The sequence below is a fragment of the Urtica dioica genome, chromosome 7 (assembly GCF_054948205.1).
Source record: "Urtica dioica subsp. dioica isolate 48M chromosome 7, U.dioica_male_clone48M_v1_H2, whole genome shotgun sequence".
NCBI classification, from domain to species: Eukaryota; Viridiplantae; Streptophyta; class Magnoliopsida; order Rosales; family Urticaceae; genus Urtica; species Urtica dioica.
In genome coordinates, this window is record NC_142762.1 from 23,342,524 (window position 1) to 23,479,488 (window position 136,965).

Consider the following 136,965-nt stretch of genomic DNA (forward strand, 5'->3'; position numbering starts at 1 on the left):
TATTGACATTCATTTCATCGTTTGTCTCAAAAGACAAAAATACCCTTTTCACTATTTTCGTTCTTGTTTTGACTTAGCTTCCAGTTTAACTATTCCTATCGATGTGATTCGTGACAGTGACCTCATGGACCCAAATGAACAAAGCTTTAGCTAAACACTTGGACTCAAAAGTTCACAAACCTTTTCCAAGTTTAGCTTAATGCCAACTGACTCCACTAAAGAGCTGACACTGAAAATCTCTCGGTTCAAATGAATTTGTTTTCTACTCAAGAATTCGACCTAATTATGATGAGCGGATCCACTGAATATTATCTATGTTTACCCTTCATGAATGTCATCAGCTAGTCGGGATTTACTAAATTACCATTTTACCCTTCTAGCTGTTATTTCCTCAACTCCTTTGTCGCTTGTGAATAAGTTAGAAACAATGTATTGACGAGGAGCTAACAAGTCACATTGTTTCATCCAAAAAGAGTCGAGACTCAATTTGGACACTGGCCAGTTCATTTATTCACACTCCAAGGAACAAAGCATGAGGTGACATACATTGCATTTCAGCAATCTTGTACATGAATTCCATATCTATGAGAACTTCACAAAGTTACTCATGACAGACTCACAACTTAGTACTTCACCAATAGGCCTTGTTCGGAATCACATAGTGAGTCCGAACTTTGACTTTCTCAAATGAGAATACTAAGGTGTGAAATGGCATGTCTCATTTCAGGATTAAGGTAAGCATGATGCAATTCATACATAGTGACTTCGAGACATAAGAGGTTAAATGGTTTGTTCTTATCTTGTCTCTAGAAGTGCACTGGTCAATTCAGTACCTTCGGAAGATACCTAGAAGAACTATAGAGTTCCTAACTCTCAATGCCTCATAACCAGACATCATAGATTCTTCTAACAATCATACTGAGGTCAATAGTCCTTTGACCCTAAGATTGCGAATATATCGTTTTAAGCAAACTACGAAGAGTTTGTTCATGCAAATCTACATTTGTCTCTTCGTAAGTTGTTAAGTTTGTTTATGGACTAAAAGACTATGGTTTTATCATAAAGCTTCAGACAAGGAAGATTGAATGAACGTTTCAACTTTATTAATGAATGAATAGGCAATTACAAGCAAGAGTCTTCATGAGACTTTATTACATCAAATGTACAAAATAAAGACTACTACTCTTCTTGTGGGCACCATTGACAACAAACTCCCACTTGACTCAAAGAAGATGTGAGTAGTCCTACATGCCTAATCCCTCTCGAAGTTGGTCGAAGACCATGTTCGCTAGGGCCTTGGTGAATGGATCTGCCAGAGGTCTTCTTCACTTCCACGTCTCCGCGCTGCACGATCTCTCGAATCAAATGGTATTTCCTCTCAATATGCTTAGAGCGCTTATGGCTTCTAGGTTCCTTTGAGTTAGCGACAGCCCCACTATTATCACAATAAAGGGTCATGGGCTCGTCGACGTTTGGAACAACTTCCAAATACTTAAGGAACTTTCTAAGCCATACAGCCTCTTTGGATGCTTCACAAGCAGCCACATATTCTGCTTCCATTGTGGAGTCAGCAATGCAAGATTTCTTAATACTTCTCCACACAACAGCTCCACCATTAAGGATGAACACATATCCTGATGTGGATTTCCTGGAATCCTTATCCGCTTGAAAATCGGAGTCGGTATATCCCGTCATAGTCAGGTCAGTACCTGAGTATGTAAGCATCAAGTTCCTAGTTCTTCGAAGATACTTAAGAACATGCTTAACAGCAATCCAGTGCTCGGGTCCAGGGTTGGATTGGAAACGGCTAACTACGCCAACGGCGAAACATATATCAGGTCGGGTGCAAAGCATAGCATACATGAGGCTTCCTACGGCAGAGGCGTAAGGAATTTTCCTCATGTCTTCAATCTCTTGTGCAGTCTTGGGAGACTGGTCCTTAGAGAGTGAAACTCCATGCCTAAAGGGTGTTTGACCCCTCTTGCAGTCTTGCATCGAGAAGCGATCCATCACCTTATCAATATAAGATGCTTGAGAGAGCGACAGGGTCCGGTTTTTCCTATCTCGAAAGATTTGGATCCCCAGAATGTACGCGGCTTCTCCTAGATCCTTCATGTCGAATTGCTTTGCCAGCCAGACCTTAACCTCAGATAACTTACCCACGTCATTACCAATGAGCAGTATATCATCGACATATAGTACCAGAAACACAACTTTGCCTTCGTGTATTAACTTGTAAACACAAGGCTCATCTATTGACTGTTCAAAGCCAAAGCTCTTTACAGTTTCATCGAATCTAATATTCCATGACCTAGATGCTTGCTTTAGTCCATAAATGGATTTAAGCAACTCACAAACCTTGGTCTCTTGACCTTTATCCACGAAACCGTCTGGTTGAGCCATGTAAATGCGCTCGTCAAGATTGCCATTCAGAAAGGCTGTCTTGACATCCATTTGCCAGATCTCATAGTCGAGAGCTGCAGCTATGGATAGGAGTATGCGGATGGATTTAAGCATTGCGACTGGCGAGAAGGTTTCTTCATAGTCAATCCCTTCTTGTTGGGTATAACCCTTCGCCACAAGTCGTGCTTTGAACGTCTCGACGTTCCCATTAGGACCCCTTTTCTTCTTGTATATCCACTTACACCCTACGGGTTTAATCCCTTCAGGAAGGTCTACAAGTTTCCAGACTTTGTTGACATACATCGAGTGCATTTAAACTTTCATGGCGTCAAGCCAAAGGTTTGATTCAGAACAAGCCATCGCTTGGCTATAGGAAACAGGGTCATCCATGTCGGAGACGGCTACAAGAGAGTCTCCATAAGACATGTACCTGTCAGGCTTTTGAGTAGCCCTCCCACTACGTCTAAGTACTACTTGACGAGATTCTGATGAGTTAGGTTGTGTTTCAGTTGGGGTAAGAACAGTTCTTACAGATGAGGTAGAAGCTTCCTCACCCAACTTTTCTTCAAGCACAATTTTGCTTCTAGGTTTCGCATCCTTCATAAAGTCCTCCTCAAGGAAACGAGCATTCGTGCTAACGAAAGTCTTATCGTCCTCGGGACTATAGAAAGTAAAACCTTTGGTTTCCTTCAGATATCCTACAAACAGGCACAATTCTGACCTACTAGCCAACTTGCTAGTCTTTTGCCTCAGCACGTGTGCAGGGCAACCCCAAATTCGGATGCGGCCAAGACTCACTTTACGGCCAGTCCATCGTTCATAAGGAGTACCAGGAACCGTTTTGGACGGAACTTGGTTCAGAATGTAGGCGGCTGTTTCGAGGGCATATCCCCAAAAGGAAAGCGGGAGTGATGAGTAACTCATCATTGATCTAACCATCTCCATAAGAGTTCGGTTTCTTCTCTCTGACACTCCGTTTTGTTGAGGTGTGCCAGGTGCGGTAAGCTGAGAAGCGATACCTTCTTCTTTAAGAAAGTCATCGAACTCTCCAGACATATACTCACCACCTCGATCAGATCGAAGGGTTTTGATCATTTTGCCAGTTTGCTTTTCCACTAAAGCCCTAAAGACCTTAAATACGTTAAAGGTCTCGGATTTGTGTTTAAGCAAATAGACAAACCCATATCTTGAGTAGTCATCAGTGAAGGTAACGAAGTATTCGTATCCTCCACGTGCCTGTTGGTTGAGCGGACCACATACATCAGAATGTATTAGTTCCAGCAACTCAGTGGCTCTTCGACCCTTATCGGAGAAAGGTCGCTTAGTCATTTTTCCTTCTATGCAGGATTCACAAGTAGGTAGTGAACCTATTGCAGAGGCTTGGAGTGGACCATCCCTCACAAGTCTCTTAATCCTATCTAGACTGATATGACCAAGTCTTAAGTGCCAGAGGTATGTTGATTTTGTTAGATCGGAGGATTCAGAAAGTTTGATCCTCTTTGGCTCCCTAATTAGATCGTTATCTATTTCGGTGTCTAAAAGAGAAGGTTGAGTGGGATAGATGTAGAAAAGAGCATTCTTCATACATGCATCAGTGACAAAAGAATTATCAGGAAACGAAATACGAATTCCATTCTTAATGAACTTTAAACAATAATCTTGCTCAATAAGACGAGCAACAGATATTAAGTTCTTCCCAAAGGTAGGAACAAAATAAACATTATTCAAGTTTAAAGGGCGGTCTTCAAAAGATAGCGTCACGGATCCCACAGCCTTCGCGGACACCAGGCTCCCATCACCCCATTTGAAACAGAACTCGCCTTCCTCTAAGCTTTTGGTTTTCTTGAAACCATTCAAGGAACAACAAATATGGTTAGTAGCAGCGGAGTCAATAATCCACGATGATACATTATCAGTTACTAAGCATGCTTCGGTAACTAGTACAATACTATGTTCCTTTGCTTTGAGATAGGCGGGACAGTTCTTTTTATCGGCCTTGTCAGGTCTCTTCACAGTTCTAGAGGCGGAGGCTTCTTGCTCAGTAGCATGTGCCTCTCCTTGATTCCTCTTTTTCTTAGTGAGACCTACAGCAGTGTGAAGTTCCTCCATAAGCTTGGTAACAGTGTACTCTAGCTTGTTAATGGAGTAGTTCATCTTAAAGGTATCAAGAGATGTGTGGAGAGTTTCTAAGATCATATCTATGACATTCTTCCCATCATTCTCAGATCCTAGGATTTCCATCTTATTTAGAAAACTAATGATCAGTATCATAAAGTCTCTAACAGGAGTCCTAGCCTTCATATGACAGTTCATAAACTGTCGGACTGCTTGTTGCCTTGCTTGACGCCTTTGCCCTTCAAACATCTCAAGGAGATTGTAGAGCATGTCAGCGGCAGTCTCGATGTCACGATGTTGCTCTTTCAGCATATTGTTCATAGATGCCAAGATATAGCACCTCACAATCTCATCGGATCGAAGCCAGGCCGCTAAGGCGTCATTGTCCTCTTGAGTTGAATCATCATTCATCAGAGAAGGACACGGGGTGGTGAGTACCCATTTGTGCTTGTTAACGGTAGGTATTATGTCGAGGTTACGTTTCGAATCTACGTAGTTTTCGTTTTCGAGTTTATTCGAGGAAAGAAAGATTGAGAGATGTTTGAGAGACATATTGCCTATTTAAGTTGAAACAAGTTTATGATTAGTCTTTGGTTTAGGATTTAAGTTTTATTAAGACTTTTATAAAATCCAAAGGTGTTATAAACTAAACGATAATTTACTCCCTCAAGAGAAGGCCGCAAAAAATCTCCATTTATAAGTAAATGACACATCATTAATGCTAAGCCAAGATGTCAGTACATCATTTTGACTAGCCACCTTGTAAATTGGTTTGATCACTCACATCCTTTCGCAGAGCCTTAAGGAAGGATACTAGGGATTGAGCCTAAGTGTGCAACCAACCACTTAGTCCAAAAGATCAGCTTTGAAAAACAATCCCCCAAGGGGAGGCCTTGCCATCATTGCATCACTCTCGGACGTAGCTCATTGAGCAATGATCGATACAATAACGCCTTGGAGTACTCACATTTAAGTGAGGGTCGCAAGAGCGGCTCTTAGTCCCACGTTATTGCATATTTCATTAGTGTTGGGGATCGCGGGTTACAAACAACGAGTATAACCCTCCCACTTAGTTTTTGGAGTTGGTTCATCGACTCTTTTAAGTTCGGAAACAGATTTCCTAGTTAGAGAGCGACAGAGCGGACAACTAGAAGAGAATCCTAGATCGACATGTTCAGAGCAGTATTAGTGCATAAAGGCACAAGGTACATACTCGATCTTTTCCTATTTTCTATTTCGGGAAAGTGCGTGAGGGAAGTGTGAACTTCAACTCACTCGAACACTTGAAAGTTTGAGATTACACATCTTTTTATTTTTCGGTTTTGTCTACAAAGAGACCTCCCACTCAAAATTTCAAGAGCATATAGATTTTGAACATATGTGATATAGATATAGTTTTGAAAACATTTTGAAAACTTATTTGATTTGGATGACAAAATATTTTCAAGTTTGAAAGTGAAAACGGTTTTTCAAAATTCAAACTAGTTTTGTAAAAATTCAATTTCAATTAAACTTTCAAAAATCAAAAAATTTTAATCTTACACATCATGTTTATAATCATATGAAAAACATTTTTGCTCAAGAAAGTTTTCTCATTAGAGTTCTATAACTCATGGTAGTGGGGTTTGAAAATCCGGATTTCTAAAAAACTGGAGTTTCAGACAGCCGCGCACCTCGGAGTAAAATCGCCATAACTGGCGGCTCCGATGTCCTTTTGAGCCGAAACCGGTGGCATTGGACAGAGGACAGACAGAGCTTTAATTTGATTCAAGAATCATTAAATTTCGATTTCTGAGCAGAGAGTTATGCCGCTTTTAATGCGGGTTTACATTCCAGCTCGAAGAAAAAGAAATAAATTAAAGCTTCGTCCTTTTAGGTGCGAAAAAGAATCGAGTGTAACGGAACGTTTTAAGATATTGTTTAAAGCTTTTATTTGTGTTTTATTAGCAGGGTAATAACATAGAATAAAAGAAATAACAACATGCATAAAACGATTCAAGTAAATAAACGAAACTAGCAAGAAAATAAAACTAGTCACAAAATTTACTCGAAAATTCTCAAACCTTTAAAACACGTTTTTCAATATAAAAAATTAAAAACTTTTAGAACTGATTCTAATGTGTTTTAACATCATCCCAAACTCATAGAAAATCAACATGGTTTTTAATTTAAAGGCATGAGCAATAAATTAAAAAAAAACTAAGATTACAATTCTAACTTGTCACAAAATTAGTAAACTTTCGAAAACGATTTTCAAGCTCATAATTTAAAAACATGCACATGCATTCCTTTGACCATAGCTCTGATACCATTTGTTGGAATCGATCTAGGGTTTAAGAAAAAGTTTAACGCTTCGTTAAGCGGCGGAATTTTAAAAATTTTCTTTTTAAGTAAAACTAGTTTTTACTAACCTAGACAAGAGCATATGCATGTAAATAAAAACTAATATGAGCTATAAAAGTTACTAACCTTTTTGATGCTTGAACGTTGATGAGCCTTTGGAAGGTTGGCAACGTTCGTCTCCCCTCGCAGCACGTCTCTCTTTTCTTTCCTCGGGAACTCGAGCAACCACGATAGTTTCTATCACTAAATCACTCGAAAAGAAGGAATCAGTGAGTGGGCACTTTTAAACACTACGACTTAAGAACGAGTCTCAAAGTCGCAGAGCTAAAGACTAGGTCGAGTGAGGACCTAGGTGCCAAGACAAGAAAAATCGAAAATAGAAACTAGAAAGAGAGAGAAGAGGGGCGGCCAACAATGTCTAGAGAGAGAGTCTCTCAATCTCTAACTTATGTTGAATGAATAGAATGAGAGGAATGAGGGTCCTATTTATAGGAGAAGGGTTGGCCTTGGAAAGAAGTAGTTTCCTCTTATTTTCCAAGCCTTTATGAGGAAATCTTATTTCCACTTTTTCCCTTGCTTTGCACGTCCAACATGTGCTTCAATAAGCCTTGGATTTGTTTCCTCATTTAGTTTGTCTCTCTCTTTCCCTTGTGTTGGCCGAACTTATGCTTTCCTCATAGAGGAAATTTGTTTCCTCTTTTTCTTTTGGCAAGTATCTTGATACATTTATGCACAAAATAATTTCTCTTTCCCTTGGGTATTTGGGCGCCCATTTCACATCTAGAAGGAGCTTCTAGAAGCTTCTTCATTTGTTAATGACAACATGTGAAAGACCCATTAAGAATTTTCAATAAAATTCTTATGAAATGAAATTAATTCACAAGGCCCAATGATCAAGTCATGGCAGAGTGAAACATGTCATAAAATGACCTTGTCTAAAATTTATTGACATTCATTTCATCGTTTGTCTCAAAAGACAAAAATACCCTTTTCACTATTTTCGTTCTTGTTTTGACTTAGCTTCCAGTTTAACTATTCCTATCGATGTGATTCGTGACAGTGACCTCATGGACCCAAATGAACAAAGCTTTAGCTAAACACTTGGACTCAAAAGTTCACAAACCTTTTCCAAGTTTAGCTTAATGCCAACTGACTCCACTAAAGAGCTGACACTGAAAATCTCTCGGTTCAAATGAATTTGTTTTCTACTCAAGAATTCGACCTAATTATGATGAGTGGATCCACTGAATATTATCTATGTTTACCCTTCATGAATGTCATCAGCTAGTCGGGATTTACTAAATTACCATTTTACCCTTCTAGCTGTTATTTCCTCAACTCCTTTGTCGCTTGTGAATAAGTTAGAAACAATGTATTGACGAGGAGCTAACAAGTCACATTGTTTCATCCAAAAAGAGTCGAGACTCAATTTGGACACTGGCCAGTTCATTTATTCACACTCCAAGGAACAAAGCATGAGGTGACATACATTGCATTTCAGCAATCTTGTACATGAATTCCATATCTATGAGAACTTCACAAAGTTACTCATGACAGACTCACAACTTAGTACTTCACCAATAGGCCTTGTTCGGAATCACATAGTGAGTCCGAACTTTGACTTTCTCAAATGAGAATACTAAGGTGTGAAATGGCATGTCTCATTTCAGGATTAAGGTAAGCATGATGCAATTCATACATAGTGACTTCGAGACATAAGAGGTTAAATGGTTTGTTCTTATCTTGTCTCTAGAAGTGCACTGGTCAATTCAGTACCTTCGGAAGATACCTAGAAGAACTATAGAGTTCCTAACTCTCAATGCCTCATAACCAGACATCATAGATTCTTCTAACAATCATACTGAGGTCAATAGTCCTTTGACCCTAAGATTGCGAATATATCGTTTTAAGCAAACTACGAAGAGTTTGTTCATGCAAATCTACATTTGTCTCTTCGTAAGTTGTTAAGTTTGTTTATGGACTAAAAGACTATGGTTTTATCATAAAGCTTCAGACAAGGAAGATTGAATGAACGTTTCAACTTTATTAATGAATGAATAGGCAATTACAAGCAAGAGTCTTCATGAGACTTTATTACATCAAATGTACAAAATAAAGACTACTACTCTTCTTGTGGGCACCATTGACAACACAACCAATCCATTCCGAGGATTACGTCATAGTCTACCATTTCCAGTTCGATCAAGTTCGCCTTTAGTATCCGATCTTGGACCTGAATCGGCATATTCTCATACCAGTACATCGACTGATATCTATCTCCGGAAGGTGTAGCCATCAAGAACGGATACAAAAAACTTCTTCCTATTTCCACCTAGCTGATCAGACTTCCTAATGCGTAGCTCGTGAATCTATCAATGCATATGCAGAGAAGGAGTCTACGAAAATCTGACATGCGACCGTATTCGACGATCCTGCTCGAACTTCATCTTAACGTATAGAGAACACCCTCGCCTTAACCTTTGATTGCTCTTTCGAGGCGGGGATTCTTTCTTCCGGAGTTTTGCATACCCGCGACAGGTGACCCTCTTTCCCGCAACGGTAGCACACCAGATTACGGGCAAAACATTCACCTACGTGCGTTACCCCGCATCTACTGTATTGGGACAGTTGTGATCCACCAGCAGATTGGGTCTTCTTCGAAGATGACCCTGAACGTTTGTTGTTCCCATGGTTCCTTTCCTGGTTCACCTAATGTGAACGGTTCCCCGAACTCGCTTGGAACCGATTACTGGAGCTTGTTGGGACCTCGTTCCACTTCCTTGCTGCTGCCGATCCTGCCACCTCTACTGAAATTTCGCTCTTTTCCGCAAACTACCTTGACTCGCATCAGCGGACTCCGAAGGTGTTGTGGCAGCTGATTTCGGGGCAGGGGCATGCTCATTGCCATTCCAACCCGCGACGCATAAATCCTTTTGCACGGAGTTTGCATAAGTGCGGGGCCCAACATCTCCATTATCCACGTGTTTCACATCATTCACGTTAAGCCCGTGCATATACTTCATCTTACGAGCCTGATCTATGGGTACCATAGAAGGAGCGAACTTTACCAACGAATCAAACTTCGCAGTGTACTCAGCGACAGACATCGAACCTTGACTCAAGGTCATGAACTCACGCACCTTCTTCGATAAATTGGTTTCGTTTAAGTACGTTCCACGAAACAGATTGAGGAAGTGTACCCACGTCATTGTTTGAACATCCTCGTATGACGCCACTATCTCCCACCAACTCCTGGCCTCATCCTCCAGCTGATTTACAGCACGCGCCACTTTCTCAGTGTCTGACAGCTGCATATAATTATAGATATGCTTAATCTTCTTCAGCCATTTCTCAGCCGTAGCTGGTTCAACGTTGCCATCAAAAGTCGGAGGCTTCTGCTTCCGAAACCTCTCGTACACCGGTTCACCTACCGGAGGAACGACGTCTGACATCTAGAAGTTCAATTCTTTTGGAGAATCCACAGTCACTTGCGGTGGCTCCTCGAGTCGTTCATCCTGGGCTGGAGGTTCAGGGTTCGGCTGGGGTGGCGCGTTCAATCTCGATAAGACATCCGCGATCGTGCGGCGATGTTGCTTTATTCGTTGAGCAGAGCTTGATTTTGACGCTCTTTATGCTCATCTCATCGAGTAGCATCAACTCAAACTTGTCAGGATGCGTCTAATCTCTGTGAGATCCGCAACTGAAACATTCTCGTTATTAGACGTACCTCGTCTAGACCCCACTTCCTTCTTATTTTCAGATATAAGAGGATGGGCATGATTGAGCATTACAATCAACCATAACGAGAATGCATAACCAATACGAACTAGCCTCTCAAGGCCTAGTCCAACGAGAGACTTAAACACAAAATGCTAGTTCTCTCGTTACACACACAAAGCAACCACTCTCATGGTTGACAAGCAAACGTCTACGCAGCTGGGTCACCCAAAGGCTCAGCGGGATCCTCCTCGAAATCTCCCTCGTCAAATTCAACCCTCTCGTCATCATGCGGAACAACCACCGGAAAAATAATCATCGGGGGTATGGTACTCATATACCACATCGCTTCATGACGAGGAACTCAGTCTGCAATTGCAAGATAACATACGAGGGACAATCAGATTCCAGCGTCAGATATTGGAGCTCTACACACAGCTCCCAATACTCGATACCTCGCTGGCGTCCATGCTCGAGCACATCGGGCACCGGTCCACAATCTCTTGGACAAATCGATTTTTATATCGGACAACCGATTCAAACCGAGCTGGTAGAATCCGTGAGCTTGCTCCTCCCATTCGTCCCTCTCCCCTGGCCTCGAACGTGTGTTGTATCACCTTTTGAAACATCTCCCAAACTCGGCTGATTGCCGTCAGCGGTTAAACGAGTCCATCGACTCAACGTTGGCCAATAAGGAGGGGTCATCACGATACTCGCACGGAAGCAGTGAAGCGTCGAGACGACACTCATCCACTCACAAGTCAAACCGATCCACCGGCCCCTAAGTGGTGGTGCCTCTCACGACACTGAACGTACTTGCAGTCAGAGCAATTTGCGTGACCGCATCGTTATACATATGAATCTCATCGGGGAAGAGAGATCTAACTCATAGCAACTCATCCTGCATCACGTCAAACATATCTCTAGACAGGTCGACTCTAACCACAATACTATCACATGGCATACTCGTGACCTATACCGAGAACACGTATCCCAAGTCTACAGAAACGGCTAAACCTGAGGCTCTGATACCACAAAATCTGTCACGACCCGCGAGCGACAGCTCGCCCACGAGCCGCGACCGATCAACTCTCATATTTTTCATATTAAATAATAGATCATAATACTTTTATATATTAAAATAGTTTGCGAAAATCCGGGGAAATTTTTCGCTTTTATAACTTAGAGTCTTATAGCGACTCCTATACAAATACGTTCCGGAACGTTTTAACAAAAGAGACTAACCCCTGGTTAAGAAACCCCATAGCCCATAGGTCAAGGCAATACGTGCTCGGTCTCGGTCTTCGATCTTGTTTTCCGCTTACAAGCGTTTCCCTTATCTACATTACCAAGGGTCATAAAACTATGAGTCGATTGACTCAGTAAGTGGGAGTCTAACCTAGGAAAAGAAAAACAACTAATGCCATGTGACGTGCAAATAAACACATAAAAATGCAGAATGCAGATGCATATGATTCAAGAGCATGCCTAACGCGGGGCCTCGCTCTACGCTATCACTTGCCATTCCACAAGGTTATACAACATCCACTGCTATAACCCTTGGAATGACAAGAAGCCAACCTCAGACTTCGAGCAGTAGTCATCAGTGGCTTAGAGTTTTAAGACTGTCTGGGATCCACTAGTGGTACCATCTTCGTTTGGGCGCCGGCGCTACATGCGTCATGACATAGCAAATGGGCTCGCCGGGGCGACCTTTCCCATTGCAAGAACGGGGTGCTCTCAGCAGCGCCCATGGAGTACTCAGCGCCATTAGGACCGTCTTAGTCCTCAACACGAGTCGGAACTCGTGGGTACCACCGACAACATTATTTATTATTTGGATACTCTAGCTTATAGAGTATACAACTAATTACAAACAAGAGAGCGTCTCGGGATAAATCCCGAAAGAATTATGGTTTCCCTTTCATGCTCGTTAAGTGTTTTAGATTGAAGACTCAGGACGTGACTCCCGGTACTTCTACCCTCGGCTCGAATCCGAGAGTCCAGCATGCTCTCCTGTCACCTCAGATCTAGCCAAACTCTATGGTTAGCAGAGGGATCTAACTACAACAAAGTAGTAACGTGGCTGGTTCAAGTTAGCGTTTGAACCTATGGGTAAAACCCCAACTAAAATTTTCCATAAAGAGTGGCCGAAGCCTTAATCTTTAGTATTTGTGTCTTTTAAGGCTTTTTCTACTCTTTATAATTATTAACACGTAAATGCACGTAAACAGGATTATTCCCTTGGTAAGTAGTTGACTTATGTCTCCACACTTACCTGAAATAGCTCGACAGAAAGTTTGACGACTTCCAGCGATGTCTTGATTTTCACGCTCTCCGTGATACTCGACACTTGTCGAAACGTCAAAAGAAGAGTTAATCGAGCTTTAATTTCGATAACTCTATTCTTGAAAATTTCAAAATCCGATTTCGTCGTCTTTGACTCGTCCGGTTCCCGCTCGTCTGTCCAAATCTGTCATCAAACTACGGAATCCGACATCGAGTTAATTCCTTAAATCCAACTCTTATTAATTCCAAAATTCCAAATCCGACATCTCGACTCAAAACTCGAGCCCATCCAAGTCGACAACCGAACACGAATCCAAACTAACTTGGCACAAAATCCTTAGACTTGTCATGAAAATTTCTAGACTCGTCGTAAAAATTTAGACTTGTCACAAACTTTTCTAGACTTGTCATAAGATTCAAATCTCACATCTCAACAAATCACAAATTTCAACTCGAGACTCAAAATCATTCCACATGATAATCAAAATGAATCACATACCCAAAACAAGTCTCACGGCCAAGCAAACTCACGGCCACAACAAAGAACCACACGGCCAAGATTTACAAATCTACCAAACAATTTCAACATCCAAGCTTCACACAACAGCTTACAAATCCTATCAAACACCCATAAAAACTCACGGCCAAAACAAGCAAACCAAGCTCACGGCCAAGTGACCAAAATCAACCAAGTCGTCCAAAAATTTAACCCAGCCAAGAAATCAGTCAAAACCAACAATAATCAAGCTCCAACATCAATTAAACACAGCCAAAACCACCGATTCCAACCCGGAACCAAAACCCCCAAATCAATTTATCAAAAATCCTAACTTTGAAATTGATTTCAGAGGAGAAAATTTCTCACCCCGTTTGCTACTCCTCGGCGCACTCACTCTAGATTCTCGGCGTCCTTCCTCGGTCGGTGGCCCTGGGTGAGCTCGCGGCGGCCGTTCTTCTCGCCGGAGCGCGCGCGCGCGGTCACTGTGAGACGCGCGGGAGACAAGGCGACGAAGGCGAGGAAGAAGAAGAGAGGAAGAAGAAGATGGCGAAGAGAGATGATGATGGCCGAGAGAAATGGCTTGGGTGGTTGTTGTTGCCGATTTTTTTTTTCTCTGTTTCTTCTTGCAGGTGATTGGCGTGAAGAAGGAGAAGATGAAGATTCCTTTTATATTTTTTTTTCTCGCGTGGGCTGGTGTGGTTTGGCCGACCAAGTGATATACATCACTTAAGATAAGATTTCACTTCTTTGATTGATGACGTGGCAAACCAATCATTATCCTATTTTTCACGAATCAATCTCTTTTCCTTGTTTTCTTTCAAATGGGTCCCTTAAAGATCATTACAACCAAGTCCTCTTCATATAATTATTTAATTAGACCCATAACCGAAGGGATTATAATTATATGATTCGAACCGAGAATTTTCTCGTTCGTTCTAAATTAATTAAAATATATTTAAGGTTTCTCGGAATTAATTCTCGTCCTTGAGAATTTATTTCTTAAATTAATTTCCGGAATATTTCATCGGAAATAATTTATTAGTCGAGATAAACTCGATAATTCCTTTATTTATTCCGAGATTTTTCCTTACCTTAATATATTTTAAATTAACTCGGGAAACTTATACGTCCATCATTCACTCAAAACATAATTGTAACAAACGGAAGCTCGTTTATTTTATTCAAATCCACAAGTCGAGCGTTACAAAAGTTCGTATATTACAATCAGCTTCGCCAGTACACGCTGTCAGTGCACGTGTATGCTGAGCTGGCTCAGCTTCTCCAATACCACCCTCAAGCTCATGGTACTCCAGTCAAGAACCTTGAGCTTGGACGTCATCTTAGGAAAAGCTGAGCTGGAAACGGCTTTGGTGAGAATGTCTGTTATTTGATGAATGGCAGGGACATATTGGACTTTGATCAGGCCACGCTGAACTTTCTCTCTAATAAAGTAGATATCCAGCTCAATGTGCTTGATATGAGCATGTAGAATAGGATTCCCAACGAGATGAATGGCACTCACATTGTCACACCATAGAGTAGGTAGGTTGGTGCTTTGAACATGAAGCTTAGTGAGTAAGTTCTGAGTCCAACTGACCTCAGCGACGAGAGATGCAAGACTCATGTATTCAGCCTCAGTGAATGACCTCGACACGGTGTGTTGCTTCTTCGACTTCCAGGAGATCGGATTGTTGCTCAGGTAAAGACAATAGCCAGTCGTAGACCTCCTATTTAGTACACCGGACCCCCAATCTGCAACACTGTAGCCAACTAGATTGAGAGATTGAGTTTTTCACGATGCTTGGTGAAGTGCAGACCATGATGAAGCATGCCACTCAAGTATCTGAGGACTCTCTTAACTGCCTTTCAATGATCTTCAAGTGGGGCTTGCATAAACTGACAAACACGATTAACACTGAAGGCAAGTTCTAGATGCATGATTGTCAAGTATTGCAAAGCACCAACAATGCTTCTATAGTGGTGAACATCTTCAAAAGGCTTACTTCCATAATCCATAAATTTATGCCCAGAAATAAGAGGAGCTGTTGTTGACTTGGCATTCAACATCTTGGTTTGAGTAAGATCTTTTATGTACTTTGTTTAACATAGGAAAAGACCCTGGGAAGTTTTCTTGACCTCCACGCCAAGGAAATAGTTGATCTCACCAAGATCTTATATTGAGAAACTCCTATTAAGCTCCTTGATTATCGCCTGAACTGCAAGGTTGTCACTGCCATTAATAAGGATATCATCTGCGTACACCAAGATGAACGTTCACTACTACAAATACCGTTTTTTTGGTGCGGATGAATTTTGGGTGCGACAAACAAATATGGAGGGTAGGGTATTTTGGGTGCGAAAAGTCGCACCCAAAAGTCAAGGTGAATACCTTTAGGGTGCGAAATGTCGCACCCAAAGGCGTACCCGCCAAATTTGGGTGCAGAACTTCGCACCCAAAGGTTAATGCAAATTAATTTTGGGTGCGAAAATTCGGACCCAAAAGCTTACCCGCCAAATTTCGGTTCGACTTTTTCTCACAAAAAAATACTTTTCCGCTATTTTCAACATACTTTCAGTCATAATTGGGTGCGAAGATGGGTGCGAAAAGTCGCACCCGAAAGTTATGACTTTTGGGTGCGACTTTTCGCACCCAAGACCTTTAGGTGCGGACTTTTGGGTGCGGAAAAGTCGCACCCAAAGTCGCACCTAAAGGTGTTTTTGGGTGCGAAAAAGGACTTTTGGGTGCGAAAAAATTCGCACCCAAAAGTATTTTTTGTACTAGTGAACACTGTCAGCTTGTCAGTGTGCAGAATGAACAGGGATTGATCAAATTTTGCAGACTGAAATCCTTGGTTTAGAAGAGCATTGTGAAGCTTCTCAAACCAAGCTCTTGGTGCTTGTTTTAGACCATGGATTTTATCAGGCGACAAACAACATTGGGTTGAGAGGCATCTTCAAATCCAAATGGCTGTTTCATGTACACCTTCTATTTGAGAATTCCATTGAGAAAGGCATTGTTCACTTCCAACTGATGAACAATCCAGTCTCTATCAATAGCAATGGACAACACAACTCGAATAGTAGAAGGCTTGACCACAAGGCTAAAGATTTCACAGAAATCTAAGCCAGCAACTTAATGGAAACCTTTTGCAACTAACCTGGCCTTGTGCCTATAGATTGAACCATCTAGATTCTCCTTGAGTTTGTTTACCCATTTACATCCAATAGACCTCCTGTCAGCTGGGAGATCAACCAGCCTCCATTTGTTATTCGTCAGCAGTGCTAGAGATACTCATCAGTCATAGCAGTTTTCCACTCTTCATGCAAGAGAGCCTCTTAATCAGTGGAAGACTACATGTGAGCAAGAAGGCTTTGGGCTTGGAGATGCCATTCTTTGAGCGTGTGACCATGGCATGGGTGTTCCAACCAGCAACTGCAGTAAGCTCTGGTTGATGCAGGTCAACAGGGCAAGAGGACACAGTCTCAGACCCTGAACTAGTTGGCTCGGGAGATGAGTGTGAACTTGGGACATCCTCTGGCACACAACCTATTTGACTAGGAGATGAAACACACTCAACTGGCATGGGATTAGCATTATAAACATGTTGGTCATCAGTATGAGGGTGACTGACACAAGGCTGTATAGGTATGGATGAGATGTTTTTGACGACAACTCCTAAAATATTCTGGCTTGATTGGACAATTGTAGATTTGTGGTTTTCTGGCTTGTTTTTAGCAAAGGGAAAGTGACCCTCATTGAATATAACATTTCTAGCAATGTAAATTCTGCCTGTGTTGGACATATACTTGCAACCCTTGTGACATAAGCTATAGCCAAGAAAAGTACATGGTGAAGATTTGAAAGAGAATTTATGACTGTTGTAGGGTCTTAAATTAGGAAAACAAAGACATCCAAAAGTTTTGAGACTTGTATAAACTGGATCTTTGTTGAAGAAAACTCTTAGAGGAGATAAGTTTTGTAAATTTGGAATAGGCAACCTGTTTATTAGAAACATAGAGGTTTTAACAGCTTCATCCCAATATTTTAGAGGCATTGAGGCTTGGGAAAGAAGAGTTAGAGCTGTTTCTATGATGTGTCTATGTTTTCTCTCAGCTAAACCATTTTGTTCATGAACATGAGGACATGAAAATTGATGTGTTATACCATTTTTAGAGAGATAATTTTTGAAAGCTATGTATTCCTCTCCCCCATCTGACTGAATGGTTTTGATTTTTGTTCCTAATTGGAGCTCTACTTGGGCTTTAAAGTGTTTAAAGGACTGAAGAGCATCAGACTTAGCTTTGAGAAGATATATCCATGTGTATATCCAAAAATTATCTATAAAATGGATATAATATCTATAGCCTGATATAGAGAGCATATGAGAGGGTCCCCAAATATCTGTGTGGATAGTGCACCTAGGTTGAGATACTTGAAAAGGAAACTTGTGCATTTTCCCAACACAGCATGAAGAACAAACAAAACTTGACTCTTTATTCAATGTTTTCAAATTACAAGAGAGTAAAATAGACTTCATTACAGACTCTGAACAGTGGCCTAGCCTATTGTGCCAAGTAGTAAAATCAGGGGAAGTAGAGGCTATATTACAAGAGAATTTGTGATGGCTAGGTTCAGGTACAGATGTACAAGCAGTCTGTGTAACAAAGTTATGGTTATTAGACATTTTAGGAGACTTTTACAGGTTGATCTGAGAAGTGTCAAAAGCATAGAGACCTCCTTTGAGTTCACCCTTCATGAGCACATCATGTGTAGAAATGTCCTTCACAAAGCATGTGTCAGGTCTGAATTCAAAAAAGACTCTATTAGCATTTGCAAATTTAGAGCCACTAAGGAGATTTTTAGTTATTTTAGGGACATGAAGGAGTTGGTTTAGGCACAAGGTTCTGTCAGGGAAAAGGTTAGAGTTAAAATCAGAATAACCAACATATTTAATGCTTAATCCCTTACCATCTCCCATGTGAACCTGCTCATTGCCATGGTAGTCTGTCATTGAGTTGAGATGTCCTATGTTTGTTGTAATGTGGTTTGTGGCTCCGGAGTCAGGGAACCAGTCAGCATCATCTGTGGGAAACCAAGCAGAATCTGATGTAGCACTCATGGCATAAGGGCCACTGTCTTCAGCGTGAAAGCCCTGTGAAGATGAAGCTTCACTCTGAACGTATTGCTTAGGATAGGTCTGGACCTGAGCTACATTTCCTTGAACTGGACTCCCAGAGTTGACTTGTTAGAGCTGTGCTGGTGTAGTGAAAGAGTGATCAAACCTGTAGTAACACTGAAGAGCTGTGTGTCCAAGCTTTCCACACGCTTGGCAAAGAGGTTTGTTGTTTTTCCAGTTTCCTCTACCAGTGCCTTGATTTCTTCCTCTTCCACGCGATTGAAAGTTCTGAGCTCCTCTGAAGTTACCTCGACCTGTGTTGTAGCTTTGACCTTGTTGATTGAATCTTGATTGAGGCGGAGAATTCTGCAAGCCAGATGGTTGATTGTTGAAATTCCTCCGGTGATGACAGTTGAAGATAGGACCAGATCTTGCAAGATTCGCCATCGCGATTTTGTTGAGGACCTCTAAGTCGCTGTTCTTCCGTTCAAGCATAGCTTCATGAGTAAGAAGCATCGATTCAAGGTCGTTGACGGTGTTTGGCTTGAGTCTCATATTGAACGAGACAATGAACATTTCGTATTCCGGAGGCTATCCTTCAAGAATCGCATCCACGTGCTCTTTGACTTCTGTCTTGTGACCTACGAGAGCTAGTAGATCGACGAGGCTGCGAATTTTAAGCAGGTATTCATTCACTTACATTGAATTCTTCTTCAGATTTCGTAGTGCATTCTTGTACTGTGAAACTTTTGCCCTAACTTGAGAGGCAAAGAATTACTCGAGAGATTTCCACAATTGAGCTGTGGTTTCGCAATTAATCATGCGAGAGACCAGTGTATCAGACATGGATGAGAAAAGCCATGAAAGGATGAGTCGATCTTGTTGTTCCCAATTTGCAAACTGGATTCACCAGGTCTGCAGTTTCGTGTACATTGGTGAGGAATTTAGCTGGAACTCGGTAGTTTTGAGAATGAGTTACGTAGTCTTGGAGACGATGACCATGAATTGTGAGAGAAACTTGCTTTCTCCAGGAGATGAAGTTGAGATGATCAAGCTTTGTAGCGATTGGATGATCGAACGAGATCCGAGAGAATCGATTTAGTTGTCCGGTAACTTGAGACTCAGACATTTCGCCGGAAAATTTCTGCTCTGATACCATGAAAGAACTAGAGAGAGAGAGTGATTTATGAATGAGCGACATAGAAAATACGATACATTCTCATTAACCTTCAATGTATTACAGTGCATAGTATTTAAGCATTCGTATACTAACACAATTCCTAACTGATTTAAGTATCATAAATCATAACTAACTTGACACACTGGCAATCCGTGTGAGCTCTGACGAGGATCAACTACGCCATTTCACGCTGAGTTGGCTTAGATTCTCCAATACGTACGATGATGGAAATTTCAAGTACTTGTTTTTTGCCATTAGTGCTTCTATTAGTAGATGGAAATATTATTTATTTATTTATTTTTTTTCTGTGAAGCTACTACTCAAATTTTAAGTGCATTATATTATATTCTTGTATAGGGCGGCCATGACTTAGCAAAATTCTTGTCTTCTATCTTCCTTTATCTATCCTCATCTTTTTTTAGGATTTGCTTTTTGTCTATTGTCACCTGCTACAAGCAACTCCGATAAAAGTTAATAATAATAAATGGCTAAGTTAAACTAAAAAAAAAAAAAATACAAAAGTCATTAATGGTTAGGCCAATCAATATTATAAATTATAGATGACCTTTCCCAATTTGATTGACTATACGAATTAATAATAATAATCAAAGTCTTCCACTATCTTAATTTTGCATTCAGCTAAAGCTGACAAAATGTTAATAATTTCTTGTAAAACAAGTAAATTGGACTAATGTCCATAGACCAAGACTTGATTCATAAAAAATGCAAGCAAATCCATGAGTATAAAGCTCAATATACAACACTCAATCTTCACTTAATTAACTCGAGAATACTGTTATTGCTTCTTTTTCCTTTTGGGTACACAGGTATATTGTTCGTTCTGTAATAGCAAATAATTATACTGGTCAACTTTTATTTATTTATTTTTTTATCTCCACGCTTTGTATGTTTGTCTCTCCGTGTTGTGTTGTGTTTTGTTGAGTTCCAAAAATACTGGTCAGATGCACGCTTTGTATGTTTGTCTCTCGGTAGACAAAAAAAAAAAAAAAAAAAACAGAATGTTGCATCTGACTTGGACGTGCAATTCTCTAGAGCTTTTATTTACTTAATTACTTTACCAGCAAAACGTATTGTATTTTGCAGGACCAATGGAAATTATACCAGTGCCTCAGAAGAAGCATTCATCTGGAGATGATCATGATAATGTGGATCCAGATGTACGTCCTTGATTTGGTTATTCTTAGTTTATAGGAACCTAATACTCTAATTATTATGACCCCACGTTCAAAGAACCCTGTCCAGTAGAGATTTAAATTGTTTATTGTGCATTTTTATTTGTTTTGATATATTGTTATCAGTTTAGTTCAATAAACTTTTTTTCCTTCTTATTTCTTGTAATTCATCTGATCGTGATATATTTTCTTAGTTCCAAAATAGCTCCACTATAACATTTTTGTAGTGTTTGTTTGATCAGTGTTGGGAAATAATATTTAAACATTGTGGTACAGAAATACTTTAAGAACAGGCAAGCAAGCCTGGCATCAGCCAAGGCATGTGGGATCAACATGTATCCTCATAAATTCTCCGTTTCAATGCCGGTCTATGAGTTTATCAGATCATATGGTAGCTTAAACTCTGGCGAACACGTTGAAACAGTCCAGATCTCTCTAGCTGGTACTACTACTAGTTCATATTTTAAGTAAAGGAGAGTTCCGTAAATTATTTAAGTAGTAAACATTCTCAAAATTACTAAAATAAAAATTATTTAAGTAAGCACTCAAAATTTATCTCAATTAAAAAAACTATAACACACTTTCCAAAAAAAATAATAATAATTGTAACACCTTTGCTGATTTTAGCGTTCAATTTTTTTTTTTTTATCTTTTTTTTTTTATTCAAGGGAGAATCATGAGCAAACGAGCATCATCGTCGAAGCTTTTCTTCTACGATCTTTACGGCGAAAACGCTAAAGTACAAGTGATTGCTGATACAAGGTAACATTACTTTTTTCTAGTTTAACTAACTAAAAGTGAAACATAACTCAACAATTTTACCTATTTGTTGCTTTTGGTAATAAACCATTTATAAAATACCACTTTAATACTCAATTATAAAAATCCCTTGTAAATTTTTTATTAGAAAATAATCGTAAAACCTAACTTAGTCTAGTGGTAATTTTACAATACAAGTGGAAGTAGTAGGTTCAATTCTCACCGGCTAGAAATACCTTTAAAAACCCTACTCATTTAAACATCGAAATGCTACTTATTGTAAACTCTAAATGGCTAATCATTAACATTTACTTAAACAAGAATGTAATCTGTCAAATTTTGTGAATAATTGATGGTGGCCCCAAATATCCAATGGATGAACGGACCTAGATAATCACTTTTTCTTTTCTTATTGGACAAACTTGGTTTTGTGTTAGGCATTCAAGCTTGGATGTCAAGGAGTTCTCTAACTGCCACTCCCAAATTAAAAGAGGAGATATAGTTGGTATCTGCGGGTTTCCAGGTTATTATTTAATATCATTTAATCAAAGGAAATCTTTCATTATATTTTTGGTAACAAGGCTAAGGATTTTGCTTTAAATTTTGACTATCAGCATTGCGAGGCCTATCTATCCATCCACCGAAATATATATATATATATATATATTGCCCTAACAATAGCAATCGTATTTATAGGGAAGAGTAAGAAAGGAGAACTAAGTATTTTCGCGAACTCGATACAAATACTCGCTCCGTGCCTTCACATGTTACCGAGGCATGTCACAACTTATAGCAGTGATGACGGACATAATAAGGTTATTATTATTATTATTATTTTTAATCGAATTAATGCTGTATCCTAATAAGTATTCATTTTGTTATCACGAACATGCATCTTCAACCGCAGAAGAGTGAAGGACCAACTCATAATTTGTGGAAACCTGGAATGGCCAGAAATCCTGAATCTTATACTCTTAAAGATCAGGTATATTCTAACATAATTTGTTGTTGATAAATTAATTATTAGAGTATAAATTATAAATCATACTTCTCTTTTTGCTTACAAGTCTTTGCTTTTCTGATTTTTTTTCAACTGCAGGAAACTCGATATAGACAACGATATCTAGACCTCATAATTAATCCCGATATCAAACAAGTATTCATAACCCGTGCCCGAATCCTATCTTACTACAGAAATTTCCTCGACAGCCATGGATTCATAGAGGTTTCGAATAATTCACTAAAAACTTAATCAAGCCGAAATGAGACCTACGGTTTAAAAACGATCATGACATCTCTTAATTGGTCGAACTAACCATTTTATTTTCATCGAAAAAATGATCATTCACAACTTAAAGCGTGACTAAACTTCTGTCACGCAAAGGTTTTGCGCCACAAAGTATGCGTGACAACATGGTGACAGATTACTTTCCGTGACAGAAAATGAATTTGCATGACAGATTATTCTGCAACGCAAAGCAGTTATTTTTGTAGTGAAGTAATAACAGAATACTTTTCCTCATGTTAAAAATACCCGACGGTTAAATATCTGTATTATAGGTCGATAAATTTATTTGACTTTTAAAAACAAACATCAACATAAACATAATTTTTTTTTTTAATAAAGCTCAATAATTAATCAAGCCAATTTTCTATCAGCATCGATTTTTATATTTACATTCAACATCTGTAATAAATTGAATAGGTTGAAACACCGGTAATGAGCCTGACACATGGCGGTGCATCGGCCAAGCCATTTGTAACGTATCACAACGAGTTAGAGGCAGAGGCGTACATGCGCGTCTCACCAGAGCTCAACCTGAAGAAATTGGTCGTGGGAGGTCTTGATCGTGTCTATGAGATTGGGAAACAATTTAGGAACGAAGGGATTGATTTGACTCACTTGCCCGAATTCACAATGTGTGAATTCTACATGGCCTATGCTGATTACAATGACTTGATGGGACTCACCGAGCAATTGGTGTCTGGTAAGTTTGGACAAACTTGTTTTTATTTTTATTTTTTATTTTTTTAGTGGTAAATTCAGTTTCTAATTATATGTAGTTGAGGGGTGTACTAATATGAACAAAATATATACAGGATTGAGATTAATTTCATTTTCTGGTAATAAGTTTATAACAAAAACGATGCTTGAGATTGAAGGTGCGAATTCGGTTTAATGAAGAATTATTATTATTTTTAATTGAAAATAGGCAGTTGAAATTAACTGTAGTACTAATTTTAATCGAGTAAAAATTTCGGTAAAGTCAACCAAAATTTGTAAATTGTAATCTTGGCTTTTGTAATCATTGATTCTGTGATTCATGGGTTTTTTTCATTTTGTAGAACAATATTGTGTTTTTTATATTTTATATATTTTTTCTAAGGATTGGTTAAGGAGATAACTGGAGGCTATAAAATTATATACCACAGCAATGGATCGTGCAACGAGTCAATAGAGATTGATTTTACTCCTCCTTTCAGGTATTTTAATTTACACTATAACGTTTTGATTTACATGTGAAAATCTCAAATTGCATTATTAATTTATTTATTATCTTTGTTTGTGTAATGAGGAATTTTACGCTACTTCAAGTTAAAGTCTTTACAACAAAATTGAAAGACATTACATGAAGGTATATTTAGAGCCGAGTAGTAAGTTGGTACTACTAGAACTTGAGAGTCCACAAAATAGCCAATAAGTAATAACAGCAGCAAAATTATTTATGTTTATGTCACGTTCTACATGCTCTCTTCAAATATGACTGTCTTCAAATTTTTAATATTCAAGTCATGTTCAAAATATTTATTTTTTGCAGAAGGATTGATTTGATAGAAGAGTTAGAGAAGAGGGCAAGCATAAATATACCCAAAGATCTATCTAGTGAAGTTGCCAACAAGTACCTAATTGAGGCATGTGAAAGGTTCAATGTCAATTGTCCTCTTCCTCATTCCTCATCTCGTTTGTTAGACAAGGTATTTGTTACTTTGCTATTAAATTTGCCCTAGTTTCACAAATTACAAAACCGTTTTGCAAAAACCCTGTTTCTTGGACAATTTGATAATATCATGAGAATATAATAGTATGTAAGAAAACCGACCGATCATATAATCAATCAAATAAGAAAAATGTAAAAATGGAAACATCACACAAAATTTATCCTAGTTCGGTCATAAATGACATGCTCCACCCTCTTGAGTCCTCTTATACTATTGATGAAACAAAGCTCAATATAATCCTCAACAAGAACATATCCTCTGCTATTTCTCTCTTAATTGTGTTTTCTCTCAATGTTTTTCGCGCAATGATCAAAACGGCCATTGACAACCTTTCTTTGTGGCTTCCCTTAACGTGTACCGTCTAAAAGCAATCTGATGATGATGAGACAAACTATTCTCCACCTTCATTGAGACATCATATGCTCACTTAGTGAAAGAAAACCCTTGTCCCACTAGTACAAAAAGCATGATTCCACGACGGTTTCTAACCATCGTGTAAACTTACCACAACGGTCTTTTTCAGTCAGGGTAAGTTTCCATGATGAGAATAAGACCGATGTGGTAATTTTTTAGATAGGCTGAAACTAGTTACTTGGAACCAACTTTGTCATCGTTTCTAACATGGTCTGATGGTTGCCGTCTCTATTTTCACCTCTTTGTGCTTGCTACATCTTTGAAAAAATGTGTCTTGAGGTCAATTTGCTTTGACCACTCAGGAAAGACATAAAGTTTTGCAAAATTTAGTGCACTCTGACAATCACTATAAATTATAACATTATTGAAACCTAGGTTTATCAAAAGTGCTTTCAACCATCGGGCTTCTTTGAATGCTTCAACTATCGCCATGTTCTCTTCCTTAGTAAAAGATAGGGAAAGCATAGATTTTGAAGTAGATTTCCACTTATCAATCCACCACACGTTGTGAAAATATAACTAGTGAGAGACTTGCTAGTGTCTATACTTCTAACATAATTTGAGTTTACATAGCCTTTTACTTTCAATGGTTCTTATTATTTGTACCTTAACAATATCAAAATGAGAATACCTCTCAAATACCTTAGAAACTTGCTGACCAGGTTTGTTGCACTGCTAGATTAGTCCTAGATCATATAATTAATAGAAAACTTCAATCTTCCAACGACACTTGCATAAGGTACTTTGGCCATGTATTGTTTGTGTTCGTACCTTTTAGGTATCTTAGATGTTGAGTGCTTGTAGTGATGTTCAATATGAGTGATTACAAGTGTTGTTAATCCCATGTCAAGCACTTTAGACAAGGAAAAAAAAACTCTTTCAGTAAGAGATCCTTCATCTTGGTAGTCTGCTGATTGATTTATTAGTGTTTTTATTTGTAATAATTCCAAGAATTCTCTTGGTAGGGCCGAGATCCTTCATCTTGAATCTTTCCTTGAACTGAGACTTCAACATGTCAATCTCATATCTTTCTTTACATACAAGCAACATATCATCAACACAAGGAAAAAAAAATAGATCGTGATAGTGTTAGAAATCTTCTTGAAATATACAAACAAATCATATCCAATCCTTTTATAGTTATGCAAAATCATGCAATCATCAAATTTTAGGTACCACTGCCTTAATAACAGTTTTATCCCATATACAGAGTTATGAATTAAAATGAATTTATATGGCTTATCACCAATTTTAAACCCTTCATGCTGTTTTATTTAGATGCGCTCATTAAGTTTACCATATAAGAAAGTCGTAGTCAAATTAAATTTCTCCAACTCTAGGATGGTTCTGATGAAACCGATGCTTGGCAATAGGATATTAATATCATTATAGACAATGCTCTACTGTTGAGAAAGCACTATAGCTATTAACCTGACTTTGAATCTAGGTTTCTCAACAACATGGATACACTTTGGATCTTAAAAATCCATCTTGAACCTATTGTTCTTAGGTCTGCCAACAATTGTCATGGTTTCGTTTTCCTTTAAAGAATCTAATCTCTCTCTCATAGCATCTTTCCAAGAACTGATATGCTTACTCATACTAGATTCTTTGCAATTCCTAGATAAGTTCTTCGTCTAACAATCAAAATATACCATAAAAGAAAAAGTTATATGATTATAGTCAAACCTATATTTTGTCTCAGGAGCTCTCTTTTTTCTGACTCCGACTAAAATGTAATCATTGTTGTTGGAAATCATGATGATCTTCTGGTTGGAAATCATGTTCTTTTTCTTTTTGGTATGCAACTTTTGCTTGTCCTGGTGCTACAACAGGTTACCTCGTGATTTAATTTGCTTTTTAACTCGACCTTAAGATGAGTACATGCCTTTTGATCACTATATGCAAAAGAGTTAACATATTAATCTATCTTAAAAATCTTCTTCATTTAGTTTCATATCTCTACTGATAAGGCATCTTCCGTGTCCTCATTCTAAACACTAGAACTCGTATACTTTAATTCCTTATGGATATCAAATTAATATGCAGTTAAGTTATATGGTCAAGCACTCCTTGTTTGATGTGACTGCAAGATGTATATTGAAACACTTTGAGTTATGAGTAATCGATTTGACGAGATGACTCATGCATTAGGATCTTGAGTTCAATAGTTAAAGAATGGATTTTTTTTTTCACACACCAAGTGGTATTTAATGCTTCTGTGCAAAACGAATGAGGTAATTTAGGATGTAGAACCATGCATCTGACTCTTTCCATTATAGTCATGCTGATTATTTTAGCTAAACCAACCAGCTAAGCTGTTTGAACTTATTACAAAGCTTAGTAAAATATTCTAAACCATTATAAGTTCTTCACTTCTTTACTTATTCACCAATCTCAACTTCAAACATGGTCTTCTAACACTTTGAATGTATCAAAGGCTTCATTATTGTTCTTCAACATGTGCATAGACACGAAACGTTATCTATGATAGACATTTACTTGATACCTCAATCATATGAAATTCTTAATCATCACAAGTCTTAGTGGACATAGTCAAGAATTCCCTAAGTTTTTTTGCACATACTTGAATAATTTAGTTCTTACAGATTTTCTATATCACAATTCTAAAGACCTCTTATTTTTCAAATAGTGTAGTACCAAAACTCTCCTACTTGTGAAGAACATTCACGACGCCTTCATTGACATGTCAAGACTTAGATTTGATAAGCTTACAAGTTCTCTATTAACAAGATTTGCAAAACCAACAATACTGCAACCAACAAGGATATATAACCTATTTCTTATAACACCACCCACGATGGTAATTAAGTCTTTAGGAACATTTAGGTTCCCATTTTTCATATCTAAAACCATAACCTTCATTGAATAAGTGAATATCCTGTTTTGCATAATGACTCTTATGATGTTACTGGCAAGTTATATGACACAAGGTAATTAACTAGATTAGTAAATTAAGGTAAAAGCAGTAAACAAAGACACACATACTTGGTAACCTAGTTCACCAAATTGTGCCTGCGTCTGGAGGCATGATACTCCTGGTAAAAAAAAAAAACCAATATCCATGTGGTAAAAATTAGTCTTAGCTGAATGATCCTGTAAGCCTCTGCGTATAGGCGCAGGGCTAGGGGTACTTAGGAGATTTGGCTATTTTAATATTGTCCTTTATTGTATTTTTCTTTATTTTAATATGGGTAATAGGTACTTTCCTAATTTAAGGTCTTAGGTTTTGTTTAGCTTTATATTTGCCGAGGTCAATATGTTTTTGGGACGTTTAGAAGTATGTTTAGCTTTCTAGATGAATTTGGAGAGTGGGCATCTTACTCTTGAATTGAAGTCATATTCTAGTGTTTTTCGTTTGCGTGTTGAATAAGATTCGATAGCCACCACATGGGTGATTATCATTGGCGTAGTTTTATTTGTTTACGAAGTGATACCTATCAATTTGGTATTAGACCTGAAATCAGCCTACGAATTTCAAAGTGAATTTACGTTTTGGTCTGTGGTGATTCCCAAAAATAAGTAGAACTGTTAAAAAAACAAAAGATATCATCTAGACAGCAAAAATCAGAATGGTGCACCAAAAGCAATTACAAGATTTGGCTTCGGAGGTTGAGAGCATTCAGACGACTCTAGACAGGAAGATCGCGACAGTTGGTGTGTCTATGGATCAGAAGATTGCCGACCAAGATCGCAAACTGACCGACCTCGCGGTCATGGTCCAACAACTGCTGGATCGCCCAGCTCTGGCCCCCGCAACTGTCCCAATTGAGTTGTCGACCGGTTTGCTGCACTTGACGGTGAAAGAACTCGAAGATGTGGTGGTAAAAGGGAAGTGCGTCGAGTCCCCCCTTCCTACGATACCCCGTGAAAACAGGCCCTTGGATGCACGCGAGCGTGATTTGGAGAGTGCATGAGATTTGTTACGGAGTTGGGGAGAAACGCTCGAGGAGGGCGTGCGCGATGTGGGGTGGTGCGGGGCTGAGGAGCACGCGTGTAAGGTGAATTGAGCAAGGGAGATACTAGAACGCGCAGGTGGGCACATTGCGGACTCTGCTCAGGACCCGCGGGAGTTGGAGGGGCGCACCCGTGAAGAAAGCCGGCATGGGGAAGAACATGCACATGAGCTAGAGCGCGCGCGCGATATGCTAAAGCGTGCATGCGAGTGGTTCCCGAAACGCGTGCACGAGGCACATATGCAACTGTGCCACGCACGCAAGCTGCCTCGGGTTTGGCACGATGCACCACCGATACACGAGGGACTCGTCGACCAGAGATGGGAGCAGCGGAGGAAGAAGTAAAGCGACGTGGTCAACACTAGGACTGGGGATACCCGGAGAGGAACCAGGGATTCGATGAATGAAACAGACCATTGGAGGATTGTGTGGAGCCACCAGATGTGCGGGGGAGAGGTGTAGGATGGCAACGGCACGGTCAGGGAGGCGGCCGAGCCGGTGGGGGGACGAGGCGCACTATACAGGCAGCAAGGGCGGGACTATAGTCATGAATGGGATGGTCAGTTGAAATGTCACGGTGTGGACATTCGATCACAGAAATTGCATCCTCCGGTGTTCGAAGACGGGGATGCGCATGATTGGCTTTATCGGGCCGAGCACTACTTCGAGGTGAACCGAGTGGATGAGCGCAAGAAATTGGCATTAGCAGATCTATGTTTGGACGAGGAGGCACTGGCTTGGTATCAATGGTGTGAGTAGCGGGATCCAATTCACTCGTGGACACAGTTCAAGATTCTGATTGCGGAGCGTTTCCATACGGCTACAGTTCAAGTTCAAGATTCTGATTGTGGAGCGTTTCCGTATTACTGATGGCACTTACTCAAACCGGGATAGTGAAAGAGTATCACAAGTAGTTTGAGAAATTGTCGAGCACAACTCCGGAAACCCAGAGCGCCATGCTAGAAGATGCGTTTATGAGAGGTTTGTGACCGGACATACGGGAGGCAATGCGGCTTACGCGAGATTTTTGATCGTGCATGCAAGATCGAGAACAAGCGAATCTCCAAACGGCGGAGTCGAGGAGGGTGGAGCAGCAACACTAACTCTTGGGACCGGGGTACACGAGCCACAGTCAAGACCACTGGTAATAGGGAATCCGACAAGAAGGTCGAGCGAGATATGAACTCGAGATCCCGATACAAGCGTCTGACTGAGAACGAGTACGCGGCTAAACGCGCGAAAGAGGTTGTGTTTCAAGTGTGATGAGAAGTTTGCACCAAGACATCGGTGTAGGGAAGAATCGTTGAAGGCTCTTGTGTGAGGACGAGGATGAGATAGATGAATATGAGGAGGAAAACGGTGCGAGACCAAGGACTCGATTCATTTGAATCACGTTGATGTGTCCCTCAAGTCGGTGATCGGACTCACATCGGGTCAAAAGATCAAATTGATGGGAGGGATAGGTGACCATGAGGTGCTCGTGTTGTCGGATTGTGGGGCCACACATAACTTTGTTTATAAACGGATGGTGAATGCTTTGGGGCTCAAGTTCACAGCGACCCGGGATTTTACGATAATACTTGGCACGGGTAGGACAAACAAGAGTGCGGGGGTTTGTTGGGGGCTAGTTTTGTCGCTGCAAGATACTCAGGTGTGTGCGGACTTTCTCCCGCTCAACTTGGGTCACACCGACGTCATTATGGGTCGTTACAGACACTACCCGAAATGATGGTTCACTGGAGCTGACTACGCATGGAGTATTAGATGAACGGCACCACGGTGGTATTATGTGGCGATCCGAGCTTGTTTCGATCGCTCATGTTGGTCAAAACCATCACCCGTGCGATCACTAAAGCAGGTGGCGGTTACTTGATCGAGCTACACCGGAAGGGGATCATTGGGGAGACGCCGGAGGAGGAAAAGGTAGAAGATGTGCATTGTTTGCTGGAGCATTTTGGGGACGTTTTCGCCATGCCATCGGGGCTACCCCCACCACGTGACCACGATCACGCGATCGAGATGAGGCCCGGAGTCACACCGGTGGGCGTTCGGCTGTATCAATACCCGCAGGTACATAAGGATGAGATCGAGCGGCTCGTTCGAGACATGCTTGAGGGCGAAATCATAGAACCTAGTGTCAGTCCGTTCTCGAACCCAGTTCTGTTATTCAAGAAGAAGAACGAAAGTTAGTGCTTCTACGTTGACTATCTGGCCCTCAACAAGGAAACTGTTCTAGATAAGTTTTCGATATCGGTGATTGATGCGCTTCTTGATGAGCTCCATGGGGCCACGGTCTTCTCCAAGATCGACTTGAAATCTGGATATCATCAGATTCGGGTGAAGCCGTATGATGTACCCAAGACAAGATTCCGGACGCACGAAGGTCACTACGAGTTCCTGGTTATGCCGTTCGGATTGACGAAGGCACCAATGACTTTCCAATCACTCATGAATTCGGTGTTTCAAAAATTCCTACAGAAGTTTGTCTTGGTGTTCTTCGACGATATCCTCATCTACAGTCGGTCTCATTCCGACCATCTGGGTCATCTTGAGATCATCTTGGGCATTCTTCAAGATCACCAGTTGTACGCCAATCAGAGGAAGTGTACGTTCGGGCAGCCATATATCAATTCCATATCATTCATTTTGATACAGATGTTACTTGACCCAATGACCTTGAAAGCCTTGTTGTTGCGTAAGAAAAGTAATCCTCAATTCAAGCTTTAGTATGTTTGGTGACATGTAGTAGGCACAAACCACTATCAAGAACCTATATGCTTTTGTTGAGTTATCATCAGAAGGGCTTCAAATGATTCATACCCTTCCTCATAATATAGCTGCATTGATATTTCTCATGGGCAAGTCTTTGTTGGGACCATCTTTCTTCATGTGGTCCTCTCTGTAACATGAGTACTACTTGTAGGGAGATTTCTTATCATCATCAATATTTGATCTATGTGATTAGAGACCTTAGATTTCCATCGATTCTTGAAATTTGGGTTTGAGTTACTTTTTTTTCTTCTAAATATGTTAAGGTCATTAACCATTGGTCTCTTCTCTATCTTCCGTTTGATTTCTTTAGATTTTAAAGAGACTTTAACTTCTTCTAGGGCTATGGATTCTCATACATATTTCATCTTCGCCACAAAATTTGAGAAAAAACGTTAGGAATGCATTTATAATCATCATGGCTTGATCAAAATCGTCAATTAGAATGTCGATTTTTAAAGGTCAAGGATGATCTTAATGAATTCATCAAGGTTTTCACTGATCCACTTGTCTTCATAAATTTTGAAGTCAAGCAACCTTAATTTCAGATGAATTTAACTTGAAAGGGATTTTTTCATGTAGAGATATTCAAGTTTATCTCACCACCTTGTTTCCAAGATGAAAAATTAAGTGAGGTATGTCATCCCGACTGCTATCCTCTTCCCTGCTGCAGACATAGATTCATGAGAGACCTTTTCCAATTCATTTTCCATGCAATCTTTTTATTCCACTGCTGAAATCCATCTCTGAATTTTGGATTGTTTAGTGGAGGCTCTGATACTAATTGCTTTGCAAATTTCATATTTCTTGGACAGCCTTATACGGCAATGATTAGAAAGCAAGAAATAGACCAATCACAAATAATCAAACAAGAAAACATATCACACCAATTTTATCCTTGTTAGATCTCAAATAGCCTACTCCAACCTCTCAAGTCATCTTTCACACTATCGGTGAGATAAAGTTCAAACAAGTTAGAAATCGTCATAAAGAATTGATCATCCACGATTTCTCTCGCAATACTGTTTTCTCTCAAGTTCTTTCTTTGTTACTAGTTTTTATCAATTGTCTTGCTATGAAAATGACATCAATCAACTCTTTACAGCAATGCAAAATAAGTAATTAGACGCATAAGCTAACTCGTCACGACTATCGTTGACATATTTTCATAGTTTGGCTTCCTTTAAACTGTACCGCGCGTCAAAAACCAACCCAATTTTGATGAGATCATTTATAATTATAAATATCATATCATAAATTTATTAATATTTTTTTTAGTGCTATAGTAAAAAATTATAGTCTACAACTGATTTGGCTGGCTTATATTAACAACTTAATTGCAAAAAAAAAAAAAAATAATAATAATACAGATGCTCCTTATAAGTAATTTTAATATTCAAAATAAATTTTTTAGTTAACCTTAGCCCAATTTTTTTTTTTTAATATTAATCATTAACCTAAGAGCTCGTTAAAAGTTAACTAAAATTACCCATAGATATGTCTACTTTTAAATAACTAATAACCCGTGTGCAAATAAGTCCATTATCACATGTTCAAAATGCATTTTAAAAAAATTTAAATTATTTTTCTTAAAATAATACTAGATTTATTAATATAATGTTAAAATAATGTTGATGAATATTATATTATAGCTTGTTGGACATTTTCTTGAAGAAAGTTGCGTGAATCCAACTTTTATACTCAACCATCCGGAGATTATGAGTCCACTAGCCAAAGGGCACAGAACGAGACCTGGCTTGACTGAGCGCTTTGAATTATTCGTCAACAAGCGAGAGGTAATATATATGCATATATGTATTTATATATATTTTTGTTACTATTAATTAATGATTATATATATATATCAAAAAAAGCTAAAAAATATTAGAAAACATAATGATATATTTTAATTACGAGTTTAATGCGCTTTCTTATTAGTATTTATTACATCTAAAAAATGTCTTAAAGGTCTTGAACAAAAATAATATTACAAAAAGGTTATATTAGAAATTCACTAAAACGCAGTGAAATCTGAATGTAAGCATGCGAAATTTCTCACGAAGGTGTGTGTGCGCGTGTGTGTAGGAGAGAGAGAGAGACGAAATCAAAGCGTCGATTAACTAAAACCAGGTGTATTTTATATATAAAATTACATCTTTTTGTGAGCTAAAGAAAAGGAATTGGCATATCTATATATGGAGAAAGTATTTTAAAGGGAGAGAGAGAGAGAGACAGATTTCATATGGAGATTTCAAAAAATCCAGTATAGTTTATTCTTTATATAGGAAATCGGAAGTTGTTTGGTAGTTAACTCAAAAAGTTTTTGTTTTTTATTTTCTAATTTTTGTAGTTGTACTGAAAAATTATTTTGCAGTTGTTTTCAAAAAGCTGTTTGATACAGTTTTCATTTTTGTTTTTGAGAAAGTGAAAAAACTGAAAAAAGTGTTTGGTATATAGTTTTCATTTTTGGTTTTGAAAAAATGAAAAGAGAAGATGAGGAGAAGGAGGAGAGAAGAGAAGAATTTTTTTTTTCTTCCAAAAACACATTTTATTTGTTTTCAGTTTTCTTTACTTTTTTACAAAACAACTTCAAAATTTTTAAATTTTTTTTTTCTGAAAACACTTTACCAAACACATTTTCCTGTTTTGTTTCCTATTTTCACTTCTTGAAAACTCAAAAACAGTTTTTGAGTTGATAACCAAACATGCCCGAAGTGTCTCAAGTGGACCTACAAAAACCACTAGACCCGTCTCCGTCACCGTGCTCACACGAGAGATTAATAAATAGCACTCTCTTGGATCAATATATAATATTTAATAATGACTATTTATTTGAAGATATATAATGAACTTATCTCTTAAGATAATTTAACTAGTGGAACTCTTTCAAATATCCCTCTCAAATATTATACACTGTTTTATTTTAGTGAACAACCAATTAAAAGACTACCTTTTTCAAAAGCTGACTTTGTTTTGTGCTATTTTTACCACAGTTCATACAATAAAAAGTTCATATAGATTAAGAAATAAGATTTTATATGTGTTATATATGTAACATAGTGTACACCATATGAGTGACGAATCATTAGCTGAATCATATCTTATATTTATGTGTGTGTCATATATGTATTGGTAGCTGTGCAATGCTTATACAGAACTGAATGATTCTGAAGTACAGTACCAGCGATTTGCTGACCAACTTAAGGTAATCATAATTTGTTTTCTTGTTTTATTTTTGTTCTTTTGTTTTGTTTTTAAGTTTTTTTTTAATGAATCGAAGATCTCGAACACAATTCTCCCTCTATATATTGAGTATAGAACTATGCTGATATGTACAATACTGTCAAACTATACAGTTTTACGGCTCCAAGCTTATCTTAATTATTTACCATTATTTTACGTCTGCCAAAAAGTAATTTTTTAGTGTATATATCTCAATGTTATATGTCGGTAATAGGCTAAAATGCTTTTATATAGTTTTATCTTTCATTGATAAATCATTGTTTATATATATATATATATATATATATATATATATATATATATATATATATCTGTTTTCTCTCACAAAAATATGTAATGGTTATAAGTGACCATGACTAATAATGATATCATTATTATAAATAATTAATATTAGGACGCGGAATTGGGGGATGAGGAAGCAATGGTTTTGGACAAGAATTACTGCATTGCACTAGAGTATGGGCTTCCACCAACAGCTGGGATGGGAATGGGTATCGATAGGCTTACCATGCTTCTCACGGACTCGCACAACGTTAAGGTCTCAAACCATTCTTCCACTCTACTACTATCCATATCTCCATAAGAATTATAGGATCTATAGCTAAATTATACATATGCATCAATTCTTTTTAATTACATACTCTTTTAATATCTTGATGACATTTATATTTTCAATTGTTATTGTCATTTATCAATATTAAGTACTAAAAAAAAATTAAAAAAAAATTAAAAAAAAAAAACCAAACACAATTATGTTTCGGTTAAACATTAGTCTAATAATATATCTTTTAAAAATTACGTTTTGATAATTGAGAGTCGTAACATGCCAAACTAAAATAACAAGTCTTTATTTACACGATAGTAGTATATTTTCGTGTAACGATGTATAATGTATTATTGGTTTTAATAATAGTGTATCGGTTTTTTCTTCTTTGAGATTCAGTGAAATTGGCATATTCAAATTCAATGGGTGTTTGGCAAAGATGGTAAATGGTGGACCATTTGAAATTTTGCATTGACTTTGACATACAGTGTTTGTTTGATAAACCAGCTATTTCAGTCTAGAAACTAGTGCGTTTATTTATTGGTAATGCAACTAAGTAGTCAAAATTACGAATTACTAGTTTTTTTTAATCAAATTTCACACAAAAAATAATGTAAATAATTAAGTAATAATAATAATAATAATAACAATGATACATTCATAGTTAATATTTGACCATGTTCAAGTTAATAAAATATGAACCAATTATTACTAATGTATTGATAAAAATAAATATCTTGTTTTGTCTTCTAATACGTGTGTATTTTCTTCACTTCACTAAATTAAAGAAAAAAAAATCAAGAAACAACTCTTTACTTAGTGTCTAGTTTTTGTAAGAAATGCATATTTATATGAAATATATGAACAGTTCCTTCTAATTTAATCGCGTTAGTTAATGAGAACATATGTAATATATTTGGAGAACAGTTATGTAAATAATGTTACTAACATTTGAGGATGAGAGATATATTCGTAGTCCTCTTTAGTACTAAAGATAACTTTTGTAGCAAAATTGGTTACACGTGTAATAATTTTGTAGTTATTAGAAACTTATGGTTGTGGCATTTAATTAAACTATTAGAAAGCTTTTGTTCTTCTACATATTAAAGTACGAAAGCTTTTGTTAATCGGTCTCTAAAAATAAATATTTTGCAAGTTGTATGCATTTTGTTGTAACTGCATTATGTAGCTAGCTATATATATCATATATGCATCAACTAATCTTATAATTATTATTGAAATGAAATGTGTGCTGATAGGAAGTTATTTTCTACCCCCCAATGAAGGCTCAAGAAGACAGTTGAATATTGCAGACAGAAAGGGAGGAGATGTATGCGCGGATAAAATTAAGAGGGAGAGATTGAATGTGAGAGAAGGAAGAAAAAATATATTTATTGCGTCTATATATATTATTGCATTTGGTTTGGTATGAAACGAAGAAATAAATTTAAACTATTTTGTAAAAAATATGTTTCTTAACGTTTTTGTATACATATATAATTTTTAAAAAACTTAAAAGTATTGCATAAATATATAATCTTTTTTATTTCGTTAAAACAGCACCAATATGTATTCAATGTCACAATTACACTGCAAAACATAGCAACTGTTGTCCGTCCATTCCGAGACACTGGAATGGCTCGACGGCCGACCCTAGTGAGCCCGGCTCAGCCTCCCAAGGAGGTGCTCGACCAACCGATCAACCGACTAGGAACATCCGAGCAGCTGGACGGCCATCACCAGTCGCCCAGGCGGTCATCACCGGTCGGCCATCCAGACGTCTGACATGACGCGCTACCGGTCAGTCTCTCAGGCCTTCAGACATTCAGCCGATCGGCCACTCAGCCACCAGGTTCCTGACCGGTTGGCCATTTGGCCGTGGGAGTCCGACAGCCTTCTTGCCCAAGGGGGTTCTGCCAACTCTATAAATAGAGTCCTCGACCCAAGAACCAAGGTAATCCGAATTTGAGCTTTGAATTGCTGCCGAACCTCTGAGAAGCTCGTTTCACTCTCATTCGACTCCTAAACACTCTAAACACTTTACTTTCCACCTCAATCCTCTTAGAAGCTTACCATGCTTCTGACGGACTCGCACAACGTTAAGGTCTCACTCTACTACTACTATCTATATCTCCATAAGAATTATAGTGTCTATATATAGATTTATACATGTGCATCCTTTTCTTTAATTATATACTCTTTTGATATGCTTATGACATATATATATATATATATATATATATTATATATATATATATGTCATAATTATTGGCATAATTTACCAAAATTATTTAAGTACTGAAAGTCATAAAAAGAATTATGTTTCAGACTACAATTAAACAATAGTCTAATAATATGTCTATCAAAAGTTATGTTTTGATAATTGATAGTCGTAATATGACAACTAAAATAATAAGTCCTTTTATATATTCATGCACTAGCTACTACACAAAACAAAATGGCTTGGACGACACCAATAAACTATCGTCCAAGCTTTGGACGACAGCTTGTTTGTGTCGTCTAAGTTGATGTCGTCCTAGATTGGATAATTTCTGTAATTATCGTACAAACACTTTGGACAACGGATTTAAAATTTTATCCAAGTGATTTAAAGCAGTACTTCCGTCGTGGCTCGAATAACATAAGCCGCGGCGGGATAGTATTGGACGACAATTTTGAACTGTCGTCCAAACAGAACACAAAAGATATTTCAGCCCCTGCAATTATATTCAGGCCGTGGTGGATTAATTTTTGGACGATAGATAATAACTGTTGTCTAAACTTTTGTTCATCGTAGAAAAGCCACAGCAATACGTAATAGGCTGCTGCATGTCTCAAGTTAGACAACGGATATAAACTGTCGTCCAAAGGTAATCAAAACTACATAAAGGCGCGGCCAGAAGAAAATGGCCACGCCAGACATATTTTTGGACGATGTATAATAACTATCGTCCAAACTATTTTTCATCGTAGAATGTGTTGTCGCACGAAAATGAACAACTATTTAAAACCTCGGGCGGTTCGATCCAAGGCCGGACCAAGTGATCGCACCCGGGCCAAGAGCGTGAACTCGATAGTCTCGAGCTAGGGTTCTCTCCGATCAACCCGCCTCTCGGGAGAGGTAGGGGGTGAGGAGGATGAGTGACCGTGCCTTGGTTGTCGGCTGCCTACGTACCCGTGCGTGGGATCAGGTCAGAACGTAGTTCAAGCGTGTGTGACGCAGTATGAGGCGCGGAGCCTTGGCGAAGAGGCGCGCTCGACGAAGGAAACGGGGCGCGAGGAGTCCTCGGCAGCGTCTCGAAACTTCGGAGATCGCGTACGCGTCTAGCGTGTTAGACGCGCAAGGGTAGCTCTAGTTGAGAACCCTAGGGGCCGTGCTTGAGCACCGGAGAACGTTCGGTCAAAGGGAGCGACATCCGGGAAGTTCCCGTGAGTGCTTCGGGACCTTTGAGAACGAGGGAGAGAGAAAAGAACCTGCTTCAGGCCAAATATGGCATCCAGAGAAGCAGAGAAATCGAGCGTGTCGATAAGAGATGAAGAGAATTATTGGATATTTTTGAATATCTTGGGATGGCTTTCCCCTCAATGGGAGAGGGTATTTATAGGTGTTTGGGAGCCTTAGAAGGTCCCTTTTTCGTCCATGTGGGACTAGGAATGCGTGTGGCATCAAGTGGAGGCGCACGGCGCGCGCGGCGCACGAAGGGCGGCGCACAACGCGCGGCGCGCGGGTCACCGGGCGCGGCGCGGGTCGCGCGGCGCAGGACGCGCGGCGCAGGGTTCCCTGACTGGCGCGGCGCGCTGCCTGGACGGCGCGGCGCGCTGCTTGCTGCCCGGCCGACCGGCGCAGCGCGTTGTGTGCGTAGTGGGCGGCTCGTCTTGCCGGGCTTTTGCGGGCCTTCGAATGCCATTCTTCTCACGTGAAATATGAAGTTTTCTACTCGATGAGAGTGACTCGATTCGAGGAGCAAGGCTCGGCCCGGCGAGAGCGACTAGCGACTTGATTCGAGGAGTGACTCGAGGATGACTCGAAGCTCGACTCGAAAATGATTCGAGGCTCGACTCGAGGAACGATTAAAGGCTCGACTCGAGGAACCATTCGAGGCTCGACTCGAGGAGCGAAGCTCGACTCGAGGAGATTGACTCAAGGCTCGACTCGAGGAGCGAAGCTCGACTCGAGGAGTCAGGAGTTTGGGCGAGGGCTTGAAGATTTGCCGCTCTTCAGGACCTCCGGCCTGACCATCGGCCCTTTGAGCGACGTGCCTTCTTGGCGTCTCGGGTTTTCCGAAAACGACCGACAACATTAGCCCCCCAAGTTCGTCGTTCGGGAGGCGTCCCAGCGATGAACTTTTTGTTCTTCTAGTTGGGTGTTTGAGGAAAATGTTTCCCGTGCCTTGTGGCCCCGAGGAAAGTTTTTTCCTCTTCTCTTTTTTCTTTCTTTTCTTCTTTTTTTTTTTTTTTTTTTTTTTTTTCAGGGGGTGGCCGCGCGGCGCGCGCCCTGGACGGCGCGGCGCGCGGTCTGTGCTGCGCGACCCGCGCGGCGCGCGGGCTTGGCGCGCGGCGCGCCCCGTGCGCGGGGCTGGTTCGCTTCGCGCGGGAGAACTCCGACTTTTTGGAGTTTCTACTCCGATTTTGCACCTTGTGGGAGTAGGATTTCGACTCCTACCCCCCTAGAAGTCTATAAATAGACCTCCCCCTTCCCTTTATTCCTCACTTTATTTTTTCTCTTTTCTTACGCTTGTTTTCTTTTTTTTACGCTTGCATTATGGGTGTCCCTCCCCTTTTCTCAGCTGAGAGTCCCGAGATTGATTTCTCTCTCTTGTTTCAGGGTTCTGAACACGCAGAGGATGATCTCTTCGCGGGATTAAGGGAAGTCCCTCTGCACGTGGAAGAAAATCCAAGCGGAGTAGAGCAGTGGTTGGAGGAAGGCGAGCTGGGTGCGACCGTGCCCGCTGCTCAGCCTCTCGAAGGGTGCGCGCCAACTGGGCGCGGTACAGGCGGGGAGTTTGATCGTCCCGCGTCCGGGGAGCCTGCCCCTCGCCTCGTGATCAACTTAGTTGGCGGGGGGGTCCGTGACAAAGTTCGCCTCGACGTGCCGCAGTCCGACTTGGGCTTTCAAGGCGCGCCGGGAGATGTTACGGACGCGGATGCGGTGACTCCGCTAGAGTCGGTTCTCGACGAGATAGACTGTGTGGACGACTTTGGTCCCGAGTCTGAAGATCCCGGAGGTGAGTCAGAGACATGTCCGGGGGCCGAAGGCCTCGCATCGGAGTGTCCCGAGGTACCGTCGGCAGCTGCCGCGGTCGTGTCGGAGGGCAGGGACCCTTCCGTGGAGCCAGGGGATTCTCAGCCCGAGACCCCTGACGCGGAGGCGTTGGTATCGGCGAGGTCGCTTGCCAGGACGGAGTGGTATCCCGAGGAGGGCCTTGCTGCTCCCGAGGACTTTGATTGTTCGGGGGTCGATGCTTCGAGCACGCTTACCTACCGGACATTCGTCGGTCTCCGGGAGGCTTTTGCCATTCCGTCATCCGTGGCGCTTCTCCGTCCTTTAAAGGACGACCGTCCTTTCCGGCCTCGTCGTGGTTTCGCCGCAGTTTCAGTTGCGAGTCTTAACTGCGGGTTGCGGCTGCCGTTTCAACCCATCGTTCAGCAGCTTCTCGCCCGTCTGGGGGTGCACGCATGTCAGATGAGCCCGGCATTCTACCGCATAGTGGCGATGTGCCATATGGAGTGGCATTGCCAGACCGAGCGGGTGATGACCGTGAGTGATTTTCGCAATCTCATCGCGGTCTTCCCTGCGCCCGGGCAACCCAGTTTCTTTGTGGCCCGCGATCGACGGAATACTAAGTTGATCATCGATTCAGAGAAGTACAATCGACGACCGTGGGTGTGGGTCTCGGCGGAGGCTTTTGGTGACGCCCCGCTCCGGTTTGGCCCCTTGTCCGAGTTTCCTGCTAACGAGGGGGCCGACGATCTCGACTTTGTGAAGGAGATCCGGGGAATGTCGGAGGCTCGGAAAGCCGTTGAACGATTTCGTTCTCCTGAGCTGATGGCTTCCACCGGGTGGTTCCCGCCGTTTCCTCAACGGACCGAGGGTGCCCCGAGTGCCGCATCATCTCTCTCGAGCGGCGATCCTCAAGGTATGTTGGCGTTTCGTACTTTTGCTTTTGTTTTTAGCTCAAGGTTTTGACTTTGTCGCTTTTGCAGTCTCTTCGGCTAGGGCGAGGGCTCGGGCTCGTCTAGCGAAGGCTTCCCGGGACCCGAAGTCGTTGGCGGCGGTTCGTCGTCGGATTGCTGCGCGGGATGGTCGGGAGAAACTCGATACCGATCATCGGGCGGAGAGCGGTCCTCGCGCTTCTTTGAAGCGACCTTCCTCCTCGGCTTTGCCAGACACGTCTTCGGACTCTAAGCGCGTGAATTCGATGGTCGACGTGGAGGCCGCGGAGGTTAGGGGGGAGTGTTCCCTGGGCCTTGCTCAATCTTCGATGAAGATGTGGAAGAGCGTTGTGGCCAGCAGTGACGTAGAGTTCTTTCGTCACGGCGTTTCCGATGCACAGAGAGTGAGTTTCCCTTGCCTCATTTGCGATGAATCTGTCTTTCGCTAAACTGTCTTTTTGCCTTCTCAGGTGCTTGCTCGAGCGACCCGGGGCGAGAAGATCCTTCACGACCTCATCAGGCGGATGAGTCGCGCTCGGGAGGAGCTTGCTCAGGCGAAGTCTCAGTTGGCTCACGCCGAGCGAGGTTCTCACTCAAAGGCGGAGTTTGCGAGTCTCCGCGAGCAGCTTCAGGAGGCTCGCGTGGAACTGGGAGTTACCCGCGGCAAGTGCGACCGTGCTCAGGCGGCGGTGGCGAAGATGGCCGAGGAGCTAACGACGGAACGTCAAGCCCTTGAAGTGGCGACTCGATCGACGGAGGTCTTCCGGAGCGAAGCGCGGGACCTTCGACGTCAGTTGGAATCGCGCACGGAAGAAGTTGGCATTCTTCAGGGCCAGCTTACATCGAGTGAGGCTGCCCGTGTTCGTGCGGAGCGTAAGCGTGACTCCTTGGCGGAGGAGGTGGCTCGGGTCACCGAGGAGAAAGCCGCGGCGGAGCAGCTTGCGTCCGACCTTCAGGACGACTTTGATGTCGGAGTCGAGGAGGCGAGGCATGCAGCGGCGGTGGAGTGTCGGGACGCCACAGCTGCCGAGAATGTTTCTCGGGGGGTCACCTTCGACTTCTTCGACTCGCTTTTCCCACCACTTGACGGGGCCGACCCTGTGGGCGACGATCCCGCCGAGTGACCGTTTTCTTTCCTTATTTTTCCTGCGCAAATGTTTTAGCGCGTGCTTTTTAGGTTTTTCCGTTCAGCGCACTTGTCTTAGCGCTTGCTTACTAGGATATTTCCCTTTAGCGCACTTGTCTTAGCGCATGCTTTCTAGGTTTTGAGGCAGTTGCCCCTTTCTTTTATGAGGAGTTATTCATTTATTTTTACGAATGTTTTCGCACATTTATCTTCTATGGCATGCATGGATGGTCACTTGTTTGTGTCAATGATTTTGTCCATCCTTTTATCTCAGCAGGATACTTTTTCAAACACGCCAGTCACTTGGATGGTTTGCGTTCTTAAGTATTTTCAACTGCGAGTAAACCATGCTACGTAGGTGTGTTACGTGCGCCGGATTGCGCCACGTGGGCGTCTCAAATCGCGCCATGTAGGCATCTTGGGTTGCGCCATGTAAGCGACTTACGTGCGCCATGTAGGCGTCTTACGGGTTGCGCCTTTACGCGACTTACGTGCGCCATGTAGGCGGCTTGGGTTGCGCCATGTAGGCGTCTTACGGGCTGCGCCTTTACGCGACTTACGTGCGCCATGTAGGCGTCTTAGGTTGCGCCATGTAGGCGTCTTACGGGCTGCGCCTTTACGCGACTTACGTGCGCCATGTAGGCGTCTTAGGTTGCGCCATGTAGGCGTCTTACGGGCTGCGCCTTTACGCGACTTACGTGCGCCATGTAGGCGTCTTGGGTTGCGCCATGTAGGCGTCTTACGCGCTGCGCCTTTACGCGACTTACGTGCGCCATGTAGGCGTCTTAGGTTGCGCCATGTAGGCGTCTTACGGGCTGCGCCTTTACGCGACTTACGTGCGCCATGTAGGCGTCTTAGGTTGCGCCATGTAGGCGTCTTACGGGCTGCGCCTTTACGCGACTTACGTGCGCCATGTAGGCGTCTTAGGTTGCGCCATGTAGGCGTCTTACGGGCTGCGCCTTTACGCGACTTACGTGCGCCATGTAGGCGTCTTACGGGTTGCGCCTTTACGCGACTTACGTGCGCCATATAGGCGGCTTGGGTTGCGCCATGTAGGCGTCTTACGGGCTGCGCCTTTACGCGACTTACGTGCGCCATGTAGGCGTCTTAGGTTGCGCCATGTAGGCGTCTTACGGGCTGCGCCTTTACGCGACTTACGTGCGCCATGTAGGCGTCTTAGGTTGCGCCATGTAGGCGTCTTACGGGCTGCGCCTTTACGCGACTTACGTGCGCCATGTAGGCGTCTTAGGTTGCGCCATGTAGGCGTCTTACGGGTTGCGCCTTTACGCGACTTACGTGCGCCATGTAGGCGTCTTAGGTTGCGCCATGTAGGCGTCTTTCGGGCTGCGCCTTTACGCGACTTACGTGCGCCATGTAGGCGTCTTAGGTTGCGCCATGTAGGCGTCTTACGGGCTGCGCCTTTACGCGACTTACGTGCGCCATGTAGGCGTCTTAGGTTGCGCCATGTAGGCGTCTTACGGGCTGCGCCTTTACGCGACTTACGTGCGCCATGTAGGCGTCTTAGGTTGCGCCATGTAGGCGTCTTACGGGTTGCGCCTTTACGCGACTTACGTGCGCCATGTAGGCGTCTTAGGTTGCGCCATGTAGGCGTCTTTCGGGCTGCGCCTTTACGCGACTTACGTGCGCCATGTGGGCGTCTTAGGTTGCGCCATGTAGGCGTCTTACGGGCTGCGCCTTTACGCGACTTACGTGCGCCATGTAGGCGTCTTAGGTTGCGCCATGTAGGCGTCTTACGGGCTGCGCCTTTACGCGACTTACGTGCGCCATGTGGGCGTCTTAGGTTGCGCCATGTAGGCGTCTTACGGGTTGCGCCTTTACGCGACTTACGTGCGCCATGTAGGCGTCTTAGGTTGCGCCATGTAGGCGTCTTTCGGGCTGCGCCTTTACGCGACTTACGTGCGCCATGTAGGCGTCTTAGGTTGCGCCATGTAGGCGTCTTACGGGCTGCGCCTTTACGCGACTTACGTGCGCCATGTGGGTGTCTTAGGTTGCGCCATGTAGGCGTCTTACGGGTTGCGCCTTTACGCGACTTACGTGCGCCATGTAGGCGTCTTAGGTTGCGCCATGTAGGCGTCTTACGGGTTGCGCCTTTACTCGACTTACGTGCGCCATGTAGGCGTCTTAGGTTTTTTTTTTTTTTTTTTTTTTTTTTTGGTGGAGCGTGTTCTTTTGAGAGTTTCCTTACCATAGCTAGCCCCCCTAAGTTTTTTGGGTTATAAGTTAAATGTTGATAACCAGAAAACTTGCATAAAACGAAATTGAAATGGAAAACTTGAGTTTTATTCTTTTGCGAAAAAAAAAACTTGCGAGAAAATTTAAATCCTAAAACATTGGCTCGTAGGCCTTATTGAAAATGGAAATAAAAAGCGATAAAAAAGCGGGGGACGCTAGCTACTGATAGTACTGCCTCAAGTGCTCCGCGTTCCACGGGTGGCGAATCGGAGTCCCGTCCGTGTGCTCGATGTAGTATGTCCCGTCGTGAATGACTTTGCGGACTCTGTAAGGGCCTTCCCAGTTTGGGCCTAGGACGCCGGCGCCTTGGACTTGTGTGTTTTGGAACACTCGTCTGAGGACAAGGCTTCCGACGGCAAAGGTTCGCCTTTTGATTTTGGAGTTGTAGTATCTTTCGACCTTGCGTTTCTGTGCGGCGAGGCGTCTGAATGCTTCCGCCCTCTTTTCGTCGATCAGGTCCAACTCAAGGCGCATGGCCTCGTTGTTTTCCGCTTCGTCGAACGTGTCGACTCGGAATGTGGGTATCTCGGTTTCAATTGGAACCACAGCCTCGACCCCATATGCAAGGGAGAATGGCGTTGTCACGACCCGCGAGCCTTAGCTCGCCCGCGAGCCGCGGCAGAGATTTTCGTATCTTACTTGACATAAATAAAATTCATAAAAACCTTGGTGGAAGCGCTTCCAGAAAACATTTTCTAGAAAAACTTTTAAAATATTTACATAAACGTCTCAAAAATATGGGCGAATTTTTCGTTTTTCTTAAAACATACTATTTAAAACTTTACAAACAAAAGACTCGTCTTTTAAAAACAAAACAGACTCATTCGCCCTTGACTTAGCCACAGGTCGGCAGCCGTACATACACACGCCTACTTACTTACCGGTTTCGCTGATGCTCTGCTCAGTCTTCTTTGGCCTTTCCTTTATCTACAATATCAAGATAATAACTGTGAGTCGAAAGACTCAGTAAGCGGATATCTACATATCTAATGCACAATGCACATAACACATAAACAATACATAACATGAGATCATATCTTTTCATAACTTGCGGAAGTATCGGCTTAGGTCCCGATAAATCCACCTTACTTGAGAATCAATCGGCTTAGGTCCCGATAGATTCATCCTGCTTAAGAACCAATCGGCTTAGGTCCCGATAGATTCATCTGCTTAGGAATCACTCAGCTTAGGTCCCGAGAGATCCCCCTTACTTAAGAATTCACCAGCTTAGGTCCCGGTGATTCACATCATAACATACTTGCTTTAATCATAACTATGGAATTACCAGCTTAGGTCCCGGTAACTCCTCTTACTTGAGAATATGCCAGCTTAGGTCCCGGCAATTCCCATCATACAATACATTTCCTGCTCGGGATCCCTTAATGATATCCGCACGACACATGTCTTATTGGCGCCAGACAGGAGGGTGCACAGTCTCCTGCCTAATCCCCATGTGGTACCAGCACGAAGCATAATAGGTACCTGCTAACAAGGGGTATATGTCGAAGGCGGTACCATTCTATGTTTTCTCTTTAATTAACTTAACATGAGAGACTGCTTAATTCGGGTTTAATCCCGATCTTAACATATATTCTTTTCGCTTATTAACTCGTGACTTATAAGATCTTGAGATGCGACTCCCAAAGATCCTATCATAATATTCTCGCTTTTGAATACGAGTCTTAACTTCAGTCTCTCATAATCCAGTTCACTATGACTGGATCTCTGGAAGGTGGCTAGCTAAACACATAGCAAAGGCTCGGGTTCCTAGTTACCTCTAGCCATTTTTGTTAGCCGGACTAATTCCGTTTCCCAATTCGTTAGCGGCTTAAAGCCCTTAATCTTGATAGTGAATTGTCTTTTGGTTTATCTTACTCTTGCTTACTAGAAAGCATATAGAAAATGCACGTACAATATATGTATATATATAAAGATATATATAATATTTCTTGATATTGTAGGTGCCTAAAATCCACTTACCCGGATAACGATTCTTTCGAATCCTGAGATCTTCTCTTCCAGATAAAAGGGTTCTTCTTAACTTCACGTATAACCCAGTCCTCGTAAGCTTCTCCTGCTAATCCTTATAGCAATCTGGACGTATCTATGGAAGAGAAAGATCGAACATCGAGCATACTCAGTATCTCGTCCATTGATCTACTAACGTATACACTTCTACTAAAAGAAAACTCATACGGAACGTATTCAAAACATTCTCCTAGTCACGCTACTCAGAGCGTTACAAACACGAAAAACAGAGAATTCACGGAGGCAAAACAGAGATACAGAAAAGAATTGACGCCTAAAAAAAAATAAGGCCCTGACATAACTTCTCTGATCTAAGCTAAAAAACGTCACACACTATTCGACCACCTATTCTCTTGACTGGGCAAAGCCCACGGCTTAGAATAGGTTCCCGAAGGTCGAAACTAAAAAAAAAGAACGTATAAAGAAACTCTTACTAACAATCTATAGCATACGTAAGTTATATGAAAATAACTCAAAACAACATTTCTCAAATGTGTTTTAGAAAATATTTTATGACTTGTCTCTTTATTGACAAGTTATAACGTCTGAGAACGTAAATAAAACATTTCTCGTTGATATTCGTTTTCCAAATCAAAAGAGTCGAGCTTATAGTCGAACTCGGTTTTGAAACGTAAATCAAATGAGGATACTAAATAATTTGATTGAATCATCAACGAGTTTAATAACGATACATATTAATTTATTTTTCTATTAAACGAGCTTGACTATAAAACATAATAATAATAACGTAGGATAACTCAAACGAGACTACTTGAACAATATAATAATTAGTGAACCGTAATAACATAATAGTACTTATACATCACGACACATAAACTAAAAAAAACGGTTCGCGACTAGAGTCGAGACTCGGGAAATTTCTCGACTTCCTAACACTAAACCGAGACTTCGCGAGTCTCCGAACGAAACCCGACAGCTGTGAACAGCCCCCCGAGAGCCGCCACAATGTCGCTGCCGTCCCCGGCCCAACAGCTCGTCCCAACCGAGCCGATGAACCTCGCTGACCAGCCCCGCTCCGTCGTCACTCGCGCAACAGCTCCGCCAACCTTCGGACAGCCTCTTCGCCATCCCGACCCGCTGCCCCGAGACCTGTTCAGCCCACCTAAAACGAGCCTAGACTCTCAACAGATATAACTCACACGCACAACAACGAAACAACCGTTAACTCCTATTCTCAAACTAGAAAAGCAACGTAAAGCTCAGAATCACGTCCCAAAAAAAATCAAGATCAAACACACGGCTAGAACCATTCTACACGGCCAAGACCAAAACCACACCCAAACCCGTCCAAAACCAAGAACACCACCATAATCAGAGGAATCATCACCGAAATCAACTCTTGAACCATTAATTTCGCTTAACATCAAAAACCCCCAAATTCCAACCCTAAAACTTCGAACCCTAGAGATAAAAATCTCTCTTGCCTCAGGTGAAATTGGTGGGTTCGAGTCTTCTCCGGCCCTTTCTCCCTTCTTTCCCGGCGATCTCCTCTCAGCCGGTGTCCTCGGCGGCTCACGGCGGTGGTTCGTCTCTTCTCGGTCCGCGCGCACGTCCAGCGACTTTGGGTCTCGGTCCTGGTGGCTCGTCGGCCGAGCGTCCCCTTCGCGAGCTCACCCCCTCGCTCTCTCGTTCTCTATTTCTCAGCCGCTCTCTCTCTCTTGCTCTCCCTTCCCTCGGCTCTCTCTCTCTCTCGGGTTCTCTTCTCCTTCTTCTTTTCTCTTCTTTTCCTTTCTTTTTTTTTTTCCTGGTTGCCGATTCTTTTCTTCTTCACTCGGCCAAGTGATACTTATCACTTTGTGAAGAAGATGAGTCATAGATGACGTGGCAAGCTAGGAAGAAGACATCTTATTCACAATCCAAACTCTTTTCCTTGTTTTTTTTTCAAATGGGTCCCATAAAAATTGTTACAACCACGTCCTTTCATACAATTATTTAATTAAATCCATAACCGAACGGATTATAATTATATGATTCGAACCGAGAATTTTCTCGTTCGTTCTCGATTAATTAAAATATATTTAAGGATTCTCGGAATTAATTCTCGTTCTTGAGAATTTATTTCTTAAATTAATTTCCGAATGTCTCATCGGATATAATTTATTAATCGAGTTAAACTTGATAATTCCTTTACTCATTCCGAGATTTCCATAACCTTAACATATTTAAAATTAATTCGATAAATCCATTGAAATATAACCCACTCGAGAATTTAGTTGTAACAACGGAAACTCGCTTATTATCTCCAAATACGAGTGACGCAGAAACTTGTCCTTACAATCCCTACCCCCTTAAGTTAGTTTCGTCCTCGAAACTTAAAGAAAAGCAGGGTACTCCTTCTGCATCACACTATCGAGCTTCCAGATAATTTTCCATGTTCAGAAAACAAAAGAAGAGATACATTTTTCTAACATGTCATCACTTGATGAACAGCAGACTGATTCTGGTCATAAGGTAGTCACTTCCTAACTGTTAGATATAACTAACCAGGAATCTACTCCATCATCTACCAAGATCAAGAACTTGACTAGGACACAACAGACGAACATGCATAGTTCCCACATACAGGAATGCATAACTGAAGAGTAAAGGATAGGAATCTAACCGGTTCTTCCAGACGATGACTCCTTTACTTCATCTCCATAGATGCTAAAGACGCGAGCTTTGGCCTTAGGTTGATTCTTCAGGTAAGCGATCTTCTCTTCTGAAACGTGACAATCCCGTGCAAAATGACCTTCTAAGCCACACCGGTAGCAGTTTGAGGTTCCTATGCGACACTCGCCTGAGTGCTTTCTGCCGCACTTGTTGCACGTAGGGAAATCATTAACCCTTGGCCTCTTGTACTTGTTCTCGTTTTGATTTCCTCTGTAGCTTCCTTCATTTCCCTGCGCCCTAGACCTGGAGTTTCTATCCCAACTCTTTTTCTTCTTGTCGGTGAAGTTCTTCTTCTCGACTTCCGCTACAGATTCCTGTAGGATGGTCATTGACTCGCTAGCTGGATTGACCTGTGCTATACGCCAACCGTCAATCCTTAATGCCCTTTGAACGGCATTCGCATAAGTTCGTGGCCCAACGTCGCCACTATCAACCTGACGCACAATTTCCACATTGAGTCCATGCATAAACTTCATCTTGCGCGACTGATCCGTCGGTACCATAGAGGGCGAAAACTTTGCAAGCTCATCAAACTTGGCTATATACTCAGCTACAGAGAGCTTCCCTTGCTTAAGATCCATAAACTCTCGTACCTTACCCGAGAGATTAGCTTCACCCAGGTACTTCTCATAAAATAGGTTGATAAAACGATTCCATGTAATATGAGAAACATCATCATAGAGTGCGATTACTTCCCACCAACTTCGAGCTTCAAGTTCCAGCTGGTTCACAGCACATGCAACCCTCTCAGCATCTGTAAGTTGCATGTACGTGAAGATCTGTTGGATCCTTTTAATCCAATTTTCCGCAAGGGAAGGATCAGCATCTCCATCGAAAGTCGGTGGTTTCTGCTTACGAAAACGCTCATATACAGGCTCCCCGACAGTCGGTGCCATTATCGGAATCTGGAACAGCGGAACCTCATCTGGCGCCATAGCTTGAGCTTGTGGTGGCGCTTGTACATTCTGACCATCTGGATTCCTATTCATATTTGGCACGTGCTCACCTTGTCCTCCAGGTTGTTCTGGTCGATGCGCCTGGGGTTCAGGGTCTTGTTGACCCTGTGGAGGTTGCTGCTCGTTCATTCGCGCAATAAGTTGCGTGATCAACCTGTTCTGCTCTTCTATTTGAGCATCCCTTCGACGAGCATCTTCTGCTTGGCGCTCTAAAGCCCTGCTAATCTCAATCATCTCCTGTGAAAGATCCGTCTGCGTTCGCTTCTTAGGTCCCATTCTTAATCTCTACTTCACCTATAAGTAGGAATGGGTAAGCACACAGTTATCCTAATATAACCACTATCTTTCACAAAGACTCAACAAGATATTATAGATAAGGCTATCTTAGACATCAACTGACTTATAAGTAAGTAAGATAGTGTATGTACGACCACAAGTCTACAGAAACGGCTCAACCTGGGCTCTGATACCAAAAATTCTGTCACGACCCGCGAGCCTTAGCTCGCCCGCGAGCCGCGGCAGAGATCTTCGTATCTTACTTGACATAAATAAAATTCATAAAAACCTTGGTGGAAGCGCTTCCAGAAAACATTTTCTAGAAAAACTTTTAAAATATTTACATAAACGTCTCAAAAATATGGGCGAATTTTTCGTTTTTCTTAAAACATACTATTTAAAACTTTACAAACAAAAGACTCGTCTTTTAAAAACAAAACAGACTCATTCGCCCTTGACTTAGCCACAGGTCGGCAGCCGTACATACACACGCCTACTTACTTACCGGTTTCGCTGATGCTCTGCTCAGTCTTCTTTGGCCTTTCCTTTATCTACAATATCAAGATAATAACTGTGAGTCGAAAGACTCAGTAAGCGGATATCTACATATCTAATGCACAATGCACATAACACATAAACAATACATAACATGAGATCATATCTTTTCATAACTTGCGGAAGTATCGGCTTAGGTCCCGATAAATCCACCTTACTTGAGAATCAATCGGCTTAGGTCCCGATAGATTCATCCTGCTTAAGAACCAATCGGCTTAGGTCCCGATAGATTCATCTGCTTAGGAATCACTCAGCTTAGGTCCCGAGAGATCCCCCTTACTTAAGAATTCACCAGCTTAGGTCCCGGTGATTCACATCATAACATACTTGCTTTAATCATAACTATGGAATTACCAGCTTAGGTCCCGGTAACTCCTCTTACTTGAGAATATGCCAGCTTAGGTCCCGGCAATTCCCATCATACAATACATTTCCTGCTCGGGATCCCTTAATGATATCCGCACGACACATGTCTTATTGGCGCCAGACAGGAGGGTGCACAGTCTCCTGCCTAATCCCCATGTGGTACCAGCACGAAGCATAATAGGTACCTGCTAACAAGGGGTATATGTCGAAGGCGGTACCATTCTATGTTTTCTCTTTAATTAACTTAACATGAGAGACTGCTTAATTCGGGTTTAATCCCGATCTTAACATATATTCTTTTCGCTTATTAACTCGTGACTTATAAGATCTTGAGATGCGACTCCCAAAGATCCTATCATAATATTCTCGCTTTTGAATACGAGTCTTAACTTCAGTCTCTCATAATCCAGTTCACTATGACTGGATCTCTGGAAGGTGGCTAGCTAAACACATAGCAAAGGCTCGGGTTCCTAGTTACCTCTAGCCATTTTTGTTAGCCGGACTAATTCCGTTTCCCAATTCGTTAGCGGCTTAAAGCCCTTAATCTTGATAGTGAATTGTCTTTTGGTTTATCTTACTCTTGCTTACTAGAAAGCATATAGAAAATGCACGTACAATATATGTATATATATAAAGATATATATAATATTTCTTGATATTGTAGGTGCCTAAAATCCACTTACCCGGATAACGATTCTTTCGAATCCTGAGATCTTCTCTTCCAGATAAAAGGGTTCTTCTTAACTTCACGTATAACCCAGTCCTCGTAAGCTTCTCCTGCTAATCCTTATAGCAATCTGGACGTATCTATGGAAGAGAAAGATCGAACATCGAGCATACTCAGTATCTCGTCCATTGATCTACTAACGTATACACTTCTACTAAAAGAAAACTCATACGGAACGTATTCAAAACATTCTCCTAGTCACGCTACTCAGAGCGTTACAAACACGAAAAACAGAGAATTCACGGAGGCAAAACAGAGATACAGAAAAGAATTGACGCCTAAAAAAAAATAAGGCCCTGACATAACTTCTCTGATCTAAGCTAAAAAACGTCACACACTATTCGACCACCTATTCTCTTGACTGGGCAAAGCCCACGGCTTAGAATAGGTTCCCGAAGGTCGAAACTAAAAAAAAAGAACGTATAAAGAAACTCTTACTAACAATCTATAGCATACGTAAGTTATATGAAAATAACTCAAAACAACATTTCTCAAATGTGTTTTAGAAAATATTTTATGACTTGTCTCTTTATTGACAAGTTATAACGTCTGAGAACGTAAATAAAACATTTCTCGTTGATATTCGTTTTCCAAATCAAAAGAGTCGAGCTTATAGTCGAACTCGGTTTTGAAACGTAAATCAAATGAGGATACTAAATAATTTGATTGAATCATCAACGAGTTTAATAACGATACATATTAATTTATTTTTCTATTAAACGAGCTTGACTATAAAACATAATAATAATAACGTAGGATAACTCAAACGAGACTACTTGAACAATATAATAATTAGTGAACCGTAATAACATAATAGTACTTATACATCACGACACATAAACTAAAAAAAACGGTTCGCGACTAGAGTCGAGACTCGGGAAATTTCTCGACTTCCTAACACTAAACCGAGACTTCGCGAGTCTCCGAACGAAACCCGACAGCTGTGAACAGCCCCCCGAGAGCCGCCACAATGTCGCTGCCGTCCCCGGCCCAACAGCTCGTCCCAACCGAGCCGATGAACCTCGCTGACCAGCCCCGCTCCGTCGTCACTCGCGCAACAGCTCCGCCAACCTTCGGACAGCCTCTTCGCCATCCCGACCCGCTGCCCCGAGACCTGTTCAGCCCACCTAAAACGAGCCTAGACTCTCAACAGATATAACTCACACGCACAACAACGAAACAACCGTTAACTCCTATTCTCAAACTAGAAAAGCAACGTAAAGCTCAGAATCACGTCCCAAAAAAAATCAAGATCAAACACACGGCTAGAACCATTCTACACGGCCAAGACCAAAACCACACCCAAACCCGTCCAAAACCAAGAACACCACCATAATCAGAGGAATCATCACCGAAATCAACTCTTGAACCATTAATTTCGCTTAACATCAAAAACCCCCAAATTCCAACCCTAAAACTTCGAACCCTAGAAATAAAAATCTCTCTTACCTCAGGTGAAATTGGTGGGTTCGAGTCTTCTCCGGCCCTTTCTCCCTTCTTTCCCGGCGATCTCCTCTCAGCCGGTGTCCTCGGCGGCTCACGGCGGTGGTTCGTCTCTTCTCGGTCCGCGCGCACGTCCAGCGACTTTGGGTCTCGGTCCTGGTGGCTCGTCGGCCGAGCGTCCCCTTCGCGAGCTCACCCCCTCGCTCTCTCGTTCTCTATTTCTCAGCCGCTCTCTCTCTCTTGCTCTCCCTTCCCTCGGCTCTCTCTCTCTCTCGGGTTCTCTTCTCCTTCTTCTTTTCTCTTCTTTTCCTTTCTTTTTTTTTTCCTGGTTGCCGATTCTTTTCTTCTTCACTCGGCCAAGTGATACTTATCACTTTGTGAAGAAGATGAGTCATAGATGACGTGGCAAGCTAGGAAGAAGACATCTTATTCACAATCCAAACTCTTTTCCTTGTTTTTTTTTCAAATGGGTCCCATAAAAATTGTTACAACCACGTCCTTTCATACAATTATTTAATTAAATCCATAACCGAACGGATTATAATTATATGATTCGAACCGAGAATTTTCTCGTTCGTTCTCGATTAATTAAAATATATTTAAGGATTCTCGGAATTAATTCTCGTTCTTGAGAATTTATTTCTTAAATTAATTTCCGAATGTCTCATCGGATATAATTTATTAATCGAGTTAAACTTGATAATTCCTTTACTCATTCCGAGATTTCCATAACCTTAACATATTTAAAATTAATTCGATAAATCCATTGAAATATAACCCACTCGAGAATTTAGTTGTAACAACGGAAACTCGCTTATTATCTCCAAATACGAGTGACGCAGAAACTTGTCCTTACAGGCGTCTCGCCGGTGGCGTTTCGCGCGGTTGTCCTATACGCCCATAGGACGAATGGTAATTCATCGGCCCAGGCGCCTTTCTTGTCTTCGAGCTTCTTTTTCAGGTTGCTCTTGATAGTCTTGTTGACTGCCTCGACTTGGCCGTTGGCCTGAGGATGTCGCGGCGAGGAGAAGGTCTTGCTGATCTTCAGTTGATCGCAGATATCTCTTACTCGCGCGTTGTCAAATTGTGCCCCGTTGTCAGTCACAATCGAGGCGGGGATACCGTGCCTGCATATGATGTTCTTCCAGATGAAGTTCGTCGTGTTTGCTTCAGTTATTCTGGCAAGCGGCTCGGCCTCTACCCACTTAGTGAAGTAGTCGATGGCGATAATGGCGTACTCGTATTGCCTTGGCGCTCTAGGGAGCTTGCCAATGATGTCCACGCCCCACTTAGCAAAGGGACGTGGGACAACGATGCTGCTTAACGGGGTCGGGGGCTCTCGCGGAATTTCCGCGAAGCGCTGGCATTTATCGCAACGCCTTGCCCATTCATAAGCATCTCGCTTCATGGAAGGCCAGAAATAGCCTTGCTTAAGCGCTTTGAGCGCAAGGGAAGTTCCAGCGGCGTGGTTTCCGCAGATGCCCTCATGGATTTCGCGGAGGACCTTGGTCGACTCAACGCTATCGAGGCATCGGAGCAGCGGTGTCGAGTAACCGCGCTTATAGAGCGTGCCCTCTCGGAGCGTGTATTTGGATGCTAAGGCCCTCAGTTTATCGGCTTCCTTGCGGTCTTCGGGGAGTTCCCCTCTTCGCAAAAACTCGACAATTGAGTCCATCCAAGTGGGCTGAGATGCCACTTCTATGATCCCGACTTCGTCTCGGGAGACGGACGGTCGTGGGAGAGATTCAACGAGCACAGTCCCCAATCCGTCTTCGTCGATGCCAGATCCGAGGCGAGCAAGCGCATCAGCCTCCGAATTTTGTTCTCTCGGGATTTGGTGAATCTCGAACCAAGAGAAGGCCTCGAGTTTGGAGTTCGTCTTAGCCAGGTATGCGACCATGTTGGGCTCCTTGGCGATGTAATCTCCCCTAACCTGGTTTACGATCAACTGCGAGTCGCAGTATATTCGCAGGTTATGGGAGCCGAGCTTTAGTGCTAGCTCTATCCCTACAATGAGCGCTTCGTATTCAGCTTCATTGTTGGAGGCTTGGAAGCCGTAGTGGAGGGCATATCGCAGCTTTTCCCCATCGGGGTTAATTAGGATTATTCCGGCGCCAGCCCCCCGAGCATTAGATGCTCCGTCTACGTATAACTCCCAGATGGGACCCGTTGGGTCTACCTTCCTTTTCCGAGTTAGCTCGTTATCGTTTAGGTCAGTTTCCGCTCTTCCCATATCGGGAGCGTAGGAGAATTCTGCCACGAAGTCGGCTAAGGCCTGCCCCTTTATAGCCGTTCTTGGGTGGAACTCAATCCCGTACTCGCTCAATTCTTGGGACCAGATCGCCATACGAGTCGACGTTCCCTTTTGAAGAGCTTTACCGATCGGATGCTCAGTTCGCACCGCAATTGGGTGAGCTTGGAAGTACGGTCGTAGCTTCTTAGCTGCCGTTACGAGAGCCAGAGAAAGTTTCTCAATCTCGGTATAGCGTGTTTCCGCGTCGAGTAAGGCCTTGCTTACATAGTAGATTGGCCATTGGACCTTGTTCTCTTCGCGGACAAGGACGGCGCTTATAGCTCTTTCAGAGACGGCGAGATATACGTACAGCGTCTCGCCCTCTTTTGGTTTAGAGAGGAATGGTGGGGACCCAAAGTAAGCCTTCATTTCTTGGAAGGCACTTTCGCATTCGTCCGTCCATTCAAAGCCGTCCGTCTTCTTTAGAGCTTTGAAGAACGGTTGACACTTGTCGGTGGCTTTAGACACGAAGCGTGTCAGAGCGGCAATCCGACCGGTCAGGCTTTGCACTTCTTTGACTCGTCGTGGCGACTTCATTTCAAGGAGTGCCTTGATTTTTTCCGGGTTCGCTTCTATGCCTCGTCGGCTGACGATATAACCGAGGAATTTTCCGGATTCAACCCCGAATACGCATTTGTTGGGGTTGAGCTTCATTTTATATCGGCGGAGGATTGTGAACATCTCCCTAAGGTCGCGTACGTGATTAGTTGCCAGTAGGCTTTTAATGAGCATGTCGTCCACGTACACTTCCATCGTCTTGCCGATTTGATCGGCGAAGATCCGATTTACCAAGCGTTGGTATGTTGCTCCCGCGTTCTTAAGGCCGAAAGGCATGACCTTGTAACAGTAGAGACCTCGATCAGTGACAAAGGTCGTCTTAATTTGATCGGGCTCGTGCATTCGAATTTGGTTGTAGCCTGAATAGGCGTCCATGAAGCTTAGGAGTTCATGGCCGGCCGTGGCGTCCACCAGTTGTTCGATGCGCGGGAGTGGAAAGCAATCCTTAGGGCAGGCTTTGTTAAGATCTTTGTAGTCTATACAAATTCGCCACTTCCCGTTGGGCTTTTTTACCATTACCACGTTGGCGACCCATTTGGGGTACTTAGCCTCTCGAATGAAGTTTGCGGTGAGGAGTTTCTTGACCTCTTCATTTATGGCCAGGTATCGTTCTGGGTTGAACGTTCGTCTAGCTTGCACTTTTTCGGCGACCTTTGGGTCGTCGTTCAGTCGGTGCACTATTACCTCGGGATCGATTCCGGGCATGTCCGCATGAGTCCATGCAAAAACATCCTTGAACTCCCTAAGGAAGGCGGTAAGCTGAGTTTTGATGGCGAGTGGAAGTCGGGTGCCGATTTTTACAACTTGATCAGGCTTCGACTCGTCCAGGACGATTGGCACAAGATCATCGGAGGTTTCCACTTTAAGTCTTTCGATTTCATCACGGGGGTCAAGTTCTCCGAACTTCCTTGCATCCCTTAGGTTGCATGGGTAATCGTCTTCCAGTTGGAAGATTGTGTTGACCGCTTTTCCCGCGGACTTGCCATCAACTCCTTGCACGTAGCATATTCTGGCTTGGGATTGGTCTCCAGCCATGATGCCAATTCCCCCTTCGGTGGGGAACTTCACCAGTAGGTGATACGTGGAAGTGATTGCCCTCAGCCGGTTCAACGTCGGTCGCCCAATGATTAAGTTGTAGGGCGACTCTTGATCGACCACTAGGAATGGGACCATGTGAACGGCTTCGATTCCTCCAGGGGTTCCAAAGGTGACCGGCAGGTCGATGATGCCCTCGGTCATAACCTTTTCCCCAGTGAACCCAAACAATGGCGTTTGGGTCGGAGTCGGGCGCAGCCCCCCGAGCTTCATGCGCTCTAGGGTGGACTTGAAGATTATGTCGGCAGCGCTGCCGTTATCGATGAGAACCCTTTTCACCAAGTTATTGGCCACTTGGGCTTTGAGCACGATCGCGTCATTGTGCGGATGCACAACTCGCTTGGCCTCTTCATTGGTGAAATACATCGTCTCGTGAGGCACGGACGGAGGTTCTTCATATGTGAAGTTGACGTGCATAGCAGCGTCTTCCTGAGACACGACCCTAAGGAATTTCTTCCGTTGACGGGCCGAATCCCCATCTTGTGGACCTCCCAGTATGGTGGTTACCACGTGCAGTTGTGGGTTGGCGTTGGCAGTAGCCGGAGTTTGGTTGGCAGAGGCGGCTGCTCCTCCTCCTTGACCAGACTGCTGTCTGTTCGCGGTGGGGCCCGCAGCGCCAATCATGCGCAACACGAACTCCTTCAGCTCGCCCCGTTGGATCAGAGCCTCGATTTGCCTTTTGAGGTTGTAGCATTCCGAGGTCAAATGACCATATTCCCGATGGAACTCACAATACCTGGATCGATCGCGAGTTGCGGGATCCTTCTTCATTGGAGCCGGGGGCGTGAACTTGTCACGTGCCAGAGCCAAGATCCTTTCCGGCGCCGTGTTCAGCGGCGTGAACGACGAGTACCCTTTGAAGTTTTCCGCAAGTCGCGGTTTCTGAGGTACAGGGGGTTGGTTGTTAGGAACCTGGTTCCCCTTGTTTCGCCTCTTACGAGGTTCGTTCTGCTCGCGGATAGGTTCTTCCCGACGGCGAGAGCTTTGATTAGTGCTCTTGCGGCCGTCGAGGTAATCTTCGACTCCCATGAAGGTCTTAGCTCGAGTCATTAACTCGGCCATGGTGGAAGGGACACGGCCGACGACAGACTTGAGGAAGTCACTCGTGCGCAAGCCTTCTATGATAGCGGCAATCGCGTCACTGTCGTCAAAGCGGTCGACCTTGTTTGACTCTTCTGTGAATCGGGCGAGGTATCGTCTAAGAGACTCGCCACTCTCTTGCCTGATTGACCACAGGTACATCTTGGTCTTCTTTTGGACCATAGACGTAGTGAATCGTGCTAGGAACATGTCCTTCAGGTCTTTGAACGAGTGGATGCTTCCTGGTCTCAAGTTTTTGAACCACTCAAAGCCGGGTCCGGTGAGGGTCAAACTAAAGGCTTGGCACATGGCACCAGGAGAAACACCCTGCATCGTCATCCAGGTTTCATAGTGCTGGATGTGGTAAGCAGGATCTGCTTTCCCATCATAGGGAGCGAGGTTCGGGAGCTTGAAATTCCCCGTACAAACCTCAGCCAATATCTGAGTAGTGAAAGGCGATGAGTTCTCCTCAACGACTCCGTAGGCGCTTCCACCTATTCCGTATTCTCGGAGATCTCGTATCTCATTTCGTAGGTTGTGGATCATAGTGACCACATCGAGACCGGTCGTTGGAGTAACCCCTTGATCGGGAGGAGTCACCTGCAGCCTCTCGTTAGACCCCTGTCCTGCGCGGCGGTTCCCGTTAGTTGGGGCTGCCAGCGGGATGTTGGGTCTAGAGCTTAGTCGCTCTCTCAGATCATTGCCACGCCCCATGCGTTGAGCAGTGAGGTGGTCCCTAAGATCAGGGCTGGCCGTATGGAGGCGCCGGCTCTGCTTGCGGCGTTGCGCTCTCCGCGCGCCCTGACTTTCCGCAACATTCTCCCTCGGACCTAGTCGGTCGAGGGCCGAACGTCGGGAATTCCCCTCTTGAGAAGCTACCGGCGCATCGCCTGTTCGGGGTAAGGGATTCGACGGACCGGCTTCAAACACGGCGGGGAGTCCCCCGTCCTTCGTGAGAGAAGTCTCGACATCCTCCGAGTCACCAGTATCCTCATAATCAGGGTCGCGGCTTTCCTCGTTGAGGTTCTCAGGATCCCCGTTGGGGATCGTCGTGTCACGCATAGGTTGCTTCGCAGCCAGTTGGCGGTGATACCTTGCGTTCCTCGCCTTCAGTCGGCGGATACTCTCCTCCAACTCCGTGATGCGGTTGTCCCTGCTATCAGGAGATGGAGATGGTGAGCGGGTCGAGCTCTCTTCGTGGAGCGACTCTTCGTCACCATGCGCTCGGGAGCGCAAGAAGTATTTCTTGGTCTTAGCGACGTTTTCGGGGTTGTTTGCGCCCTCAGAACGTACGGGTGGTTGGCTACTCATCGTTTCTCAAGTTCGAGAAGGTTGAGTTCGCAGAAGAAAAGAAGAAGATGAATAGAAGGGATTTCGGGCTGAATAGGTCGGGAAGTCCCCTCCTTCTAGCGCCAAAATGTTGTCGCACGAAAATGAACAACTATTTAAAACCTCGGGCGGTTCGATCCAAGGCCGGACCAAGTGATCGCACCCGGGCCAAGAGCGTGAACTCGATAGTCTCGAGCTAGGGTTCTCTCCGATCAACCCGCCTCTCGGGAGAGGTAGGGGGTGAGGAGGATGAGTGACCGTGCCTTGGTTGTCGGCTGCCTACGTACCCGTGCGTGGGATCAGGTCAGAACGTAGTTCAAGCGTGTGTGACGCAGTATGAGGCGCGGAGCCTTGGCGAAGAGGCGCGCTCGACGAAGGAAACGGGGCGCGAGGAGTCCTCGGCAGCGTCTCGAAACTTCGGAGATCGCGTACGCGTCTAGCGTGTTAGACGCGCAAGGGTAGCTCTAGTTGAGAACCCTAGGGGCCGTGCTTGAGCACCGGAGAACGTTCGGTCAAAGGGAGCGACGTCCGGGAAGTTCCTGTGAGTGCTTCGGGACCTTTGAGAACGAGGGAGAGAGAAAAGAACCTGCTTCAGGCCAAATATGGCATCCAGAGAAGCAGAGAAATCGAGCGTGTCGATAAGAGATGAAGAGAATTATTGGATATTTTTGAATATCTTGGGATGGCTTTCCCCTCAATGGGAGAGGGTATTTATAGGTGTTTGGGAGCCTTAGAAGGTCCCTTTTTCGTCCATGTGGGACTAGGAATGCGTGTGGCATCAAGTGGAGGCGCACGGCGCGCGCGGCGCACGAAGGGCGGCGCACAACGCGCGGCGCGCGGCGCGCGGCGCACGGGTCACCGGGCGCGGCGCGGGTCGCGCGGCGCAGGACGCGCGGCGCAGGGTTCCCTGACTGGCGCGGCGCGCTGCCTGGACGGCGCGGTGCGCTGCTTGCTGCCCGGCCGACCGGCGCAGCGCGTTGTGTGCGTAGTGGGCGGCTCGTCTTGCCGGGCTTTTGCGGGCCTTCGAATGCCATTCTTCTCACGTGAAATATGAAGTTTTCTACTCGATGAGAGTGACTCGATTCGAGGAGCAAGGCTCGGCCCGGCGAGAGCGACTAGCGACTTGATTCGAGGAGTGACTCGAGGATGACTCGAAGCTCGACTCGAAAATGATTCGAGGCTCGACTCGAGGAATGATTAAAGGCTCGACTCGAGGAACCATTCGAGGCTCGACTCGAGGAGCGAAGCTCGACTCGAGGAGATTGACTCAAGGCTCGACTCGAGGAGCGAAGCTCGACTCGAGGAGTCAGGAGTTTGGGCGAGGGCTTGAAGATTTGCCGCTCTTCAGGACCTCCGGCCTGACCATCGGCCCTTTGAGCGACGTGCCTTCTTGGCGTCTCGGGTTTTCCGAAAACGACCAACAACAGAATGGCCGCAACGTTATGTAATAGACCGCGGCATGCCACATATTAGACGACATATTTAAACTGTCGTCCAAACTAGTTGTAATTTTTTTTAAAAATAAAAATGCCGAAGCGGATAAAGTTATGATGTGGCGGCGATATTTGGCCATGGCGTAAACTTATGCTGCCACGGCAGGGGATTGCTGTGTTGTCAATGGTGCCCATAAGAAGAGTTGTAATCTTTATATTGTACATTTGATGTAATAAAGTCTTATGAAGACTCTTGCTTGTAATTTCTTATTCATTAATAAAAAGTTGAAACGTTCATTCATTCTTCCTTGTCTGTTTGAAGCTTTATGATAAAACATTACTCTTTAGTCCATAAACAAACTTAACAACTTACGAAGAGACAAATGTAGATTTGCATGAACAAACTCTTCGTAGTTTGCTTAAAATGATATATTCGCAATCTAAGGGTCAAAGGACTATTGACCTCAGTATGATTGTTAGAAGAATCTATGATGTCTGGTTATGAGGCATTGAGAGTTGGAGACTCTATAGTTCTTCTAGGTATCTTTCGAAGGTACTGAATTGACCAGTGCACTTCTAGAGACAAGATAAGAACAAACAATTTAACCTCTTATGTCTCGAAGTCATTACGTATGAATTGCATCGTGCTTACCTTAATCCTGAAATGAGACGTGTCATTTCACACCTTAGTATTCTCATTTGAGAAATTCAGAGTTCGGACTCACTATGTGATTCCGAACAAGGCATATTGGTGAAGTACTAAGTTGTGAGAATGTCATGAGTAACTTTGTGAAGTTCTCATAGATATGGAATTCATGTACAAGATTGCTGAAATGCAATGTATATCACCTCATGCTTTGTTCCTTGGAGTGTGAATAAATGAACTGGCCAGTGTCCAAATTGAGTCTTGACTCTTTTGGATGAAACAATGTGACTTGTTAGCTCCTCGTCAATACATTGTTTCTAACTTATTCACAAGCGATAAAGGAGTTGAGGAAATAACAGCTAGAAGGGTAAAATGGTAATTTTGTAAATCCCGACTAGCTGATGATATTCATGAAGGGTAAACATGATAATATTCTGTGGATCCACTCATTACAATTAGGTTGAATTCTTGAGTAGAAAATAAATTCATTTGAACCGAGAGATTTTCAGTGTCAACTCTTTAGTGGAGTCAGTTGACATTAAGCTAAACTTGAAAAAGGTTTGTGAACTTTTGAGTCCAAGTATTTTGGCTCAAGCTTTGTTCATTTGGATCCATGAGGTCACTGTCATGAATCACATCGATTAGGAATAGTTAAACTGGAAGCTAAGTCAAAACAAAAACGAAAATTGTCAAAAGGGTATTTTTGTCTTTTGAGACATAGGATGACATGAATGTCAATAATTTTTTTTTCAAGGTCATTTGATGACTTAATAATACTCGGCCATGACTTGATCATTGGGCCTTGTGGATTAATTTCATTTCATAAGAATTTTATTGAAAATTCTTAATGGGCCTTTTTAATGTTGTCATGAACAAATAGAAAAGCTTCTAGAAGGCCTTTCTAGAGACCATTTGGGCGCCTACCCTATAGAGAAATAAGAGAGATTATTTTGTGCATAAATGTATCAAGATACTTGCCAAAAGAAAAAGAGAAAACAAATTTGCATATGGATGCATAAGGGATTCGGCCAAGAGAGAGACAAGGCAAGGCAAGGAACAAAAAAAGAAACAAATCCAAGGCTTAATGAAGCCTATGTTGGCCGAGTATCTCAAGAGAAAAAAGGGGAAATTGGCTCATGAATATGTGATATTCTATAGAAGAGGAAACTACCTTATTGAAGGTGAGACCTCTCCTATATATAGGAGCCTCATTCCACATATTTCATTCATCCCAAGTTCTAGAGATTTTAGAGCTTCTCTCTCTAGCTTGGCCGATCCTCTCTCTCTCTCTCTCTCTCTCTCTCTCTCTCTCTCTCTCTCTTCAATTTCGTTTTATTGTTTTGGCACCTAGGTCCTCATTTGATCTAGAGTTTAGCTCTGCGACTTCAAGACTCGTTCTTAAGTCGTAGTGTTTAAAAGTGCCCACTCACTAATTCCTTTTATTTCGAGTGATTTAGTGATAGAAACTTTCGTGGTTGCTCGAGTTGCCGAGGAAAGGAAATGAGACGTGCTGCGAGGGAGACGAACGTTATCAACCTTCCGAAGGCTCATCAACGTTCAAGCTTCTAAAGAGGTTAGTAAGTTTATTATGCTCATATTAGTTTTATTTACATGTGCTTGCACTTTGTGTAGGTTAGTAAAAACTGTTTTACTTGAAAAAGAAAATTTTTAAAATTCCGCCGCTTACCGAAGCGTTAAACTTTTTCTTAAACCCTAGATCAATTCCAACATGCTGCTGCTTTTAATTTTGTAGATCTACCTAGCACGACACGCTTTTAACTGTCGTCCAAAATACGTTTTGAACCAACAAAAAATCTGATTAATTTTTGTCACTGCATATTCAAATCAATTAAAGCACATATGTACAACCAATCAAAATATTTACCACCACAAATCAAAATATTCACCACAACCTATTTTCATCAACATTCATTTCGAATCAACAAGTCCTACCAAAGTTTAAAAAATGCATATATAATTCCCATCTCAACATATTCCACAAACCAACCTAGTCAAAACTTGATAAAACTTACTACATAGTCACACTATTCTAGTCTAACTTCATCTATTTCACTTTGTGAATATTTTTTTTTCTCAGGAATATAATCCGTAGCTAAGTTGATGATGTCGTGGATATAACGTAAACTGTAAAATCCGCACCTATGTTGATGATGCCCCGATCATGTAGTGAACACCTTGAGCGATGAAGTAGACAGTGGCTGGATTGATGTCTCGAGATGGTTCAATTGGCGCTGCGTCGTTAGGTTGGACTTAATCCATCGCATCATTCACGGTTCCAATTCTTTTCATGGCTCTTGAATTTTGTACGTAGAAATTTCGGTTTGAGTAATCGTGGCTTGACAAGGCACAAATGTGTCATATCTCTGTTTTCAACCCCGACATTCATGCAAAGACCGGTGATGAGAGGCGAGTGACCTATCGCATTTTTCTTAGACTCGTAATTCAGATCAAGCATGTTTTTATAAATGAACCTACGATATCGATGGTTAGGCCATTCGGGATTGAGTAGATGAGGCCGGTGAAATGAATGTCGAGGTCTGAATAGTGGGTTATCGGTATGAGACGAGTGCGATGAAGTACATCCACTCTTTCAGGTAACGTTGAAGTTGTTCTTTATGAAGCTTATACTATCTCCCATATATGCGCGTCCATTTTGATATGGGAATTGTCACTGAATTAGCCATGCCCTCATAATCTATGTCAATGCTTAGAAACTTAAAGAATTGATCATCGTCTTCCGGGATGTTAGGAGTCTTGAAGTACGCATTGATGGCCTTGGGCCTAAACGTTACAAGCACACTGTGGACATTCACCTTGTTGTCTTTTCTTTCCAGAAGATTAGCGTAGAACTCAAGCGTCATGTTGACATTTCCATCATACTCCGTTTTTTCACAAAATTTCTTCCATTTTCGACTTTCAATGAATAGTTTGAACTATTGGCCCATGGGACTGAATGCTTCAGAAATTTTAATGCCTCGCTCCGCTATTACCTTTCGCATTGTAAGTGTGTGATAACGATTTTTGGCCTCGTCGCTTACGCATGAATCATTCTCTATGGCTGGCCAAGCCTTCTTTCAGCAGGTCTCGCCTTCTTCGGAGCTATACCTGATCAACAAATAAGCATTGAAATCGGTATCAAATCATAGACAAAGAATTCAAACCAGTATTCATCAAATCTATTACAAATCCAAATAAACAAACGAGCATTCATTCTCTAATAGTCGTCTAAACCTTAACACGAATTAATAAGCTCAAAAACAACTTCCAATAAAGACTAAGCATTCAATCATGTAGAGAGATTCAATTTGGCTATCAAACGTTCAATCCTTCACAACATTGACATCAAATCAAACCCTAATAAAACTACAAATTCAAACACAAACTCAACACAAATTGAAACCCTAATAAAATACCCAACAAATATATAATCTAACACTAGCTATTTCTCTATAAAGTATTAGAATAATGAATTGGTAATGTGACAAACCTTTGTGGTGGTTGAGGTGGTGAAGATGAGTCTTAGGAAGTGACGGACAGTTGAGAAGAAAACAGCCAAAGACAGAGAAGAAGAAGGAAAAAGATAAACACTAGCCACATCGAAGAAGAAGAAGCGAGATTGCGGCAAAGAAGATAAAGAAAAGTGAAATAACCAAGTCCCGCGAGCCATAGTAATTATATGTTTAACAGCAGTAGTCGTCGCGGTGGACTTACCCTAAGCCGCGTCCTTTCATCAAAATTTCATTAATATTTGTACGACAGTTATATAATGTCGTACACGGATATTCACGTACGATAGTTTACCAAAGGTGTCGTACACAATATCTTTCGCCGTAGTGTGACTGGTTTAGGCCACGGCTATGGTACAACTGATTTGACGACATTTACAAAACTGTCGCCCAATCAATAAGGTAATTACTTGGAAGACATTTATTAGTAACTGCGCTCAAAAATAAACTCACCGTGGCATGTTCATCAAATGCCGTGGCGAGATGGCTTGGACAACACGTTTTTCAAGACTGTCGTCCAAACCCTAGTTTATACTAGTGATGATAGTCGTATATTCCGTGCAACTATGTATAATGTATTATAAGTCGTGATTATGTGTCCTTTTGCAGTAACTTTGACATATAGTGTTTGATTGATATGTAAGCATAAATTTACCAAGATCTTATAACTATATGATTTTCACTTATCATTAGAGATAAAGAAAGACTAGCTCGATCCACGACAAGAGAGGCGGCGGTGACAAAATCACTAGTCACTACTACAAAACTAGGATTCTACAACGCTTAAAAACAGTTGTAGAATGATTCTACAACGCTTCTCAAGCGTTGTAGAATCCTGCGTTGTAGAAGCTTCTACAACGCTTAAAAATCCGTTGTAGAATCCAACAGCTTTCTACAACGCTTAATTATCCGTTGTAGAAACTAAGATTCTACAACGGATATTTAAGCGTTGTAGAAGCTTCTACAACGGTTTGAATCCATTGTGTAATTTTTAAATATTTTCAAACCTCTCGCCACGGCGAAGTATATTTCTCGCCGCGGCGAGATATTCTACAACGGATCTTCAATCCGTTGTAGAATCATTTCGCCGTGGCGGACATTATACTTCGCCGCGGCGAGTTGTTTGCCGCGGCGAAGTACGTTCCGCGCCGCGGCGACAACATTCTACAACGGATTGTCAAACCGTTGTAGAATCATGTAGCCGCGGCGGGAATTATACTTAGCCGCAGCGAGATTCTCGCCGCGGCGACATAGGTTTTGTGCCGCAGCGAGGGGATTCTACAACGGATAAAAATCCGTTTTAGAAGCGTTCTGATTATTTTTTTAAAAACACGCCGCGGCGACGTTGTAGCTTAGCCGCGGCGTGGTGTATATCGCCGCGGCGAAACCAAAACATCGCTGGGGCGAGGTGTTGATGTATGAATAATGTGCTCTCGGTATCTTTTTTGCCGCGGGGACTCTTATTTTTCGCCGCGGCAAACGTTATTCGCCACGGCGAAATGTCTAAGTCGCCGCGGCGAAGGCTTCATTTTGAAGCCGAAATCATTTTTTACACGTACTAAAACCTGGTGTAAAAAATATGGCACCTGAAAATAACCTTCAATCCAAAAAATAATATCTACATCTTCAAAACATTCAAAAGAAATATTTACATCCAAAATTGAATACAAAAACTAACTAATCATCACAATGATTAAATGTTTGTACATAAGTTACCCATTCTTCACTAACTCTCTCTAAATCCTCTTTTGTATAGTTTTTCTTACTTTCTAATTTTCCTACACCTCCTACGACTATATCGCGCATATACGAAATAACAAAATACCCGCATTCCGTGTTTCCGGTTTGTCTCGGAGCGTTCCAAGCATTGATGTACGTTGACTGTCCGTTATTATGGGCGTTTTGGTGCTCGAGCTTGAAATCCACAAAAACCCTATAACACGGAAATCATAAGAGAAAAAACCTCTACAATGATTTATAATAAAAAATAGTTTAAAAAATCAAAATATTACATTTTTATCAATCGAGTTAAATCGATTGGAATTTTATTTCTTAACGGGTCGAAGAACATAGCACTATCTCTCCAAGGGTCGAGGACAACGAGCATCCAATGCGCACCTTTATTGTACGGCATCAAAGCTAGTTCACCAAATTTGCATTTTCGTACAATGTTTCCAACGTCCTTGACTCGTTTTGACAAATAAGCGTCCTCGTCGTTGTTTTCGATGTACGAACTTAAGCCCGGATTTATAAAACAATAGTCTCGACTCTTCTTCGCCTTTTCTAGCCTCGAGCGTAGATAGCTATGACAAACAAGTATTTGATTGATCAAAACACTAAATATTGAATATTTATATTAAAAACTCATATAAAGAAAACACTTACTCCATATAGACCGTTATGCTCCCCGCGCCAATGTCCAAGTATTGCAAAAAGTCGGAAACATCTTCAAATGACACCGGAATCGGGATAGCCGCGAGACTTGGACTAACATTGACCATAATCACATCCCCTTCCGGTAACATTACTTTGTTGGCATGTTGAGCGAGCAATCAAAACTTTGGATTAATCATCTTGTACGGAATCTTCTTAGCATCATCGATGCTAGGTTCACTCTCAAAACCGAGCTTTGAGAGTTGTTTGACAACCGAACCGCGACTCTCTATTCCCGTGTCCATTTCGATCAATCTCTTCGGCCATGAGACAAATCCTCCTATGGAATCTTCAATGGTTTGAGCTTCTTCGGTGGGAATTGGCAATTTTGCTTTTTTAATCAAAACCCCCAAAATGGTCACACGTACATTCCCTTCCTTCAAAGGTAAAGAGTGAACTACGCTCCCTCCCATTTAAGTATGCTCGCCCATTTGCAACATGAATCATGCCTCCTTTCACAACATCATCTATGAAAATAAGACACTCGACGCTTTCATCCGAAGTCGGTGTCACCGGGGTGGTTGGATTCAATGAGCAACTAGCACGAACACTATTGGGTTTTTCCACAACAATAGGATCGATCTTCGGACGATCATCAACAATGATAGGATCGATCTTCGGATGATCATCAACATCGTCGTGTTCTAAGCAAATCAAGAATATTATCAATAACTTAATACCAAAACATTTATCTTTATTAATAAATAGATAAAAAAAATTAAACATACCTAAAGAGACCGCTTCATTGACGTGTTCTTCAACATTTGCCATCTCTTTATCATCAACAACCTTCGCGTTGAGATTCTCTTCCACTTGCTTGACACTAGGCGACTCGACATTAATGCTACCATTTCCACCAAAGGCCTTCATCACCAAAGACTTTAACTCGCTCATTTCCCAACGCATCTTCATTACTTCTTCGTTGGGCGTTGGAAGAACAAAGTACTTAAAACGCGACGTGTGTTTGGATTGACCGCAAACTCGCGACGTTCCCAAAGCTTCTTGCAAAACACTCTTTCCCGATTCCGGCAACCATGTCCCTTGTGTTGCTTGTTGTGATAACGTTTTCTACACATAAAATTATTTGAAAATAAAATTACAAGGTTAATTGTTATAACAAAGGTAAAGAACTTACGATTTTTTCTCCCATCAATTTGTCTTTCTCATCATTGTAGTTATCTACGTCTTTCATTCGCGAGTCAATCCAAAGTTTCTCTTTCGTAGGCCATTCCCCCGTTTCGTCATGCTAGTAAGAAGTAATTATATAATAAATTAAAAAATAATTGCAACATTTGGAATAACTAAAAGTAAAAAATGAATCTAGCCTTTTCTTGATCAAGCTTTCGATATCCATTTCGGCCCGTTCGAGATTTGTACACACTTTTTCCGATATTTGATTTCCCATGTTCCGATGTTTGTTTGAACATTTCAGTTCGTCTATACTCAACAAATGCTATCCAATCTTCTTCGGTGGTACTTGTATAGAATTTCAAAATACAAGCTGATCTCTTTAAGGCGATTGGTTCGTTGATTATGTCTTTGAGTAGATCGTTGTATATCTCATGACGAAATAACCTTGCCGCTTCTCCGACTCTCATAAGGCAATCGTGTTTTTGTTCGATAGGAATCGTAAATCCTTCTTGCATTTCGTTCCAAATCCGTTCTTTAATTTGGGCGTTGTCTTTACATCTCCAATCACGCATCGAAAGTGGAACGTGTTCTCTTGCTAACACGCCAAAGTAACTCGACAACTCATCACCCTCTTTACTGATTGGTTGCCCTTTATCATCAAATTGTACCGGGATTTTTTTACCAACTGTTTTAGCCTTATTAACCCGAACCATAAGAGTGTTTCTACGTTTTCCTTGTTCATCGAAGTTAAGCGCTAGTTGTCTTCTAATTTTTCTTTTACCACTACCGCTAGAAGTAGTAGTAGTGGACGACATGGAATCTAATATACAAAATTCAAAACATAATCTCAATTTCTAACTCAAATCCAATCCGATTCCAACTTAAATGCAATCAATATCAAACTCAAATACAACGAATTCAAATCCAATATACTAAAATCCAATACAAATTCTTCCTAACTTCAAATAAATACCAAGTTGGGAAATAACATACCCGGTGAAGGCGAGGACGTGGCGAGCGAGAGGCGAGGTGGATGCGGGGCAGGGGCGAGGTGGAAGCGGGGCTGGGCGAGGTGGAGGCCGGGCTCGGCGATGTGGAGGCGGGGCAGGGGGCGAGGTGGAGCGGGGCTGGGCGATGTGGAGGCGGGGCAGGGGCGAGGTGGAGGCGGGGCTGGGCGAGGTGGAGGCCGGGCAGGGGGCGAGGTGGAGCGGGGCTGGGCGATGTGGAGGCGGGGCAGGGGCGAGGTGGAGGCGGGGCTGGGCGAGGTGGAGGCCGGGCTGGGCGATGTGGAGGCGGGGCAGGGGCGAGGTAGAGGCTGGGCGGGGTCAAGGCGGAGGCAATGAGTGAGGGTGAGGACCGGAGAGAGAGGTGCGGGGAAAAGAGAGTATGAGGGCCGGAGAGAGAGGGGCGGCGAGAAGAAAGGGTGGTGGCCGGAGAGAGAGCGACGGCGAGAAGAGAGAGCGACGGTGAGAAGAGAGAGCGACGGTGAGAAGAGAGAGCGACGGCGAGAGAGAGAGTGGTGGCGAGAGAGGGGCGGGGCGGCAAGAGAGTGGCGGAGAGAGAGAGAGGGACGAGAGAGATGAGCAGTGGAGAGAGAGAGATGAGAAGAAATGAAGTAGAATAAGGAATGAGAATGAGGGAAAATTGAAAAAAAGCGCTAAGTATAGAATATGAAATGGGCGGGTAGTTAAAAAAATTTGAAATTTTCAGATTTTAAAACGCTCCTATTCTAAGCGTTGTAGGAGCTCGCTGCGGCGATGTATATTTCTCGCCGTGGCGAACTGCTTCTACAACGCTTAAAATAAGCGTTGTAGGAGCCTCGCCGCGGCGAAACCAAATTCTCGCTGCAGCGAGAGTTACCCAGAAAATTCTCGCTGCGGCGAAAATGTGTCATCACCGCAGCGAGGTAACCCTAGATGTCCTCGCCACGGCAGTATACAATTTTTGCCACGGCGACCCCTTTCTACAACGCTTAAACAAGCGTTGTAGAATCCTCGCCTCGGCGAAAGCGAATTGTCGCCGCGGCGAGGTATACATTCGCCGCGGTGTAAAATGTATGATGCCGCGGCGAGACTATATGTCTGGAACCCATGCTCTCGGTAAGATTTTCGCCGCGGCGACGACGTGTTCCCGCCGCGGCGCAGGACTCCTTCCGCGGTGAGATTTGTACCTCGCCGCGGCCTGATGTTGTCGCCACGGTGAATGCATATTTTTGCCGCGGCGAGGACATTCTACAACGCTTATGGAAGCGCTGTAGAATGTTCTCGCCGCGACGAAGTAGAAATGTCGCCGCGGCGAGTGACACGAGACTGGTGATATAAATTCTCATTTCTGGTCTTTTTCACTTTGAACTCTCTCATAACCTCACTCGAAAAAATATTTCCAATACCTTTCCTACTCATTCTAGAGCGTCCTCGTTTATAGTCTCATCTACACATTCAAATCTTGTAAGTTCTTCTTTAACTTGTTCTAATTGTTGTTCTCTTGATAGTTTACTAATTAGAATGGGCAATTTTTTTGTATAATTAGGGTTTTTCTATGAAGATGAGAAAGTGGATGTGGGAGAATAGATTGAATGAGATATATCGGAAAGGTGTAGATGAGTTTTGTGATTTTGCTAGAGAGAACATGGTAGATGTGAAATCTATTCGTTGTCCTTGTATTAAATGTGGAAATCATAGACATTTTTCGATTGATGTCGTTCGGACCCATTTGTTTGCATATGGAATAATGACCTTGTATCAAAGATGGTTCTACCATGGTGAGGTTTTTCGTTCTACGGCAAATGAGGATGATGTTGAAGATGATATTGATGATATGTGCGGAATGATGAATGATTTGGAGGACGATTTTGTTGAGCGACCGGAATTGTTTGAGTCCATGATGAATGATGCGGAGACACCATTATATGAAAAGTGTACAAGCTATTCGAAGTTGTCATTTTTAGTTACATTATTTCATTTGAAGGCGTCGGGGGGTTGGACAAACACTAGTTTTACTCTATTGTTGGAAACACTGAAAGAAGAATTTCCGAAAGACAATAAAGTACCTTTAAGTATGTATGAAGCAAAGAAGACTTTGGGTACATTAGGCATGAAGTACGAGAAGTTCCATGCGTACATATCATCAATATCATGGGCGATGTGGAGGCGGGGCAGGGGGCGAGGTGGAGGCGGGGCTGGGCGAGGTGGAGGCCGGGCTGGGCGACCGGGCTGGGCGAGGTGGAGGCGGGGCTGGGCGAGTTGGAGGCGAGGCTGGGCGAGGACGTGGCGAGCGAGAGGCGAGGTGGAGGCGAGGACGTGGCCAGCGAGAGGCGAGGTGGAGGCGGGGCAGGGGCGAGGTGGAGGCCGGGCTGGGCGAGGTGCATGCCGGGCTGGGCGATGTGGAGGCGGGGCAGGGGCGAGGTGGAGGCGAGGACGTGGCGAGCGAGAGGCGAGGTGGAGGTGAGGACGTGGCGAGCGAGAGGCGAGGTGGAGGCCGCGCTGGGCGATGTGGAGGCGGGGCAGGGGTGAGGACATGGCGAGCGAGAGGCGAGGTGGAGGCGAGGACGTGGCGAGCGAGAGGCGAGGTGGAGGCGGGGTTGGGCGATGTGGAGGCGGGGCTGGGCGAGGTGGAGGCGGGGCTGGGCGAGGTGGAGGCGGGGGCTGGGCGATGTGGCGGCGGGGCTGGGCGAGGACGTGGCGAGCGAGAGGCGAGGTGGAGGCGAGGACGTGGCGAGTGAGAGGCGAGGTGGAGGCGGGGCAGGGGCGAGGTGGAGGCGGGGCTGGGCGATGTGGAGGCGGGGCAGGGGCGAGGTGGAGGCGGGGCTGGGCGATGTGGAGGCGGGGCTGGGCGAGGTGGAGGCGAGGACGTGGCGAGCGAGAGGCGAGGTGGAGGCGGGGCAGGGGCGAGGTGGACGCGGGACTGGGCGATGTGGAGGCGGGGCAGGGGGCGAGGTGGAGGCGGGGCTGGGCGATGTGGAGGCGGGGCTGGGCGAGGTGGAGGTGGGGCAGGGGCGAGATGTTCCTACAACGGATATTATAACCGTTGTAGGAACATCTCGCCGCGGCGAGATTCCTCATACGCCGCGGCGAGACAGTTTCTTCAAAAACTGCTTGGCCACGGTATCCACCTCGCCGCGGCGGCGAATATTTCTAACCGCGGCGAGATATATTCGCCGCGGCGAGATATATACCTCGCCGCGACGAGATATACACCTCGCCGCGGCGACAATTTTCTATAACGCTTTTGTTTAGTGTTGTAGATGTTGTCAATGGTGCCCACAAGAAGAGTTGTAATCTTTATTTTGTACATTTGATGTAATAAAGTCTCATGAAGACTCTTGCTTGTAATTGCCTATTCATTCATTAATAAAGTTGAAACGTTCATTCAATCTTCCTTGTCTGAAGCTTTATGATAAAACCTTAGTCTTTTAGTCCATAAACAAACTTAACAACTTACGAAGAGACAAATGTAGATTTGCATGAACAAACTCTTCGTAGTTTGCTTAAAACGATATATTCGCAATCTTAGGGTCAAAGGACTATTGACCTCAGTACGATTGTTAGAAGAATCTATGATGTCTGGTTATGAGGCATTGCGAGTTGGAGACTCTATAGTTCTTCTAGGTATCTTCCGAAGGTACTGAATTGACCAGTGCACTTCTAGAGACAAGATAAGAACAAACCATTTAACCTCTTATGTCTCGAAGTCACTATGTATGAATTGCATCATGCTTACCTTAATCCTGAAATGAGACATGCCATTTCACAGCTTAGTATTCTCATTTGAGAAAGTCAGAGTTCAGACTCACTATGTTATTCCGAACAGGGCCTATTGGTGAAATACTAAGTTGTGAGTATGTCATGAGTAACTTTGTGAAGTTCTCATAGATATGGAATTCATGTACAAGATTGCTGAAATGCAATGTATGTCACCTCATGCTTTGTTCCTTGGAGTGTGAATAAATGAACTGGCCAGTGTCCAAATTGAGTCCTGACTCTTTTGGATGAAACAATGTGACTTGTTAGCTCCTCGTCAATACATTGTTTCTAACTTATTCACAAGCGACAAAGGAGTTGAGGAAATAACAGCTAGAAGGGTAAAATGGTAATTTTGTAAATCCCGACTAGCTGATGACATTCATGAAGGGTAAACATAGATAATATTCAGTGGATCCGCTCATCATAATTAGGTTGAATTCTTGAGTAGAAAATAAACTCATTTGAACCGAGAGATTTTCAGTGTCAACTCTTTAGTGGAGTAAGTTGGCATTAAGCTAAACTTGGAAAAGGTTTGTGAACTTTTGAGTCCAAGTGTATAGCTCAAGCTTTGTTCATTTGGGTCCATGAGGTCACTGTCACGAATCACATCGAGTAGGAATAGTTAAACTGGAAGCTAAGTCAAAACAAGAACGAAAATTGTCGAAAGGGTAATTTTGTCTTTTTGGACATGGCATGAAATGAATGTCAATAAATTTTTTGACAATGTCATATGATGACATATTATATCACATGGCCATAACATGTTTATTGGGCCTTGTGAATTAATTTCATTTCATAGAATTTTACTTGAAAATTCTTAATGGGCTTTTCTTATGTTGTCATGAACAATTAAAGAAAAACCTATAAAGCCTTTTTAGAAGGCTTTTGGCCGTCCAACCCAAGTGAATGGGAGACCAAATTTCGTGCAGCCCTTAGTGTGAAAGAGAGATTATTTTGTGCATTAATGTATTTAGATACTTGCCAAAAGAAAAAGAGGAAACAAATTTCCTCTAAGAGGAATCAAGATGGGCGCCCAAGTAGAGTCAAAAGAGGAAACAAATATGAGGATATCTTGGATCCTCTATGGCCGTGTGAAATAAGGAGAAGAAAAGGAAATTGGCTCATGAATATGTGATATTCTATAGAAGAGGAAACTACCTTATTGAATGTGAGACCTCTCCTATAAATAGGAGCCTTATTCTTCACATTTCATTCATTCCAAGTTTTAGAGATTGAGAGCTTCTCTCTCTAGCTTGGCCGCCCCTCTCCTCTCTCTCTCTCTATTCAATTTCGATTTTTGTTTTGGCACCTAGGTCCTCATTTGACCTAGAGTTTAGCTCTGCGACTTCAAGACTCGTTCTTAAGTCGTAGTGTTTAAAAGTGTCCACTCACTGATTCCTTTATTTCGAGTGATTTAGTGATAGAAACTTTCGTGGTTGCTCGAGGTGCCGAGAAAAGAAAGAGAGACGTGCTGCGAGGGGAGACGAGCGTTGCAAACTTTCCAAAAGCTTCTTCAAGGTTCAAGCTTCAAGAAAGGTTAGTAAACTTCTATACTCATAATAGTTTTTAATTACATGTACTTGCTCTTTGTCTAGGTTAGTAAAAAACTGTTTTTACTTGTAAAAGAAAATTTTTAAAATTTCGCCGCTTCCCGAAGCGTTAATTATTTTCTTAAACCCTAGATCGATTCCAACAGTTGAAACCACCCGCCGCGGCGAGGTATGAATTTCGCCGCGGCGGATTACATTTTCCTACAACGCTTTCACTGTGCGTTGTAGTAAGTTGTCGCCGCGGCATAAAACACATTACGCCGCGGCGTGGATTCTACAACGGATTTTTAAAGCGTTGTGGGAAATCTGAAACTCCATGTTTCTACAACGCTTAACTATATGCGTTGTAGAATCTACAAGTTTCTACAACGCTTATCCATATGCGTTGTAGAAACACCAAGTTTCTACAACGCTTGTCATAAGCGTTGTAGAATCACTAGTTTCTACAACGCTTGTCATAAGCGTTGTAGAAAGTGGGTTGTATAATCCAACATTTGTAGTAGTGAGTATTGGTTTCTCTCTCTTGACCCTATAAACTTGAGAGCTTTTTTTAATGAAGACAATATCTTATTTCCTTATATAAATGAGAGAATATCTCTACTGTTATTATTGTCCTAGATATTAAGAAATTAATTATGAGAGATAATAAATGAAAATATCTTATTTCCTTATTTAATGGAGAGAATATGTCTACCATCATTATTCTCTCTCTTATTTAATTAGTTACCTAATTTCTTATCCACAAATCTAGCAACTAATTAAAGACAGAATATTTGGTATTATCTACCCAAAGTAGGCGCCCACATTGTTGGTACTGAGCCAAGGAATTTCGAATTTTACAGTGTCCATAAGGCCCAACTCAAAATTCAATTGATTATTTACTTGATCCAAAATAAATAATTAATTCCATCATAAATATTTAATCCGGAAAATAGACAAATTTCTTAATGAATGCTACTAAACAATTTACAGATGTGAGATTGTAATAATAATATTCATTATTGCCAGAGAGTTCTTATTCGTCTTTATCAGAGCCAGATCGGGGACTATGGACCTAGTAATAGGAGCTTAACAAATCCGATGAAAAAGACGAAATAGTCATTTCTCTTTTTCCATCGATTCGTTTAATCTTGGTCAAATACTCCACTATGTAAGCCAAGACTGAACCCTCCTTTGTACTAGAATTATATTTACTCATCGTGAAGAGTGTCCACTGATATAGTCATTCGTGATCAAGATCCTCTAAGTTCAACCCGTATCGAGAATGGTCAATTATTCCGTTATACCTTTCTTGATAATTATATTCCCTAAGCACCGTTTCTTCCCCAGCGAAAGATTATTCCAAACGTTACTTACTTCGGAAGTGCGCGTAATCTATCGGTTCTAGAATCAACCCTTAGGTGGGTGAACATTTATCTTCTTTCAGGAAGGCTGGATTCTGTATTCTTGAATCATTTTCCGCTCATATCATATTTCAGATTCCCAAGACATAAGTTTAATTAGTAGCCTTTAACATGAGTCAAAGAACCCGGCTATATGACCTAAAAGTCCATGATCACTTGAGGATTTACATCAAGTCGCACTGTGACCATCATAGTGACCTTGGCTAGTGTGTCGTAACGGTACTTAAACCACACATCTACAACTAAAGTCTGTCTAAGTCGTACACTTACCACAAGTGCAGAATGCTCCCACTAAGTGATCAACCTTCACTCGTGTTCCACATATATGATTTTAGATTCAGCTATCCAGGCATGAATCAATCATCGACCATGTTTTAGTTCACCGCCTGAACTCGAATGCTCAACATGCAATTCAATTTAATACGGAGACTACGGATTGATGAATGTTTGATAAATCTTTTATAAGAAATAATCGCTTTCAATTCAAATAGATAATAAATGTTAAATTTATTTTATTAATAATTTCAGCGAGAATTACAAATATAATCTTCTCGTGGGCGAGATTTCCTAACATATTTATCCATATTGAATCTCTCTAAAACTTATTATTATATGCTTTCTAAGATAATTTCAACCATCCTTGCGATTTATCACGAGATATCTCTATCACGGTCACATAGGATGTCCTACTCATATATTTCATTTCAAAGTTCTTAGATATAAACTCATTGATTTGATGTAATAAACCAAGATCATTAGTAGCAAGCAAGTTGCCGTCAACATACAAACCAAAATTTTAAACTTACTCTCACTGATCTTCAATTATATACATCGATCAATGATGTTTTTCTTTTAATAAAAAAGATGTTGTGGTATCGTTGAACTTAAGGTATCATTGTCGGAAAGCTTGTTTAAGTCCGTATATTGACTTCTTCAATTTACACACCATGTGTTCCTTTCCATTAACCACAAAACCTTTATGTTGATCAATGAACACGTCTTCATCTAATTTCCTATTCAGAAAGATAGTTTTCATGCCCATTTGATGGAGCTCTAAATCATAATGAGCTACCATAGCCATAACGATCCTTAGATAGTCTTTTTTGAGATAGCTGAAAAGGTCTCCTTATAGTCAACACTATCTTTCTGAGTAAAACCTTTGGCAACGAGTCTAGCCTTATATTTTGATATTGCCATTTGAGTCGAGCTTGGTCTTGAAGAACCACTTGTACCCGACTCTTTTACAACCTTTAGGCAATTCAACAAGGTCCCAAACATCATTGTGATCCATTGATTTTATCTCTTCTTTCATGGCGTTTAACCACTTTATAGAACTCTCACTTTCTATTGCTTCCGAAAACTAAACTGGATCATAATCAATTCCCAAGTCGTATTCTGACTCTTGTAGATAAACCACGTACTCATCAGAAATAACGGATCTATGTTCTCTTACATATCTTCGTAATGCAACTTCTTGTGGTTCATCTATGATAGGTTAATTTAGTTCAACATCATTCAGTGGTGCTTGGTCGTTAATTTGTTGTTCTTGCAAATCATTATCATCGTCAACATGAAAGTGAACAACAACTGGAGAAGAAGGTAGAGGAAAAATTATTTGCACTCTAACTCCTTGAATTGCCACATTACGAGGTTCTAAACTCCCACTAACTTCACTATTTCCAATGACCTTAGCATTTCCAGTTTCGACAATTCTCGTACTATGGTTAGGATAATAGAACCGATACCCTTTAGATTTTTCAGGATAAACAATGAAGAAACCACTAATCTTTCGATTCTTTATTTGGATATATGACCCGAACACTTATGCCACAAGTAAGCAGATGACGATAAAAAAAACATTTAGTACCAATATTATGATGCACAATTAATAGAGTCTCAGCAAAAAGGGTATCGAACTTAAGTTTGTACAAACCATCACAAAGAACACCAAAAAGCATGAAAAGATTTTATTTGAATAAACTGAAATATCCATTTCCCAATTTAAAAGAATACCCAGCTGTATCGAGTTTAAACAAGGAAATCAATGTTGGAATTGATCAAGGGTTAAGAAAAAGTTCAACGCTTCGAGAAAGCGGCGAAATTAAAAAATTTTCTTGAAAACAAGTAAAACGATTTTACTAACCTAGACATAGAGCAAGTGCATATAAATTAAAATTTTAAATGAGCAATACATGTTTACTAATCTTTGAGAAGCTTGAACGTTGAGAAGCCTTCGGAAGGTTGAAACGTTCATCTCCCCTTGCAGCACGTCTTTTCTTTCCTCGGGAACTCGAGCAACCACAAAAGTTTCTATCACTAGAATCACTCGAGAAAGAAATGAATTAGTGTGTGGGCACTTTTAAACACGACGACTCAAGAACAAGTCTCGGAGTCGAAGAGCTAAAATACTAGGTCAAATGTGGACCTAGGTGCCAAAACAAAAACGAAAAGAACTTAGAGAGAGAGAGAGGGAAGGGGGCGGCCACTATTGTAGAGAGAGAAGCTCTCAATCTCTAAAATTGTGGAATGAATAAACAATGAGAACGAGGCCTCTATCTATAGGGGAAGGATTACCTTCAATAAGGTAGTTTCCTCTTCTATAGAATATCACATATTCATGAGCAAAATTTTCTCTTCTCCCAATATAGTCACACGGCCAAACCAATCAAGCAAGTCCTTGGATTTGTTTCCTCTTTTATTTTGCTTCTCCTTGACTTGTGTATGCCGCCCACTTCATTTCCCCTTAGAGGAAATTTGTTTCCTCTTTCTCTTTTGGCAAGTATCTTGATATATTAATGCACAAAATTGGTCTCCCTTTTCTCTTATTTGGACGGCCATCTCTTCTAGAAGGAGTTTCTAGAAGCTTCTTCATTTGTTCATGACAACATAAGAAAGGCCTATTAAGAATTTTCAAGTAAAATTCTATGAAATGAAATTAATCCACAAGGCCCAACAAACTTGTTATAGTCGAGTGATTTAAGTCATCACATGACCATGTCAAAAAATTTATCGACATTCATTTCATCCTATGTACAAAAAGACAAAAATACCCTTTTGACAATTTTCGTAAAACTTGTCTCGTTCTTGTTTTAACTTAGCTTCTAGTTTAACTATTCCTACTCGATGTGATTTGTGACAGTGACCTCATGGATCCAAACGAACATAGCTTGAGCTAAATAATTGGACTCAAAAGTTCACAAATCTTTTCCAAGTTTAGCTTAATGTCAACTGACTCCACTAAAGAGTTGACACTGAGAATCTCTCGGTTCAAATGAATTTATTTTCTACTCAATAATTCAAATAAATTGTGATGAGCAGATCTACTGAATATTATCTATGTTTACCCTTCATGAATATCATCAGCTAGTTAGGATTTACAAAATTACCTTTTTACCCTTCTAGATGTTATTTCCTCAACTCCTTTGCCGCTTGTGAATAAGTTAGAAACAATGTATTGAAGAGGAGCTAACAAGTCACATTGTTTCATCCAAAAGAGTCAAGACTCAATTCGGACACTGTCCACTTCATTTATTCACATCCCAAGGAACAAAGGATGAGGTGATATACATTGCATTTCAGAAATCTTGTACATGAATTCCATATCTATGAGATCTTCACAAAGTTACTCATGACATCTTCAGAACTTAGTACTTCACCAATAGGTCTTGTTAAGAATCACATAGTGAATCCGAACTCTGACTTTCTCAAATGAGAATACGTAAGCTATGAAATGGCATGTCTCATTTCAGGATTGAGGTAAGCATGATGCAATTCATACGTAGTGACTTCGAGACATAAGAGGTTAAATGGTTTGTTCTTATCTTGTATCTAGAAGTGCACTGGTCAATTCAGTACCTTCGGAAGATACCTAGAAGAACTAAAGAGTCTCCAACTCTCAATGTCCCATAACCAGACATCATAGATTCTCATAACAATCGTACTGAGATCAATAGTCCTTTGATCCTTAGATTGCGAATATATAGTTTTAAGTAAACCATGAAGAGTTTGTTCATGCAAATCTACATTTGTCCCTTCATATGTTGTTAGGTTTGTTTATGGACTAAAGACTAAGGTTTTATCATAAAGCTTCACACAAGGAATAATGAATGAACGTTTCAACTTTTATTAGTAAATAAGCAATTACAAGCAAGAGTCTTCGTGAGACTTTATTACATCAAATGTACAAAAGTAAAGACTACAACTCTTCTTGTGGGCACCATTGACAACAATCAAATTGCGAGATACGGAAGGAACATAAAAGTTTGAAAAATGTATAAATGATGGCTAATGTCTAAAATTCAAGGATAAGTTCCAGTTGCTTTAATTGGAATTTGACTCTGTTTCACATGAAGATGAATTCCTCATTTTTGACTTATGGTTTGGGTCGTAAGGAATCCTTGCATAGTATTTGAAACATGAACGATACAACCAAAATAAATCCACCATGTATTATAAGGAACTTTAGCCAAATTTAATTCGAAACATACAAAAGCACAAGGCTTACCCTATCTTTCAAACCATGCCTTACGTTTCAGGCAATCATTCTGATAGTGTCATGTGTTTCCATAGAAATGGCACGTATCTTTGGCTGGTTCCTTCTTATTGATTTAGACAGAAGACTGATTAAGCTTTGAAAATCCTTGCTTGCCCTTTTCCATTATTCTTCCATGGTATTTTTCTAATTCTTTTATGATCAACGAGATTGGCTTAATGATTTCCAGATTTCTTAAGCCTTACTTCCTCTTGAATGAGCATACTTTGCAATTCATGCGCATTCCATTTATCCTTCAAAGTATTGTAATGCACATGAACGTGCCAGCCTTAGGAGGTAAGGAATTACGGATGAACGTTACTAAGAAATTTTCATTCACTTCCATTTCACATGGTCTTCAATCTTTTGCAATGTTCATCATTTCAACGCCATATGGATAGTATGAGAACCATCACATTTCATGGTCTTCAACATACCCATTAGTGCACCAGCACATGACTTATCAGCAGAGTCGGACGGATAGCTATCTTCCACAAATTTCATAAATTCCTTAGCACTTTAGTTTTGTTGAATGTGGAATTAATGTTGTTTTCTACAGTCATTTTTCGCATAAACATTAGGTTTAGTTTGTTCGATCTTTCCCAAGTTTTATGGAAAGATCTATGCTCAGTGTTGCTTTCTTCTGTAAGAACAACGGGTTTCTTACTTAAGAGGGCCAGATAAAGATCCTATTCACCAAGATAAAACTAAATTTGTTCAAACCATTCAGAAAAATGGAGCCCGATGAACTTAAGACGTGGCATGCGATTGACGAGAAATAGAAACATAGGCTACAAAATACGTAATATGCTCACACATTAATGCTTTGAGTAATAAACTTAGTCTATAATATAGATTCAAATACATAAATAAACATAAGTTATATATTGAAGTTACGTTTGGGTGAAACAACAATATATACGATAAGATAACATAATTGATGGTCAAAATATTTTTTCACATAATAAGTAATTGACATGCTTCAATTAGAAATATTTGCAATCTTTGGATTTACTAAACATACCTAACCAAACATATCAATTTACCACGATAATGTTCATATATTATAAAATGAATAATCAACGTTTGGGCGATCCGAAATGTTTTATAATCATGAATTTTAATTTACTCATTATAACTTTAAAATATCATAATATCATTTAACTTAAAAGAAAATTTTATAATTTGATCACTTTGGTGACTAACGAATTATTTATGGATATCAAACTAATCAAACAATATATGATTTGATAAAATAATGTAACTTAAGGCAAAATCGAACTTTAACAAATAGAAAAAATATTCATAAATATATTAAACCTTGATATTCACTTAAAAGGAATCTGTCAATTTTTTTTAATGGGCAATAAAGAATTTACTCTTCAAATTCAATTTTTATGAAAGACAAACGTAATATCATCATAAATGTGATACCATAAATAGTAGGGATAGAAGAAGATCTTTATTTATTGTTATATATTCGTCATCATTCAACAACTTAAGCAATCTTACAGATTTTGAGTTTCGTACCACTCTTTTACCCCCCAAAAATATGCGCATATCGAGTATTGACTTTGTACACGATGAGAAACACAAATTTACATGAGGCCGGTCCGAGTAGAATAGACTCGAGGATCATTTAAAGAAGTTGGTTCGTGGTGAAGTCGTGGTGATTAATATTTTTGTTACCTCGGTCAACGTAGTCGATTCATAGTGAAGTCGTGTCTTGCTTTTCTATTTAGACTCGTTTTATTTGTTGTTTTATTTATTTTAATTAATTTTCATTAGTTGATTTAAAAAATCTCTCATTTACTGTGGAATCAATTTGGGTTAAACTAATGAAATCGTTAAACTAACTAGTCATCACGGGATCGATAGTCGTACTTCACGGACACTATATTAATTGGGCGACAAGTGCTTTTGCGTGTGTGAATTTTTCGCGACAAGGTTTTGGCGAGGTTGCCTTTTATTAATTTAATTTTAACGATATAAATAGTTTGCCATTGCAATTTTATTTCTTTTATTTTTTGTTTTTTAACTTTTGTGTCACACCTATCTTTTGAATGTGCATGCGACATGAGGGTCCATCGACATTTTTTCCATTACATCCCGTGATTGAAAAGACATAGGGGACAACGTGGCAACAAAGACTCTTTTCGAGTATGGCTTGCCGCCGGACAACACGACACAATTGGGCTTTGTTCTCCAGGTCATTGCAGAAAATAAAAATTTCGAGATCAAGATGGGCGTAATCTACATGGTTCAACAAGCTTAATTCGTGGGCTTGCGCACAGAAGATCCCCAAGACCATATCACGAACTTCGTCGAGATAAGCAACACATTCAAGCTCCACACCATCTCTGATGAAACTATCCCCCTCCGCCTCTTCTTGTTCTCTCTACAAGAGTATGCCAAAGCTTAGCTCTACTCTCTTCCGTCGGGCTCCATCAATGGGCGGATTTGCGCACGAAGTTCATCTCCAATTTTTTCGCCTTCGAGAAGATGCACGAAAATGCAACGAGATCTACTCGTTCACGCAACACAAACGGAGTCTCTTTACAAAGCATGAGCGCGCTCCAAAGAGCTCGAGCGAAATTGGGCCAACCACGAAATCCAAGGGTGGATGATGGTGCAAATATTATGCGGAGGCCTCTCTCCACGTCTCGCATCCTCATTAACATCGGTTCGGGAAGGTCATTCTTTCATAAGACCGAAGATGAGGCCCACGCCAACCTCGAGGAGCTCGCCTACATCAAAGGCTCTGGTCAAACCATGGCTAGGCAAATGGCCAACACACATTTCAAAGAGAGATGGAGGAAGATTGGAGATATTGAGCGCGGCGATGAAAAAGAAGATCCACCACCGCCTTAGCGTAGAGGCGACGTGTAGGGGCGTTCGACCACCCCCGCGAGGTAAGTTTTATTTCTCGCATATTTTTTTATGGCTCTACATTGAGGACAATATATTAAGTTTGGGGGGATGAACTGCTTTGTGGAAAACTCTTGTTAGATTATATTGTTTTTATTTATTTTTATTTTCTTAATTTTTTTTTTGGTGATTCTTGTTAGTAGGTGTGTTTAAGTGTTTTTTTCATGTCGATTGTCTATGATATCATTTTTTTGGAAGAAATCTAGTTTGAGTCAATTTTGAAATTTTTTGTGCGTCATTTTGATTGACTAGTGGTTTGAGAAGCACGGTTTTGGTTGATTTTTATCTATTATGCACACGTCACGGGGTTTTGAGGAGTCTCTTACTAGTTCGATCATTTTTTTAACTGTCTTTTAGCTCACAAACAGTAAGAATCACTCTAGCCCTCTTCGAGGTGAAATGACTTGACATGAACCTAGAAAAAATTATATAGGCTTTCATTTGGACCGACCAGAGCCAAAAAATCTGACTCGTACTACTCTCATTAAGCACCCTTTTGAAAGAAGCCGAGAAATTTTCCCTTTTTCAATCCAAGTGAGTAAAATACTAGCCGATAATGTTTGAAATCCCTCAAAGACTCCCGTTAACTTAGCGAATCTTGAGCGGCATTTTGAGTGAATTTTTGTGATCTATTTTGTATTTTGTTTGATTAGTTTCTATGTGTTTCATAGTTAATTAGTCACCACTTTGGTGATTGTTTGTTTTCATTTTTATTGTTTGTATCAAAGAAAAGAAAAAAAAAAGACCAAGAAAAAATAGAAAAAAGAGAAAAAGAAAGAAAGAAAATTAAATTACAAAAAAAAAGAGTGTATATTATTGTTGTTTTTTTTTATTTATAGTGTTTGGTGTGGCGTTCAGTGACATTAGTTATAGAGACTAGATCGATGTTCAGTCGAAGTTTAATCTAGGGGGGGCATTAAGAAATAAAGAGTCGGAAAAAGGAAACGTTCTCGAGAGGCGATACTTTGTGCCATGAACGTGGAAAAGTTGAGTAAAAAAAACATGTGAGGGTTTAAGATTTTCGGTGAGAATTGATTTCCTAAATTACCGTTAACCCTAGCCTAACATTACAAGCCGTCCAATTGATTTCCGAGGCAAGTGTATTGCATTAGTGGAGAGTGACTGGAGAAAAGCATTATGGTGTTCGATTCATGCATATCTAATTTATTTTGAGCATTTCACATTAGAAGACATGAATGAACTTTCGAACGAACTACTCTCTATTTCGTGACATATTCTACAAACACACACGGGGAATCTTGAACGGGAACGTGTTGCAATGGCCGCTTAGTCAATCTTTTGTCGTTTATTTCATTTGTCAATTGACTCAGGTTAATAAATTTTTGATAGGTTGAGGCATTTAACTAACACTTGACACTGGTGTTAAGTATTGTCAACGGTGCCCACAAGAAGAGTTGTAGTCTTTATTTTGTACATTTGATGTAATAAAGTTTCACGAAGACTCTTGCTTGTAATTGCTTATTCAATAATAAAAAGTTGAAACGTTCATTCATTCTTCCTTGTCTGTTTCAAGCTTTATGATAAAACATTAGTCTTTAGTCCATAAACAAACCTAACAACTTACGAAGTGACAAATGTAGATTTGCATGAACAAACTCTTCGTAGTTTTCTTAAAACGATATATTCGCAATCTAAGGGTCAAAGGACTATTGACCTCAGTACGATTGTTAGGAGAATCTATGATGTCTAGTTATGGAGCATTGAGAGTTGGAGACTCTATAGTTCTTCTAGGTATGTTCCAAAGGTACTGAATTGACCACTGCACTTCTAGAGACAAGATAAGAACAAACCATTTAATCTCTTATGTCTCGAAGTCACTACGTATGAATTGCATCGTGCCTTAATCCTGAAATTAGACATGCCATTTCACAGCTTACGTATTCTCATTTGAGAAAGTCAGAGTTCGGACTCACTATGTGATTCTGAACAGGGCCTATTGGCGAAGTACTAAGTTGTGAGAATGTCATGAGTAACTTTGTGAAGATCTCATAGATATGAAATTCATGTACAAGATTGCTGAAATGCAATGTATATAACCTTTTGTTCCTTGGAGTGTGAATAAATGAACTGGCCAGTGTCCAAATCGAGACTTGACTCTTTTGGATGAAACAATGTGACTTGTTAACTCCTCGTCAATACATTGTTTCTAACTTATTCACAAGCAACAAAGGAGTTGAGGAAATAACAGCTAGAAGGGTAAAATGGTAATTTTGTAAATCCCGAGTAGCTGATGATATTCATGAAGGGTAAACATTGATAATATTATGTGGATCCACTCATTAAAATTAGGTTGAATTCTTGAGTAGAAAATAAATTCATTTGAACCGAGAGATTTTCAGTGTCAACTTTTTAGTGGAGTCAATTGACATAAGCTAAACTTTGAAAAAGTTTGTAAACTTTTGAGTTCAAGTATTTAGCTCAAGGTTTGTTCATTTGGATCCATGAGGTCAATATCACAAATCATATCGAGTAGGAATAGTTAAACTAGAAGCTAAGTCAAAACAAGAAAGAGACAAATTTTACGAAAATTGTCAAAAGGGTATTTTTGTCTTTTTGGACATAGGATGAAATGAATGTCAATAAATTTGTTGACAAGGTCATTTGATGACTCAAAACCACTCGGCCAAGTTTGAATTAATTAGGTCTTGTAGATGAATTTCATTTCAAAGAATTTTATTGAAAATTCTTAATGGGCCTTTTTCATGTTGTCATGAACAAATGAAGAAGCTTCTAGAAGCCCCTTCAAGAGAGCCTCTTGGGCGCCCATCACCCAAAGAAAGAGAGAATATTTTGTGCATAAATGTATCAAGATACTTGCCAAAAGAAAAAGAGGAATAAATTTCCTATGCATGGCATAAGGGAATTCGGCCAAACAAGTCAAGGCAAGGCAATGGAACAAAAGAGGAAACAAATCCAAGCCTTCTAAAAGGCTCCCTTGGACGTGTGACTCATGAAGGAATAAGGCAATATTTGCTCATGAATATGTGATATTCTATATAAGAGGAAACTACATTGTTGAAGGTAAAGCCTTTCCTATAAATAGGGGCCTCATTCTTCACATTTCATTCATCCAAAGTCTTAGAGATTGAGAGCTTCTCTCTCTAGCTTGGCTGCCCCTCTCTCCTTCTCTCTCTAAGTTCTTTTCGTTTTTGTTTTGGCACCTAGGTCCTCATTTGACCTAGCGTTTTTAGCTCTTCGACTTTGAGACTTGTTCGTTTTTAGTGTAACTTATATGGTCCGTTTATCATTTATTGTCTAATTTAATTTGTTGCTTGAGGAGAAGCAAAGGTTTAAGTTTTGGGTATCTTATGAGTTTGTTTCTTACGTAGGAATCCACTCTTTTCGGCTTAAATCTAGCTCATTATTAAGTGTATTGACAGTTATTTTGAGGTTTTCATGAGAGTTTCAAGTTTCAATGGAGCTAACTCTAAGCTCGCATGAGTCAAAACGGAGCGAAACGGTATATTTTCAATGGCATCAACTTCGGGAGTCATAAAGTCAACCTCCACCCAGTGAGATGGCTGAAGCAGAGCTCGATGTATCACGTTGTTGAGCGCAGTCCGATGAATCTTTAGCACGGCGCGGTCGACGCTAATGCGACAAAAATTTCTCGTTCTTTAGCGAATATAGTCCATTAGATCCCATTTAATGGCCCATATGGCCCCAAAAATATATACTCGACATTTGTAACATAATAACACATATTTCCTTTCTTTTTACTTTTTCGCTAGTGTTTGGCTAGTAAAGAGGTTTTAGAGGAAAAAGTGGATTCTTAACGGAATTGACACCCCGACGAGTTCTTCTTCTCCAAATTAAGTCTTTCTTCTTTATTCTTCCCTTTTTATTTATTTTGTTGCTTTAAAATATTGCTAAACATATATTTTTTTATTTAATATGAATCCGTTTTTTTTTATTGTTTGTTCTCACTACTACAAAACTAGGATTCTACAACGCTTAAAAACAGTTGTAGAATGATTCTACAACGCTTCTTAAGCGTTGTAGAATCCTGCGTTGTAGAAGCTTCTACAACGCTTAAAAATCCGTTGTACAATCCAACAGCTTTCTACAACGCTTAATTATCCGTTGTAGAAACTAAGATTCTACAACGGATTTTTAAGCGTTGTAGAAGCTTCTACAACGGTTAGAATCCATTGTGTAATTTTTAAATATTTTCAAACATCTCGCCGCGGCGAAGTATAATTCTCGCCGCGGCGACATATTCTACAACGGATCTTCAATCCGTTGTAGAATCACTTCGCCGCGGCGAGAAATATACGTCGCCGCGGCGAGTTATTTGCCGTGGCGAGGTACGTTCCAAGCCGCGGCGACAACATTTGTTGGAATCGATCTAGGGTTTAAGAAAATAATTAACGCTTCGGGAAGCGGCGGAATTTTAAAAATTTTCTTTTACAAGTAAAAACAGTTTTTACTAACCTAGACAAAGTGCAAGTACATGTAATTAAAACTAATATGAGCTAAGAAGTTTACTAACCTTTCTTGAAGCTTGAACTTTGAGAAGCTTTTGGAAAGTTTGCAACGCTCGTCTCCCCTCGCAGCACATCTCTCTTTCTTTCCTCGGCACCTCGAGCAACCACGATAGTTTCTATCACTAAATCACTCGAAATAAAAGGAATCAGTGAGTGGGCACTTTTAAACACTACGACTTAAGAACGAGTCTTGAAGTCGCAGAGCTAAACACTAGGTCGAGTGAGGACCTAGGTGCCAAAACAAGAAAAATCGAAAATAAACTTAGAGAGAGAGAGAAGAGGGGCGGCAACCACAAGTTCTAGAGAGAGAAGCTCTCAATCTCTAACTTATGTGGAATGAATAAAATGAGGGGAATGAGGGTCCTATTTATAGGAGAAGGGTTGGCCTTGGAAAGAAGTAGTTTCCTCTTATTTTCCAAGCCTTTATGAGCAACCCTTTATTTCCCATTCCTATCCAAGTCACACGGCCACATAAGCCTTCATGACACCTTGGATTTGTTTCCTCTTTTATTTTTCTTCTCCCTTGACTTGTCTTGGTCGAAATTCCCATTGCCTTGAATAGGAAATTTGTTTCCTCTTTTTCTTTTGGCAAGTATCTTCATACATTGATGCACAAAAGGAACTCTCTTTCTCTTTGGGTAGTGGGCGCCTATTATGCTTTAGAAAGGCCTTCTAGAAGCTTTTCCATTTGTTCATGACAAAATGAAAAAGGCCCATTAAGAATTTTCAATAAAATTCTTATGAAATGAAATTAATTCACAAGGCCCAATGATCAAGTCATGGCCGAGTGACATTAAGTCATCAAATGAACTTGTCAAAAAATTTATTGACATTCATTTCATCATTTGTCTCAAAAGACAAAAATACCCTTTTAACTATTTTCGTTCTTGTTTTGACTTAGCTTCCAGTTTAACTATTCCTATCGATGTGATTCGTGACAGTGACCTCATGGACCCAAATGAACAAAGCTTGAACTAAACACTTGGACTCAAAAGTTCACAAACCTTTTCCAAGTTTAGCTTAATGCCAACTGACTCCACTAAAGAGGTGACACTGAAAATCTCTCGGTTCAAATGAATTTATTTTCTACTCAAGAATTCGACCTAATTATGATGAGCGGATCCACTGAATATTATCTATGCTACCCTTCATGAATGTCATCAGCTAGTCGAGATTTACTAAATTACCATTTTACCCTTCTAGCTGTTATTTCCTCAACTCCTTTGTCGCTTGTGAATAAGTTAGAAACAATGTATTGCCGAGGAGCTAACAAGTCACATTGTTTCATCCAAAAGAGTCAGGACTCAATTTGGACACTGGCCAGTTCATTTATTCACACTCCAAGGAACAAAGCATGAGGTGACATACATTGCATTTCAGCAATCTTGTACATGAATTCCATATCTATGAGAACTTCACAAAGTTACTCATGACAGACTCACAACTTAGTACTTCACCAATAGGCCTTGTTCGGAATCACATAGTGAGTCCGAACTTTGACTTTCTCAAATGAGAATACTAAGGTGTGAAATGGCATGTCTCATTTCAGGATTAAGGTAAGCATGATGCAATTCATACATAGTGACTTCAAGACATAAGAGGTTAAATGGTTTGTTCTTATATTGTCTCTAGAAGTGCACTGGTCAATTCAGTACCTTCGGAAGATACCTAGAAGAACTATAGAGTCCCCAACTCTCAATGCCTCATAACCAGACATCATAGATCCTTCTAACAATCATACTGAGGTCAATAGTCCTTTGACCCTAAGATTGCGAATATATCGTTTTAAGCAAACTACGAAGAGTTTGTTCATGCAAATCTACATTTGTCTCTTCGTAAGTTGTTAAGTTTATTTATGGACTAAAAGACTAAGGTTTTATCATAAAGATTCAGACAAGGAAGATTGAATGAACGTTTCAACTTTTTATTAATGAATGAATAGTTACAAGCAAGAGTCTTCGTAAGACTATATGACATCAAATGTACATAAATAGACACTACTACTCTTCTTGTGGGCACCATTGACAACAACATTCTACAACGGATTGTCAAGCGTTGTCGAATCAACTCGCCGCGGCGAATATTACACTTCGCCGCGGCGACGTCAAATCTTAGCCGCGGCGAGATTATTCTACAATGGATAATTATGCGTTGTAGGAAGGCGATGAATTTTTTTTTAAAACTCGCCACGGCGAGACTAAGATTTCTAATTTGCCTGCTCTCGGTATCTTTTCTCGCCGCGGCGAATAATATTTCCCGCCGCGGCTCGAATTACTTGCCGCGGCGAGAAGTATAGTTCGCCGCGGCGAGAATAATTTATTTTCAATCCAAAATCTGTTTTTACACGATACTAGCACCTGAAAATAATCTTCAATACAAAAAAATATCTAATATATACATTCATCTTCAAATATCCTCATCTTTAAAACATTCAAAATCTAATATATACATCTACAACCAATCCATAATTCAATAAAAAAAACTAGCTAATCATCACAGTTAATAAATGTTTGTACATAACTTACCCATTCTTCCCTAACTCTCTCTAAATCGTCCTTTGTATAGGATTTATTATTTTCTAATTTTCCTACACCTCCTACGACTATATCACGCATATAAGAAATCACAAAATACCCGCATTCCGTGTTTCCCGTTTGTCTCGGAGCGTCCCAAGCCTTGATGTACGTTGATTGCCCGTTACTATGGGCGTTTTGATGCTCGAGCTTGAAATCAACAAGAACCCTATATAACACGGAGATTATAAGAGAAAACACATCTAGAACGATTTATAATAAAAATTATTTAAGAAATCAAAATACTACCTTTTTATCAATCAATTTAAATCGATTAGAATTTTATTTCTCAACGGGTCAAAGAACATAGCGTTATTTCTCCAAAGGTCGAGGACAACGAGCATCCAATGCGCACCTTTGTTATACGGCATCAAAACTAATTCACCAAATTTGCAATCTCGTACCACGTTTCCAACGTCCTTGACTCGTTTTGACAAATAAGCCTCCTCGTCGTCATTTTCGATATACGAACTTAAGCTCGGATTTATAGAACAATAATTTCGAGTCTTCTTCGCATTTTCTAGCCTCGAGCGTAGATAGCTATGACAAACAAATATTTAGTTGATCAAAACACTAAATATTGAATATTGATATTAAAAAACGCATATAAAGAAAACTCTTACTCCATATAAACCGTTATGCTCCCCGCGCCAATTTCCAAGTATTGCAAAAAATCAGAAATGTCTTCAAAGGACACCGGAATCGGGATAGCCGCGAGACTTGGACTAACATTGACCATAATCACATCCCCTTCCGGTAACATTACTTTGTTGGCATGTTGAGCGAGCAATCGATACTTGGGATTAATCACCTTGTACGGAATCTTCTTAGCATCATCGATGCTAGCTTCACTCTCAAAACCGAGCTTTGAGAGTTGTTTGACAACCGGACCGCGAATCTCTATTCCCGTGTCCATTTCCATGAGTCTCTTCGGCCACGAGACAAACCCGCCTATAGCATCTTCAATGGTTTGAGCTTCTTCGGTGGGAATTGGCAATTTTGCTTTTTTAATCAAAACCCCCAAAACGGCCACGCCTAAATTTCCTTCCTCCAAAGGTGAGAAATGAACTACGCCTCCATTCATGTACGCTCGCCCATTTGCAACATGAATTGTGCCTCCGAACTCGGTGTCATCAATGAAAAGAAGACACTCGACGCTTTCATCCGAACTCGGTGTCACCGGCTTGGTTGGATTCAAAGAGCAACTAGCACGAACACTATTGGATTTTTCCACAACAATAGGATCGATCTTCGGACGATCATCAACAATGATAGGATCGATCTTCGGACGATCATCAACATCGTCGTGTTCTAAGCGAATCAAGAATTTTATCAATAACTTAATACCAAAACATTTATCTTTAATAAATAGATAAAAAAAAATTAAACCTACCTAAAGAGACCGCTTCATTGACGTGTTCTTCAACATTTGCCATCTTTTTATCATCAACAACCTTCGCGTTGAGATTCTCTTCCACTTGCTCGACACTAGGCGACTCGATATTAATGCTACCATTTCCACCGAAGGCCTACATCACCAAAGACTTTAACTCGCTCATTTCCCGACGCATCTTCATTACTTCTTCGTTGGGCGTTGGAGGAACAAAGTACTTAAAACGCGACGTGTGTTTGGATTGACCGCAAACTCGCGACGTTCCCAAAGCTTCTTGCAAAACACTCTTTCCCGATTCCGGCAACCATGTCCCTTGCGATGCTTGTTGTGATTACGTTTTCTACACATAAAATTATTTGAAAATAAAATTACAAGGTTAATTGTTATAACAAAGGTAAAGAACTTACGATTTTTTCTCCCATCAATTTGTCTTTCTCATCCTTGTAGTTATCTACGTCTTTCATTCGCGAGTCAATCCAAAGTTCCTCTTTCGTAGGCCATTCCCCCGTTTCGTCATGCTAGTAAGAAGTAATTATATAATAAATTAAAAAATAATTGCAACATTTGAAATAACTAAAAGAAAAAAATGAATCTAACCTTTTCTTGATCAAGCTTTCGATATCCATTTCGGCCCGTTCGAGATTTGTACACACTTTTTCCGATATTTGATTTCCCATGTTCCGATGTTTGTTTGAACATTTCGGTTCGTCTATACTCAACAAATGCTATCCAATCTTCTTCGGTGATTGAAGTACAGAACAACACCTGGATACGATCCTCGTCGAGAGTGGTGAAGTGCTTGATCGGATAGAGACGAGCGCAAACAAAGTAAATCCACGCTTTAGCGATCCTGGTGAGTTGGTCACGCTTGAGTACCCTTTTTCCTTTTTCAGTGACCCAATCCTCTCCCGGAATGCACAACACCCGCGACATCTCCTCATGGCTGCAACTTCTTAGCCATTCTCGATAGCCCTCGTTCTCGAAAGGCACATCTGGGGTCCCAAGAAGATCGTTGATAGCTTCGACACTCATATCGACCGGTTTCCCACGGACCGTCACAACATCACCTTGGGAGTCCGGCAAGTTTGCGTAGAATTCGTACACGAAGTTGACGTTCGAATCGAACTCGGGTACAACACAGTACCTCCCCCAATCATGACCAACTATGCTGTTGCGGATTAGCTTTCCTATATCCGACGTATTGCTTACATTGAATCCTCTCTCATGGATAATGTTACGCGGCAAGATTTTGTCGTAGCGTTCCTCCGCGACCTTGCTAGTAAAGATACTCGAGTTGTATTCCTCTTCGGGAGACTGTTGACGAGGTCGCTTGCTTTTTCCTTTACTCTGACCTCTGGAAGAGCTCGGAGCCTTGGAGGCCGTGTTTTTAGTTCGACGCATTTTCAAGCTCCTACAAAACATAATCATAAACAATTCTACAATTAACATATAACAAATTATATATCAATTCCAAGAATATATATTTAAACATGACAAATTAAAACAATTCCAACAATCACAAATAATTCATAAACAATTCGACCAATCACAAATTCATGAACAATTCGATCAATCACAAATTCATAAACAATTCAATCTCAACATTAATATACATAACCATTTTAACCACTAACCTATGTAACAATATGTCAAACACAATCCGGACATTTCAATTTAACTCAAATTCTCATTCAAATTCATTCATATCAACAAAACCCTAATTTCACTAAATTCACTCATTCAAATTCCACTAACCTAAATTCACTCATTCAAATTCCACTAACCTAAACCCTAATTTCTTGTTCTAAAAAGAGAAAATCAAACAAAACCCTAAATTTGTGAATTAAAAAAATCAAACTATATGCAATTCGGGTAAACAACAAGAAATCCATATCAACAACACGAAATTAAAGCAATATACACCTTAAAAAACTTTAAAAATCATACCTTACAATGAGGCGGCAAGAGAGAGAGAGAGAGAGGCGTGAGAGGAAGCACGGCGAGGACTCGGCGAGAGAAAAATGGCGGCGAGGACAAGGCGAGAGAGAGTTGGCGGCGAGGACAAGGCGACGGCGAGATTTTGGGGCGGCGAGGACGTGGCGAGGGATTTTGAAAGAAAAAACTGGAGAGATGCGGCCGAAAATGGTTGTCTCGTGTGTGGGTATTGGAAAAAATGAGAAAAAAAACTGAAAACGGTCTTTTATAGTGAAAACCTAAAAACCCTCGCCGCGGCGAACATATGTCTTCGCCGCGGCGAGGTGTTCCTACAACGGATATTATAACCGTTGTAGGAATGTCTCGCCGCGGCGAGATTCCTCAGTCGCCGCGGCGAGACAGTTTCTTAAAAAACTGCTTGGCCACGGTATCCACCTCGCCGTGGCGAAATTATGTCGCCGCGGCGAGAAATATTTATCGCCGCGGCGAATAGATTCTACAACGCTTGTAACAAGCGTGGTAGAAAGTGTCGCCGCGGCGATGTTGAAATTGTGCCGCGGCGAGGCCCATCCTTCTACAACGCTTTTACCATGCGTTGTAGAATAACTAAGTTTCTACAACGCTTAGCTTTAAGCGTTGTAGAAACCATCAGATTCTACAACGCTTATCCATAAGCGTTGTAGAAACACCGAGATTCTACAACGCTTAGCCATAAGCGTTGTAGAAACACTATGTTTCTACAACGCTTATGTTAAGCGTTGTAGAATCCCTAGTTTCTACAACGCTTATGTTAAGCGTTGTAGAAAGTGGGTTGTATAATCCAACATTTGTAGTAGTGTCTCTTGCTTTTGATTAATATTTTATTCTTAGCTTTAATTATGAATTCTTGTAGTGGCTAGATTTTTATGGGGTTCCAATGTATCCCGAGTTGACACGCATTTTTATGGGTTCCGATGTATCCGGAGCCGATACTCAATGCGTGATGATTCTATAATTTTGTCTATTGTTCATTCCCATTTATGTTTGCTTGATTATTGGCCGTGCTTGTTGTTGTTAATTCATGGATTATTTGCTACCTTTGAATTATTGTATAGGATTGTTTTCTATTCGAACGAGAGTAAATTATCATCCTTTTCTATAGTTATCATGATCGACCTAGGTTAGTTGAAAACTCTAGACGAGAGTGCAATCATTTGAATTCTTGTTCTTCATGCGTGTAATGAATTTAATACGATTAGAGGCCGAGAGGATAACAATCCGTCAATTGCATAAGTTTGTTAGAATATTTGAGAGAGACTAGTAAATATGTTAGAAAGAGTGAGATTATTAACATAGAAACAAGACAACAATAGACAAAATAGGGATAGCCAACGTAGTCAGTTCGTGGTGAAGTCGTGACCCTAGTTTTCTATTTGATTAAACTCGTGTTATTTGCTATTTTATTTATTTTAAGTTTTTCTTTAGTTGATTTAAAACCATCACACATTCAGTTTACAATCAATTTGTGTCAAACTAATGAAGTCCTTATAATAACTAGTTCTCGTGGGATCGATATTCGTACTTCTCATACACTTTATTATTTGGGCGACACGTGCGCTTGCATGTGTGGATTTTTCTTAACATTAATATAAATAAAATAAATTTAGAAAATTATATTTCTAATTTTGACATAAAATATGGTGAGAGTAGAAAGAAAATAAATTATAAAATAAAATAAATTTTGACTCATCTTGTGTTGTTAATTATTTCGGGTCAAAGGTTTTATAATAAGAAATTAGACTTAGGAGTAAGCACTAATGTTTTTGTTTGTTGATTTACTCATATATCACTTTAGGTTGCCGTGAAGAAATACTTAATATTCTTGAAGTGAGTCTATCATTTTATGGCAAACTGGCAACGTAGCCATTATGAAACATGATTTTTTCTTTCTAACGTACGTTTGGTTAATTTTGCAATCTAGCCATTTACCATAATAAACGAACATAAAATACCTGATTTACCCCTATCAAATTATGTAATTTTATCTCAGAATTGTTAATTAGGTGATTGTAAATATAAAAGGAAGGGGATTGAATTAGTCAATGTAACTAATTGAAGGAACATATATTCGGTATTGATTTTTAAAAGGAAATTTTTTTTTTCCAAAATAATATTAAAAGTTGTTGAGTAATTAATGAGTACGTGTGTCATTAAATGCATATGTAATAGTCTTTCTCTTCTTTATTCAAATCTCATTTGAATTGGTTTATTTATATAAATTATCTCAGTTGCGGTTTATTTATGTTAATTTACAGATTAGTTCAAAATAAACAAAAATTAACGAGTAGTTTATTTATGTTAATTTACATATTAGTTCAAAATAAACAAAAATTAAAGTGTACGTAACAAATTGATATCGTGATTAAATGAGCGATATATTTCAAAATTTAACATTAAAACATAATAAAATATAATCCCTAAAAACTGGGAATTCGAATTTCATCTTGTAGAGCCTAAAAAATATCACGAGCAATATTGTTTTCCTTCCCATTAAACTAGCCTGCAAAATAGGAAAGTCAACTATTTAGATTTAAATATGTGCGTTAATTAAATAAAAAAGCTACAAATTAAAATTTCCGGAAATTAATTAAAATTTTTGAAATAATGTGACAAAAAATTTTAAAAACGTGGGCTAATGTTTTTTTTCTTTACAAAATCAAGTGAAGGTTATATTGGTAACTATCATTTCCTATAATTTTGACACGTCATCTTTTTGGGCTAGATTTGAAACTAGTGCGAAACGTGGGCTAGATCACAATTGTAACGTTTGAAGTGGCTTAGTTCAACTAATTTTTCATCATTTTATATCTATTTGTGGGCAGCAAAAACATATTCATACAGGATCGTCTCCAATTACAAACAATTAAAAAAGAGAGAAAAGAAATGAGGGTATGTCGTATGCAAAATTTGAGAGATTTCTTGAGTCTGTGTAAGCGTTTGTCCCCCTTAATGGTTTTGAAGACAAATAGAAATGTTAAAGGACTATTAGAGCAATTAAGTGAAAAAAAATAGAAATGTTAAAAAGACTATTAGAGCAATTAAGTAAACAAAAGGGTAATGGTGATTTTGATACCCCACAAAGCATACAACTAATGCAAAATAGTTCTCAATCGAATCCTTGCTAAAGATATACCCTGATAATATACAAGGACACCTGTTTACAAACAAAAAAGGAAAGAGAATGGAAGTTGGGTTTCCGGAACAAGGATCCGAATGTAAATTAATGAAGGAAATTAAATCTACATACCATAAATATTAAGGATTCATGCATGAACAATTCGTATATAATGGCGTCATTAGCAACATGTATCCCCTATGAAAACAGAAACAAAAAGAAGAAGTACAAGATTAGAGTAATTTAGTCTTCAATAAGCAATGGACAAGTACACAGCCCTAGTCCTCATACTCCTCGTGACACTCCTGATAGCAGACGAGTCATTGCTGAACTTCGTAACGATGGACCCCTCGGCGAGACAGAGAAGCCTACGAGGCATAACGGCGTCTCCAAAAGAATTCTCGACGAGACAAGGAAACTCATGAGGCGTAACGGCATCCTTGACGGATAACTTGGCAAGACAGAGAAGCCCACGAAGCATAACAATGTCCCCGATGGTCTCCTCAGTGAGAGGAGTAAATGGCATCCCCGACAGACCCCTTACTAATACAGAAAAGCCTGCGAGGTGTAACGGCGTCCTTGACGAAGCCCTCAGTGAGACTGAGAAATTCACGGGACCATATCCACGAACTTACAAAGCAAGACGATCTGACAATCTCGAGAGGCTAGCTGATCCGAAGACCTTGCGACGCAATCCAACACGATCTCGCGATCTTATTTGACTAGAGATGAGTTTTAGACACCCCATCTTAAATAGTAATCGAACTAATGTGCGTCAGAGAGCGCGCCGAGAGAAAATCTTCCGCGTTCCTTTAGTTTGCAGTCTTCGTTTTCTCTGGTGAAAGATGATGAAACCAATTTTCGACGAGCCGAGGACGACGAATATGGAGACTCTACCACCTTTTAACACATGTTCGGTCATATGGTCAATTCCTAGGTCAAACCATGTGTAGTTCTGAATGTTGATCCCAAAACGGCATTGATAATGGAGATTTTTTTTTTGTTTGTGTAAGCATCCCCTTGAATAGTTCTTTTGTTTGCATTTTACAATGGTAGTATTTGGAGTGAGGTGATGAGGCCATGCCTTGGCAATTATTTGAAACCTATATTTATACCTCGTACGTACCAGTCTTTGTTTTAGTAACTGCATAATATGTTTTTTTAGGCGTATCTTCTAAATTTACGTGCTATGGAAGTTACCGTTTCTTGTTATAATGTGGCCACTTTCTTATTTCTATGACCTTACAACATCTCTCCTCTTCAAAGTTCTTCTTGTAAGGATTGATCGTTATTTCAAACAAAGAAAGAGCATGCTGCGTAATGAAACTGTCACGACCCGCGAGCTTCAGCTCGCCCACGAGCCGTGACCGATCAACTCCAATATCATACATATTAAACAATAGATCATAATACTTTTATATATATTAAAATAGTTTGCGAAAATCCGGGGAAATTTTTCGCTTTTATAACTTAGAGTCTTATAGCGACTCCTATACAAATACATTCCGGAATGTTTTAACAAAAGATACTAACCCCCGGTTAAGAAACCCCATAGCCCATAGGTCAAGGCAATACGTGCTCGGTCTCGGTCTTCGATCTCGTTTTCCGCTTACAAGCTTTTTCCTTATCTACATTACCAAGGGTCATAAAGCTATGAGTCGATTGACTCAGTAAGCGGGAGTCTAACCTATGAAAGAAAACATCTAATGCAGAGCCATGTGACGTGCAAATAATCCCATAAGAATGCAGGATGCCATTGCCGCTAATTCTCTAGCATGCATAATGTGTGATCACATCCTAGCTAATACTTGTCACTCCGCAAGGTCCTACATTTCTTTGTTCTAACCTCCGGAATGGCAAGAGACCAACTTCAGGCTTCGAGCAGCCGCCTTCCGCTGGCCTAGAGTTTTCGTTTTGTCTGGGATCCACTAGTGGTACCATTTCCTTCTCATTAGGACGTCCGCGCCTACTGGGCTCTTGACGGCAATGAGCTCGCGAATCGCGACCTTCACCCATTCCGCCGTACGGTGCCTGCATCAGCTACCGTCGAGTCTCCAGTCCCACAATGAGCTCGCGAATCGCGACCTTCACCCATTGTGTAAAGAGTACTCAGCGCACGGATTTCTAAATCCGCTTCATACAAGTCAGTGACTTGTAGGTACCACCGACAACGTTTTTAATCTTTGGGTACTCTAGCGTATAGAGTACACAACTAAGCATATACAGGAGAGCGTCTCGGGTTAAATCCCGAAAGAATTATTGTTTCCCTTTCATGCTCGTTAAGTGTTTTAGGTTGAAGACCCAGGACGTGACTCCTGGTACTTCTACCCTCGGCTCGAATCCGAGAGTCCAACTTGCTCTCCTGTCACCTCAGATCTAGCCAAAGCCTATGGTTAGCAGAGGGATCTAACTACAACAAAGTAGCAACGTGACTGGTTCAAGTTAGCGTTTGAACCTATGAGTAAAAACCCTACTAAAATTTTCCATAAAGAGTGGCCGAAGCCTTAATCTTCAATGTTTGTGTCTTTTAAGGCTTTTCCTACTCTTTATTATTATTAACACGAAAATGCACGTAAACAGGATTATTCCCTTGGTAAGTAGTTGACTTATGTCTCCACGCTTACCTGGAACAGCTCGACAGAAAGTTCGACAAGTTCCAGCGATGTCTTGCTTTTCACGTTCTCCGGAATACTTGACACTTGTCGAAACGTCAAAGGAAGAGTTAATCGAGTTTTAACATCGATAACACTTTCCTCGAAACTTCAAATTCCTGCTTCGTTGCCTTTGACTCTGTCGGTTCCCGCTCGTCCATCTAATTCTGTAATCCCTTTCGTGGAATCCGATAACTAGTCAAATTCATGATTCCAAGCTCCCATAAATTTCCGAAATCAAAATTAAATTCCTCGAGACAATTCAACGAGCCCGGAAACATACTCTATTCAAAATCCGGACCCAAGCAAGTCACACAACCAAACAATTCCGGAGACACAACGAGCAATCCTACAACCAAACGAGCGCAAACACTCGTATCCATATTCAAACACAAGGCACAACATATTCTCATCGATACCAAACATACACAAACAATTGCACAATCTCGACTCAAGTCCCCGATTCAAACCCATAATCAAAATTTGCACATAATCGGACTGGTTTGAACAGCGACTAAAAATTGCATCATAACTCGAGCTATACAGCTCGAAATCCAACGATTCCAGTTTCAGAACGTAACTAACTTCCGTACCTTTCTAACGATATATTATAAGCCTACATATGACCAGAATAGCTATCTCAAAAACAGCCCGTAATATCGGGTCGCTGATCTGGAAATTTTCAGTTCACAGCTTAAAACCAACAACTTCAAAAATTCATAACTAGATCAATACTCAATGGATTTTAATGTTCTTGGTCATTTTAGAAAGCCCATAACGTCTACTATTCAGGAAAAATATCAACAAATCCAAATTAAACCGGTACTGATCTGTCCACATCCGTTTACTCTCAGATTTCGTCCAAAATCAAACCACACAAGAAAACGAGTTCAATCATCAAATTCATCTCATAATCAACAACAACCAAGCTCAAAGAACAAACAAAACCAACCAAAATCTCAGATTTCATCTCGGATCAAAAACCCCCAAATTAATTCCTCAAACCCTAATCTCCAAAATCTTCAAATCAGCCATGGAAGAATCCTTACCTTGCTGGAAGAAATGAGCTACCCAACCCGTCAACTTTCTCTTTTCCTCGTCGGAGACACTCACCGGAGCTCCCGGGACTCACGGCGCTTCTTCTTTCCTCGGCGAGGCGCGCGCGCACGGAGCTCGAGGCTCGGGTTGATGGCACACGAAGATGGTGAGCGGGGAAGAAGAAGGACGAGGATGAGGGGGTGGTGATGTGGTTGGTCGGCCGGAGAGAGAGAGACTCGGTGGTTGTTGTCAATTTTTTTTTTCTCTGTTTCTTCTTGCAGGTGGCTCGCGCGAGTGAAGAAGGAGAAGAAGAGAATATATAGTGCACGTGAAGAAGAGAGAGAGAGTGGCCGAAAGAGATAAGGGAAAGGAAGGATAAGATTTCCACGTGGCAGCTCAAACCTTATCCTATTATTCACAAACCAACCTCTTTTCCTTGTTTTCTTTCAAATGGGTCCCTTGAAAATCATTACAACCAAGTCCTCTTCATATAATTATTTAATTAAACCCATAACCGAAGGGATTATAATTATATGATTCGAACCGAGAATTTTCTTGTTCATTCTCAATTAATTAAAATATATTTAAGGTTTCTCGGAATTAATTCTCGTTCTTGAGAATTTATTTCTTAAATTAATTTCCGGAATATTTCCTCGGAAATAATTTATTAGTCGAGATAAACTCGATAATTCCTTTATTTATTCCGAGATTTCTCCTTACCTTAATATATTTTAAATTAACTCGAGAAACTTATACGTCCATCATTCACTCAAAACATAATTGTAACAAACGGAAGCTCGTTTATTTTATTCAAATCCACAAGTCGAGCGTTACAAAAGTTTGTATATTACAGAAACTTTCCAACCCTAGATCTATTCCTACAGAGTACAACCGCGAAATGGAGGTTGCCATGATCCGAGCAAATATAGAGGAAGATCGCGAGTCGACCATGGCCAGATTTATCAACGGGCTGAACACTGACATAGAGGACAAGGAGGAGTTGCAACATTATGTCGAGATGGAGGATTTGGTTCACTTGGCCGTCAAGATTGAGAACTAGCTCAAGACGAGGGGCAGCCTGATAGCAAATGGATTTCCACAGCAGCCCTCATGGAAGAAGAATTTTATTGGAGATGAGAAAAACAACTTCACTTCCCGAGGCGATTCAAAAAAGGCGAGCTCGTCCAAGACTCCAACCACAACGCCTTATGCTTTAAACGTTCAAAGGAAGCAAGAGAGGCCTGTTCAGAGGAATCGAGACATCAAGTGCTTCAAGTGTCAAGGCTTGGGACATGTCACAAATCAATGCCCAAACAAGAGGAACACGCTGATTCTTGCAACATGAGAAGTAGTAATTGATGATGATGATGATGAGGATGATGGCGATAAGTCTGACGAAGAGATACACCCACCTGCAGATCTTGTGTTGGTCTCTCGACGAGTTATGAACGCCCAAGTTGGGCAAGAAGATGAACAGCAAGAGAACATATTCCACACTAGATGTCATGTAGGTGACAAGATGTGTAGCATGATCATCGATGTTGGGAGTTGCACAAACGTTGCTAGTGTCGCTATGGTGAAGAAGCTTGGATTGCCAACAACAAATCATCCACCGTCTTACAAGCTTCAGTGGCTCAACGACGGTGGAGAGGTATGTGTTAATAAGCAGGTCCTTGTTCCTTTTCACATTGGAAGTTATGAGGACTCTCTTGTTTTCAATGTGGCGCCCATGGATGCGAGTCATATACTTTTGGGGAGGCCAAGGCAGTTTGACCGAAGGGTGACACATGACGGTTACACCAACAAGTATTCTCCAAAGCACAAGAACCGCACAATCACCCTTACACCTCTTACTCCGAGGCAAGTCTATGACGATCAGTTGAAGTTGCAAAAAGAGAGAAAGAGTTCAGATCCAAGGAAAAGAAAAGGATAACGAGGGAGATAGAAAAAAGGAAAGCAACTCTGAGACAAAAAAGAGTGAGAAAAAAGAAAATGAAAAAAAGAAGTAAAAAAGAAGAGTGATGGGAATGGTGAGAGAAAACACAACAACTTCTTTGTGGAGGCGAGTTGTAATGTATAAACTTTTGTAACCGCTCGACTTGTGAATTTGAATAAAATGGACGAGTTTTAATTCAAATTCTTGTTGCATATGAGACGTCCTTAAATTTTAAATATCTTGGAATATGATAATATTTAAGGTCGATGAAATTTCGGAATGAGAATATTCGAGTAATCCAATATTATTATTCGAAACATACTCGGAGATTTAAAAATCTCAAGAGTAAAAATGAATTCCGAAATCCCTTAAATATATTCAAAATAACGAGAAATGATAATAATTTTCTTGGTTATTTTTCAAGATTATTTTTAATTAATTAAGGACAGGATTGTGAGAGTTTATTTTGAAAGGACTTATATGCAATATTTTGAAGGACGAAAGTGAAAGAAAAAGAGAAGCTGGGGTTGATTTGAGAGAGTTGTGGCAGGAGGGGATTGGTCCACGTATGCACGCGTGGCACGACGAGGAGCTGACACCTAGCCTCTCTTTCTGCCACCTCATCCTCTTTTCTTCTTCTTTCTTTCCTTCCCTCATTTCTCTTTCTCTTCTCTATCTTCATCTTCTTCCTCACTTTTTTCTCTCTCTCGGCCGAAACCCACACGAGGAAACCAGAAAAAAAAAAGAAGAGAAAAACTCTCGGCCTCCGTTCGATCGCCACCAACCCGTGATCGCCGCCACCACCCTCGTTCTTCATCTTCTTCTCTCTTCCTCTCCTTCGCGCGCCATCACCCAGCACCGAGCTCCACCGCGCGCTCCGGCCCGAGGAAGAACAGCACCGCCGAGCCCCGACGTCACCACCGCCACCTCTCACTCGCCTTCCTCTCTCTTCCTCTCCTTCGCGCGTCACCGACCGCTGAGCCACCGCGCGCGCGTAGACCGAGCGACACACCGCCGCCGCGAGCTCGCCGTGACCGCCGCCGAGGAAGTAGACGCCGGGAACACACAATCGAGCGACGAGGACACCGAATTCGTGAGAATCTCGGTAAGAACAAGCTAAACCAAATTGATTTCTTTTTCTGAGAAATTAGGGTTTGAGATTCCAAATTGGGGATTTTCGAATCCGAGTTGATTTCGGTTAAATTGATTGGTTTTATTTGTTCATTAGACTCGATTAATGATGTTTGTGACTTGAATTTGAAGATTGGTTTCGGATTTCTTGTTTTGGACTCAATTTATCCGAAAATGATGAACTAGGGTTTGAATTGGGGGTTTTTGATTTCGGGTTCGATTTCAGTGCAATTGCTCGGTTTGTTATGTTGTCTGAGCTTGATTATACCTGTGTTTGAGGCTGTGATGATGATGATATTGAGATGTTGAATTGTTTGGTTGAGTATGTTGTTTGGCCGTGTGGTTTTCTTGGCCGTGGGTTGTGATGATGTTGTCTTTGAGTGCTAGTTGGCCGTGTGACTTGTTTTGGTTTTTTTGGTTGGTCTGTTTTGTGGATGATATCTCTGAGCCTCGGTTTGATATGTTGGGATCGTTGTTGTGTTAGGACGGTTCCGGTTAATTGGATTTGTGTTGAGTTCGTTTGATTGGATTATGGGTTCGGGTTTTGAGTTATGTGATATCGGAATTTGGTTTTAAGATGTTAACTCGTCGTTGGGTTCCAGGTTTGATTTACAGACGTTGACGGACGGACGGGAACCAGACGAGTCGGGAGCGTTGAGATTAGCCTCTGAAGATCTCAAGTTGATAGAGTTATCGAAATAAAGCTCGATTAACTCGTGAGTTTTAAATCGCTTACAGCGTTTAAATACTCTTATATATGTACTTTCAGTATTTAAATAAATAATTTAGAATTATTTATTTAATAATGTTTATGAATTTAATTTAATTATTCATTTGGAATTCTCGGTTATTTTTAATTTCGGATTATTTGATTTATTTAAGACTCGTGATTACTCGTTGAACGTTATCTCGTATCACTCTCGATATGGGATACGCGAGTCTTGAATAAACCTCCGAAAAACCGGGGAATAATAAATTAAATTCTCGAATTCCGAACCGACTCTAATCCCGACAACGAACCCTTTTATCTTTAAGTAAACTCGAATCCAATATCTAACGGATGTTCGACTCCGGATGCTAGTTCTCTCGACGTTCGACAAGTGCCAGGTGTCTCGAAGAACGTGAGAAGCAAGACATCTTCGGGAATCGTCAAGCTTCTGTCGAACAATTCCGGGTAAGTGTGGAGACATAAGTCAACTACTTACCAAGGGTATAATCCTGCTTGTTTGTGCATATGCTTGCTAGTAAACAAGAGTAGGTAAAGGCCTAAAAATGAATAAACTCGAAGATTAAGGCTTCGGCCACTCTTGCTTGAAAACTTAGCTCGGGTTCGCCCGTTAGGTTCAAACGCTAACTTGAACCAGCCTTGCTTGCTTTGTGTGTGGTTAGACTCCTCTTCTAACTCTAGGAAGTAGGTTAGAATCGAGAGAACGGAAGAGCGATAGACTCTCAAATTCAATCGAGAGTAGAAAGTTCGAAAGTCACATTTCGAGCTTTCAACTTAAAACACTAAACGAGCTTCAAAGGGAAACAATAATTTCTTTCGGGGTTTATCCCGTCACGCTCTTCCGTATATAAGTTTAACGTGTACGCTGCTAGCTGCAGTGTACCCAAACTTTAAACTCGTGTCGGTGGTACTCACAAGTCCCTGACTTGTGCTTGGCGGGCCATGTCGGTCCGTGCGCCGAGTACTCGAAGCAATGGGTGAAGGTCGCGCATCGCGAGCTCATTGCTTGCTGGAAGACTCACCGGAAGCTGCCTTGAGCACACCGGGGCGTAGTGGGTGATGGTCGCGGTTCGCGAGCTCACTATGCCAGAGACCAGTGGCGCTGACGTCATGATGAAGGAAGTACCACTAGTGGATCCCAGACATGTGTAAAACTTAGATCGGTTAACGACTGCTGCTCGAAGTCGGGAACTGGTCTCTAGTCGGACCAGAGGTTATAGCAGTGTGGAGTGTATAACCTTGCGGGACGGCTAGTATTCTAGGATGCGCGCTCATTAGTCACTTTTAGGTGATAGCTGCATCCTGCATTCTTGTTTGCTTGTTCGCACGTCATATGCTTTGCATTAGCTGCTTTTCTTTCATAAGCTAGACTCCCGCTTGCTGAGTCTTTCGACTCATAGTTTTATGTCCCTTGGTAATGTAGATAAGGGCAAGGCAGCAATGTAGACGACCAAAAAGGAAACTGAGACGGAACGCGTATCTCTTGACCTACGGGCTATGGGTTCTGGCTCGGGAAGTAGATCTCTATATATATAATGTTTTGAATAATATCGACTCTTTCTTAAATAATATCCCGTGTATATATGTAAAGTCGGGAGCTTTTATGTACATATATATATATATATATATATATATATATATGTATAAGGGTCGATATACGACTTCTAGTTCTAAAGAAAAACGAAAAATTTCCCGAGATTTCCGATAACCACTTTTGTTGTAAACGTTTCCGCACTTTTAATAATATCGTATTTCGTATATTATATGTCTTGTAAATTATGTATTTACTTTAAATGTTTTGTTTACATTATATTATTCATATATGATATGCCCCCGCTACGTGATGTTGGTTCCGTCGAGTCGCGGCTTGCGGGCGAGGTGACGACGCTCGCGGGTCGTGACAGATTTTGTGGTATCAGAGCCCAGGTTTAGCCGTTTCTGTAGACCTGAGATACATGTTCTGGTTATGGGAAAGTGTTGGAACTTGTGCTGACCGTTGGCCTGTCGTTTTGGCAGGTGGAATGGCTCAAGTGACGATACTATCCTACCCGGAGGCTCTCGCATCTGTTCCTCCTACCGCTCCGACTTTCAGCGGGGTGAGGGGTACACTTACGTGGGTGCGATGGATTGGTACTACCATCGAGTGGATGGATGCCCTTGCTATCCCTGAGATGTTCCGTACTAGTATTGCCACGACGCTCTTGCAGGGACCAGCCTGGACTCGCTGGACCCGGCATGTAGCGCTGGGTAGTCTGTATCGATCATGGGACATGTTCCAGGCCATCATGGGGGCCACTTTTTCAGCCCAGGGGCGCACGGATGAGTGGAACGAGTTCGCTCATGGTTTCTTTCAGCTCGACTTCGAGTCGATCGCTCAGTACGAGGATCGATTTGAGGAGGAGATCGTGACATCTTGCCCCTTTGCTTTGGAGGACCGCCGACAGCAGTTTATCTTTCACCGGGGGTTACGGCCCGAGTATAGGTATCCGATGTTGTTGTGTTGCTGCCCGTCTATGGGAGTTCTCCGAGCGCGTTTGGCGTTTATGATTCAGTCCCAGGTAGGATGTTGGATTCCTCCAGGCTACGAGCCAGCCCCGCACCCAGCTTATGCGCCAGTACCACCAGCCCAGCCACCTCAGGCGCCGGCACCACCAGCATCGCCGCCGCACGCGCCACCGCCACCGCCACCACCCGCACAGCCACCTGCAGCTCCTCTTGTTATTGTGATCTCTGACGACGAGGAGAGCGAGGTGGATGACGATGAGGATGAGGATCCCGTTGAGGATTATCCTCTTATGTGAGGGTGTGTTTAGGCTTGTTGTAGATAGTGGTGGTTAGTTTTTTTGAGAGGTTGGTTTCGAGAGGTTGATGGTTGTTGTACATGTTTTTTTGATCTAGTAGACTAAGCCTGGTGAGAGCTAGTCTACCTGTAGTTTTTTTTGTCTAGCATGTGTACGTGCGAACTTGATGTTGAAAAGCTTGTTGTATCTTTTGACATGTATATATGGATGTAGATATGGTTGTATATATAAAATCGCGCTTTAGTTTCAGTTGATCATGTGTTGTTTGTATGTCTCTCGCATTCCGGTATGGATATATGAGTAACCTTGTTTGTTCTCGTGTGTAGAACTGAGGAAATATGTCCGGACAAGACTCGTCTCCTACCGGAAATGCTACGGCGGCAGACCTCGCAGAAATGCGACACGCCTTGGAGAGACAGGCTGCTAGCGCAGCACAACGAGATCAGATAGTTGCACAGCAACTTGAAGCCCAGAATCGCACGATCACTGAACTTTTGACGAGATTAAATGCGCCACCTCCACCAAACCCGGAGCCTCCTGCTCAAGATGAACGACGTGAACATCCACCGCAGGCACGCGTGGATCCCCTGGAAGAGCTGAACTTCCGGATTCCTGATGTCGTTCCTCCGGTAGGCGAACCGGTGTATGAAAGATTTCTGAAGCAGAAGCCTCCGCAGTTTGGCGGTAACGTTGACCCTGCGACAGCCGAGAACTGGATCAAGAGGATTCAGCAGATTTGCAACTATATGCAGCTGTCAGATCAGGAGAGGGTAGCGTGTGCCGTGCACCAGCTGGAAGACGAGGCGAGAGGTTGGTGGGAGGTCGTAGCGTCATATGAGGACATCCACACGATGACGTGGATTCACTTCCTCAACCTGTTTCACGGAAAGTATCTAAGCGAGGCAAACCTATCGAACAAGGTACGCGAGTTTATGAACTTGCGACAGGGCACCTTGTCTGTTTCCGAATATACGGCGAAGTTCGATACGTTGGCCAGGTTTGCTCCTTCCTTGGTTCCCACTGATCAAGCTCGCAAGATGAAATACATGCACGGTCTGAACGTGGAAATTGTGAGCCAAGTGGATAGTGGCGACACCGGACCCCGTACTTATGCCAACGCTGTGCAGAGAGCATTACGCATTGCTGGTTGGCGTGAAATTGAACGAATTCCTGAGTCAAAGCCGGTTGCAGCACCGTCTTCTGAACCTGCTAAAACGGGGCAAGGTAATTCACAAGGAAGAACCCGATCTCTCTTGCGATGGGAGAATCGGCAGCAGCAGAGGTCTGGCAATAGGTTTCAGCAAGGATCAAATAACCGATCTCAGGCGAGTTCTAACAATCGCTCGCAGTCCGTGAACCAGAAGAAGAATAAGGCAGACAATAGACGCCCAGGGCCGTCCAACAAGAAGCCCAGAAACTTCGGGAACCAGCCGTCGTCCCAGTGCTGGAGATGTGGCGAAGTGCATGATGGCGACTGCTTTGCTCGCACGTTGACATGTTTCCGATGTGGAAAAGTAGGTCATTTGTCGAAAGTCTGCCAGAGTTCAGAAAGAAAGGCTCCTGCACCAAAGGAACAACCAAAGGCTAATGCTCGAGTCTACTCTATCTACGAGGATGAGGTTCGTGCAGGGTCCTCTACTGCCGTTACAGGTCAGATTTCTGTAGCCTCTTTCTCCGCATATGCATTGATAGATTCAGGAGCCACGAATTCTTTCATTGCATCTAGAAGATCTGATCAGTTGAGTAGAAACAAAGAGACCTTCTCGTATCCGTTTGTTACGGTTACACCCTCAGGGGAGAGATATCAGTCGCTATACTGGTATAAAGATGTGCCTATTCAAGTTCAGGATCAGGTCCTTGAAGCAGACCTGATTGAACTAGAAATGGTTGACTATGATGTAATACTTGGAATGGATTGGTTAAGTAAGCATTATGCAGTCATTGATTGTAGAAAGAAGTCGGTTTTGTTCCAAGAACCGGGGCTTTAACCATTCCAGTTCCAAGGTTCCTCTCGGAAGTTGGAATTTCCCGTCATATCGGCACTTAAAGCGTTGAAGATGATGCAGCAGGGATGTGCCGGATATCTCGCAAGTGTTGTGGATACTGCGAAGGCGACCAAGCCACAACCGCAAGATATTCCTGTTGTGAGGAACTTTCTGGATGTTTTCCCAGAAGATCTTCCAGGTCTACCTCCTGACCGTGAAGTCGAGTTTAATGTAGAACTCCTTCCAGGAACAGCACCGATATCGAAGACCCCGTATCGGATGGCTCCGGCGGAACTGAAGGAACTTAAGACGCAACTCCAAGAGTTGTTGGATAAGGGATTCATCAGACCGAGCCATTCGCCATGGGGAGCGCCAGTCTTGTTCGTCAAGAAGGCAGATGGTTCGTTACGGTTATGTATCGATTACCGTGGCCTGAATCAGGTGACAATCAAAAACAAGTATCCGTTGCCGCGCATTGATGATCTGTTCGACCAACTTGCTGGAGCAACTGTGTTTTCGAAGATTGATCTGCGATCAGGGTACCATCAGCTGAAGGTTCGGGACGAGGACATTCCAAAGACGGCTTTTAGAACTCGTTATGGTCATTACGAGTTCCTAGTTATGTCTTTTGGACTAACCAATGCACCTGCAGCGTTTATGAACTTGATGAATCGAGTATTTGAGGATTTCTTGGACAAGTTCATCATCGTGTTTATTGATGACATCCTGATTTACTCGAAAACCAAGGAAGAACACGCGCAACATCTAGAGATGGCTCTGACAAGACTACGAGAAAAACAACTGTACGCCAAGTTCTCAAAGTGTGAATTTTGGCTGGAGCACGTTGTTTTCCTTGGTCACGTAGTCAGTAGCACAGGAATCATGGTAGATCCGACCAAAGTGGAAGCAGTGAAGCAGTGGAATCAGCCGAAAACGGTAACCGAGATAAGAAGCTTCTTGGGTCTTGCAGGCTACTACAGGAAGTTCGTAGAAGGATTTTCTAAATTAGCCATGCCATTAACCCAACTGACCCGTAAAGGACAGAAGTTTGTCTGGTCTGAGAAGTGTGAAGAAAGCTTCCAGGAGCTGAAGAATCGTCTGACCACGGCTCCAGTGCTCACTATTCCTCAGGGAGCCGACGGATTCGCGATCTACTGTGATGCCTCTAAGCAAGGATTAGGCGCGGTTCTAATGCAACATGGTAAGGTTATTGCTTATGCCTCGCGACAGCTGAAGGATTATGAAACCCGGTACCCTACGCATGATCTGGAGCTCGCAGCAGTTGTTTTTGCGCTTAAAATATGGCGACACTACTTGTATGGAGTTCATTGCGACATTTATACGGACCATAAGACGCTGAAGTATCTCTTCACCCAGAAAGAGCTGAACATGCGACAAGGACGCTGGTTGGAACTTCTGAATGACTACGACTTCGAGCTACATTATCACCCTGGTAAAGCTAATAAGGTCGCAGATGCGCTCAGTCGTAAGTCGGTAGTTTCACTAGCAAGTCTAGTTGAGACGTCCCTCAAGCTGAAGAAGGATGTTCAGCAGCTGGAGCTTCAGCTAATCACGGGAAGGATAGCTGCGCTCAGTGTGCGACCAATGTTGCTGGAACAGATTAAAGACGGTCAGTACGCAGATGAGTATCTTCTCAGCAAGATGTTTGATGCTCAGAATGACGCAGAAGGTAAGTTTACACTGGACGAGAAAGATGTTCTAAGGTGTAACGGGAGAGTCTGTGTACCGTCCGACGAAGGAATCAAGAGACAATTGATGGAGGAAGCTCACGGAACGCCGTATTCCGTGCATCCTGGTGTGACTAAGATGTACCAGGACCTGAAAAAGGTCTATTGGTGGCCAGGAATGAAGAAGGATGTAGCTGTATTTGTTCAAAGGTGCTTAACTTGTCAACAAATCAAGGCAGAACATCAGAAACCAGCAGGAATGCTTCAACCCCTAGAGGTTCCGCAATGGAAATGGGAGCAGATAACGATGGATTTCGTGTCAGGTTTGCCAAAAACCACTGCTGGTCATGACTCTGTCTGGGTTATTGTTGATAGATTAACCAAATCAGCTCACTTTCTACCTATCAAAACCACTCACACGGTGGATAAGCTTGCTGAATTGTATATCAAGGAGATTGTACGTCTCCATGGAATCCCTAATTCAATCGTATCCGACCGAGATACTCGGTTCACTTCCAAATTCTGGAAGAGTCTACAGGAGAATTTGGGAACACGATTGAAGTTCAGTACTGCTTTTCATCCCCAAACAGATGGTCAGAGTGAACGCACGATACAAGTGTTGGAGGATATGCTTCGGGCGTGTGTCTTAGACTTCCCAGGCTCATGGAGTCGTTATCTCCCTTTGGTCGAATTATCCTACAACAACAGCTACCAAGCGACAATCGGAATGGCGCCTTATGAAGCCCTCTATGGACGGAAGTGTCGCTCTCCAATTCATTGGGATGAAACTGGCGAGAGTAAGCTGTTCGGACCTGAATTGGTGGAGCAGACTACAGAGGCAATCAAGACGATTCGAGCCCGAATGAAAACATCTCAGAGTCGTCAAAAGAGCTATGCAGACAAGCGGAGAAGACCGCTAGAATTCGAAGCAGGAGAGAAAGTTTTTTTAAAGGTTTCCCCGATGCGTGGTGTCATGAGATTCGGAAAGAAAGGGAAGCTAAGCCCGAGGTATGTTGGACCTTTCGAGATTCTGGAGCGAGTGGGCAAGGCAGCGTATCGCCTAGCTCTACCACCGTCGATGTCCAACCTCCATGATGTATTTCACGTATCGATGCTACGGAAATACATGTCTGATCCTTCACATGTACTGCAAGATCAAGAGGTTGAAGTTTCTCCTGACATCAGGTATGAAGAATCAGCCGTCGCAATCCTAGATCGCAAGGAGAAAGTCTTAAGGAATAAGACTATACCTTTGGTCAAAGTACTTTGGAAGAGTCACTCTACAGAAGAAGCTACTTGGGAGCTTGAGAGCGAGATACAAAAGAAATACCCTTCCTTGTTCTAAGTTTCGAGGACGAAACTCTTTTAAGGGGGTAGGGATTGTAATGTATAAACTTTTGTAACCGCTCGACTTGTGAATTTGAATAAAATGGACGAGTTTTAATTCAAATTCTTGTTGCATATGAGACGTCCTTAAATTTTAAATATCTTGGAATATGATAATATTTAAGGTCGATGAAATTTCGGAATGAGAATATTCGAGTAATCCAATATTATTATTCGAAACATACTCGGAGATTTAAAAATCTCAAGAGTAAAAATGAATTCCGAAATCCCTTAAATATATTCAAAATAACGAGAAATGATAATAATTTTCTCGGTTATTTTTCAAGATTATTTTTAATTAATTAAGGACAGGATTGTGAGAGTTTATTTTGAAAGGACTTATATGCAATATTTTGAAGGACGAAAGTGAAAGAAAAAGAGAAGCTGGGGTTGATTTGAGAGAGTTGTGGCAGGAGGGGATTGGTCCACGTATGCACGCGTGGCACGACGAGGAGCTGACACCTAGCCTCTCTTTCTGCCACCTCATCCTCTTTTCTTCTTCTTTCTTTCCTTCGCTCATTTCTCTTTCTCTTCTCTATCTTCATCTTCTTCCTCACTTTTTTCTCTCTCTCGGCCGAAACCCACACGAGGAAACCAGAAAAAAAAAAAAGAAGAGAAAAACTCTCGGCCTCCGTTCGATCGCCACCAACCCGTGATCGCCGCCACCACCCTCGTTCTTCATCTTCTTCTCTCTTCCTCTCCTTCGCGCGCCATCACCCAGCACCGAGCTCCACCGCGCGCTCCGGCCCGAGGAAGAACAGCACCGCCGAGCCCTGACGTCACCACCGCCACCTCTCACTCGCCTTCCTCTCTCTTCCTCTCCTTCGCGCGTCACCGACCGCTGAGCCACCGCGCGCGCGTAGACCGAGCAACACACCGCCGCCGCGAGCTCGCCGTGACCGCCGCCGAGGAAGTAGACGCCGGGAACACACAATCGAGCGACGAGGACACCGAATTCGTGAGAATCTCGGTAAGAACAAGCTAAACCAAATTGATTTCTTTTTCTGAGAAATTAGGGTTTGAGATTCCAAATTGGGGATTTTCGAATCCGAGTTGATTTCGGTTAAATTGATTGGTTTTATTTGTTCATTAGACTCGATTAATGATGTTTGTGACTTGAATTTGAAGATTGGTTTCGGATTTCTTGTTTTGGACTCAATTTATCCGAAAATGATGAACTAGGGTTTGAATTGGGGGTTTTTGATTTCGGGTTCGATTTCAGTGCAATTGCTCGGTTTGTTATGTTGTCTGAGCTTGATTATACCTGTGTTTGAGGCTGTGATGATGATGATATTGAGATGTTGAATTGTTTGGTTGAGTATGTTGTTTGGCCGTGTGGTTTTCTTGGCCGTGGGTTGTGATGATGTTGTCTTTGAGTGCTAGTTGGCCGTGTGACTTGTTTTGGTTTTTTTGGTTGGTCTGTTTTGTGGATGATATCTCTGAGCCTCGGTTTGATATGTTGGGATCGTTGTTGTGTTAGGACGGTTCCGGTTAATTGGATTTGTGTTGAGTTCGTTTGATTGGATTATGGGTTCGGGTTTTGAGTTATGTGATATCGGAATTTGGTTTTAAGATGTTAACTCGTCGTTGGGTTCCAGGTTTGATTTACAGACGTTGACGGACGGACGGGAACCAGACGAGTCGGGAGCGTTGAGATTAGCCTCTGAAGATCTCAAGTTGATAGAGTTATCGAAATAAAGCTCGATTAACTCGTGAGTTTTAAATCGCTTACAGCGTTTAAATACTCTTATATATGTACTTTCAGTATTTAAATAAATAATTTAGAATTATTTATTTAATAATGTTTATGAATTTAATTTAATTATTCATTTGGAATTCTCGGTTATTTTTAATTTCGGATTATTTGATTTATTTAAGACTCGTGATTACTCGTTGAACGTTATCTCGTATCACTCTCGATATGGGATACGCGAGTCTTGAATAAACCTCCGAAAAACCGGGGAATAATAAATTAAATTCTCGAATTCCGAACCGACTCTAATCCCGACAACGAACCCTTTTATCTTTAAGTAAACTCGAATCCAATATCTAACGGATGTTCGACTCCGGATGCTAGTTCTCTCGACGTTCGACAAGTGCCAGGTGTCTCGAAGAACGTGAGAAGCAAGACATCTTCGGGAATCGTCAAGCTTCTGTCGAACAATTCCGGGTAAGTGTGGAGACATAAGTCAACTACTTACCAAGGGTATAATCCTGCTTGTTTGTGCATATGCTTGCTAGTAAACAAGAGTAGGTAAAGGCCTAAAAATGAATAAACTCGAAGATTAAGGCTTCGGCCACTCTTGCTTGAAAACTTAGCTCGGGTTCGCCCGTTAGGTTCAAACGCTAACTTGAACCAGCCTTGCTTGCTTTGTGTGTGGTTAGACTCCTCTTCTAACTCTAGGAAGTAGGTTAGAATCGAGAGAACGGAAGAGCGATAGACTCTCAAATTCAATCGAGAGTAGAAAGTTCGAAAGTCACATTTCGAGCTTTCAACTTAAAACACTAAACGAGCTTCAAAGGGAAACAATAATTTCTTTCGGGGTTTATCCCGTCACGCTCTTCCGTATATAAGTTTAACGTGTACGCTGCTAGCTGCAGTGTACCCAAACTTTAAACTCGTGTCGGTGGTACTCACAAGTCCCTGACTTGTGCTTGGCGGGCCATGTCGGTCCGTGCGCCGAGTACTCGAAGCAATGGGTGAAGGTCGCGCATCGCGAGCTCATTGCTTGCTGGAAGACTCACCGGAAGCTGCCTTGAGCACACCGGGGCGTAGTGGGTGATGGTCGCGGTTCGCGAGCTCACTATGCCAGAGACCAGTGGCGCTGACGTCATGATGAAGGAAGTACCACTAGTGGATCCCAGACATGTGTAAAACTTAGATCGGTTAACGACTGCTGCTCGAAGTCGGGAACTGGTCTCTAGTCGGACCAGAGGTTATAGCAGTGTGGAGTGTATAACCTTGCGGGACGGCTAGTATTCTAGGATGCGCGCTCATTAGTCACTTTTAGGTGATAGCTGCATCCTGCATTCTTGTTTGCTTGTTCGCACGTCATATGCTTTGCATTAGCTGCTTTTCTTTCATAAGCTAGACTCCCGCTTGCTGAGTCTTTCGACTCATAGTTTTATGTCCCTTGGTAATGTAGATAAGGGCAAGGCAGCAATGTAGACGACCAAAAAGGAAACTGAGACGGAACGCGTATCTCTTGACCTACGGGCTATGGGTTCTGGCTCGGGAAGTAGATCTCTATATATATAATGTTTTGAATAATATCGACTCTTTCTTAAATAATATCCCGTGTATATATGTAAAGTCGGGAGCTTTTATGTACATATATATATATATATATATATATGTATAAGGGTCGATATACGACTTCTAGTTCTAAAGAAAAACGAAAAATTTCCCGAGATTTCCGATAACCACTTTTGTTGTAAACGTTTCCGCACTTTTAATAATATCGTATTTCGTATATTATATGTCTTGTAAATTATGTATTTACTTTAAATGTTTTGTTTACATTATATTATTCATATATGATATGCTCCCGCTACGTGATGTTGGTTCCGTCGAGTCGCGGCTTGCGGGCGAGGTGACGACGCTCGCGGGTCGTGACACGAGTGCAGTGAGGAAAGCTTTTTATGCCAACTAGCCAATGATTTTACTTTTGTATAAGGAGGCTGCATTATTCACTAACCCAAGCGGAAAGGAACCTACTGCCATTGTCTCACTTTTGCAGTAATTCAAGGATGTTGTGATGAAAGAAATGCCAACAAGACTACCACCGATTCAAGACATTGAACATCAGATTGATCTCGTACCTGGCACATCTCATCCTAATCGACTTGCTTATCGAACAAATCCCGAGGAGACGAAGGAGTTACAAAGACAAGTTGGAGATCCCTTATCAAAAGGATACATTAGAGAGAGCATGAGCCCTTGTGCGGTTCCGGTCTTATTGGTTATGAAGAAGGATGGATCACAAAGGATGTGCACAGATTGTCGAGCCATCAACAACATCACGGTAAAGTATCGTTTTCCTATTCCTAGGTTGGATGACATGTTTGATGAGTTGCATGGTGCATATGTTTTCTCAAAGATTGATTTAAAAAGTGGATACCAGAAGATTAGGATGAAAGAAGGGGATGAATGGAAAACTGCTTTTAAAACTAAACTTGGGCTGTATGAATGGTTAATGATGCCTTTTGGTTTAACTAATGCACCTAGCACATTTATACGACTTATGAATCATGTGTTACGTTCATTCATTGGTAAATTTGTGGGGGTATACTTTGATGACATACTAATTTATAGCAAAACCTTAGATGATAATGCATTGCATTTGCATGAGGTATTTGTTGTATTGAGACAATAAAAATTATTCGCTAACCTTGAAAAGTGCTCATTTTACACTGATCAAGTTGTATTCTTGGGTTTGTTGTAAGTTCTGAAGAAGTGCAGGTTGATGAAGAAAAGGTAAAAGCTATCCAAAACTGGCCAAGTCCAACAAACACAACACAAGTACGGAGTTTTCATGCTCTCGCAAGCTTCTATCGGTGCTTTGTAAGAGAGTTCAGCACGATCGCTGCTCCGCTCATGGAGGTAATGAAGAAGGATGTGGCATTCACGTGGGGGTAGAAACAAGAGGCGGCGTTCAAGAATATCGAAGGAAAACTAATCAACCCTCCTTGTCTCGCGTTACCTAACTTCGATAAACCATTCGAGGTTGAGTGTGATGCATCCGGCGTAGGAATTGGAGCAGTACTCATGCAAGATCGGTGAGTTATTGTGTACTTTAGTGAGAAGCTGAATGGGGCGACTCAATTACCCCACTTATGAAAAAGAGATGTATGCGCTGATTCGAGCCTAGGAGACTTGGCAACACTACCTTTTGCTAGAGTTCGTGGTCCATACTAACCATGAGTCGCTGACGTACTTGAAGGGACAACAAAAACTCAACAAACGACATGCGCAATGGATGGAGTTCATCGTGCCATTTCCATATGTCATCAAGTACAAAAAAAGGTAAGGAGAATGTTGTAGCTGATGCCCTTTCTCACAGGTATGTTCTACTCTCCACTTTAGGCATAAGGGGTTTCTATTTAAACTTAATAAATTATGTGTGCCTAGTCTTGTCGCACGAAAATGAACAACTATTGAAAGCTTCGGGCGGTTCGACCCAAGACCGGACCAAGTGGCCGCTCCCGAGCCAAAGGTTGAGCTCAAAATCCTCGAGCTGGATTTCCTCTAGTCGGAGGGCTTCTCAGAGGAGAGAAGGGGTGAATGGGGAAGTGACCGTGCCTTTTGTGTAGGCTGCCTACATACCCTTGTGAGTAGGGATCAGGTCAGAACGTAGTCAAGGAGTATGTAACGCTGAATGAGGTGCGGAGCCTGGAGGGTGTGCTCGTCAGAGGAGACGGAGCACGGAGAAGTCCTCGGTGATGTATCAGAACTCTAGGATCGAGTGACCCAAGAGAGAATGTATGCTTTCTCTCTTTTGGTGTGGGAGACTCTCAGTCCAGAATTCCTTGTCATGGTGGAGGTTCCGGAGGCATAGGCGATTTCCCATCGGAAATGCAGGATGCGCAGGCGATTTCCTGTCAAAAATGGTGGACGCGTCTATTGTGCTAAAGGCGTAGGCAATTTTCAGTCGAAAACCGCAGGAGCACTCGTGGGCTCGGGATTAGTCATTCGATCGAGAGAGGCGGCACTTGGTAGTCCCCGGGAGTTCTTTGGAGTCTCTGAGAACGAGAAATCGAGGAGAATCCGCTTCAGGCCAAGGATGGCATCCATAGAAGCGTAGAGAAGTCTCAAGTTTCTTGAGAATGAATGGGATTGAATAGGATGGCTTTCCCCTCGGGATGGGGTATTTATAGTAGTTGGAGGGGCCTAGGAGGCTTATATTTTGTCCATGTGGGATTGGAGAGTGCACTCCCCTCAAGGACGAGCGCGTTCTCCTCGAAAGGAGGAGCGGCGCGAGGTGCGCGGCGCGCAGGGTTCTTTCGCGGTGCAGCCCGCGCTGTGCGCATGTGGGATGCTTTTCGAACGGCGCGCGCACGGTGACCCAGGGGGTGCACGCCGCACAGAGCTTCTGGCGTAGCGCGCAGGCCCCCGGTGCGGCGCGTGCCATCCCTTCCTGGCGCGCGGCTTGCTCGCTCGCGTCCTTTTTTAAGGAGCGCGTGCGTGTTTTCTCGTGGGGCATGTGGCCTATCTCGTCGGCCGTTCGTGGGCCTTAAAGTCCCTTGATGACCCGGCCCGTCTGGCCTTCAAGACGCAAGTCGCGTGGAACATAAATTCTCTACTCTGGGTATCATGGTCGACACGAGGATCCGACAATCGACTCGCGGACACGTGATTCTACTCGAGGAGTTATCTCGACTCAAGGAGGACTTGCCAGTCGACTCGTGACGAAAGGCTTGCCGCTCTTCAGGACCTCTGGCCTGATCATCGGCCCTTTGAACACCATGTCTTCTCGGCATTCCAGGTTTTCCAAAAACGACCGACAACACCTAGTTGTTCTCTTCGAGAGTTGTTAGTGAGGAAAGCTCATGGTGGGGGTTTGGTGGGTCATTTTGGCATAGCTAAGACTTTAGGAGTAATCCAAGAGCACTTTTATTGGCCTAGGATGAAGCGTGATGTAGAGCGAGTTTTGTTGGAATTGATCTAGGGTTTAAGAAAAAGTTTAACGCTTCGTTAAGCGGCAGAATTTTAAAAATTTTCTTTTTCAAGTAAAACAGTTTTTACTAAGCTAGACAAAGAGCAAGTACATATAAATAAAACTATTATGAGCATAGAAGTTTACTAACCTTTTTAGACGCTTGAACGTTGAGAAGCTTTTGGAAAAAGGTTGCAACGTTCGTCTCCCCTCGCAGCACGTCTCTCTTCCTTCCTCGGCAACTCGAGCAACCACGAAAGTTTCTATCACTAAATCACTCGAGAGAAAAGGAATTAGTGTGTGGGAACTTTTAAACACTACGACTTAAGAACGAGTCTTGAAGTCGCAGAGCTAAACACTAGGTCAAATGAGGGCCTAGGTGCCAAAACAATAAAACGAAATTGACTAGAGAGAGAGAGGAGTCGGCCACAAGGTCTAAAGAGAGAGGCTCTCAATCTCTAACTTATGTGGAATGAGAAAACAATGAGAATGAGGGCCCTATTTATAGGAGAAGGGTTAGCCTTAGAAATGGGAGTTTCCTCTTTTTTCCAAGCATTCATGAGCAATCTCTTATTACCCATTTTCTCCATGTGCGCCCAACATGTCTATTCCCTTAAGGGATTTGTTTCCTAATTTGTTTCCTCTTCTTTGCTTGTCTTGGCCGCCCAAATAGTTTCCCTCCTTGGGAAATTTGTTTCCTCTTTTTGGCAAGTATCTACATGCACAAAATATTCTCTCTTTCCCTTGGGTATTTGGGCGCCTAAACCATCTAGAAAAGGCTTCTAGAAGCTTTTCCATTTGTTCATGACAACATGAAAAAGACCCATTAAGAATTTTCATTAAAATTCTTATGAAATGAAATTAATCCGCAAGGCCCAATAAATCTAATTTTGGCCGAGTGATACTTGTCATCAAATGACCATGTCAAAAAAAATTTTGACATTCATTTCATCCTATGTCTCAAAAGACAAAAATACCCTTTTGATAATTTTCGTGCTTGTTTTGACTTAGCTTCCAGTTTAACTATTCCTACTCGATGTGATTCGTGACAGTGACCTCATGGATAAAACTGAACATAGCTTGAGCTAAATAATTGGACTCAAAAGTTCACAAACCTTTTCCAAGTTTAGCTTAATGTCAACTGACTCCACTAAAGAGTTGACACTGAAAATCTCTCGGTTCAAATGAATTTATTTTCTACTAAAGAATTCAACCTAATTGTAATGAGTGGATCCAAAGAATATTATCAATGTTTACCCTTCATGAATATCATCAGCTAGTCGGGATTTACAAAAATTACCATTTTACCCTTATAGTTGTTATTTCCTCAACTCCTTTGTCGCTTGTGAATAAGTTAGAAACAATGTATTAACGAGGAGCTAACAAGTCACATTGTTTCATCCAAAAGAGTCAAGACTCAATTTGGACACTGGCCAGTTCATTTATTCACACTCCAAGGAACAAAGCATGAGGTGATATACATTGCATTTCAGCAATCTTGTACATGAATTCCATATCTATGAGAACTTCACAAAGCTACTCAGGACATTCTCACAACTTAGTACTTCACCAATAGGCCTTGTTCGGAATCACATAGTGAGTCCGAACTCTGACTTTCTCAAATGAGAATACGTAAGGTGTGAAATGGCATGTCTCATTTCAGGATTAAGGTAAGCACGATGCAATTCATACGTAGTGACTTCGAGACATAAGAGGTTAAATTGTTTGTTCTTATCTTGTCTCTAGAAGTGCACTGGTCAATTCAGTACCTTCGGAAGATACCTAGTAGAACTATAGAGTCTCCAACTCTCAATGCCTCATAACCAGACATCATAGATTCTCCTAACAATCATACTGAGGTCAATAGTCCTTTCACCCTTAGATTGCGAATATATCGTTTTAAGCAAACTACGAAGAGTTTGTTCATGCAAATCTACATCTGTCTCTTCGTAAGTTGTTAAGTTTGTTTATGGACTAAAGACTAATGTTTTATCATAAAACTTCAAACAGACAAGGAAGAATGAATGAACGTTTCAAATTTTTATTAATGAATAAGCAATTACAAGCAAGGGTCTTCATGAGACTTTATTACATCAAATGTACAATATAAAGATTACAACTCTTCTTGTGGGCACCATTGACAACAACTTAACCTATGACTTTGGACCCCAAAGTACCTACAATCCCAAATTCGAACGTTTGACCTCATATCTAGAAATTTTGACACTAATAATAATCTTGGATTCCAAATCTAGAACATTGGACATCAATTAAGAACTTAGGTCACAAAATAAGAACATAAGACCTAAAATACGAACCTTAGACACCTAATTCATACTTCATGACACGAAATCTAGAATTTTAAACCACAAATAAGAGCTATTGATCCCAAATAAGAAGTTTTGACATATTTGAACTTAAAATCTAAAACCTTTGACCTAAATCTAGAACTTTGGACGGAAAATTTACAACTTTGGACACGTAATAAGAATATACGACTCATAATCTATCACTTTTGAACCCAAAGTTGAACAAGGGTCCCAATTTTAGTAACTTTTAACCATACGTAAGAACGTAGGACCCATATCTAGAATTTAAATCTCAAATAAGAACTTTAGGAATCTAGAGCTTTGAACCAAAATCATGAACCTTTTCTACCAAATCTAGATATTTTGATACCTAATGTTCTAGATTTAGGTTCTTATGTACTTATAGGTGTCTAGCGTTATAGTTTTGGGGTTAAAAATACTTGTTTCTAGTCTTAAGCTATTATTTGGGGTTCAATATGATAGATTCTGTGTCCTAAGATCTTATTTGGCAAGCTATGTTCTAAATTTAAGGTCCAAAAGCTCTAGTTTAAGGGTTTGGAGTTTTAGTTTAGCGGTCCTAATTTGATATTAGGTGTCAGTAGTTCTTGGTTTGGGTCCAATTTTCTATACTTTTGGTCCGTAGAATTTATATGGGGTCGTCAATTCTAGATTTTCTGTTCAAACTTCTTACTACACATCCAAAGTTCTAGACTTGTGGTCCAAAGTTCTAATTTTGTGTCCTAAGTTCTAGGTGAGAAGTACTCATCGCCTTGGCAACGTGTATAGTTTGCCGCGGTGAATCTTTCCACAATGGTACAATTGTATCGTTGTGTAAAGTTTCTCCGCGGCAAAATATACACATTGCCGCGGCAAAAAAATTTGTTTTTTTCGGGTAACTCGCCGCAGCCACGTTATGTTTTCTCCACGGCGTGATCTTCTACAACGGTAATTCTGTACCGTTGTGGAAGACCACGGCGAAAACATAACGTGGCCGCGGCGAGTTTATGTTGATTTAAAAAAAAAACTCGCCGCATCAAGGTACATTTTTTGCAGCGGCGAGTTGTATTCCCAGGAACATTTTCCGCGGCATGACCTATCACACGCCGCGGCCAAATTGAACCTGAGAGCTATTTTTTGCAGTTTTCTAATTAAAAAACTTGAAAATAAAATTATATATCTGAAATCAAAATATCCTTAACATCCAAAACATATCCATTACATCCAAAACAAAATATATATACAAAAACATCCAAAACAAATATCTATATCATCCAAAATCAAAATAATATTCATATTCTATAAAAGTTTGTACGTAAAATACCCACTCTTCTCGAACTTTTTCTAAGTTATCCGGTGTATATGACTTCTTCAATTGTAATTTATCTAGACCAACTCCAACAATATCACGCATATAACTTAAGACATAATACCTGCATTCAGTGTTTCAAATAACATGTAATTAATTTACCTTTTTATCAACTTCCTTAAATCGGATGGAATTTTATTTTTCAACGGGTCAAAGAACATCGCTTGATCTTTCCAAAGATCAAAGACATCTAATGATCATTTAAATTGTACGGCGTCAAAACTAGTTGTCTTGATTTGCAATTTCGTACCCTTTTGCCGGTTTGCTTGACTCGTTCGGAAAAATGGGCCTCGTCGTTGTTGGTTTGGAGGTAGCAACTCAAACCCGCTTCTACAAAAACACATTACTTCACTCCTCTTATTTTTGTCTAATATTGATTGTAGATAACTACGAAAAACAAATATTGAATTAGTTAATAAATGAAGTATTGTATATTGATATAAGAAAAATAATATTAAAGAAATATTTATCCCATGTAAACCGTGATGCATGATGCGCCAATTTCCTCAAATCTAAGGAATTCTCTAACATCATCAAACGTCACCGGAATAGGCACTACGGCGATACTTGCACAAACTTTGACATTGATTGAATCCTTTTTCGGTAACATTAATCGGTTAGCATGTTGTGCGAGCAATCGAAACTTTGGATTAATCAACTTGTATGAAATCTTCTTATCGTCTTCGGCGCTAGGTTCACTATCAACACCGACCTTCAACACTTGTGTGACCACCGGGCCGTGACTCTCTTTTGCAATTTCGGTTTCTACTAATCTCTTTGGCCACTTAACGAACTCCCCTACGGTTTCTTCAATAGTCTTGGCTTCGTCGGTGGGAATCGGCAAAAAACCTTTCTTAATCAAAGCCGCCGCAACGCTTACTCGTACGTTTACATCCTCCAAAGATGAGAAGTTAACGGATTAGGCTTTCATGTAGGCTCACCCATTCGTTACATGAACCATGCCTCCGTTCGAAAAGTTATCAATGAGGAGAACGCATTCGATGCTTTCATCCGAACACGGTGTCACCGGCGTGGTTCGATTCATTGAGCAACTTGCTCGAACACTATCGGGTTTGTCGATAATTAGAGGATCGACACGCGGACGCTCTATGACACCAACATTGAGATCCATGGTAACTTCATGTTGACATTGTTTATCTAATAAATTCACTTATGTTATAGAAAAAGTATAAAAATATTTAACTTTATTACTTGTATTAAAAAATTGAAAATTACCTAAAGACGTCGTTTCATTACCCTTGTCTTCATCACCATCTTTAGCCATGTCATCATCACCACCCTCATCTCTTCATCATCACCCTTAGCCATCTCTTCATCGTCAACAATCTTTTCATATGCAACATCTTCATTTGTGAGACGTAGAACATTAGGCAACTTGTAATTAGCATCTTTGAGACTCAAACCATTTTGAGTTAAGGCTTTCATGATGAAAGTTTTTAACTCACACATTTCTCGACGTAACTTAGTTACCTCATCGGTCGAGTTTGAAGGACGAGATACGAAATTGCAACTTGACGAGTATTTAGATTGCCCACGAACACGACCGAAATGTTCCTTAGTTCCTAAAGCGTCTTGCAAGACACTTCTCATTGACTCATCCGTAACTTCTCGAGTTAACTTTCCATTCACATATTATTCGATGTTTATAACATTATAATATTTAATTGATATTTTCAAAACGAAAAAACTTACAATTTTTTCTCCCATTGGCTTATCTTTCTCATCCTTGTAGTTTATTTCATCCTTCATTCTCGACCCAACCCATAATACCTCTTTTGTAGGCCATTGACCCGTCTCCTCGTACTATTATATATCAAACAATGCCACAATTAATTAATTAAGTACTATATTACAAAACAAGGATCACAAAATGAAACATATAATAAATCTAACATTTTTTTGATCAAGTTTGCGATATCCATTGCGGCCGGTTCTAGATTTATACACGTTCTTCTCAGCTAGTTCTTTCCCATTTTACGATGATTTTTTGAACACTTGAAAACGTCTATACTCAACGAATTTTATCCAATCCTCTTCGGTGATATTTTCATAGCGTTTTAAAACGTATTCCGGCCTCTTCAAAACGCTTAGATCATTAAGGGTGTCTTTGGCATGATCGTTTTACAGCTAGTGACGAAATAATCTCGCCGCTTCTCCAACTCTCAAAAGACAATTATGCTTATATCTTATAGGAACCGTAAAAGCATACATATTTCATTCCAAATCCTTTCTTTTAGCTGTTTATGCTCTTTTAGTCTCCAATCGAACATCATAATCGGAACGTATTATCTATCTAACACGCCAAATTAACTCGACAACTCATCACGCTCCTTATTCATTGGTTGATTTTTTTCATTAAATACTACGTTTATTTTCCTACCAAGAGTTACACTTATTAACCTTGGAGACAAGAGTATTTCTTCTTTTCTCGGGACCATCGATATTGGTGGATCTCTGTTTACCGCTAACGGTACTAGTGGAGGTAGTAGACATAATCTATGAAAAAAAAAATTAAACATTATCTCAATTCAAACCAATTCCAACACAAACTCAAACCGAAATTCAATTTCAATTCAAACTAGTTCCAACACAAACTCAAACTGAAATTCAATTTCAATTCAAATACAAACTCAAACCGAAATTCAATCTAATATTCTAACTCAATTCAAACTCAAACTCAAGGTAATCAAATGTAAAGTATAAAATTTTGTACCACTCGACTTGTAATTTGAATTTAATAAACCAGCTTCCATTGTTGCAAATGAAATTTTTGAGTGAAGAAGGGTACAATGAGTATCGAATTAATTTAAAATATGTTATGGTGATGAATAATTAGGAACGAGTAAATGAGAAATTAATTCTGAAGAGACATTCTAGATGATTAATTTAATAAATAAATTCTCGAGAGTGATAATTATTTTCGAGACACCTTGAATATATTTAAAGTAATAAAAACTGAATGAGAAAATTTTCGGTATAAATTATAAAAACGATATCCATTTAATTGTAGACTTGAATAAGTAATTAAATGGAGATGACCTATTTGCAACAAAAATTAAGGACCCAGTTGCAACAGAAATTAAAATTTGGGCCAGAACTGAGGCTTCGGCTAAAATCTGAGGACTTAAATGAGAAATTACCAAAGTCTTACTCAAATAAAAGCCACAAAATTCCTTCATCTTCCTCATTCTTCTTCTTCAATCGAATCAAGCAACCAGAGAAAAGAAAACACATGAAATTCACGCGAGCTAGAAGAGAAAATTGCGAAAAAGAGAGAAAGAGAGACGGCGGCTGATCCTCGCCGGAGAAGAAGGTGGAGCAGCTGGAATCGCCTAAGGTAAGAGCTAATATTCTCTTCCCCGTCTCGTTCTTTTCTCTGTTCTTCGTCCCAAGTTCGTCTAAGACTCGGTGTGACTCGATTTTGGTTATTCATAGCTTCGCTGTGAATCCATGGATGGAGGAAAGTGATTTTTACATCGAAGCTTCGCTGATTCACACAGCCAGGTAAAGATCCATGAAATCCTTCTTTTTCCTCCAAAAATTAGGGTATTGGTTTTCAAAATTGGGGCTTTTTGATTCCGAGCGTTAATCTTTAAAGTGATGATGGATTTTTGTTGGTATGACCTTGAAATTGTGTTGGATGTTGTTGATTTCTTGGGATTTCTTTTTGCTTTGATAAGTTGAGACTGGACAGGTTGATAAAAGGGACGTCGACAGGCGGATATGATCTGAGATTATTTTTTTCTACTTTTTTTTTTTCTGGACAGTATACTTAATGAGCTTTCTAAATTATTTAAGAAGGCAAAAATCCATTAAGTATTGAATGAGATATGAATTTTTGAAATCAATGATTCAAAGCTGTGATTTTAAAATTTCCAGAACAGCAGTGAACTGCGGGCTGTTTTTGAGATATCTGTTCTGGTCATATGTAGGCTTATAATATCTCGTTAGAATGGTACGGAAGTAAGTTTCGTTCTGAAACTAGAATAGTTGGAGTTGTATAGCTCGAGTTATGATGCATTTTTTAGTCTCTATCCAACCGGTCCGATTATGTATATTAAAATTTTGATTGTGTGTTTTAATCAAGAACTTGAGTCGAGATTATGTAATTGTTTGCGTATATTTGGTATCGCTGAGAATATGATATGCCTTCTGTTTGAATATGGATACGAGTGGTTTGATTATCTCAAGTTTTATCGGATCCCGTTGAGTAACCGAGTGATCGGTGTTATTATCGAACTCGAGTCTGATTTTTGTATTTCGTGTTTGAAACTCGCAACATGTATATAGACGAGTCGAGACATGGCGGACGAATATCAACGGGCTCAAGCTCAATGAAGCCAGTCATAGAAGAAAAAAAAGAAATCGACGTTAAACCGTGAGTTACATTCGCTCGTCAGCGTCTAGTCCTCTCAAGTTAGGTCAAACACGCCGAAGAATTCGGATTTTGCAAGTTTCATTACAAATTGATTTTCATTCGGGAATTTAGTTTTAATATAAAGGCTATCTAAAAATCTCGAGGTGTAATGTTGACTGATGTACGAAATATTTGAGTACTGTTTTGGTACGGGTAGCTCGGGCCTTAAATAAGAACTAAATTCCCAAAGTTCGAGAAACTAGCGAGTTAGATTCTCGAATAAAATCCGAAACTCATTATCGCTGGCATTGAGCCTAGTCTATTCGAGTCTTTTTTAGTATGGTGATAAGCATGAACTCGACTTGGAATCCTTACTCACTCGATATGCTATAGGTTCTTTAATCGATAATCTTGGATCGCGGCGATATCAGGAAGTCGCGAAGCTTTGATTCCGGGTAAGTGTGGAGAAATAGGTCAACTACTTACCAAGGGAATAACCCCGTTTTACGTGCATCTTATGTGTTAGTAAACAAGAGTAGATGAAAGCCTTAAACAAATACACTAATAAGATTACGGCTTCAGCCATCTTTCTTGAAAAATGTAGGTTTGGGTTTTGCCCGTGAGGTTCAAACGCTAACGTGAACCAGCCACAATGTTATCTTGTTTTATTAGATCTCTATGCTAACCATAGTGGATAAATTAGAGCAAGGGAGACGGGAGAGCATAAGTCAAACTCTTGGATTCGAACCAAGGGTGGAAGTGCCGGGAGTCGCATCCTGAGTCTTCTTCCTAAAGCAATTAATGAGCACGAAAGAGAAACATTAATTCTTTCGGGGTTTATCCCGAGATGCTCTCATGTAGTAGTATAGGTGTGTACTCTACGTACTGTAGAGTACCAAACCTTAATTGAACGGTTGTCGATGGTACCCACAAGTCAACGACTTGTGCGTGTGGCAGACCAAGGTGGTCTGTATGGCGCTGAGTACTCAAAACTGGGGAGATCCGAATAGTACGGGAAGATGCCTCGAGCAAACCCGATAGCAATGGGCAGATGCTTGGAGCAAACCCGATAACATTAGGCAGCCGTCTCGAGTAAACCCAATGATAACGGGCAATCACCACTAGCGAACCCGATGGTAATGGCCAGCCACCTCGAACGAACCCAACAAGATTGGGTAGTCGCCTCGAGCGAACCCAACGATAACGGGCAGTAACCACGAGCGAACCCGATGGTAATGGGCAGTCGCCTAGAGTGAACCCATTCAGCAATGTGCAGCCGCCTCGAGTGAACTCATTATCGTGCCAAAGCGGCACACTTCCATCGACGTGAGATGAAGATGGCACGACTAGTGGATCCCAGACAGCCTCATTATCGAGAGCTAAGGCTGGCTTCTTGCTGTTTTAGAGATCGTAGCAGGAGAAGATGTACGATCTGCTAGTGCGGCAAGTTTGTAGATAGAGTGTGGCCATGCGTCAGTCAAGCTCTAGTCTTTGAATCTAGCGGCATCTAGCGCTCATTCTGCATTCTTATATGAATGTTTGCACGTCACATGGAATTCAATTTATTTTCTTTCCTAGATAGACTTCCACTTACTGAGTCATTTGTCTCATAGCTTTGTGACCCTTGGTAATGTAGATAAGTGAAAAGCTTGTAAGCGGGAAGCGGAGTTGAAGATCGAGACCGAGTGCGTATCGCCTTGAGTTGTGGGCTATAGGGTCTCAAGTATGCCATGTGATGATGCGTGCGCTTGTAGTTGACCTGTCTTTCAAATAGGTACGACATGGTGTAGGATTAGCAATTAGGATTTGGATTTCTCCTCCCTAATGAGATTTGTACGCACCGCGATGCGGTCATGTAAATTTCTTCGACCGCAAGTACATTTAGTGGTGTGAGAGGCACATCACTTGGGCCTTTGGATCGGCTCACATGTGGATGGATGAGTGTTGTCTTGATACCTCATCGCTTCCGTACAAGTATCGCGGTGACCTTCCTCACTTGCCCATCGTTGCATCGATGGACTTACTGCTCTGCTTGCGGTGATGTCAGCTGTGATTGTGAGACGTTTTAGAGTGTGATGCTGCACACGTTCAAGGCCTGGAGGGAGAAGGACAAATGGGATAAGCAAGCTTACAGATTCTACTAGCTTGGGTTTGAATCGATTGTCCGATGTTGAGACCAATTTATCTAAGAGATTGTGGACCGATGTCCGTAGTGCTCGAGGATAGACTCCAGCAAAGTATCGATTATTGGGAGATACGTGTAGAGCTTCGATATCCTCGTTTGCCATCTTGCGAGTGCAGACAGACTTCCTCGTCATGACGTGATGTGGTACCTGAGTACCTCACTACCGATGGTTGTTTCCGGTGGTTGTTCAATATGATGACGAGAGGGTTGACTATGACGAGGGGGATCTTGAGGAGGATCCTTCCGAACCTCTAGCTGATCCAGCTGCGCAGACATTTTCTTGGCAACCACGAGAGTTTGTTGCAATTTTGTCTTGAAAAAGGGGGCTAGTGTTTGTGTATGAATCTCTTATTCGACTAGGCCTTGAGAGGCTAGTCTGTTTTGGTTAAGCGATCTCGTGATGGCTGATTGTGATCCTCAACCATGCCCATCCTTTTCATGTGAAAATTAGAAGGAATGGGGCTGAGACGAGATACGTTTAGTGTCGAGAATGTTTCAGTTGAGGGACTCATGGAAATTAGACGCCTGTTGAAAATACAAGATGTTGACGCTTCCTGAAGAGACGAGCAGATGAAGCATCATAATCCAGCTTTTTGTCAATGGATATAGCAACGAAACCCCATGATCGCGGAACACTTAACGAGGTTGAACACACCGCCTCAATAGCACCCAACGCTTCTAGTTTCGAAAGAACGACATGAGAATCCACCGCGAGTGCCTTTGGACTCTTCTGAAGAACTTGACTTCCTAATTCCCGACGTCGTTCCTCCAGTAGGCGAGCCAATGTATGAGGGGTTCCGTAAATAGAAGTCTCTGACGTTTGACGGTCACGGTATCATAGCCGTAGCTGAAACTGGTTCAAGAAGATCCATCAGACCTTCAACTATATGCAGCTGTCAGATACTGAAAGAGTGGCTTGCGTCGTGAACCAGCTGGAGGACGAGATTAGGGGATGGTGGGAGGTGATGGCAACTCGATGACATGGATTTACTTCCTCAATCAGTTTGAGCGAGGCTAACCTATCGAACAAGGTACGCGAGTTCATGTGTTTGCAACAATGTTTGATGTCTGTACCACAGTATACGACGAAGTTCGACACGTTGGCAAGGTTCGCTCCTACGATCCTACTAATCAGTTAGGTGAAAATCAGAAGGAATTCTCGTACCCGTTTGCTATGGTTACGCCTTTTGGAGATAAGTACTAGTCATTGTATTGGTATAAACATGTGCCTATCCGAGTTCATAATCGAATACTGATAGCGAACTTGATTGAGCTGAAAATGGTGGACTACGACGTGATCCTCGGAATGAATTGGTTAAGTACTCATTATGCAGTCATTGATTGCCGAAAGCAGTCAGTTTTGTTTTAAAGCCCATGACTTGAACCATTCAAGTTTCAAGGTTCCTCTCTGAAATCAAGTTCTCGAATCATATCGGCGTTGAAGGTCGTGAAGATGATGCAGCAAGGATGTGCTGGATAGCTCGCGAGTGTTGTAGACGTAACGAAGATGGTTAAGCCATAGCCCCAAGACATTCCAATTGCTAGAGATCTCTTTGATGTTTTTCCAGAAGACCTTTCAGGCCCACCTCCTGATCATGAAGTTGAGTTTGATATAGAGCTCATCACAGGCATAACTCCTATATCAAAAGCTCCATATCATATGGCTCCAGCATTGTAAAAGAACTCAAGATGTAGCTCCAAGAGTCAGCCAAAGACGGTCACAAAGATAGGGAGTTTCTTGGGTCTTGCTGTTGGAATTGATCTAGGGTTAAGAAAAGATTTAACGCTTCGAGCAAGCGGCAGAATTTAAAAAATTTCTTTAAAACAAGTAAAACGTTTTTACTAACCTAGACAAAGAGCAAGTAAATGTAAATTAAAACTATAAATGATCATTATATGTTTACTAACCTTTGAGAAGCTTGAACGTTTAGAAGCCTTGGGAAGGTTGAAACGTTCGCCTCCCCTCGCAACATCTCTCTTCTTTCATCGGAAACTCGAGCAACCATGAAAGTTTCTATCACAAGAATCACTTGAGAAAGAAAGGAATTAGTGTGTAGGCATTTTTAAACATGACGACTCAAGAACAAGTCTCAAAGTCGAAGAGCTAAAACACTTGGTCAAATGTGGACCTAGGTGCCAAAACAAAAACGAAAGAAAACTAGAGAGAGAAAGAGAGAGGGGCGGCCAAGTCTAGAGAGAAAAGCTCTAAATCTCTAAAACTTTGGAATGGAATAGAATGAAGGGAATGAGGGATCTATTTATAGGAGATGTTTTACCTTCAATAAGGTAGTTTTCTCTTCTATAGAATATCACATACTCATGAGCAAAATTTGCTTTCCTTATCTTTGATTCACACGGCCAAGAGGGGCTTCTAGAAGCCTTGGATTTGTTTCCTCTTTTGTTCTCTCCTTGCCTTGGCCAAATTCCCTCTTTCCTCATAGAGAAAATTTATTTCCTCTTTTTCTTTTAGCAAGAATCTTCATACATCAATGCACAAAATAATCTCTCTTTTTCTAGCTATGTTGGGCGGCCAAGTCCATCTAGAATGGGCTTCTAGATGCTTCTTCATTTGTTCATGACAACATAAGAAAAGCCCATTAAGAATTTTCAAGTAAAATTCTATGAAATGAAATTAATCCACAAGGCCCAATAAACTTGTTATGGCCGAGTGATTTAAGTCATCATATGACCATGTCAAAAAAAATATTGACATTCATTTCATTCTATGTCAAAAAAGACAAAATTACCCTTTAGACAATTTTCGTAAAACTTGTCTCGTTATTGTTTTGACTTAGCTTATAGTTTAACTATTCCCACTCGATATGATTTGTGACAGTGACCTCATGGATCCAAATGAACAAAGCTTGAGCTAAAATATTTGGACTTAAAAGTTCACAAACATTTTCCATGTTTAGCTTAATGTCAACTGACTCCACTAAAGAGTTGACATTGAGAATCTCTCGGTTCAAATGAATTTATTTTCTACTCAAGAATTCAACTAAATTATGATGAGTGGATCCACTGAATATTATCTATGTTTACCCTTCATGAATATCATCAGTTAGTCGGGATTTACAAAATTACCATTTTACCCTTCTAGCTGTTATTTCCTCAACTCCTTTGTCGCTTGTGAATAAGTTAGAAACAATGTATTGACAAAGAGCTAACAAGTCGCATTGATTCATCCAAAAGATTCATGACTCAATTTGGACACTGGCCAGTTCATTTATTCACATTCCAATGAACAAAGCACGAGGTGATATACATTGCATTTCAGCATTCTTGTACATGAATTCCATATCTATGAGAACTTCACAAAGTTACTCATGACATCTTCATAACTTAGTACTTCACCAATAGGTCTTGTTAAGAATCACATAGTGAATCCGAACTCTGACTTTCTCAAATGAGAATACGTAAGCTATGAAATGGCATGTCTCTTTTCAGGATTGAGGTAAGCATGATGCAATTCATACGTAGTGACCTCGAGACATAAGAGGTTAAATGGTTTGTTCTTATCTTGTCTCTAGAAGTGCACTGGTCAATTCAGTACCTTCAGAAGATACCTAGAAGAACTACAGAGTCTCCAACAGTCTCCAACTCTCAATGTCTCATAACCAGACATCATAGATTCTCCTAACAATCGTACTGAGATCAATAGTCCGTTGATCCTTAGATTGCGAATATATTGTTTTAGCAAACCATGAAGACTTTGTTCATGCAAATCTACATTTGTCTCTTCATGTGTTGTTAGGTTTGTTTATGGATTAAAAAATAAGGTTTTATCATAAAGCTTCAGAGAAGGAAGGATGAATGAACGTTTCAACTTTTATTAATAAATAAACAATTACAAGCAAGAGTCTTCGTGAGACTTTATTACATCAAATGTACAAAAGTAAAGACTACAACTCTTCTTGTGGGCACCATTGACAACACTTGCGGACTACTATAGGAAGTTCGTGGAAAGATTCTCTAAGTTGGACATGCCCTTGACCCAACTAACTTGTAATAGACATAAATTCATATGTTCAAAGACGTGTGTGAAGAGCTTTCAAGACTTCAAGCAGGTTATTGGTGGCTAGGAATGAGAAAAGACGTAGCTAAGTTCGTCAAAAAGTGCCTAACATGTTTTATCTGTTGATCTTTTCTAAAAACAATGCAAGACATTATACACAAGAACGTAAAAACGTTTCCGTAACAACCTAGCTATCTCTAGCCTAGTAATGAATTATGGTAATTCAATTCACTCACACAAACAACCTAATCTTTCTCAAGGATCAAGTTGAATTCAATATCATGAATGAGATAGATAATCCCATTTAAGCATTAAGAGTAGAATTAAATTAATCAAAGCAAAATAGAATGAATATATACTTCAATTAAAGTGAATTTGAATCTATAACCATGTTCTAGACTAGCTACACCATAGTCCTTAAGGGGATTAGCTCATGGCGTAGCGGAGAAACAAAGAAGAAGAAGAAGAAAACTTAGAATTCATCAAAACAAAACCCATAGCAATAATCATAAAATAAGAATAACAATGGGAGTTCAAGAGAATAAGATAAGAGAATAAAAAGTATGATTATAGTGTAGACGAGGACGAACGACACTTCAAAATTCTCTCTCTCTCCCAAACACAATAAGAGAAGAGAATAAAAACTGTGATTATAGCGTAGACGACGACGAACGGCACATCAAAAATCTCTATCTCTCCCAAACACATTAAGAGAATCTATAATAAAAGCCCAAGTCTGTTTTTAGGTTAAAGGAACTGAATATCTGGGTTGATGGATTATTTTCGGAGCCATCTGAGCCTTTGAATGAGATCCAATGGTCCAGATTGGCTCAAAAAGAGAAATTCAGGCAACGTCGCCACTGTGCCGCGTTGAATTCCGTGAAACGCTGCGGTCTGTTTTGAGGTTTCATCACGACGCGCTGAAAAGCATCGTATTGCGATAACTCTGAATTTTGACTTCCAACATGGACTTTTTCCAAAATCTGCCGTTTTGCTTCGTTTTAACTCTTGGGGACCTCTTGAGTAGCTCCATTGTTTTCTCGGTACTCCACTAAGCACTCAAAACCTAAAATTCTCATAAAACTCAGAATAACCGTCAAACACACTAAAAACGACTAGATTCAAGTTGAAAAATGGTGGATTCATACGTAGTAAACGCACTTATCAGATTCCAAGCAGGTGCAAGATGTTGATATGGATCTTATGCGTATTTTAATTGTTGTAGAATATGCAGTTTCTACAGTACTTAGCTGTAAGCAATGTACAATACGAGTGTGGATACCAGAATAAATCCTTGTAATTTGGGCCATTTCTCAAAGGCCCGATTTACATCCTTGGCCCCGATTGGTGAATAAAATCCAACCAAGCCCAGCCCGCTCGGATTAGGATTACACCTACAAACCAGCTCGCAGCATCTACCCCGTCAGCTCCGAAGAAGCAGTCTCCGAGCTGACCACCCCGCGAGTCCGGAAGAAGCAGTCTCCGAGCTGACCACCCCGCGAGTCCAGAAGAAACGGTCGCCGAGCTGATCACCCCGCGAAGGAATAGGCCAAACCACTCCGCATGCAGCACCGCAGAACGCTCCAGACCGACCACGTGTCCACCAGATCGACGGAAGAGGAGCGACGATCTCATCTATAAATAAAGGAAACAGCGGATCTCGCAGGGGACATTAGGATCATCTTTCTGTACCTTCAATATTCTGTATTCCCAAAATATATTCTGTAGTTCTATGTACGATCGTGATCAATTATAATAAAAGTTATTTCCTCAATTTGTTTCTATTATTATCTAAGTCGTTCTTCGTTATTACTCCGAAATTCAATTCCATTTACGACGAATTCTTGAGATCCACATCATATAAATAAGTCGATATATTCAATATAATATATATAATATCGTGATTGTTGAGGAACGGATTTCGACATCAACAATTTGGCGCCGTCTGTGGGAACACTCGAAATCAAGAATTCTAACCTCGAAGAATTGAGTTAATCTCAAATCACGAAGTATGGCTAACGAAAATGAACAAAATGAGATGAATCGAGAGGTTACCTCCGAGATCAAATCTCTTTTGGAAACTCTGGTCGCTGGATCGACCGAGAATAGAGAATTCCAGCAATCTACCCGGACTGCCTTGGAATCGCTGGCTGCCGAACAGGCCGCGCTCAGAGCCGCGTACGCAGCCGATAAGGCTGCAGCTGAAATCGCGAACTCATCAGTTCGACCTGTCGGCCTGGAGACAGGGGATCGAGCTCTCCCGACGGTGACTAGTTTGGATTTCTCTAGGATCCCGGTCACCCCGTCAAGGATAGGATCATCCTACCCAGTGTTTCAGCCAGGGATGTATTCA

General features: G+C 41.5%; 2 protein-coding genes and 3 long non-coding RNA genes across 13 annotated transcripts; 2 read left to right on the forward strand and 3 right to left on the reverse strand.

Annotated features, from left to right (window-relative positions):
* Positions 1 to 9,134: 9,134 nt before the first annotated feature.
* On the reverse strand, positions 9,135 to 10,313 carry LOC149390476 (uncharacterized). Its single transcript, XM_089619778.1, has 3 exons — positions 9,698 to 10,313; positions 9,340 to 9,530; positions 9,135 to 9,230 (listed from the first exon to the last, which is right to left on the reverse strand). Exons 1-3 carry the CDS (start codon positions 10,311 to 10,313, stop codon positions 9,135 to 9,137), a joined length of 903 nt encoding a protein of 300 aa, XP_089475904.1.
* Positions 10,314 to 10,747: 434 nt separating this feature from the next.
* On the reverse strand, positions 10,748 to 102,373 carry LOC149390477 (uncharacterized). 3 transcript variants are annotated; one of them, XR_016300149.1, is made up of 3 exons: positions 102,061 to 102,366; positions 12,857 to 13,062; positions 10,748 to 11,918 (listed from the first exon to the last, which is right to left on the reverse strand). It is a non-coding gene; the product is annotated as an uncharacterized LOC149390477 (long non-coding RNA). The 3 variants fall into 3 exon arrangements; XR_016300151.1 differs by lacking the exon at positions 12,857 to 13,062 and adding an exon at positions 100,985 to 101,187 and having other exon boundaries at positions 102,061 to 102,364; XR_016300150.1 differs by lacking the exons at positions 10,748 to 11,918; positions 12,857 to 13,062 and adding an exon at positions 99,757 to 99,988 and having other exon boundaries at positions 102,061 to 102,373.
* LOC149390478 (lysine--tRNA ligase-like) lies at positions 20,130 to 37,332 on the forward strand. 6 transcript variants are annotated; one of them, XM_089619631.1, is made up of 15 exons: positions 20,130 to 20,490; positions 20,768 to 20,841; positions 21,133 to 21,298; positions 21,525 to 21,618; positions 22,053 to 22,138; positions 22,312 to 22,430; positions 22,523 to 22,600; positions 22,715 to 22,840; positions 23,321 to 23,603; positions 24,003 to 24,099; positions 24,435 to 24,591; positions 33,428 to 33,571; positions 34,912 to 34,980; positions 35,413 to 35,556; positions 36,849 to 37,332. In XM_089619631.1, the coding sequence occupies exons 1-15, from the start codon at positions 20,355 to 20,357 to the stop codon at positions 36,864 to 36,866; spliced, it is 1,791 nt and encodes a 596-aa protein (XP_089475757.1). In that variant the 5' UTR covers positions 20,130 to 20,354; the 3' UTR covers positions 36,867 to 37,332. The 6 variants fall into 6 exon arrangements, with proteins under 6 accessions (XP_089475757.1, XP_089475758.1, XP_089475759.1 ...); XM_089619632.1 differs by having other exon boundaries at positions 20,157 to 20,490; positions 22,715 to 22,771; positions 36,822 to 37,321; XM_089619630.1 differs by having other exon boundaries at positions 20,161 to 20,490; positions 36,822 to 37,319.
* LOC149390479 (uncharacterized) lies at positions 45,767 to 54,353 on the reverse strand. 2 transcript variants are annotated; one of them, XR_016300019.1, is made up of 4 exons: positions 54,125 to 54,353; positions 52,632 to 52,755; positions 47,075 to 47,198; positions 45,767 to 46,021 (listed from the first exon to the last, which is right to left on the reverse strand). It is a non-coding gene; the product is annotated as an uncharacterized LOC149390479 (long non-coding RNA). The 2 variants fall into 2 exon arrangements; XR_016300018.1 differs by lacking the exons at positions 45,767 to 46,021; positions 47,075 to 47,198 and adding an exon at positions 51,324 to 51,578.
* Positions 102,374 to 127,242: 24,869 nt separating the features above from the next.
* Positions 127,243 to 128,164, forward strand: LOC149390480 (uncharacterized). The gene is made up of 2 exons (XR_016300265.1): positions 127,243 to 127,392; positions 127,491 to 128,164. It is a non-coding gene; the product is annotated as an uncharacterized LOC149390480 (long non-coding RNA).
* Positions 128,165 to 136,965: the final 8,801 nt, after the last annotated feature.

Excerpts from the sequence above, each read along its gene's own strand:
- LOC149390476 (XM_089619778.1), bottom strand. The coding sequence starts at position 10,313 with ATGTCAGACGTCGTTCCTCCGGTAGGTGAACCGGTGTACGAGAGGTTT. Across the intron at positions 9,531-9,697 it reads GTCCGCTGATGCGAGTCAAG|GGTCATCTTCGAAGAAGACC; the intron begins GTAGTTTGCGGA and ends ACAAACGTTCAG. Across the intron at positions 9,231-9,339 it reads CCTCGAAAGAGCAATCAAAG|ATTCACGAGCTACGCATTAG; the intron begins GTTAAGGCGAGG and ends ATGCATTGATAG.
- LOC149390478 (XM_089619630.1), top strand. The coding sequence starts at position 20,355 with ATGTCCATAGACCAAGACTTGATTCATAAAAAATGCAAGCAAATCCAT. Across the intron at positions 20,491-20,767 it reads TTTTCCTTTTGGGTACACAG|GACCAATGGAAATTATACCA; the intron begins GTATATTGTTCG and ends TGTATTTTGCAG. Across the intron at positions 21,299-21,524 it reads AGTCCAGATCTCTCTAGCTG|GGAGAATCATGAGCAAACGA; the intron begins GTACTACTACTA and ends TTTTTATTCAAG.